At 33.5% G+C, this 127,955-nt stretch overlaps 2 protein-coding genes across 3 annotated transcripts; one reads left to right on the top strand and one right to left on the bottom strand.

The window, feature by feature from the left end:
- Positions 1 to 6,769: 6,769 nt before the first annotated feature.
- LOC100373450 (cathepsin L-like peptidase) lies at positions 6,770 to 24,168 on the bottom strand. The gene is made up of 10 exons (XM_085492817.1): positions 24,092 to 24,168; positions 18,117 to 18,263; positions 16,303 to 16,475; positions 15,951 to 16,179; positions 15,546 to 15,744; positions 13,122 to 13,315; positions 9,896 to 9,987; positions 8,214 to 8,375; positions 7,629 to 7,818; positions 6,770 to 7,268 (listed from the first exon to the last, which is right to left on the bottom strand). Exons 1-10 carry the CDS (start codon positions 24,132 to 24,134, stop codon positions 7,084 to 7,086), a joined length of 1,614 nt encoding a protein of 537 aa, XP_085348943.1. The 5' UTR covers positions 24,135 to 24,168; the 3' UTR covers positions 6,770 to 7,083.
- Positions 24,169 to 41,462: 17,294 nt separating this feature from the next.
- On the top strand, positions 41,463 to 80,264 carry LOC100373296 (coiled-coil and C2 domain-containing protein 2A-like). Of its 2 annotated transcripts, XM_085493326.1 has the most exons (38): positions 41,463 to 41,586; positions 41,678 to 41,770; positions 42,503 to 42,623; positions 43,683 to 43,751; positions 44,353 to 44,427; positions 44,754 to 44,943; positions 45,434 to 45,546; positions 45,918 to 46,046; positions 46,494 to 46,574; positions 47,534 to 47,695; positions 47,786 to 47,966; positions 49,949 to 50,088; positions 50,545 to 50,673; positions 51,469 to 51,678; positions 55,724 to 55,848; positions 59,509 to 59,649; positions 60,431 to 60,587; positions 61,104 to 61,296; positions 62,253 to 62,412; positions 62,940 to 63,024; positions 63,662 to 63,815; positions 66,480 to 66,630; positions 67,671 to 67,809; positions 68,342 to 68,560; positions 68,692 to 68,784; positions 69,269 to 69,360; positions 69,563 to 69,752; positions 70,321 to 70,338; positions 71,196 to 71,305; positions 71,402 to 71,597; positions 72,242 to 72,436; positions 72,997 to 73,197; positions 73,959 to 74,048; positions 75,941 to 76,192; positions 76,565 to 76,687; positions 77,131 to 77,189; positions 77,842 to 78,019; positions 78,917 to 80,264. In XM_085493326.1, the coding sequence occupies exons 2-38, from the start codon at positions 41,757 to 41,759 to the stop codon at positions 79,103 to 79,105; spliced, it is 5,124 nt and encodes a 1,707-aa protein (XP_085349452.1). In that variant the 5' UTR covers positions 41,463 to 41,586; positions 41,678 to 41,756; the 3' UTR covers positions 79,106 to 80,264. The 2 variants fall into 2 exon arrangements, with proteins under 2 accessions (XP_085349452.1, XP_085349453.1); XM_085493327.1 differs by lacking the exon at positions 70,321 to 70,338.
- Positions 80,265 to 127,955: the final 47,691 nt, after the last annotated feature.

Raw genomic sequence — 127,955 nt, 5'->3', positions numbered from 1 at the left:
AATGTGTACAGCACATTATTAAGCATGGAAATATTCCCCAAAATACTTTCGCGTTTGTCGAATCCCACGCAATGTTCGTCGCCACTACGACGCTATAACCTTTGTTTGTCCTGTTTTTACGTTCGCTTACATGCATAACGCAGGATCTCGCAGTGAACGGAAAATGCTCTATTACCGCCGATGACTCCGTCGACACATTCTAATCACCTAAAAATATCTAATTAAAGCTTAGTAACGTCACAGTTTGTACTCGTTGATCTGAGCAACAGTCAAAGTCGCCATCTTTGTTTATATGAGTCCCATATATCTCGCGCATGCGTGGCGCGACGACTGCTGCCCTTTAAGATTGACCCTATAGTGTGGTTAACAAGCTGACATCTGTGGTTGACATCTGATCAATGAATCATGGACACATACTGCGGCCATGTGCGCCTATTCTCATGCTGAGACTTCGATAAATAATAGGTAATTACCGGGGAGAAGATATTATAATCAAATTTGGAAGTGCGCCCTCTAACATCAACAAACTATTTATGTTGTCTGCGACTTTGATCATTATTGCGCAAATCTTGTGCGAGATGTAGAGGGCGTACTACTCGATAGTTATACGATTCACGCATTTCAATGAAATGTGAATGAAATAATAATTACTGACATTTACATACTAACTATCTTCGTAGAAGAAATCAAGCTTCCTGATAATAATACGGCGTGGAAAGCATTAATACTAGCCCGATCGCCATACAAATCAAACTAAACACCATCAAATATCAAGCACGTTTATTTTATGTTCTAGAAGTGAGGCGATGTACTTAATTTCGGAATAAAATGTTTGTGTATTAAACTTACCTCCTGCTCTCCACCGTTAGAAATTCCATGTTTTTATCCGAGAATTCAAACGATTGTACAAATCCAGCCAGCTATAATTTAATGTATAATGAACGCAGTTCAACAATATGGCGATATTCCCAGAGTACACCTCGCTAATTAAAAGTCATTTTTATTGTGCGAAAAATAAAACATTGCTGCATTGTAGTATGTACAGGTTTTATTGGTTTTTGAAATGATGGTTAACATTTTCGGCTTTCCAGCTAATTTCTCCTACATTGCAACTCAATTTTCGTCTTTTCACACAACTTTATTTTATTTTCCATATTACTTCCGCAACATATTTTTTGGCTTCCATCCAACATTTGTGACTTTCCAGCGAACGCATGCCATTTTGCACTTTGTTTTACTTTTCAAACAACTCTAAAGCTGACTACTGCAACTATTTTGGACTTTTCATGTACGTTTCAAAACATTCAAATTAAAGGTTCAATAAAAACACTAAAACGTCTAAATGTACTTTTAAATAAACATTTCTTCTTCTAAGATCCTAAACTACACGAAAGGTGATATAGAGAAACGTACTTAACAGACCTCTGGCTGACCTGTATCATTCCACAATAAATGTTCATCCAAATTTAAAAATACTTTTCATTTACAAAATAATTTGGTTATCGTTTCATTACATTCAAATCAGTTTGATATGATATCCTACAGTTTACAATTTGGAAGTCGCATCAACACATTCCAACATCATAGTTTTCGTATTTCTTTCAAAAAAGTTTACTGTTATATAGTGACACAGCTGCCTGCTCGTCATTGAAAACATTGCAAACAGGTATCATTATTCTTTTACACAAGCACACAAGTTAGCCTGGGCGTATGTTTTGCACAGTAGGTACGCAGATTAGTTTTACTTGGTGTATCTCCGACTCAGTTTGGACAGAGGTTGGTACGCAAGTTACTTGTAGACGGCGTATCAGACACACATGCGGACTGATATATTAAATAGATTGCAGACAGACAGACACCGGAGCTTAACATGCGTAGAAAAATAAGTATTTGTATTATCTAACTTCCCAGTCTTGTTCGCATTTTGGGATTTTTTTCTTCAAGAACACTTTAACTATTTCTTTTTTTCAAATTTGCCATAATAACGCCAGGAACCCAAATATGTACTTATTTTTGTCAGAAGCATAGGAACCAATAGCCTGACACGTAAGCCTGCGTAGACCCTCGCCGACCGAGCGGCATCAGACCTCACTGTGTTGGGTTTGAAGCACCGCGGAGGGCGCAACTCACACGACTCGTCAGGCTAAGGAACCAAGTGTGAGGTAGTATTGACACTGGCTTATGTAAGTGATTTTAGTGATAACAGATTTTAGTGATAAAATACTGCATATACTGCGAGTACAATCCTAAAAGCGGCCCCTGCGACTCCACCATCATTGAATGACTACTGTGTAAGATAAGATAAGATACAAATATAAATTATAATTATAAATATCTGTGTATCTGAACAGAGAACGCATAAGATACCCATTTGTGTTTTGCATAGTTGCCAGCACAGGTGCTCTAATTCTTTGCAACGTCTCTACACAAGTCGCATTTACGAAAGCAACCCCCTATCTCAGTTACTCCAAGGCTAATTAATTCACTGTCATACACAGCACAGTGTGGGCCTCAACTTTGTCGCAGACAAACCGTTGGAACAAAACTGTTAAGTCAAGGCATTCAAGAACTGTTAAATGATTGTGTACCACGTAAACATTGCATGCAGTGAATCTACTGACAGAGTTTCTGCATGATATAATAGTGTTCGATAACAATAATAATAATAGTGTACATTTTATAATAAAATATAATAATGTTAAATTACAATGACGTAAGAAATATACAGATTATAATGATATTTAAGTCTTACATAATGAATATTTGTGATGTTTGATAATAATAACACCGATGATGTACACAATATGATAGTGTTTTATCATATTAAAATTGTGCATATACATTATATAATGGTGTTTAATCGTAATAACAGACCGAATGTGAATAGTATAAAGCGCATAATGTAATAATGTTTGAACATAAAACAATAATGCATCTGCTACATAGTATATTCAATTCACGAATCTAGTTTGTAAAGAACTTCGCGTGTTGTTAAAGCATTGTACACGATCACACGTGGGGTTGTAGTAAATCTGCTCTGTCATGTATGCTGCGTGTGTCACGATTTACGAAATACCTACAACTCTGGGAAAAGATTAAATTTGTTCATTAGGAAAATAACACGTTGCGTATAATTATATTCGTATATTTGATATTGTGAACATTACTTTAAGATAAACTGATTGCATCGGAACCAGGGCCGGTCTTGCCGTAAACTCCGAAATCAATCGGCGTATTTACAATGACAACTCAAGGAGGAAAGGAAAGATTTATTTGTGCAGTAGACTGAAGTATATACTGCCGATCGGACGCAATTTAATAAGGCGTGGACATGAAAATCATTTTTTTGGTGTGGCATTTTTTGTTGTTGCGCTGAGACCGGTAATCATCTACAGCTATCGTCATTGCTATCACTGTTTGAGTCACTGTTTCTATGTGAATGCTGGAACTGCTCATCAATTCGTCAAATTAAGTCCGTTTTGTTGAACCCTTAGGTTTTCTCATCCACTCTTTGAAGAACTGGAAACAAATTACTGTTGACATAGTTGAAATACATTTGCTATGTCTATGCTTTTTGGCAGTCATCACCAACATGACCCTGACGCATGTAAATTACTGCAAATCAGATGTATATGCAAATTAACATTTAGAATTTTCGGAACCAAAAAAAAATGAAAAAAAAGAAGACATAAAATAAATTTCGTTCTGATTTTCACTAATTCATATTCAAATTGGTAGTAATCGTTTATAATGTTACAAATTGCTTGATATATCGATATGAAAAATATACCGGTATGTCCAATTAAATTTTTTGACACTACTTGACCCTGTGATGGGGCGGAAATTGTGCCGAAATATGTGCACAGGTCACAGAGCATGTTAACCCCCTGAACTCAGTGGAATAAGTATGGTGAATAACGGTTTATCTGGCCTCTGGTTCTTAGTGTTGAACTCATTGCACCTGCTGTCTGATACCAATGCTACTAGAAACAGCGTAAGAAACAGACACCCATGACAATAACAAAGACCAAAACACTGGGGTAGAAAAATGAAGTTGCATTTGCAACTGATGCTCGGTGGTTGTGACAAAGACTGATAAGGTGACAAAGATGGCAGATCAACAATGATGAGTTCACCTGGGGCTTTCTACCGAGGTGATGATGCCTGGGAACCAACTCTCATAAATTCTTTCAACAAGCCCAACAACAACAACTGGCTGAATCAGAGGCGTTCCAATCAGATGCAAACAAACTTGTGAGATACAGACTTCAGGTGACTGATTGTAGCACGAAAATCCCCTATAATATTTAGTGTTACAGGTTCCACTTCGAGCAAGACCATGTTTGGACTAATTTTACAGACCCAAGGTAGCTCTGTGGCAGTGTTAATTGTCAATTCTCAGAATCTCAATCAATTCAAGCAACACAACATGAAATACAGACAGATCCCCAAGTACAGGTGACAATAAGATTTATGCACTGGTGTATAATCTTTTAAGTACCTTGGCTCCAGAATCAGGGGAGACTGCTTTGATTTGTTGATACTGTAAAATACTTAATTTTCACTTGGATTATATTTACGTTGAAAGGCTGAATTAGTGAAAATAAAATCCAGTGAATACACCTTTTTTTCCTATATTTTAATTAGTGAAAATTTTGTGTAAATAAGTTTCATACAAAACACCCAAAAAGCCTTTTCGGCGAAAATTAATTTCAGCTAAAATAAAGTATTTTACAGTACTTTCTTCAAAGACAAAAAACCTGAACAGACACGAGAACCACTCAGCTTATCTAATGCACTATTGAATGTGTGTGATAGAAGACTAGAAATGTACACAGCTCCCGTTTCGGCTCTACTCAGAGAACTGTATACATTATAAAGGTGATCAAGGGCTGTGTCATTAACAATCTTCAGTGACAGCAAGAATCGTGATTAAATCCATGTTTAATGGTGATATCTAATTTTGTTATATACCTGTCACTGTAACGCCATAAGTTACAGCGTGCCGTAATTTTGTGCGTTTTTTTGGGATATTTTCATTCTAGGAAATGCGAATTCCAAATATGGAATAATTACGTGCATAAGCATTCTCTAATACTGTAAAAGGACTAATTATTAACTGGATTTTTAATTTTGCTTATTTCGCTGTCTGGAAAATGCGCTAAATTAAAATCCAGTGAATATGTGAAATTGAGCATAGAACACATTATCTAAATGATAAAACCGTGAATTTAAAACCCACTGAATATGCCTGAAATGCCAAATCAGTTAAAATTTCAACCCAGTGAAAATTAGTCATTTTACAGTAAAAAAACAAACATGGCTGCCAACCAGAATGTGACCGGACTCCACACAAAGATGTTCATCCCCATGGTGTAAAATAATAAAGTTATTGCGAGGACACCTCAAAGTATACACTCAGACAGTACGTCGCACATTGACCCCCGCTGCGCATCGGTCGATACTATAACTGTACTGTCTTCGTGCATACTTTGAGGTATCCTCGTAATAACCTCATAATATCCAAATAGTGGTAGTAGTTGGCTAAAAACAGCAGCACTTTATAAAGTAGTGATAACGCAGACTGTGAATCCCTTTAAAGCATTTATTTAGAAATAAATTTAATTGACATAAGTTCATACCTTAACTAAAAATAAAATCTGTTTTCACAGTGATGATAAACAAATCAAGGACATACCGGTACATGCTGATACTACACTGTATGTAAAGTTATTTAGAATATAAAGATATAACTCGTCAAAATTCAGCCATATGTGTCAAAAATAATGTAAACTTTCTAACAGACTGTTACGTTATTGCTTTTAACACTCCCAAGTAAGAAGGGATACTGCAGACCCTAACAGATAATTTGAATCCTACAGCAAAAAAAAAATGTGAAGAAGAAACTGCAACTACATTGAGCTGATATAATGAATAAAGTTAAGGGCAGAAAGCTGTGGTTGTTAAAAACGATTTTAATGGATGTTAATGGATGTTAGAATTGAAATAATTGAGTTTTCAGGCGTGGTCCATGGTTGTTATTTATTGAACACTGGCCACAGAAAGGGGGAAGGTGTTGATTTTACAACCGGTCATATGGGAGTCTGTTTGCATCAGTTATTTGTAAGTGTAATATATACGATTGAACATTTTCACAGAGGTAAGCACAGATACCATAGGAATATTTTGTCCATATTCATTTTGAGTATATGAACGTAAAATGGCCTTTTTAAGCAAACTTGTCTGAAATTTGACAACCCACTGAAAAAATTGGCCAACAGACATGATTATGCGTAATAGTACATCTTTTTTGATGGAATTAAAATTGATTAGCATTGTCATTGATTTCCATAACACATTTTCAATGATGAAACAGAAATGATTACAACAAATATCCTGGTTCTTTGATCTGATAGGTCAAATCTTATTAATCAATCAGAATGCAGTGTTGTACTGATGCTTTTTTTCCAGGAATTCCTAAAATCAATATTGTAACGCAATGTGGAAGTGAAATTTAAATGCAGAAGTATGATCTGTTAGAATTGATTTCAGCAAAAAAATGGCAAGTTCTTTTTTTTAAATATCAATGGTAATTATCAGTAGCAATTTTCGAAAGCTATTTACTGTCTTTCATGTTTGTTGACAGGTTATTGTCGAAGCATAGTTTATGCACAGTCTACAAATTCACTTGATATTTACGGTGGTCGATATCAACACTGTATTATATAAATTTGATTACCAGTATTGTACTTGAAAAAATCAAACAATGTTCAGTTACCAGGTTTTATGACAAGGTAGTCAAATTTAGAGCATTTTGAAAAGGATTGTTGCATAGCCGAACGTGAACCCAGAAATAGTAATGCCCCAAAAGTGGGGAGCAATTAGTCAAGCATGGGCGCTGAGTCAGACAAGCATGGTGAAATTGTAGTAATTAATCCCTGTATCTTAATAGCCTGATCTAGCCTTCAATTTTGTATTAATTACACTCATATCATCTCTGATGGACGGTGTTTACAATTTTTTTTATAAATACATTTATAAACAAAACCTCAGCTTTGTGCCCTTCACTGTATGAAATAAAGTTTAGATTGTAACAAGGGTAGCATCCGTAGCTACACCACAGTTGTTGTCTTTCTGGGACATCAACACAAATCCATTCATTCCCCAGTAGGTGGACCAGGAATTCTTCACCAACCAGTAGCTTTGGTTAGCCATGGTACCGTATCCAACGGCCAGGACAGCATGGTCCAAATTTTCAGGTTTATTTCCTACAATAGAATAATATACATAGTGATATTTTATTTTATCCCAGTGTGCTGGGTTATTATGTAGCATTTCATAATTTTAGTAATTTGATCTGTTTTAAATCTAAGGTACATCAGTTCATTCTTGAAAGTTAAATTCCGATATTTTATATGTGTATGTATTTTATCGTATATTTGTGTATGTTATTTATTGTATTTTGATGTATGTGTGAGTGAGGAGCCTATAAATGGGACTTGTGCCCGTAGGTCTTTTCAAATAAATAAATAAATATGGAATTTTTATTGTCATGTCATATGTATTTTTAGAATAACCTGTCATTTGTTTAATTATAAAGTTGTTAAATTTAGTACCAAGTGACCTACCACATTCTTCTTCATAGTAGACACCATTAGAATAGAATGATAATGACCTGTGGGAGGCATCAATGCTGACAGACACAGGGCCATAGTTGGCTATGGTTTTCTTCAAAGAGTCAATATCACCACTTGGTACTTGAGTATAGTTGGATATCTTAGTAGCTACCATAGACTTGTTGAAATGACACAAACCATTCTGAAAAAAGAAAATATCAATATATTATATCACTTACATTGTAGTTGTATTGTCTGTAAGACTTAGTTGAAGTCCTGGGCATAGGCAATAACTTGAGCCATTAACCAGAATCAGTTATTGTGTTCACGAGTTATGTATGTTAAAAACTGCTTTTCTTCTGTTATTTATTTGCCATGGTAATGGTTGACATGTTTGACAAATTTTGTGTGTGAAAGGAAGTTCATAACCTTTTTATCAGGATTTTAGACGACAGGTTAACAGGTTGACTAGAATAACGAGTTTTTACAAGGATAGTCTAACTTCAGCCATATTTATCACTGTGAAATATAAGTAGATAATATCATGTATATATGCCAGTATTGATTTACCTTCCAATGTTAGATTAGTAGACTAACCTGTCCTAAGTATGGTCCATACTGTTCTTCACTAGCAATACCACCATTGTCCATTACCCATTGATATGATCTAAACTGCTCTCCACCAAAACAACCATTGTTACCGTAACCCCAAGAACAATCTACCAAATTCTGCTGTGATAACCTCACCAGTTTGTTAGACTGCAACAAAATTGTTATACATGATATATATGCAGATATTTTATCTGATAATCTGTTAGAAATATAGTGATAGGGAATGAGGAAACATTTTGCATAACTTAATTTTTCTGTAAGTAATGCAAATAATTTTGCCTGATGATATTCAAAACATGATGGACTGATGCCAACCAATTATAACATTTTCAAAAACACAGCACCTAAAATAAATTGCACAAAATGAGAGAAGTGAGAATATACTAGCATTGAATCCAACTGATTTATCTGATTAGAATACAATGAAATAATGATACAGAACAGATAAATTCATGTGTCAGAAAATGAATCAGTAGTCGGACACACTTGAAAGCCCATACCGATAACACCAGCTCTAGCAGCCACATTACCGCCCTTCGAAATAACTACTTTCATAAATGGGGCAACCCTAGTGGACATTATTAGCACCTAACCTACTAACTTATCCTTCATAAATTAGGCACCTTCAATAGCCCATATAGCACAAACCCTAGCAACCACTGTACCACCCACTCAACCTACCTTCATAAATAGAGCACCTTCAATAGCCCCTTATATCACAAACCCTAGCAACCACTGTACCACCCACTCAACCTACCTTCATAAATAGAGCACCTTCAATAGCCCCTTATAGCACAAACCCTAGCAACCACTGTACCACCCACTCAACCTACCTTCATAAATAGAGCACCTTCAATAGCCCCTTATAGCACAAACCCCAGCAACCACTGTACCACCCACTCAACCTACCTTCATAAATATAGCACCTGCAATAGCCCCTTATAGCACAAACCCTAGCAACCACTGTACCACCCACTCAACCTACCTTCATAAATAGAGCAGCTTCAATAGCCCCTATACCACAAACCCTAGCAACCACTGTACCACCCACTCAACCTACCTTCATAAATAGAGCACCTTCAATAGCCCCTTATAGCACAAACCCTAACCCCAGCAACCACTGTACCACCCACTCAACCTACCTTCATGAATAGAGCACCTTCAATAGCCCCTATAGCACAAACCCTAGCAACCACTGTACCACCAACTCAACCTACCTTCATAAATAGAGCACCTTCAAAAGCCCCTATAGCACAAACCCTAGCAACCACTGTACCACCCACTCAACCTACCTTCATGAATAGAGCACCTTCAATACCATTTATAGCACAAACCGTAGCAACCACTGTACCACCCACTCAACCTACCTTCATGAATAGAGCACCTTCAATAGCCCCTATAGCACAAACCGTAACAATCACTGTACCACCAACTCAACCTACCTTCATGAATAGAGCACCTTCAAAAGCTCCTATAGCACAAACCGTAGCAACCACTGTACCACCCACTCAACCTACCTTCATGAATAGAGCACCTTCAATACCATTTATAGCACAAACCGTAGCAACCACTGTACCACCCACTCAACCTACCTTCATGAATAGAGCACCTTCAATAGCCCCTATAGCACAAACCGTAGCAACCACTGTACCACCCACTCAACCTACCTTCATAAATAGAGCACCTTCAATAGCCCCTATAGCACCAAAACTCCAACATGATCCACAGACAGCTTGATCTTTTACTTGAGTCACAGCACCTATGATAATAAATGATCAGGTCATTGGATGAAATTGTTCAATGCTGTAAAATGTTGATCAGGTCATTGGATGATATTGTTCAATGCTGTAAAATGTTGATCAGGTCATTGGATGATATTGTTCAATTCAGTAAAATGTTGATCAGGTCATTGGATGGTATTGTTCAATTCTGTAAAATGTTGCTCAGATCATTGGATGACATTGTTCATCGCTGTAAAATGTTGCTCAGATCATTGGATGACATTGTTCAAAGCAATATAATGTTGCTCAGAACATTGGATGACATTGTTCAAAGCTATAGAATGTTGATCAGGTCATTGGATGACATTGTTCAAAGCTATAGAATGTTTGTCAGATCATTGGATGACATTGCTCATCGCTGTAGAATGTTGCTCAGATCATTGGATGATATTGCTAAAAGCTATATAATGTTGCTCAGATCATTGAATGACATTGTTCAAAACTATAGAATGTTTGTCAGATCATTGGATGACATTGTTCATCGCTGTAGAATGTTGCTCAGATCATTGGATGACATTGTTCAAAGCTATAGAATGTTGATAGGTCATTGAATGATATTGTTCAAAGCTATAGAATGTTTGTCGGGTCATTGGATGACATTGTTCATCACTGTAGAATGTTACTCAGATCATTGGATGACACTGTTCAAAGCTATAGAATGTTGATCAGGTCATTGGGTGATATTGTTCAAAGCTATATAATGTTTGTCGGGTCATTGGATGACATTGTTCATCGCTGTATAATGTTGCTCAAATCATTGGATGACATTGTTCAAAGCTATAGAATGTTGCTCAGATCATTGGATGACATTGTTCAAAGCCATAGAATGTTTGTTGGGTCATTGAATGACATTGTTCATCGCTGTAGAATGTTTACCAGGTCATTGGATGACATTGTTCATCGCTGTAGAATGTTTACCAGGTCATTGGATGATATTGTTCAATGCTGTAAAATGTTGATCAGGTCATTGGATGATATTGTTCAATTCAGTAAAATGTTGATCAGGTCATTGGATGGTATTGTTCAATTCTGTAAAATGTTGCTCAGATCATTGGATGACATTGTTCATCGCTGTAAAATGTTGCTCAGATCATTGGATGACATTGTTCAAAGCAATATAATGTTGCTCAGATCATTGGATGACATTGTTCAAAGCTATAGAATGTTGATCAGGTCATTGGATGACATTGTTCAAAGCTATAGAATGTTTGTCAGATCATTGGATGACATTGCTCATCGCTGTAGAATGTTGCTCAGATCATTGGATGACATTGCTAAAAGCTATATAATGTTGCTCAGATCATTGAATGACATTGTTCAAAACTATAGAATGTTTGTCAGATCATTGGATGACATTGTTCATCGCTGTAGAATGTTGCTCAGATCATTGGATGACATTGTTCAAAGCTATAGAATGTTGATAGGTCATTGAATGATATTGTTCAAAGCTATAGAATGTTTGTCGGGTCATTGGATGACATTGTTCATCACTGTAGAATGTTACTCAGATCATTGGATGACACTGTTCAAAGCTATAGAATGTTGATCAGGTCATTGGGTGATATTGTTCAAAGCTATAGAATGTTTGTCGGGTCATTGGATGACATTGTTCATCGCTGTATAATGTTGCTCAAATCATTGGATGACATTGTTCAAAGCTATAGAATGTTGCTCAGATCATTGGATGACATTGTTCAAAGCCATAGAATGTTTGTTGGGTCATTGAATGACATTGTTCATCGCTGTAGAATGTTTACCAGGTCATTGGATGACATTGTTCATCGCTGTAGAATGTTTACCAGGTCATTGGATGACATTGTCCATTGCTGTAGAATGTTGATCAGGTCATTGGGTTATATTGTTCAAAGCTATAGAATGTTTATCGGGTCATTGGATGACATTGTTCATTGCTGTAGAATGTTGATCAGGTCTTTGGATGATATTGTTCAAAGCTATAGAATGTTGATCAGGTCATTGGGTGACATTGTTCAAAGCTATAGAATGTTGATCAGGTCATTGGGTGACATTGTTCAAAGCTATAGAATGTTGATCAGGTCATTGGATGACATTGTTCAAAGCTATAGAATGTTGATCAGGTCATTGGATGACATTGTTCAAAGCTTTAGAATGTTTGTCGGATCATTGGATGACATTGTTCAAAGCTATAGAATGGTTGTCGGGTCATTGGATGACATTGTTCATCGTTGTAGAGTGTTGATCAGGTCATTGGGTGACATTGTTCAATGCAATAGAATGTTGATCAGGTCTTTGGATGATATTGTTCAAAGCTATAGAATGTTGATCAGGTCTTTGGATGACATTGTTCAAAGCTTTAGAATGTTGATCAGGTCATTGGATGACATTGTTCAAAGCTTTAGAATGTTTGTCGGATCATTGGATGACATTGTTCAAAGCTTTAGAATGTTTGTCGGATCATTGGATGACATTGTTCAAAGCTTTAGAATGTTTGTCGGATCATTGGATGACATTGTTCAAAGCTTTAGAATGTTTGTCGGGTCATTGGATGACATTGTTCATCGTTGTAGAGTGTTGATCAGGTCTTTGGGTGATATTGTTCAAAGCTGTAGAATGTTGCCGAGATCACTGGATGACATTGTCCAATGCTATAGAATGTTTGTCAGGTCCTCCAAACCCAAAACACGTCTAACAGAATGATGTAGTTTTTCACTTTCCCTGACGATTTTTTGTCGGTACCTGTCAGATAGTGACAGCCATTATGTTTGTGGACATAATGTGTGATAAGGTGCTGGCAAAATTCTGCCCGATGTTTATCATCCTGTTGAAAACAGTCTGTGATTTTGCTGACAATGCAAACATGGCTTTGAATGATGGTGTTACCATGACCACCAAAATGAATATTCAGTGAAACTCATTGCAAGAAGGGGTGAACTTTTCAAATTCACAGTATTGATCTTGTCGACGAGACATACACTATTCTGTCAGGTGTTAGTAGGGTCTGATGCTGTTCAGTTGGCGAGCACGCCACTCACGCCTACATGTCAGGTAAAGCTGTAAAGTGTTGACATTGGATGAAGTTCAATTCATGTGGGCATGGCACCCAAATCCCAAGTAGGAATATAAATTCACTTACCCTTGATATTCCAATCAATGGCATCAGGAATATCCGTTAATGGCATATCAAGTTTATGGAATGGATATCCTTCATGGGGCACACCACTGTAACGATATCCATTCATTGTCTTCAGTTCATTCTGGCTTCTATCAGCAAGGTGATTAACTGCCAGCTTGTATGTCAGTCCTGCACGGTTCTTGGAGTGTATGTATCTACCAGACACAAAGATTTTAATTATTTCATATCAATCAATATCCTGGGATTATATATTTATTACATGCATATTTCCACAGTATGACATAGTGAAACAACAGAGTGTTGAAACTATTGCTGAAATAATACAGAATACAAAAATATCATTGCATACATCATGTACGCTAATTTTCTTATCACCATGGTGTTCTATTTCACACCTTGCAAACACTGTATGGTAATTCTGCTTATTGCCGCCAAATTGCTGAGATTAGTTAAAATTTCAACTGATTTTGTCAAATTGCAAAATGAACCATTGTTATCACATTCTGTAGTTATTGGATTGTATATAACCCCGAAAGCTACTGACAACATTCAGGCAATGCATACTATGAAACAATTTCGACAGTTCATGATGTAACACTTTCTGATACACAAGTTATGCATTTCATGAACTTAATATATCACTTCATTAATAGTGTATGTTACTGAATGAAGTCACAGTCAAAATAAATATGTTGCTTCTAGAGTTAGGCCACAGCCACCACCTGAAAGTTCTATTTTTAGTTGACATATGGCCACTGACACAACCTGACAGTCCCATTATCAGCTGAGAGATGGCCACTGACACAACCTGACAGTCCCATTATCAGCTGAGAGATGGCCACAACCACCACCTGACAGTCCCCATTATCAGCTGAGAGATGGCCACAACCACCACCTGACAGTCCCATTATCAGCTGAGAGATGGCCACAACCATCACCTGACAGTCCCATTATCAGCTGAGAGATGGCCACTGACACAACCTGACAGTCCCATTATCAGCTGAGAGATGGCCACTACCACCACCTGACAGTCCCCATTATCAGCTGAGAGATGGCCACAACCACCACCTGACAGTCCCATTATCAGCTGAGAGATGGCCACAACCATCACCTGACAGTCCCATTATCAGCTGAGAGATGGCCACTGACACAACCTGACAGTCCCATTATCAGCTGAGAGATGGCCACAACCATCACCTGACAGTTCCATTATCAGCTGAGAGATGGCCACAACCACCACCTGACAGTCCCATTATCAGCTGAGAGATGGCCACTGACACAACCTGACAGTCCCATTATCAGCTGAGAGATGGCCACAACCACCACCTGACAGTCCCCATTATCAGCTGAGAGATGGCCACTGACACAACCTGACAGTCCCATTATCAGCTGAGAGATGGCCACTGACACAACCTGACAGTCCCATTATCAGCTGAGAGATGGCCACAACCACCACCTGACAGTCCCATTATCAGCTGAGAGATGGCCACAACCACCACCTGACAGTCCCCATTATCAGCTGAGAGATGGCCACTGACACAACCTGACAGTCCCATTATCAGCTGAGAGATGGCCACTGACACAACCTGACAGTCCCCATTATCAGCTGAGAGATGGCCACAACCACCACCTGACAGTCCCATTATCAGCTGAGAGATGGCCACAACCACCACCTGACAGTCCCCATTATCAGCTGAGAGATGGCCACAACCACCACCTGACAGTCCCATTATCAGCTGAGAGATGGCCACAACCATCACCTGACAGTCCCATTATCAGCTGAGAGATGGCCACAACCACCACCTGACAGTCCCATTATCAGCTGAGAGATGGCCACAACCACCACCTGACAGTCCCATTATCAGCTGAGAGATGGCCACAACCACCACCTGACAGTCCCATTATCAGCTGCGAGATGGCCACAACCATCACCTGACAATACGATTATCAGCTGAGAGATGGCCACAACCATCACCTGACAATACGATTATCAGCTGAGAGATGGCCACAACCACCACCTGACAGTCTAATTATCAGCTGAGAGATGGCCACAACCACTACCTGACAGTCCCATTATCAGCTGAGAGATGGCCACAACCACCACCTGACAGTCCATTATCAGCTGAGAGATGGCCACAACCATAACATGACAGTCCCATTATCAGTTGAGAGATGGCCACAACCACCACCTGACAGTCCCATTATCAGCTGAGAGATGGCCACAACCACCACTTGACAGTCCCATTATCAGCTGAGAGATGGCCACAACCACCACATGACAGTCCCATTATCAGCTGAGAGATGGCCACAACACCACGTAACAGTCCCATTACTATCAGCCAAAATGGCCACAACCACCATCTGACAGTACCTCATATCAGTCCACTTACATGAATTCAGTGATTATTTCAAAACTTGCATTACCTTACATTATTAGTGAAATGCATTTTGCGCATTTCATGTTCATCATCACCGTGGTATTGCTTATCATGTTTGTTTTTGAACTCATCAAATAACTTGTGTATGCTGTTTTCTTTGTCTGGATTAACAAGTTCCTGCAGAGGATTTGATGCTAAGTGATGTTCAATACCAGGTCCTGGAAAACTTCCACACTTTGATTCATCTACAGGCATAATAAAACATATAATGTGCCTCAGTATTTATTAGAATGATGTATTTGTGTGGTGCCAATTCACGGAAGGTATATTTGTGGGGTGCCAATTCACAAAAGAATGTATTTGATTAAATGGTTGTTCTCTGTGTAATTATAGTGATTAGCAAAATATTCTTGCACAGTCTTAGAGGAAAGAGACATAGCTAGTACTGTACCTTGTATTACAAATATCTTGGGATCAATAGGCAGGGTGTCATAATGCATATAATCCACAATGTATTTATCATAATGTGATCCGAGTAATGAATCATAACCCATCATTTCATATTGTACTGGCTTATTATCAAGCACTGCCATTGTGTAAGTGTTCTTCTTGTTGCCATTGGTTACAACTAATTGCCATCCATCTGTGATAATACCACGTACAATAATCTTCCCAATACTCTGCAGAATTAAAAACATTTTTATTATTAGAGTGGACGAGGATTTTGTTAGAGATGCATTTCAGTATGCACCAGTAATAACATGGCAGGTATGTATAAATAATAATAAATTGTCAAACCTTACTTTGAATTGAGATACATCAGGTAATATACTTTGGATTGCAATAGGACCATCTTTCGTTCCATTCACCAGAAAGCATTCAGCTGCACTCGTACCAGACTTGTCAGTCATTGGAGAAATGATAAAGGATGTACCATATGTTCCCTTTGTCGCCAGCAGATATGTCTTATCCATACCTAGAAAACATTAGGTATCATGTACCATATGTATTTATATAGTAAATTGAATGAATGTTGTGAAAAAATATTTTTGTTACTGGTACTAGTTGGTTGTATTTGAAGGTGATCAAAAGGTGCCGGGTGTTGTAAATATGAATTGACATGTTTTTATTAAATAGGGACAGTACATAAGTGGGTATTTGAACTTAATACGCATGAATGCAATGTTACATCTTTTTTTTTAGTAGACTCCAATTAATTGTATATCATTTCTCTCCACAGTATTATCATTATTATCAACCTTTTCACCACCAGACTTTCTTAAGACTTTCTTATATCCTTCAATATTTCTGGAAATGAACCCTAATGACAAAATGTAAGTCAATTTTCATTTTTTAGTCAAAAAATTTAACTATTTTTGTCCCAATCTTCTGCAGGAAAGTGCAGGACTACCGTTATTTTGTGAATTTGTCATGAAAAGAGGGTAGTTGTGGTGAAAAGGTTAAAGCGAGAGAGTATCTGACCATAGTATGTCATTGTTTACAAACAAGCATCTACCCACAAGTTTTTGTGATTTTAGCGTGCGTTGTTATCATCAATTAGGACTCAATTCTCAGACATGCGCAGGTGACACTCCCTTGCTTTAAAAAAAATCATTTATGTACATATTAAGTAAATTACTCCTTATAGGTATCCATAAAATTGTATGCAATTGTGGTAATGTGTGATGAAAATCTATTTATTGTACACAAGACACATTTTAGAATTAACAAGTCATTGTTAACACAGTCCCCATTCAAAATTTTGTGATCTGACATATCAATTTGATGCTGATGAAGTCATTGAGATTAGATTGAATCCATTAATAGGAGATGGATTTGTGAAAAATTAGGATTTTGCACTTTTACATGAAAATTGGGCATTGGCCGGCCATATTGAATCGAATCACAAAAATAATGTTGGTGCGCATGTATCCCTTGGTATACTATCTTTGTACAAAATTTAAAGAGAAACGTTCATTGCATTCAAGAGAAAGTAGCATGGGTACCATGAAAAACAAAATGGCCGCCAGTTGGCCATATTTGTTAGAATCACGAAAAAAAATGAGGTGCACCTACAATCCAATATGTATGATCATCATACCAACTTTAATCCAAATCAGCCCAGTCATCTCCAAGAAACTGCTGCGATTCAGGTATCAGTAATAGCAAATTTTACATCCAAAATGGTCGCCAGTCGGCCATTTTTACTCCCATCATAAAGTAACTGGACGCGCATATAAGATATTATGTATTGTCTTCAAGTAAAGTTTGAATGAAATCCGTCAATGGATGTCCAAGATATAGCTCCAGACGTACGTACAGACGAAACAAACCCAAATTAATAGTCCCTGTTTTCGGACTTCCTCCGAACGGGGACTAATAATACTGATAGAACACTCGTCTCATGGTAAAGACATTTTTCACATCTTTATAAATTTTATTGAAATCCTAAAATAACTTTCATGAGTGCCATTTTAAACAATCATTCTATGCTTAACAATGGTAAACCCAGGTCAAAATAGTCAATACATGCTTAACTTAACCACAAAATATCCTAAATGTGCCTATTCCTCAGCCTTATATTACAAGTTTGCATGGAATCCTCGCATACACTTACCACCATAGAAGTCCATTCGGCTTGCAGCGGCTGATTTGTTGTAGAACACCTCAAACGGTTCATTGAGTTCGGCATACGGTAATCTTAATATTCCACTTGTATGATACACATCACTGAAGGTGGGCACTCCTTCAACCACAAATATGGCTGTAGATAATAAAAAAAATATTATACTGGTATATTATTTCCAGGGATTTTTTTAAACAAGGGAACAGGGGAGCAGCCCCCTCATGCCATGGCCATGCACCCTGGGGAGCAGATCCTCTGGCAACCATAAAATTCTGAATGACCAGGGATCACATGTGGCCACAGTCTTCAACCAAGGAAGCCATAGAATGCTCCATTTTAACTTATAATTATCAAAAACTCCACACCCTGGTAGGGAGAACCCTTCAATTTAGGTAATAATCTTCTTTGAACTGAGTACAGTGATCCCATATTGTTATTTCACTTTCTTCGTCCTTGTAATATATACGATGTTATAAATAGAATAACACAAAGTATTCATTAAGGTAGAAGCCTACTCATCATTTTTGGGAAAGTTAGTCATAAATCGCATAACAATGTTCATTGGTTTATTATGTAAAATCATGAAGCTATTTTCCCATAATAATACATGTATTAATAATAATAATAGACTTTATTTAAAGACGATAAGCCATAGGCTTATCTCACACATGGTCCTCAAAAATTTGTACAAAATACAGAAATTAATAATACATTTATAAATAAAGTACAGAAATATAACATAACAACTCAATTTTTGACATGGACCATTTAAAATAGATATATTTAAAAGCTCCAATTGAGTCACTATCACGAATTGATAGAGGTATTTTATTCCAAAATTAAGCAGCCGAGAATTGGAAGCTATCTGAATATACTTTAATAATTTTACCAGGAGCCAAGTATAACTTGGATCTGTCTGAATTCCTGGTAGTCCTAGTGCTGACTTCTCTGGTCAATTTAAACATTTGTCTCATATAAGTTGGAGCAAGATTATTTAATGATTTATAGATCATAACAGAGTGCCGGTAATCAACCCTATCCATTACGGTCATCCATCTCAATTTTTTAAATAGAGGTTTAGTAGGAGTTCGCGGAGAGAGATCAAAAATCATCCTGGCCAATCTATTTAACTGGGCTGAACCCCAGACTGTACTACAGTAATCCAAATGGGGAATGATAAAAGCATAACAAAATTTGATACGAATAGCTGTGGGAAGATACGGTGTTATACCCCTGAATCGGGCTAGAAGCATACTCACTACTCTTTATTAATAGACACCATAGCACCATGAAATAGCATTCTTTTGTGCTACAGTGATATATTTTAAGAAACTTGTCTTATAATTTTCCAAAAATCGCCATTCCTAGAAAAATTCTATAGAGCACAATGTTAAAGAAAAATGTCATTTTTTGGCACTTTTAAAACCCAGATTTTTGAAATAATTGTGGTCAACAAAAAATACTCCATCATATATATATAATTTTTCAGCCTATGTCACCAGGCTACAATTTGAGATATGGCATAATATCTCTGCCATAGGAATCTATGGTAAAAGCACTATAATAATAATGCCAAAATGGCCGCTATTCACTAAAATAGAACCATGATTTTTTCGAAAATTAAGCTGGTGACCCCTACCTTTTTTAAACTCAGAAGTACAATTTATTGAAAAACTACCTTAAGGTAGTACAATGGTTGTATCAACCATCATGTAGCAGAGTCTGACCCAACCCCCGTACTGCCAGATTGTATATTTTGCGGTATTCTTGTGATAAACTTATTGTTTTTTAAATTAGTGTTATATTATAATGCGTTTGTTCGGTAACACTGCTAGATTTTAAAAATTATTTTTGACCTGTCATATTTATGTTTATACTGATTTTTGATCCCACTCAAGTTCGTGACAAGCCTTGTGACCGGTGCATGACAAATTCTAAATAGACAATATCTCCAACTGTGTTAGTGAAACTCTACACGTTGCTCAGAACTCGTAAATAAGTTTTCTTGATTTATTGTACTAATACAAGCCGATTTCCTGTGGTTGTAGTGGGCAATAACTATGAGCTAGTAGGGAGCCTTGTATGCAGAATTATTAATTTAGAGTGAAAATGCCAAGAATTATTATATATCATTCTACCATATTAGGACATGCGAATTCTAAATATGGAATGATTACACACATAAGCGTTCTTTAATAATAAAAACAAACATGGCTGCCACCAGGATTTGACACAGGATCCACACAAAGAAGTTCACTGATTCTGTTCTAAACTTTTGGGGATTTCGGCATTCCAATGATGTATCCTTGAAAAGCAAAACCTCTGGTGTACTGTCTTCATGCATACTTTTCGATATCCTCATAATAACCTCATTTTACTACTAGTACATGGATACGTGTCTAATTTGCATAATTATTTCATGGCTCTCCTTGTTTGTGCAGGAAGATAACTTTGGAGGTCGTAATATTTAAATTACACAATCATAAAAACTCAAAATATATCTAGTTCAAGATATGCACCAAATGCAAAGAAAACTTTAGAAAGGACTATTTTATCTCATTTGCATATCAGTGGTAAACAATATATCTGTTTACAGGTTTTCATTGGGTACCTCACACCCCAGGATGTGGTGTCAATGACCGTTCACATGGCTGTGATAGGGGTGCCTTCAAGACTCAACGTAATTACCACTCATAGAACCGCACGGGCGCTTGCAACAGGATTTATGGTTAAGAGAGATAGGCTTGGGTAGGGTTACCGGTATATACTAGTATAGAAATAAAGACAGGGTATGAAACGTCCGCACTTGGAATCGCTGTACACCAAACAAATATGGCTGGTTTGTGAATAAACTTGCACACTACACTCACTAAAAAAGCAATCCACTCTTATTTATCCAATTTTGTCATACGTTTGTAATAATTTGCCTGTAAATTCGCAAAAAATGATAATTTCTGGCGCTATCGAGCGACGCGACGTGAAAAACACAACTACTCCCTGACAAGCTTCGCCCATCGAACGCTCATTGGTGGAAAGGGCTTGGGTCAAAGGCTCACACTGATTTCAAATACAATTTATTTTTCACCATACGTATACATCAATCTACACAGTATATATACAGTACACTGCAAGTTAGTTCGTCTTCTTTTTAAATTCTGTTTTTACATGTACATGTACATGTATATACAGGATTTTGACAAACTTGAGAAGTGCAAATGAGAGTGATGGTATTGTGTGTGGGTCAGTTTACAAAGCGTATTCTACGTCATTTGCGACCACCACTTGAGAGCGACAAGATTAATCAAAGAAAGCTTAAAAAGAACTCCCGTATGCTGAGAGTATTGAAGACACATTAAAAATTAATTCAAAATTACTTGTACATGAGATATTGATGGAAAAGCTGAAAACTAATTATGTAAATCAGGTAACTAATATGAACAGAACAGAACAAAAAAATTATGAATTAATATGCTAATTAGAGAATTAATATGAACAAATTTTAACCCAAAATGAATCAGGCCTGTCTATTGTTCTAGAGCATTTATGTACCAAATTTTATTCAAATGTGATGATCAGTAATTGAGATATCAGTGTTAATTAATTATGTTAATTAGGAGATTAATAAGCATAAATATTTACCAAAAACTAATTGGGTTTCTGCATAGTTCTCTTTAAAAGTTTCATTAAAATCCAATTTGTGGTTCTTTATATATCAGTGGAACATTATGCAAATTAGATAATTAATATCCAATTAAAACTAATCAGGTCTCTGCATAATCCTAGAAGATCTATGTAGCAAGTCTCATTGAAATATGATGATTACTACTTAAAATATCAAAAGCTGAAAATTAATTAATTATGCTAATTAGGTAATTAATATATACTGATATTACCCTAAAAACTATCAGGTCTGTGCAGTGTCCTATGACATCTATGTACGAAGTGTCATTGAAATGTGATGATTACTACTTGAAATATCAAAAGCTGAAAATTAATTAATTATGCAAATTAGCTAATTAATATATACTGATATTACCTGAAAAACTATCAGGTCTGTGCAGTGTTTTATTACATCTATGTACCAAATTTCATTGAAATGTGATGATTACTACTTGAAATATCAAAAGCTGAAAATTAATTAATTATGCTAATTAGGTAATTAATATATACTGATATTACCCTAAAAACTATCAGGTCTGTGCAGTGTCCTATGACATCTATGTACGAAGTGTCATTGAAATGTGATGATTACTACTTGAAATATCAAAAGCTGAAAATTAATTAATTATGCAAATTAGGTAATTAATATGTACAGGATAAAACTATGCACTGGTGTAACCAAACCATGTAATATTATTGCCACACACAACCTATTAATTGAATCAAATCCAGTAAATAGTAAAACTGTTCAAAGTGTTGTTGCATATTATCATAGGCAAAGTTCTACTATCAGAAGAGCTACCGGCCAAAAACGAAAGACAACTTTAGATGAGCCTAGCCCTGAAAGAAAAAAAATGTGTCGTTTCGGAAATGAATGTAAGGGGTGTGTTAAACATAATAGCACCGAACGGTGATTCAAACATGCGTTCGTTATTGACTTCAATAATCAATAATAGTATAAAGTGCAACCCAAAGAACGTAGTGAGACAGGGCAAGAATCCAGTTTGCAATTCAACTTTGGTGCAGGGGTCCACAAGGTTACCAGGATACCATTGACAACAAATACTTGATTCTGCTGTCCACGAGGTTGTTAATGATGTATAAAAATGTCATAAATCAAAGGCCTGGATTCAACCCATATGTGTTTAGGTGGACAACGACGTGTACTGGAATGTGGATTAACTGGTGGCATAATAATGGATTAAATGAGCATACAAGAAGATTTGCAGCTTGACAATAAGGGCGGCAAAAATCAATATGTCGGTGAAATTAATTAATTAATTATTAAGCATCAACGGCGAGATGCCAGACTTGCGACAAAGCAGAGAGAGCACCAACCACTGTCAACGAAACAAGTCACCTTTTGATTATATATAGGGTGATATACCTCGGTGAGGTGAGCGAGAGTGTGACCCTTTGACCTGAGTTCTTTCCACCAATGAGCGTTCGATGGGCGGAGCTTGTCAGGGAGTAGTTGTGTTTTTCATGTCTCGACGCTCGACAGCGCCAGAAATTATCATTTTTTGTGAATTTACAGGCAAACTATTACAAACGTATGACAAAATTGGATAAATAAGAGTCTGATAGTCAAGTAGATTGCTTTTTTGGTGAGTGTAGTGTGCGAGTTTATTCACGAACCAGCCATATTTGTTTGGTGTACAGTGATTCCAAGTGCGGATGTTTCATACCCTGTCTTTATTTCTATACTAGTATATAACCCTACCCAATCCTATCTCCCTTAACCATAAATCCTGTTGCAAGCGCCCCTGTAGAACCGCCAGCAGAATAGAATAGAATAGAATAGAACAGAACAGAACAGAACAGAACAGAACAGAACAGAACAGAACAGAACAGAACAGAATAGAATAGAATAGAATAGAATAGAATTTCTTATTTGGATCGTACCAAAGAAAATGGTCAATAACAACAAAAATATTTAGAACTTAAACATCAAGAATATAAAAAATAAATTTTGCAAGAATGAAAGAATCATTGCTTAAAACAAATATTAAGAAATAATTCATTCATGATAAAAGCCTATTTGAAGCATAAACGACACCAATACTATTCCACAGCAAATTACATTGTAATCAGAGTTAATATTTAATACAGTGTTATTATTATTTTTAACACTTCAGTGCTTCATGACGCCTGGAACAACCCCGAGTGTAACAGACGGACCATGTGCCGATTGTTTTGTTCAAGACACATTCATGCCAAAATCACGTGAAAACAAATGATCTAGTAATCCGACGGGTAACTAAATGAGATGGCAATTAAACGTAAAAAAACATTAAATACTTTACCACATAGCAGTGCTAGCACCTGGATGCACAACATTTTAACCATGTTTTGCTAATCACGTGTTTAATACGCAATCACGTGAACACGAGATCCGGGTTCAAAGGTTAATTCACAGTCCCTCTATCCATGGAGGTAAAAAGAGATGTTTTTACCTCCATGTTTGGAAATTGGAAGAAATAGTTCTATGATTATTACAATATGTTGTACAGTAACATATTTGAAATTCACTTTCTCTAATAAAAGTATAATATTCCAGGTACATATTTGACACTACTGAATGTTTATAAAGATTTAGAAACATTTATTTTAATCAGTGATTGTTTTGTTCATATTTGATGAGTTGAGATTCACTGTCATAATTCTCGTTGTTGTAAACGAATGTGAGGCTATGATGTATGCAAATGTATGTGTGTTGTGAGGGGGTGGGGGCAAACTGCATTTATTGAAATGAAATTTTTATGGTATGAAATTTATTGAAATGACGTTTCCGCTATTTAGTATTCTTCTGATTTTAGATGTAATTTTACCAATCACAAATCGATAGTTTTTCAAGGGTGATTGTGACATTAACAACAATATAAATGCCTGTATTTATATTCCAGCAAAGCATATACAAGATGTAGCAAAGATGCATGACTGGATTACACGTCTGGTCTGCGTCCCATTAAATTATATTTCCAATTTGTTTGTTTTGAAAAATAAATATAAAGAAAGGCTTGACAGATAAAACAGGTTTGCATGATTGACTTTCACATGTCGAACATAAATTAACCCGTGCAGTTATTAGTGGTTACCTAATTTTAAAGTGACAAACACTGTGACAAACAACAAATGTAAATTTCTTTGCCTATGCTAGAACATTTTAAAAATAACTGACGAGCTCTCCGAATATATATATATATATATATATATATATATATATATATATATATATCAGTTCTTTTTATTTAGATCATGGCAATTTTTTGGTCAGAGCGCCCTCTAGTTTTGTGGAGAATCATGTTCATTTGGAATGCTCTGATTGGATGGAAGTTCAAGCCTAGCAAGGTGTGATAGAATTGGCCTGTTATGTTCAGATTCAAATAAGCATGAACCACTAATTTGACAGGGAAGTGATACTTATAATGCAGCAAGCTGTTCTAATTGCTGTTGTGGTAGAGTTTTTCTATTTTCCTGTCAAATGCATTTATTGGTCCACTGAAAAATGAAAATAATGTTCCCTGTAACTTAGACTCTTATTGATCAAGGCATTTTAAAAATCATGGGTGTTAACTCCCCTCAAGTTATGACCCGTTGTCCCCTACAGAATAATGGTTGCATCTAATATTAAAATAAAGATGGCGGAGTATAGCGTTGATTCATCTCGTTCTACTCTGGATTACTTGGAGTCAATAAAGATCCTAGAAAGTTAGTATTTATATGCCTGTGTGTTTTTTGTTTGTTTGTTTTTTCACTGTCTTTGACTTTCCCAGTATGTTTGTTGCTGTTGACAACAATTCAGTCCTCTGCCAGGCTTCAGTCAATGTTTTTCTTCACTACCTACCCAACTCCTCGTCGGGCACTATGTAGCTGGTGTGGTATATTTATCACAGACAGTAGGGCAATTGTCACATTTAGTGCTCCAAGAAAATATTCTCTGTCCATGTGTATTTATATAAATAGATGCAGTTTCTTTGGCTTGAATAACGATCACTGGCTTCGTACATACAGGTATACTGGTTTACCTGTTTCTAGTTGAAATATAGCCAATCTTATTAACCAAGACAGTTGGACATTTGCCACATGTCACAACACTCATTTCCAAGTGCCATAGCTTGAAACAAGTAGTCAAATCTGATATTGGCTGGAGCTTTAGTTTATATGGACATGGTAAATGGCAAACTAGATGGTCAGAAAGTAATAAAAATAATCACAGCTTTACTCCACCCACCCCAATATGAAGTAAAAGGCTGTTTATAAGGCCATGTATGATGGTTTCATTTTTCTTATGGAAAACAATTTTAATTAAAAACTTCTATGCTCCTGTACCCAACCGTGGGGGTTCATCACACTAAACAACAGGTGTCACTATTACTAAGATAAATGTACTTTTTTTTCATTAAAATTACTGATATATATATATATATATATATATATATATATATATATATATATATATGTATCATATTTTGTGACCAGCCACACTTTAATTTGTAAAAATGCTCAGGCATACGTAAATGCTATCAATATAATGATTGTAACCGTGTAAACTACCCCCATATTAGTATTGTAAATGGTTCACTGATCTCACATTCCTGTCAGAAAAAGTATATTCGTTTTTGAGACTAAAAGTAATATTTATCTCTAAATTCGACATGCGTCATCTTGAGAAGGACAAAATAATTTCGTACGTCCCCACATCGCAAACAAATAACAGCGAGTTGGGTAGTCTGGTTCCCTGCCCAAGTTTTCACCGCTGAGGGCTCAAAGAAAATTTCTAAAACCGCCCTCAGCGTTGAAATGGGGCAGGGAACCCAATTGATGTATGCGCACGCTATATACCTCACGAATAGAACCTCACAGATACGACCTCACGAATAGGACTCAGGAAGTGACGTATTGATTGTTCAATGGCGTTGTGGCACATTATAATTTAACGTTGCCGGGCCCATTAGTATCAATATATTTGGTATTTCGTAAATAGAAACTGAGCTCGCGACGTGGACTCGGGTCGCACACAGTCGGACAGAGCAAGGGAGTGTTTGGTTATTGAATGACCCTTGGTTTGCGGTGCTACTATTCGATGACTCGCGATGTAACGGTCGGTACTGTGACTGATTCAAACGCCGTGTGCCGTTATATTCCTGGGCACAGAATGTGTTTTGAGGCCTTCGAGTTCCAGTTCATAATCTTCAACTTACCGGTAGTGATGTTTTCAACAATTAGATTTTTCGGTACTTTGTAGAAGTTGGTCATGGAGAGCGACACGTTTACTATAGAGTCCTGTAGGTCCTAGCGAAGTACTCTGATGACAACAAACAATGATGCTCGCAAGATAATTCTAAAATAAAACAGCGTTTGCTTATAATTATAAATGTGTGGGTTGAATAGAACTGCGGTGCTATCTAAATTTAGCTTTGAAAAACAGATTTCCAAATAATCTGGGTGACAGGAAACTCTCAATCTATTACATAAAATATACATGATTCGTCTTCATAGACTAAAAAAATATTTGACCCATTATTTGAATTGACCATCAGCACTAAGTTTCATGTTTTAATGCTGTAATGGAATTATTTACGTTCAACAAACTTATATAGAACTCACGGTTTCACGTTTTGTCACAGTCCGTGCTATTACAGAGAATGGCATTTTCCAGTACACTAATAACGCTTTATAAATTCTCTCAGAGTGCAAATTTTATTTCAAATGACAGCAGTGTGATGATACCATTCAAGGGAATGTTTTATTTGCAAACTCAATGTCGAAATATGTAAGATGGTATGTTTTAATAGGTGTTCTAAACTCCACTTCTTATTTATATTAGAAAAGGTCTTAAAACTCAGGCTCCATTTTGGGTAAATTGTACTAAAATGGATATTCAAATTTCGACATTTTGATGAAGATGTGTTGTCATAATAAGACATAGTTCTACATTACACTGAAAAGAGTTTGAAATGAGAACTCCGTAGCGCAGAATGTACCTATACCTCTCCAACACAAGGAGCTTCAACTTGGCAGTGAACCCCTTCCATTCACGGTGAATCGTCATTTAAGGATGTAACCCTGCATATTGTCTGTCTTTCTGTTGTCTAATAAGTATATTAAATGAGATTGGGTAATGGCAAAGAAATATTATTTTCTATTGCTATTTTGACAAATTATTATACTCAGTTTAGGTGATGAATTCCACGTCTTTGTTTCACTCATTTAATGAAATATACATTGCACTTACTACTAAATCAGAAAATACAACAACAGCTACATACAAATTAAAACAATATAGAGTACTGAGGCCTTTCATAGAAATGTAGATGTTTTAAGAATTATCATATTTCTACCGTTAAATGCGATTTCAACTTGTTCATTAGTACGGCTGCCAGTGAATGCAATTCATATTCACATAACTGACTTGCAGTTGATTGCCGAATGCTCTGTGAATCAAAACACATTTAAAAGATGCGTAAACTAACCACTGAGCTTAATGTTTCATTTCGCCACGGTTTTGAGAATATGGGCTACTGGCAATAAGCCCCTGCAAAATTCGCCGATTGGCTTTAATACTAACCTCGGAGTATGCAATGTTATTTTTCTTTTAAGGGGCAGTTACACGTGATTCTTTGTGAACCCTGTGACAGACTCATCAAGGCGTAAAAGACAAAATATCCGACATGTACATATAATACACATATCCATGTGATACTAGTATATGACCCAACCATCCGACTACACTATACATATCCATGTGATACTAGTATATGACCCAACCATCCGACTAAAACTACACATATCCATGTGATACTAGTATATAACCTCAACCATCTGACTACAACTACACATATCCATGTGATACTAGTATATCACCTCAACCATCCGACTACAACTACACATATCCACGTGATACTAGTATTTCACCTCAACCATCCGACTACAACTACACATATTCATGTGATACCAGTATATCACCTCAACCATCCGACTACAACTACACATATCCACGTGATACTAGTATATCACCTCAACCATTCGACTACAACTACACATATCCACGTGATACTAGTATTTCACCTCAACCATCCGACTACAACTACACATATCCACGTGATACTAGTATTTCACCTCAACCATCCGACTACAACTACACATATTCATGTGATACCAGTATATCACCTCAACCATCCGACTACAACTACACATATCCACGTGATACTAGTATATCACCTCAACCATTCGACTACAACTACACATATTCATGTGATACCAGTATATCACCCAACCATCCAACTACAACTACACATATACATGTGATACTAGTATATGATCTCAACCATCTGACTACACTACACATATCCATGTGATACTAGTATATGATCTCAACCATCCGACTATTTTATAAAATTTATTCTTTACTCTGGGTTTTAAGTGCTCAGTCAAGAGAGCAAGTAAACATTATTCCTTGCAAAATCCGCTATTTTTATGATGATGCACAGTCCCTCTGATGATACAAGGGTTCTTCAGCTTTTTAAATAAATTTCAAATACGTACACAATTTTTTAAAAACAACAACAACAACAACAACAACATTCAATTAACAAAAACATCAAAAGCATACCCTATTGGCGTAATTTCAACACATCAATAAAAACGATTGCCCTGTTAGCATTTTGCCCATCTTTATTCTAAACACCGAATATACATGTTCCTGAATGAGGTTTGCACATTCAACATTAGCCGGCCAAAAAATGAAAATATACTTCTATGAAATCCAGAAATATCATTTTGAAAAAAAATATAATTCATCATACCACCATCATGATATAATTCAGTGTTTGGCTGAACTATTCATTACAAATTATCTCACATCAAAATGTATCATACGCCTTAACGATTAGATCAACTAAGTTCTGTATTCAGGAAGGAAATTATACATATTTATGCAGTTAACACGCCAGTCTGTTCTTCGCGATTATTCAGGGGCGGGGGAATTCTGAACGTCACGTACTACTAAGTATACCTTACCGGAGATTCGCTGGTAGGTTCGCCGGAGAGATTCACAGAAGAAATTACAAAAATGTAAAACTTGAAGATTGATTAGTAACCTCTTTTCCGTTTATCTTATATGTCGGAAAAAATATACCCGTATTTTGTTTTCTCGATTTTAATAACCCTACCTACGTGTAGACATTACTTTCTATTGCATAACCACATTCACGGGCATGCACGCGGGGGGGGGGGCAGTTGATACATATAGCTGGGTAGGGAAGTGCTCAAAAGTGTGGCCAATTTTATAACTGGATAGTGGCAAAATCTATACCCATGTTTATACCAAAGTACCATTTCTGTCCTCACTGTTTATTTCGAATAAAACAGTTACCTAGGGATATGAGGCCGGAATCTGAGGTGGAGATATTCGCTCATATACGGAACCATAAATACACCAAATTGGGAAAATACTACCGATATTCATACCTATCTTGATCAGAAATAAGACCGATACTTATTTCTAATATTCTAAAAACGAGAACCACTTCAGGGGCACGTAAAATATGCCGCCACTCGAAAATCAAGCTGAAACCTTTTGTGTCAGCACAATTTGCCCCTCAAAATGAAGGAAATAGCTTAGGTTGTAGAGGGTCTAGATTTCAAAATTCAAGGAAGAGTATGCCCCTGGGTCCTCCTAGTAAGCGAGGGGTGATGAGCAGATCTCGCCCCTCCATGGGGTATTTCGTTCCACCGCCTCTGTAAATCATAATAGCGACTGATTTGAATATCTCGGCAAAATGTATCCTTGTTTATATTACTGTGACCCCCCCCCCCAATACGAGACCACAAAATCTTTGTGCGCGTGTGTTCTCTAGAAAAGTTTGTTCTAGATGATTGGATATAAATTGTATTATCTGATGAAATGTTGAAACCTGTCTACACAACGGAGCAAATGTAACTTCCAGCCATATGTGCTAATTGTTGTAATCTTTCATTTTCCTTCGCAGTGCTGCAAAACAGCACGAACAAGTAATATTAAAATTTACTGTTTTGTCTATTATGTTTCTTTAAGGTTTATGCACACTACGAATTGTTTCCATAAAATGTTAAGAAAATATTGTCGTAACTAATAAGTTTTTGTTGTGTGATAAGTAACTGCCATTTTCGACGGATCAACATGAAACCTCAGCCGCAGCCTTTCAAATAGAGTCTGCGATGAACCTCAGACCAATGGTCTGACATTTACAGATAAATATCACAACTAGGACGAAACGAAACGTTGGCATGGCGACATCGATACACATACTGTAAAATGACTAATTTTCACTTGGTTTAAATTTCGCTGATTTACCATTTCAGGTATATTAAGTGGGTTTTAAATTCACGGTTTTGTCATTTAGATAATGTATTCTATGCTAAATTTTACATATTCACTGGGTTTTAATTTAGCGCATTTTTCATTCAGCGAAATAAGCCAAATTAAAACCCGGTGAACAATTGATCCTTTTACAGTATATGGCGCATTACGTGTGAAATGCGAGAAAGTTGTAAATATGCACAATGCTTTCAAAACCTTATGCTTTCACAAAGCTTAGAAGACAGGATGCCCATGCACGATTATTTGTTCAAATACAAATCTGCAATATATGACCCTGATTTAGAGCTTGTGCTGCTGGGTGTAATCAGACCAGACGTCACAAACATGATTTATTGGTTGTCATCGTGGGTGGGAAAGTCCAATAACGTGTCGGCAGATGAACATTTGTAGACGGAGTTCAGTTCATATAGCTGACGGCCGTACGTGGCTACATGGGGGTCGAAAGTTTTTTTGATAGTGGTTTGTCATCAGCTAGGTCAGTTTACCAGCTACCCAAGTTACAGTTGGTTTTCCAGTTCTCATCATGAATAGCGGCTACTTTTGTTTGAAGTAGATATAAGACGCATAATAATAATAACTGTATTTAAATCTACAAATACAACACTATCAGATATTGACAATAATGAGCTAAAATCGTCACAAATGTCACGGATATACGATAAAATAAAAAATGTATTTATAAAGCATTGGATTAACTCAATTAATGATGATAACAGACAAAACACTAATACAAAAAACAAACTGAGGACTTACAAAAAATTTAAAACAAACTTCATTTTGGAAAACTACTTAATTAAGCTAAAAAATAAAGAACTGAAAAGTACCCTAACTAAATTCAGACTGAGCAATCACAGTTTAGAAATTGAAAAAGAAAGACAAAACAGAATCAAAAGTAGCGACAGAATCTGCAAATTGTGTAATAAAAATGATATTGAAGACGAACATCACTTCCTCATAATATGCCCAGTATATAGTAAAGAGAGGGTCGTTTTATACAATGAAGCTGAAAAGATTATTCCTGACTTTACTAATCTCACACCTGAAAATAAATTCATAAAAATAATGTCAAATAATAACTTAGCAATTCCTCTGGCACAATATCTGAAATACAGCTTTGCTATTAGACAGCAGCACCTACCCCTGGTACTTAGTCATTGACTTTTTCTTTTATTTTTTTTTTACACCTATTCATTGGGTTTTTGTTTTTATATTCAGTTTATAGTTTTTTTTTGGTGTTTTATTTTACTTTATTATATATTTCCGTTACTAACTTTTATTCTGTTTTTAGTCTGTTTTTGGTTGTCTTTAAACTATTAGCCATTGTAATTTGATTAATTTTTTTTCTGTAATTTTTGTTGTTGTTGTAACCTTTAACCTCCTTCAGTAGGTTGTTATGAGTTAATAAATTGTACTGTATTGCATCTTTAGAAATACGCAATTTTCTATCAGTACCGGTATATAGCAATAACTCCAAATGTATTAGAACAGTGTACAGAACAGTGTTGGGTGCTTCCGCAGTAAGCTATTTTTGGGGGTTATGTATTGCATGGAGCTTCATGTGTAGCCAGCTGACAATGAATGTTTGTTAGTTCATGGTATTATCAGCACTTTTAATATGAAAAACATTTAAATATCATCTGAAACAATTTCTTTTCATTGTAATGTTTCAGTGTCACTTTATTTAACCCATCGAGGAAAGGGAATTATTTCCTGGACTCGAGACTCAAGTTAACAAATGAAAATAGCTTATAAGATGATTATCAAAAAAATATTTTCATTATAAACTGAAATAATCTGGCAAAATGTCTGTCCTGACGTTGCACCCACATCTATACAATGTTGATAATTCCAGGTTAGCCAGCATTAATTTATATTATATCCAGTATACAGTGCAGTAATGTTGGTTTCCATACAGCTTGTTCTAAAGAATATAAAGGAAAAAATATGGCATTCTTTATCAGCATCCTCAGTTATATTATATAGGTTCTCTAATAAAACACATTTTGTTTTATAATAATTGTAAATGGTTGCAGTGTTATTCCATACTAAATAAACTTGGTTCTGAATGTCCATATGATTTGTGTGACATTTTAGGCGCAAAACTGACAATTGAGATTTGTGTCCACAAAATATAAATAACTGTACATCCACAATTATGAGCAACTAATTTAAAGGGCCAGTGAAAATTTGCACCACAAATTTCATCAAGTATCTTAAGTAGGTAAAGATAATTTTCCAAAAAAATTGAAAACTGTAAATGTGCTGCCTTCTAGATGACTAATATGGCAAGTGTCAGTTCTGCAGTAGCAATAATTAGCTATTTAAATTTGAACTGACATCAATGAAAATCAGTTGTCACTAATACCCTCATAATTGTATTAAAGTTGCCTACAGTGCATGTAAGTAATATACTGGAATGTGGTGGATACTTATGTCATCGTCATCTCAACATTTTATTACAAACTATGGAATTATAAACTTGTTAAATAGGTTAATCAGGTCTAGTGTGCAATGTCTTCATTATAACACTGTGTGACTATCTCTATATGCACTAGTGCTCCTGACAGGACTCTGTACGAACCTGTGAAAATAGGGCATCAAGGGACACCAAATACTTTCTGCATTTTCCTATACTAATGTAACATACAAACTAGAAAAGCATGTACTCAGAATGTCAAACACACATGATATATACAAGGATGATTTATCTGTGGTTCCACAGAATTTCTGTTTTCTTAGCCATGTTTTTTAAGATTTATATATAGTTTAAGCTCAACAAAACAAAATAATGTTTCAGATCACCATGCACATCATTCAAAGATTACATGTCAAATGTTTTTTTTTGTAGTTGGCCATGGTAGTAAAGAAATGCATCAATTTTGAAAAAATAATTTGGCCAGAAACATTGTTTTTGGGCAAAGAGTGTACAATGTCACCTTTGACTTATTGTGGTACAATTAAACTGCTATAAATAGATAAAACCCAAGTTTTACTGTATTGCCTTCCCAAAAATACTATTAACAAGTTATACAGTCCTCATTGGTTATGAAGTTTAAGTCATTGCATAAAAAACAAAATCCATCCAAGATGGGGCCTTCTGCAGTCATCTTAATAATATTTATTAGATGCATAAAATCCTCAGGGAAGAATAAAAAGGTCTTACAAAAAGAAATTTAAAAACTATAATTTAAAAAAAAAACAAAAAAGAAAACACACTATTCTAAAAATAAAAAAACAAATAAAAAACAAATATGAATAAAAAATATGCATCCCGAGTTGTGTGCATGTTTAAAGTTTCAGGTTAACTATCCAAGTACTTTCAAGATATGGAACCAGAATTATATTTGTTAAATCAAAAGGAAAGGACGCGCATCAAGATTCAATATTAGTTCAGAAAGGCCAATTTAAATAAGTTTAATGCATTTTTAGTACTAAATCTTGAATCAAGTAGTAGCACATGTTGTATGGTGTTTGTATAAAGTTTGAACTTGACCATTCCAGTGTTTCCAATATAGAGACCTGGAACTGTATTTGGTAAAACAAAATGGCCACCAGTAAGCCATTTTTAATTATATCTGCATGTCTCGTGCATCAAGGTCCCATTCGTTTTCATTGTACCAAGTTTGAATGTAATCAGTCTATGCATTACCAAGATCTGTTTCTGAAATGGCCAAAACAGGGAATTTTGATGTATTTTTAGCACTAAAATTGCCACTGTTTGTCCATGTTAAATAAGTCTGTATCACAAATGGATGTTCATATGCAAGTCATATGTACAAGCCTATATAACAATTTTGTAAAAGTCTGGAAAACAACCAAATTTGAGGTGAAATCAGTGAATAAATTCATTTGCACAGAAATTAAGGGTGACCAATACATTTTCAAGACTGTATTCAGAAATGGCTAAATAAAATGTTTCATTACTATACACCTTTTTTCAGTTTACATGGTGGTCTATGGGGAAAACTGCAAACATTTAATGTGATGGTCAATTTTGTAAAAAAAAAAATACCAGTTTTCTTTATACTCCAAAAAAATTAGAGAAAAGAAATAGAGAACAACAATTTTAATGCACCAATAGAGAAAAACTGTATTGATTGTATATTTTAATATCAGTAACATTTTCCATCAACTGTAAATTCTGCAGTACTGGTAGTAGCATTGGAAATGATGGGAAATGTTCTTAAGAAATATGTTGCTAACATAAACACTGTATTTGCTGTTTAATCTGTTTATGAAAATGATTGGTCAAACTACTACTTGTCCTAATCAATATGGAACTCATGACATACACAATACGTGTAAAATACACATTTGTTTACAGGGAATGCGCAGCAACGCTTTAATGACCATGAATACATTAAATACAATTATTTAATTGTAAATATGGCACTGCCAAACTGTGGTTATATTTATTCCCACTTTTAAGAAACTTTGTGCATGCAAATTTATGGGATCTTCGTTGATTTTATTATCAGGAACAACATAATATAATTATTAAGATCAAAAGGTAAAATAATAAAGAAACATAATTCAACGAGCATGCAACACAAGCTATTATATAGTATTCCCTATTTTGAGTGACGTATCACTAGGAGTCCACAAACTTCAGATCTTCTGTGCAAATCAAAGACTCAGATTCCTATATTTCACATGGATGTTACCCTAATATTCAGAACTTGTAATGGTTGTCGTTTATAGATTGCATATGTGATTTGATAGCATAACATGTACACAGTGATGATTTGTGCTGTGAAATAAATCATTAATCTACTGAAAACCAAGCGACCTGACGGTCGAAATAGGTCCGCTGTCTTCATTATCATGGAACAAGAATCAGTGAAGTGGCATTGTGGTTGTAATATTCATAGTCAGTCATTTAGAAAACATTGCAGTTGCAGTTTCTTGCAGTTGCAATTATGAACTTTTATAGTGTTCATAAGGATAGTGCATTTCATTGGACAAACATCATTGAGGCTAAACTTAAGAAATCATGGATGTGCAAAAACCTGAGAAATGGTCGAGAAAAAATAAATATGTTTTTGTTTGAAAATTGTGGTCATGTTTTTGAAATGTTATCTTTCCTGATACGTTGTACATATATGTAATTGTTTTGTTACACCCAAGAACAAATGTTCAATAAATCTGTGCAGTAATAATCTTATGATCAGGTATAAAAGAGTCAATTACAAATGTACTCCAGTTTTACATAAGACATTGCTGAATGCAAGATCAATTGTTGTGCCATATATGTGGTGGCTTCTGAAATAAGCTGAGAAGATCTAAAAGTTGTTTCTAATGACTGTATCAATGTTCTATTTATAATGACCGTCCAAATTATTATGTGTGCAATTTAAGGGACCTGATATAAGCAGAATAATCATCGCATTTTTCATCAAAAATACCAGTTACTTAACTCACTTGTGCTATTACATATTCAAAGTATACTTTAAAGCTGTATTATGTTTTATATTTAGTTGAAAGCTCTCTGTAAATAGGGCTTACGGTTTCGAACCAGTTGTCAAAAATAACATTTTTTACCAAAAATGAGAAAAATGTTCACTAAAAATCCAAATTTGCTTATTTTGACACCAGTTTAACAAATCTGACCATCCAACGTATCATTGCTGGAAATATGAAAGCATTTGGACTTATGGTTTCGAACTAGTTGTCGAAAATAACCCTTTTTTACCAAAAATGACAAAAATATTCACTTAAAATCTAAATTTCCATATTTTTACACAAATTTAACAAATCTGACAGATATATATATATAACAATTTTTTTTTAGATGGTGCCGAGCATTTTTTAGTGGAACTCTGTTAAATCCAATAGCAATGTAAATCAGCATATATTTTTACTTAACTATAAAATATACAAATTAGCAATTGTCTCTTATAAACTTTACGCTTTGACCTTTTGTTTTGAAATTTTCACAAATGATTGACAATGTGTTTATCTTCAAAACGCCGTAGGGGCATTGTTTTTGGTTGAACAGTGTTACAACAATCGTACAGACAACTAGCCTGGGTGTTAATTTATGCATAAACTTGAATTAGTGAAATTTGAGCTGCTGCCCAGGTAGACAGTTTTCAAGACGAAACTTTCTTCATAGTAAACAGATGTACCCGTAAACCAATTTTGACAGGAAACAGAGACATGGTTTAGAAGCGAATTTGTTTTAAATCACTTTTGACCAAAAAAAAAACATTTTTGTGCATATTTCAAACTACAATGTCCATAAAAAAAAATACTTACAAAATTTTAAAATTCATACAATAAGCTTTCTAAAAATATATAGTTATGTGGACAAGGGAGGTCATCTTGGTTGCCTAATTAACTAATTAAAATACCTGTCAGGTAAACTGCATCTCTACCTTAAATATCAATTGGCCCAAACCCAATAATCCCCTTATATAGCTACAATGGTATGTTAATGATTTGTAAACACAATCACTTTTCTATTTCAAAACAATATTCTTTCCATGAGAAATCTCAACCCAGGCATTTGGGATGTGGGATTCAATTAGTCTCAAAAATTGAATAATGCTGCCTAGCACAAAGAGATGGCTGGACAAATGTGAACAATAAGATACAGTATTGTATTTATATATGCAATATTATGCAATATTCAAATGCTGCACCTTTCACAATATGAATGATTAAAATATTAAATAAATGAATTTTCAGGACAGCTCATTCCAAAACTATGGTGCACACAATATATTAAGGCATGCCTGAAAAATGATATTCTTCACTTCATGATTTTAAATGGTAGAATTTGAACAAGGTGGAACTACATTTACAATTATCAGACATTAATCTTTCTTGAACTTCTATAAAACTAACAATTGCTATGCAATCTTCAATTTCAATTACCGGGGGTAGTTCACATTATTTTGTATCTTTCTCCAAGCAACCCATAGAGGGCACTGTGTATTTAAAAAACATTCACTGGTTTGAATTCCAGTGGATACTAAATAGAAATATTCATTAGATTAAAAATTCACTTGTTTGAGAAAGGAAACTATACATTCTACTGTTAAATCATGGACCATTTTATTAGGTTCATACTGTCTATCGGCCATCCAAATCAGCTACTGGTAATAATTTAATCTGATTTATGTACATGCAGCGGTAAATTTGATAAAAATCATTAGCCACATTTTATTTATTATAAGTAATAGAGATGACATCTATTAGTAAAATAATTTGATTTTCAATAAACACAAATTAGAAACATACATTGATCATTATTGAGAAAAAAATTGTAGCACCTGATGGTTACCAAAAGAAAGTTGTTGTAAAATACATTGCAGTAATTAGCCTGTAGTAAGCACACCAATCAGGAACTATTCAACATCATGAAAGATGTTTATTCCAATTACAGTTTTGAAATATAGGTTCTGTCTTGTGTATAGGAATGGGATTGAATGTTTTGATCACTGAAGCAATATAAGACCAAACATGCTAAAACAGAAACATGTTATGTTCTAAGATATCAAATTTATACTGCTCCTTATACCGGGGTATAAACCACTACTATACCAAGATAATAATGTTTAAAAATTACAAAGGTATGAAGTATTGTTTTAACGACAACAATAATACACAGTCACCTGAGTTAGCCAGTGAAATTTGTTTACGTCTAATGTGGAAAGAATATTACCCAGTTCTTTAATGCTGTGTTCCCCAATCTTAGAAAAAAAATTTACCCAAAAACACTCAGGTCTAGAACAAGTAATATCAGGATAACCTTACATTTATTGAAACATGTCAAATTCCTGGAGAGGAATTAAACTGGTTTTATACAATTGTACCAGTTAAATGCTGCAAGCTAACATACTAGATGTTAAATAGTACATTGGAACAGTACATGCTTCAATGCTCCCAGACATCACTACCTCAAACAAGGATTAGCTGAATTAAAAAATAAATTAATTTGTCAAATAATTTATTTATTCAACACTAAAACGAACTACAGTGAGTTGTTCTATGGTCATATAACAATAAAAATAGATAAGATAAAATAAAATAAACTACACTAAGATACAGTAATGTTAATCAACTACACAGAATGCTAAATAAAGCTAAATAATATTACAAACATGCAAAAGATCATAATAAACTTATACGGTACAATACAATACACTAGCTAATATTATTAAGAGGTAACAAAATCACATTAAAATCACATTAGAGTCATAATTATGGTGGAAAGAATATTTTTAATTTTGGTGGAGCTGCTCACATCTCATTTGCATACATTTTTGTATGTATTGTGCAGTTCTTATTCCTGAACAATATTTCATGATTGCATTGAATTTTTCCAGTTCATTTAACTTCCTAAAATTTTGTATAATTTCCTCACAGTACTTGAATAATTCAATTCTGTGTGTATTGTACAGACTGCAGTCCATAAGGAAATGTATCTCATCTTCAATCTGCTTTTTAGCACAGTGTTTACAGACCCTTTCATTCCTTGGAGTTCTGCAATGCCTGCCAGTTTCAATATGAAGTTTGTGATCAGAGATTCTGAACTGGCATAGGGAGTGTCTCAGTTTAATATTACTCATTGTTATTAAACATTTTTCCATTTTAAACTGTGTTTTGAATGTTCTATAATTTTCCAATTTGTTTGTTCCACCATTTGCTCTGTTGTCATCAAATAGAGCTTCTTTCCATTTTATTTTATAATTTTCTTTCAGTAAAGCAGAGATAGTCTTGGTTTGGTGTGGTTTCTTTTTTTTTATTTGTTGTTTTATTGCCTTATCAAGATTGTTGTCACTGATTATTTTGTCGACATTTCTTGTCCACCTAGTTTTTACTGTATTGACCTCATCAAAGGTGCTTTTTATTAACTTGGGCGTCTATGGAAGTTTTGATCTGAGCCAGAATTTAATTATTTGTGTGATAATTTTTATGGCAAGAGGGTATCTTCCCAATTCCCCTAAGATTGCAAGCTTAGTAGCATTCTTTTTAACCCTCAGGAGTAATCAGAAGAAAGAATAGTTAACAGTTTCAATAATATCGCTATTTTTAGTGACTTCCTCTCCCCATACTTCACACCCATAGCTAATGATGGGTGCTATCAATTTATCAAATAGGTTTAGAGCTATGCTTATTTTGAGGTTTGAGACAGAATTGAGTGTTTGTTTTAGTACGAACTTGTACTAGTGTACGTTTGTTTCAGTAATAAGCCTTCTTCCCTATACCCCCTCTAGATAACTATAGGCGTCCTTAGAAGGGACATACGCAATTAAATTGGGCTAGGAGTGGTATGGGGTGATGGTTTTGGTAAAAGGAGCCCCCCCCCCGTGTTGGAGCACAGGAACTATGATCAAATTTGAAATTTTAAACAGCAACCAATATTCTTCAAGCTGGTATTTTTTTTTAGATTTTATTTTTTCATTCCGTTTGACTGTTTTTTCGAGTTTAAAAAATATGAGCTGGCTGGAGCCTTCATCCCTTATTTCTTAAACTAGATACCAGCCGATAACCCCCCCCCCCCGCTCATAGGGATTGCGTACAGTTGATCAAAGTTCCTGGGCTCCGACTGGTTGGAGGGTCACAAGTGTTCATAGCAAAAATGTCTGGAGAGCATTTATAAAATAAAAACGATTAAATAATGTTGGGCTTAAGTTACAGCTCTGTTTTACTCCTGAAGAGTATGGAAATCTATTTGTTATTCTTCCGTTTAACAAGCTGTCGAAGATTCGGGTCAACGCAACGAGTCCGATGCCAATAAATATTCCAATAAATGTCAATAAATCCTACGTTCATAAACATGAATAAACATGCAAACTGAATCGCTATCTCGCGAGGCGATATTGGTTCAAATACTGCGTCAGGAAAACGTACGATTACTGGTAAACGCAAAACATCGAGTACACACTGCGAAGAAACCGAAAAAAACTAACAACTAACCTACCAGCCATTTTGTATAATGCAATATGGGTAATATGTAAAGTAGGTCGTATTCGTGAGGTCCTATTTGAGAGCTCCCAGATACGACCCAATGTGGCGTGCGCATAACCCTTCTCAGGGAACCAGACTACGAGTTGGGTCGTTTATTTTTGTGAATAGCGCCATCACAGATCACTATGCTCATTTCAAAATGGCTGCCTTTTCCGTACAACAAATATGGCAATGTTTTAATTTGATTATAGCAATCAAATCATCATCTCCAATTATATGCAAGCTTCCTATTATATATAAAAGTGTGTTAAATTTGGTTCACGTCAAGGTTGAATAAATACTAAAAACGAAACAAATTTGAGAACATTACAAATAAAATACACCAACTTAGGTAGCCTCAAGCTAAATTTTTGCCACGGAAATACCGACGAACAGGGTTTGTTGTCGTTCTGGTTGCTCGTAACATTTTGCCAGGATTATGACCTAAAATACAAATTTTGCAGACTGCAGATATTTTGGGTAAATATTCGCCGTGAGAGCTGTTTTGCAGATATCTGTACTTAATCAGGTGACTCTCATCGATCACAAAACACTGTGTTTACCTCGGTAGGTCCCGAGTGGTACATTGGTATGGATCGTTACTAACTGTCGTCAGATCCTGTGAGTTGTATGTTAAAAAATCTGTCGAAATGTCGAAAGAAGGGTAAGTACTACAGTTGATATTATTCGCTCGGAGAAATTATGAGGCAGTCGTGTAAGGCACAACTATTAAAACGTCGTGTGTCTGTGCGCGTGGGGGGGGGGGTTCCCTAACGACGTGATGTTTAAACCTCGGGTCAAGATCATTAATGGGTCTTAACTGTATACTGTATTGTACAATAGTACTACAATAGGGCTCAGACTACCACCATGCAACTATATAATAGATTACTTTGACGCCCACCTTCTTAGATGCAAGTATAACACACGGGTACTCAATATATTATAGAAATTATAGTATGGGTGTGCCCGGGGGGGGGGGGGTGCCTGCTGTTATCGAAACTCCATTTTGTAATTACACAAGGCAATTTTGTAATTACTGTTTGTCATAGTTTGGAGTAGGAAGGATGAAAAAACAAAAAAACATGGTCACTGTACTTAGTTCAGAGAAAATGTAATTTATAATATAAAAATCATGTTGTAAATATAGAAAAAAACGAACATATAAAACATTTAATACTCTTATCACTATTAAACAGTGGATTTTATAAAAAAAAGTGTACCATTACTGAAAATGAGAACCAATAATACTCTGTATGCATTTAATGAATAAAAAAGAAAAACAGTTAAATTTGCAGTAACTTATTGTCGCAGGATTGTGTTTTCTAAAATTGTTATACAGACATATCGTTTCCTATATTACGTTTTAGTGTACTAATTTTTGTATTGTTTTCAGCACACTGGTTTCCAAGATCCGTGAGAGACGTAAGAAATTAGGTGAATCAATGGCTGATACATCTAGAGCTAGTGAAACATCTGATATGGAGTTAACACCAAGGACAAACAGAGCCATGATGGTAAAATTATTTTATTCTTGTGATTCATGACTTTGGATGCAAAACAAACAAAAATTCTATGTTGCTCATAACTCAATGCATTTACAGCAGAAACTTGACAACCTTATAAATACTGCATATATTTTGTTTTAAAATCAAAATGCCTGCTTATTATTATTAAAGGTACATTACAAACAAATAGTATATAAATGCAGATATGGCTTAGAAGTAAAAGTTAATTTTATTAAATTACATGTGGTCAAGTCTACAACCAATTAATGTTTATAAGTTAGTTCAAAATCATGCAATCAAGAAATGGGTGGTCACATTTGCTACTTCACTAAGAAGCATGCACACTCTTTATGTGTGCAGACGGTTTTGAGCTTTAGAGCCAATCATTATTAAATATTTGAGTTTTAATAATAATTTGTTTAAACACATTTTTATAAATATGTTTATAAACCAAGGTACAACTTTCTGCCCTTCACAGAACACCATTGACAACTAATTTAATATATTTATTATAATAATAATACAAATTCCAACACAAGAACAATTTGCACATAGATGATCTGAATTTAATAAATTTATTAGATCAGTAGTAATATAATATTTCATTCCTACCATATGAATGTGAATCTACCATTCAATAAATGAATTTTGTACAATAATTATTATATTTATTTATTTATTTTCACCAAATAATATAAATGAGTACAAACAATTCAAATGACAATAAAGTAGTCAACAGAAAATGAAAAAGTAAAAGCGAGAACTCTTAAATTATAATTTGGTGAGGACCACAGTAGTCCTGTGGGACTAAGCAAGTCTGTGACCCTGTAATGAAAGTTTGCCTGACCTGCATAACAGCTTATAACATCTGTATTTCATAGTTTACACTTCATAACACATTACACTAACTAATGAGTAATCAACATGCAAAAGAAATAACATAAATGAATGAAATATTTCAAATTAAAAGTTAATTCATAAGAATATTACATTATGAAGCAAACTGTAAAATTGCATGTCTTTTACCATGATTTGTCAGTAAGACTCTAATGTTCTTCTTGTATACAGGATATCTTGTCTGAAGATGATGGTGTTCTTGGAGCAGATGATGATACGTATTTGTCTTCATCCAGAGAGGTTAGTTATCAACTTTAATTCAGGATTGAGTATGTCCTAATAAACTTGGGTCACTTGTGTTGTGTACACTCTTGACACTGTTTGATTGACATAAGTATCTATTGCATCTAAATATTGTTATGTCATATGTATGAAAACCAGTGATCATCAATATCTGTGTGTGACTTTTCAGTAGTGTACCAGTGGTATGATATGAGTTGCTATTAAACATTATTATGTAGCGTGGATGGGGTATTTAGTGGTTACCAGTGTTCAGCTGTACGGTTGTACTTTCGTCTGTCCAAAATCAGATCAGTACCACTATTGCAGATAGAGATCATTCACACAGTGTGTTATTGAGGACATTGCACAGTAGATCGGTCAACATATTTATTGACCATATATGGTCATAAATGCCATACAATTGCAGATATAAATATTCAACTAGTGATCTCTGATGGCTTTCTTGTTGTACATGTGAACAAAGTGTACATAGGCAACTACATTGTAGCATACAATTGGTTACTACACAGCCTAGAATTCATACTTGTTAAAACTATTATCTGCAATATTGGCATACAATGTCTTGCTACTTTTCTAATTAATGGTGTTATTTTTACAGGCCATTGATGACTTGCTTGATGCCAAAAAATTAGTTGATGATTTAACAGAACGAAGAGAGGAAACCCGGAAAGAGGTATGTGTATTTGTCATTCATTGTACAAAGTGGGACAACCCATCCTGATTTCCTTTCTACAGTTATTCACAACTAGTTGTTCTTTTTAAGAATGTTTTGTTCACAATTTCATTTCATTATTTTATAAGATCTGCTGCTGGTATGCTATATCTAAAATCTTGAGAAATGTATGTGAAAAATGATTGAATATATTTATAAATTAACGACCAAGGATGTTAAATTGTAGGGTTTTCATTGTTAAGTATGTACCTGTGACAATGTATTATAACCAATTTACTGTATATTATGTATTCTCATGTTATCAACTTTTATGTGATCTGGTTTAGTTGGAAAAAACTCTGAAAGAGGAAGATGAAAAGCCTACACCACCAAAAAGGACAAAAGCTAAAGCTGCTAAGCCAACAGAAGAAGATGGGACTGGTGATAAACCTAAAAAGAAAAAAAGGCTGAAGAAAGGCAAGAAGGAAGAAGCTGATACTCCACAGAAGACTGAAGGTGAAGTCAAAGAACAAAAAGGTTTGCTAATTTTCACTGCTTCTGCATTTACTAATCAAACACATTTTTTGATTCTCATATTGTACCATATTTGCTCTATTAGCGCTACTCAAATAGAAATACTTATAAATCAAGAGGTGAATGTAATGTACCCTGGTGCATTAAAATATGACTTATTTTGACCATAAACACACCTGTGTTTATGTGCAACTAATAGAGCAAATACAATTTGTTAGATCAAAGAGACAAGTGAGTTATTGGCTTAAACCTTGGAGTGTTTTCTGCCTAAATTTTTATGATTTCACCTATTTTTTTTGTAATTTTCGACCAAAGGGAAACTACTACTTTGTGATTGGTGACAACAGTTACTTTGGTGCTCAAGAGAATAAACACATGCCAATTAATAATACAAATCATCAAAATAAAGACTCTTTAAACAAATCTTGTATTGTGGTAATGCAAATTTTTGCCATGGTACAAATATAAGTATTGTCTTTATACTTTTTTTCAGATTTAATGTCAATGGAAGAAGCTGTAAAAGCTGCTAAGTCTGGAACTGGACCAGGTGTTAACTTAAATCAATCTATCAGAGATAGGCTCAAAAAGAAGATGTCACAAATGAAGGTATGCCATTATTTGGTCATTTTTGATTCATCCCACATTTCATCTTCCAATTTATTTATGAGTACCTCAAAAGCGTATCTGAGGGTGAGTTGTGCAGGCATACAGAAGCCACATAAGACAAGTATGTGTATACTACCAATTTTTTTGTTTTAATACAATACAATAAATAAAATCTATTAACCTAGCAGTACAGCTGGTTTTCAATGGGGAATGTATGAAGATGTTCATAGAAAGAACTTAAGCAAATAGCTAGGGCTATGTTCAAAGTTGTCTGGGCTGGTATATATATTACCCAACCTGGGATTGGGTCTATTGATTGCTAGACATTGATTTGATAACTAAATCAATATTCAACCCAAATACATTATTAGGAGCAAGCTGCAGAAGAAAGCAAAGAAGAAGAAAGTAGAGATGATTCTAAAGTTAGCGGTAAACCTCCTACAAGACGATTACGTGGTATGAGAGGAAAACAATTGGCTACAAGATTTGATGAACCCATGGTAAGTGTATATCACTTTTCTTTGTTTGTTTGGTATTACTAAAGTATATACAAATATCTGTCATAGTGAACATGAATAAACCTGGTTTCATTTGATTAGTGCATATTATTTTGCAAATAATACAGATACCATGACGTCATGTGAAACAAAATGTGTGGTCAAGTTGAATCACAGTAATCCTGTATTTACTAGTTTGCTAATTTGGACTTTCAGGGTATTGTCTACATGTATAAGCAGTCTGTAGGTTTTTCAGGTTATTAAGGTCATTGTGAAGTTTATTCATCAAACTATTTGGTATGTCCAATTTGTATCACAAAAACTTTGCTTTCAAGAGACTACTATGCACCTCTATTCTCCTTCCAACATTAACATAAGAACTACAACTTAATTTTATTCTGTTGAAACTGTTTCATTAAATGTGTTGCTGACATCTCTTTATTGTTACAGTCAGAGGATGAGAAGAAATTACATGAGACTATTGAAGCTAAGACACAGTGGCAGAAAGCATTGAAAGCTATGAAAGCCAAGGTATGTATATAGATATATTATACATGTTTTAGTATAACTAGCCTGGAGATATCCATGCATTGTTTCTAATGAAAAGCTACATGTAAACAGAATACACAACTAAAATGGATGTTGCACAGAAATATAAAATAAAATATACACTGTAAGATCATTGATGCTTGCTCAAATATTTGTTTTTGTGTATTATAATAGTGATAGTTAAAGGGCATTGGTTGTCATACTGCACATGTTCAACATTTGTGTTGATAAACATTGATTTTTCCACAATCCAATGTGCTTTTTTAATGAAATCATGAGTATAAGTTTTGCCCTGGGCACCACTTACACTAATTACCGCTGACGACTTCCTTGATATCTTCCAATCACCAACAAATTATCTAATTAAAAATTTGTAACCTCATTTGTCTGCGCAACAGTCAAATTTGCCAGGCAAAACTTGATCAATCAGGCAAAACTTGATCAATCAGGCAAAACTTGATCAATCAGGCAAAACTTCATCAATCATTTTTTGGGGGTATGGCGAAGGATGGATTGCTTATAACAAAAATGTGCTACTTAGCATTTCCTAGACACAATGCTTTATAAAAAAAATTCTAGAATGATATTACTACCAGGGATCGAAATACCCTGGTGCACACTGCACTATGCACATAGATTATTAGCACGTGCAAGTAAACTCAAAATATAGTGTGCACACTGTGCATGTAGAAACAACATTTTCTCATTATATTCACTCAGCCTAAATTAAGTTCAACCAACATTGTGAAACAACTAAAAAAAACAATTCTTTCGTGATCGCATCAATCGAGAACCCATAAATTTTATTTAAACTTTAAAAGTGGTGCATTTCATAACAAGTTAGTGCAGGGAAATTTCTAATTCAACATGCACACTATGCATGCAGGGAAAAAAATTCTATTTCAATCCCTGACTACAAATTGTTTTTATTATATATGTAGGAATCCCAAATGCCATCAGCTGAGGAGGCATTTGACTTTTTTACCAAAGAATTTGAACCTGAACCTGAAATAAAACCAATGGTTAAAGCTGGAACAAGTAAAGAAACAGATGAGGATGAAGAATCTCAAAAAGAAAAAAGGAGACAGGAAGAGGAAGAAAAGGTAATGTTATCATGAATAGTGAACCAATCAATTCAACCCTGTCACCCATGGTGTTTTCAATCTTCTTTCTTTCTTGGTTGTTGTTGATAGGAAATAGAAGAAAGAGCTGTTGAGGATACAACAGAGGATGAACCCTTATTAGGAGACTATTTTACTGACGCTGATGAGTGGAAATATAATCCATATGAATTAAAACCAGCACAATATACACCATATAAAGATGTAGTAAACAGAGAAATGAATGTTTATTTTAGACCATCTGTAGCTACAGGTAAGTGTCCCTGATGGCATGGCATCCTTTGAGATCACACTGTCTGTTGTACCACTCTATGTCATCATTGTCAGCTCAGTCTGCCTCTTGGTCATCTTTGAAAACAAATTTTCTCATTGTTTCTTCATTCTTTACCCTCCAACGAATAGTGGACTTACTGGCTTCTAGATCACGTGCAACCCTTGACTTGGTTTCATCTTTCTTGACACAATTGATCGCTGCTAGTTTTTTACATACATGCTGCTCAGTTGAGAACTAGAGATCAGAGTGATAGATTCAACTCATTGTAGTGAGTTTTATAGAGCTATATCAAAGGGGGGAGGGGGCTGCTGGGAAGTATGTAAAGTTGTGACTTGACACCCCTGTCTACACCTTGAGTCAGGCTACCGTCATCTTTTGTATCTCAGTAATTGATGAACAGTAGATATCTCTTCTAGCCTTTTAATGGTTGGTTAAATACACGAGGCATCAAAACATCAGTTCTTTTACTTCAAAACTGTTTGGCAGCCATCCAACTACCTGCGACTTAGCTAAAATCGTTACTTACTGAGGCATTGCTTAGCCAGGGGTTACTGTTCTACATGTACATGTGTTTAAATGATTCTTTTAGGTGACAAAGTTTAGTTGAAAGTCACTCACCAAAATATTTATGGACCTTATTCTCTAAATGTCACAATGTCGGGTACATTTATTCCAAGGTTACATTTGTTTGTTTTCCATATACAAATTTAACTTGAAAAATTACATTTCTGTAGTGTTCTGTTATTATTGGAGTCCATTTTTTAAATGTAGTATCAACCTGTCATTTAGTTTTGCGATAAAATTTTCAAAAATATATATTGACTTAATGAAAGAAAAGAATCCTCTAAATTGGGGCTTTCCTCCATGTCTCCCACTTTTAACATTTTCACTACCAGACTTTCCTCTAAATTGGGGCTTTCCTCCATGTCTCCCACTTTTAACATTTTCACTACCAGACTTTCCTCTAAATTGGGGCTTTCCTCCATGTCTCCCACTTTTAATATTTTCACTACCAGACTTTTCTATAAATTGGGGCTTTCCTCCATGTCTCCCACTTTTAATATTTTCACTACCAGACTTTCCTCTAAATTGGGGCTTTCCTCCATGTCTCCCACTTTTAACATTTTCACTACCAGACTTTCCTCTAAATTGGGGCTTTCCTCCATGTCTCCCACTTTTAACATTTTCACTACCAGACTTTCCTCTAAATTGGGGCTTTCCTCCATGTCTCCCACTTTTAATATTTTCACTACCAGACTTTTCTATAAATTGGGGCTTTCCTCCATGTCTCCCACTTTTAATATTTTCACTACCAGACTTTCCTCTAAATTGGGGCTTTCCTCCATGTCTCCCACTTTTAACATTTTCACTACCAGACTTTCCTCTAAATTGGGGCTTTCCTCCATGTCTCCCACTTTTAACATTTTCACTACCAGACTTTCCTCTAAATTGGGGCTTTCCTTCATGTCTCCCACTTTTAACATTTTCACTACCAGACTTTCCTCTAAATCGGGGCTTTCCTCCATGTCTCCCACTTTTAATATTTTCACTACCAGACTTTCCTCTAAATTGGGGCTTTCCTCCATGTCTCCCACTTTTAACATTTTCGCTACCAGACTTTCTCACCAAAATTTGTCTGCACTTTATTTTTTATATTCTTCAATGTTTCTTAAAATTAACTCTAAGAAAGTGCATACTATAAAAGGAACTATTCTGCGAATTTGTGATGAAAAGAGGGAACTGGCTGTGAAAAGGTTTAGCATCATATAAAATTGAAGTTGATCATAAAAGACACAGTACCTACCGTATATAGGGTCAATTTAAACATTGGTATACGCAGTTATTCATTGGTATACGCAGTTATTGACACAGGGTATACAATGTATATTCAACATACTTGGACTGGTACAGTGTATGATAACTCTTAATATTATGTAAACATGTGTTTTCTGTGTAATTAGTGCCAGCAAATCAGAAAGTTAGAGAGAATCAAGAGCCAAGGTACCTAGAAGATGAAGGCTTTTATGTTGGAATAAGACCTCCAGTTGAAAAACGTAATGTGAATATTGAAGAGCAAAGACTTATTATGAGACCAGATAAAGTAAGTATAACAAATCTTGAATTACTTATATCCGTAGTTATAAATTTCTAAATTTATCAGGTATCAAAAAAAATTGAGGTTTTAGGAAGCTGTCAAATTGTGGAGGATGTGATTGACAAAATATTATTGTACATGAAAACAAAAGAAAGCACTGGAAAATGTGGTCTACTTATAAGATTGTATGTAAAGGTTACCAGCATACTCGAAATGTCAACAATATTGTAGAAGAATAATAATGTAAACAATTCAATTTTGTGATGATCACAGATCGGTAAAAACAATTAGAGTATTTATATCAATGAATCTTTCACTGTGGTCCTAAAGACATAGAGTCAAAATGACAATTGCAAAATGTTGTCATCAAACACTATTAATTCTTGTAAATTGTTAGTAACGGTTTACAGTATCCAGCTTGTAATGAAATAGACATTGTTAAACCACTTGTTTCTTTAACAGGGTTCTAAATGGTTTGGTGATGATGGTAGAATTAAAGCATTACCTGATCCATTAAAAAGCCAGCCAACAAGACCTCCTGTTATAGAACCAGAAGATATTGATCCTTATATTCAGACTGACTACACCAAGGTATTGTATTTTTTTATTTCTAAAAAGGGTTTTTCGACTAAAATAACTCAAGGTGTAAACTAAATAATGAGTGGATTATGAGTGATATGTATATGTGTAATATGTAATGTTGACTTTATGTATGTGTAAATTTTGCTGCATTTGCGTAAATCAAGAGTGTTATATTCTGGTGTGCATAGTGTCAAAAACATAAAATGAACAACAAATCTATGTCACTTTTGTAGACTACAATTGCTGCCTTTATGTTCTCTCTGTACACATTGCATATCAATGAAAAGAACACCCTCATTTATACATAGAAAGTGATTATTATGCATTATTAATTGCGCTTCACTGATCTTGCATAAATGTTATTTAGCTACAATTGGAAATCCATTCAAATCCATATTTTCAGCATTCCTGAAAGAAGTAAATAAATCAACTTCATATGTCATTATTGACTAGACCTTAGGCCTAAATAGCCACTGAGATATCACTGGGAATACTTCAGATATCAAGATTAGTAGAACTATGGATGTAATGACTGGAAAGATTTGAACGCCATTGAAGGAAGAACACTATTTGCATAGTTCTCTCATTGAGATCGTAACCATATGAATTCAAGGTCACAATGGGAAATAGCTCACTAGAAACGATGTGTGATTTGAACTGGTGACAATTGCATCAATTTGCCTAGCTGTATGTTTCACTCATCACTTCATGCATTTATTAGTAGAGAGAGAATTGCTGATAATAGACTCTTTAATATTTTCCTACTGAATGTACCATATTTCAAATTCCATTTTTCTGTTACAGGCTTACTTTGTTGACTTTGACAGTCGTTTTATTGATGGTTTTGGTGAATCCTACGGTAAATTTCAGCTGGATGTAGATGTCAATGCTATTACTTTCACTCATCATTCATTATTCAGTAAAGAACACGTATTGGCATCCAGATTACAGCAATTATGGACACAATATCTGCTGAGGAACCAGAAAAACATGACAGACTTTCTGACGGACAAGGTAAGTTATATTTCACCTGTAAATGCAGGTTCTAAACCCCACATTTAAATCATGTGATAATCATGATGGGACCTTTATTTAACATGTTGTATTGTTTATAGTGCAACTTTTAATTCATTTAGTCAAAAATCATGAAAATGGTGGTTCAGATATTTAATATGCACTTTTTTTATTGGTTTCTAGCATTACTGATTTATGTACAAATACTGTTTTCAGTAATGTATGTTAACTCTAGACTTGCAGGACCTGTGACGACTGTAACAATTTAAACTAGCTGGTTCAAACTGGTGTAATTTTGGATATGAATTGTTTTGTCATAAGTTATGTACAGGAGGCTGTATGGAGACATTTATCATGTACAATGTTACATGTGTACCAGTTAGCAGGCCTTATTAGCCTCCAATTTTTTGACTCCCATGTGCGAAGCACAAAATGGGAGTCTTTGCAGTTAGTGTGTCTGTATGTGTGTATGTGTGTATGTGTGTGTGTATGTGTGTATGTGTGTCCGACTGTTCCACTGCTATCTCAAGAACCATACATCGGTTTTTGATGAAACTTGGTGCATAGATGCTCTGGGCCAATGCGCAGATTTGATTAGGTTTTGGTAAAAATCCATGCTCGTTAATTACCTAATTTGCATGATAATTAGCTAATTTTTAGCTGTTCTATGACTGTTCCACTGATATCTAAAGAACCACTCATTGGATTTTGATGAAACTTGGTACATAGATGCTCTGAACATATGCGCAGATTTGATTAATTTTTGGTAAAAATCCGTGCATATTAATTACCTAATTTGCATGATAATTAGCTATTTTTTAGTGGTTCCATGACTGTTCCACTGATATCTAAACAACCACTCATTGGATTTTGATGAAACTTGGTACATAGATGCTCTGAACTAATGCTAGGTTTTGATTAGTTTTTGGTAATAATCCGTGGATACTAATTACCTAATTTGCATAATGATTAGTCAATTTTCGGTTTTTCCACTGATATCTCAAGTACTAATCATCACATTTCAATGAAACTTGGTACATAGATGTCATACGACACTGCACAGACCTGATAGTTTTTATGGTAATATCAGTACATATTAATTACCTAATTTGCATAATTAATTAATTTTCAGCATTTGATATAAGTAGTTAGCATTACATTTCAATGAAACTTGGTACTTACATACTCAAGGACTATGCAGAGATTGATTGTTTTCGATAAATATTTGTGCATATTAATCACCTAATTTGCATAATTAGTTAATTTTCAGCTTTTCCATGGGTATCTCAAGTACTAATCATCGCATTTCAATGAAACTTGGTACATAGATCCTTTAGGACTATGCAGAGACCTGATTAGTTTTAGGGTAAATAATTGTGCATATTAATTACCTAATTTGCATAATTAATTTTCAGCTTTTCTACTGATATCTAAAGTACTAATCATCACATTTCAATGAATCTAGAATTATGCAGACCCAATTAGTTTCCGGTAAATATTTGTGCATATTAATCACCTAATTTGCATAATTAACCAACTTTCACACTGATATCTCAGGTACTACATGTGTATACATCACATATCAATGAATGTACATGGATGCTGTAGGACAATAGACAGACTTGAATAATTGTGGGTTAAAATCTGTACATATTAATTACCTAATTTGCATAATTAACCAATTTTAAGCTTTCACACTGATATCTAAAGTACCGTAAAAACTCCAAAATTTCGGCCGGTTTTAAATAATTGGTGTTAGAAATGTGACGTGTTTTTAGAGTCAAAATTAAGGTGCATTTTCGGACGGTCGAATTTTTCAGAATAGAAATCAGCAAATGAAAAAATGGGGATGATAGACAGTGTGCTTCATTAGTTTTTAAAAAATGCAATGTCCGTCAATTGACGTAAACTTCCTCATGTTTCACGGTAAAAGCAAAGGTCGTGGCCGAGTTGTAACTCAAAATCTAAACAAAGTCATCAATCAGTGAGTATTATGACAAGCAAAACAAAACATCAAGACGCGGAGAAGAGGTCAGCACAAAACTAATAGGTCAAAAGACAAAGCTGTCTCGCACTACCTAGGAAAACTTGCGAATGTTCGAAGTACAGGTACCCATTGGACAAAAGATACATGGAAGTTTAGCAAACTATCTCCCCGACCCAGTGCAATGTATCCGGTTAGAATCAAAGCTCACGTGTCCCTTATTTGAGGGACCAAATTCTGCCGTAAATTCGCCCTTGGATTAAAAAATAAAATGGGATTTAAGAAAATAAAATGGGACTTTTAAGGTGTATTTTGGCGTCATTTTTCGGACATTTCAATCAATCCTGCCGGCTAAAATAGAGTAAGTTTTACCGTAGTCATTGACGTCTGTCTATTCAAGAGTACACGTGTATGATTTTTATCGTGACTAGCGTGAGCGGGTAAGCTTCCTTTCGAGAATAAGCTGTTATCACTGTGAACAATGTTAAATTATTCTTCAGATGACCAGTTTATTTTTTAAAAACAACTAATTTTTTTATTTAAAAAAAATCATGCCGTTTTCGCATCAAAATCCATGCCAAAATATCGTACTACAACATCAATCTCTTCCGCATTGCGTTCAATAACATTAACATATTTAAATAAGCTATGGTAATTTTAACACGTTGGCATCATCCAGCTTTTTGATTGGTTAATTAGCGATTTGACCTATTTGACCTAAGAGAACATGGCGGATATCCTACAGCATCAAACGTTTATACGAGACCGGAATCATTCGCTTACGATGAAACTAAGTTGACTTTTATTTGTATTTCATAACCATTCAACAAATTTATTTTGTGTACATTATTATAATCACTACTGAGTACAGTAATAATCAACAATTCAGAAACGCAGCATGCCGAGATTTTTGTGTTCGTTTTTATTTGAAACTTCGTTTATTTAGAATATATTTTCGTTACCAATAAAATAAAAATCTCTCAGTCAATCAGAAACCCGGATTCATGCCTTCGAGGAAGGTCCCGTTTGAACGCTCACATCGGGGTTTTTTTCGTTTGGGGGAAAACTAAAACTGGTCGCAATTTTCGAATAAAAATGAGTCGGCAATTTTTAGTGGAGTCGAAAATTTTGAGGTAAATAAAACACCGAAACCCGGCAAATAAATAGGCGAGCAAATTTTTAGAGGGGTCGAAATTTTGGAGTTTTCACGGTACTAATTATTCCATTTCAATGAAACTTAGTACAAAGATGCTCTAGGACAATGTACAAACCTAATTAGTTTGGGGTAAAAATCTGTTCATATTAATTCCCTAATAAGCATAATAATTCATAATTTTTTGGTTCTAATCACATTTCAATTAAACTTGGAGACATAGATTTTCTGTTACATTGCGCAGACCTCATTAGTTTTACACTCAAATCTGGTCATATTAATTTTCTGATTTGCATAATTAGTTTTCAGCTAAGTAATTTCGAATTATATTTAATGTGTTTCCAATACTCTCAGCACATGGGAGTTCTTTCTAAGCTTTCTTTGATTTAGATATTCATGAACTGAATTTCTTGCATAACTAATACATGATGGTACACATATGTCCCAGATTTAAATGTGTTTTACAAAATGGCATGATTTATGCATTATATTGCATCTGTTGATTCTTCACACTTTCTCAGATGTTCATGGACTGAATTTTCTTCTTTGTGCCAAAGTGATACATGATGGTGTCTGTACCTCCAGATTACATTATTTTTTTTTATTAGTTTCTAAAAAGTGACTGGATGATATATTTGACCCAACTTGCGCAGACTGATTCTGTTCAAATATTAGTAACACCAGTTGATTTACTGACGCTCATCTATTATTTTAAAAGATTTGTTACTGTAACATTTCTTTTATTGGGTACCAACACTCACTATGAACATGAACACATGCCTCAAATAACAGGGCTGTGTCTATACCTATAATAAATTATCAATGCTCTTGCATAACGTAAAACTGCACTTCTTATAGAGATGTGATTCAAATAAAGTAAATACAGTATTGTGTTATTTTCTGTGCAGTTACAAGCTTTGAAGGAGGCTGTTGTTCATCTCAAGAAACAAATACACAATCTTATAAAGAATGCTGATGTTAGTTTTGTGGAAGAACATCAAACAAGATTACAAGATTATAAGTATGAAATAAGGTAAATCACAAATATTGATATCTGACTACATTGTTTCTGAATAACAAAATGAGGAGAGAAATATGTAAATGAGATGCGTAATACATCAAACACAGAAAAAATTGGAATTTCTCATTCTGTATCAGCACTTGTTTGAATGTTCAAATTCCCCCTTATATGAGGTAAACTCAGTCATCAACTTTGTCAAATTCAAGGGTATTGACGTAACATTCAAACCCTTTTTTTTAGCTCCGCTGTCGACTCTGTCGAGTGGAGCTTATCATATGAGTGATTGTCCGGTGTCGTCCGTCGTCCGGCGTCCGTGTCAATGTTTTACTTTTTCGACTTCTTCTTGAAAACTACAAGCCTGAATGCTTTGATACTTAGTGTATATGTACCTTGGGTAGACCTCTCTCAGATTTGTTCATTCCATAATCATATCTTCAATTCTCTAATTTTGGTGAATATTTTTGTCATTTTTGGTGAAAGGTGATATTTTCGACTTCTTGTTAAAAACCGCAAGTCCAATTGCTTTGATATTACATATATAGGTACTACATGTGGACCTCTCTCAGATTTGTTCATTTCATGATCATACATGTATCTTCAATTCTCTAATTTTGGTGAATAATTTTGTCATTTTTGGTAAAAAGTGATATCTTCGACTTCTTGTTAAAAAACGCAAGTCCAATTGCTTTGATATTACATATGTAGGTACTACATGTGGACCTCTCTCAGATTTGTTCATTTTGTAATGATATCTTTAATTCTCTAATTTTGGTGAATGTTTTTGTCATTTTTGGTAAAAGGTGATATTTTCAACTTCTTGTTAAAAGCCGCAAGTCCAATTGCTTTGATATTACATATATAGGTACTACATGTGGACCTCTCTCAGATTTGTTCATTTTGTAATGATATCTTCAATTCTCTAATTTGGGTGAATATTTTTGTAATTTTTGGTAAAAAAGTGATATTTTCAACTTTTTGTTAAAAACCGCATGTCCAATTGCTTTGATTTTATATATATTGGTACTACATGTTGACCTCTTTCAGATTTGTTCATTTTGTAATGATATTTTTAATTCTCTAATTTTGGTGAATATTTTTGTCATTTTTGGTAAAAAGTGATATTTTCAACTTTTTGTTAAAAACCGCATGTCCAATTGCTTTGATATTATATATATAGGTACTACATGTGGACCTCTCTCAGATTTGTTCATTTTGTAATGATATTTTTAATTCTCTAATTTGGGTGAATATTTTTGTAATTTTTGGTAAAAAGTGATATTTTCAACTTTTTGTTAAAAACCGCATGTCCAATTGCTTTGATATTATATATATACATGTAGGTACTACATGTGGACCTCTCTCAGATTTGTTCATTTTGTAATGATATTTTTAATTCTCTAATTTTGGTGAATATTTTTGTCATTTTTGGTAAAAAGTGATATTTTCGACTTGTTGAAAACCATAAGTCCAATTTCTTTGATATTACATATATAGGTACTACATGTGGACCACTCTCAAATTTGTTCATTTTGTAATGATATCGTCAACTCTCTAATTTTGGTGAATATTTTTGTCATTTTTGGTCAAAAGTGATATTTTTAGCTCCGCTGTCGACTTTGTCGAGCGGAGCTTATCATATGAGTGATTGTCCGTCGTCCGTGTCAATGTTTTACATTTTCGACTTCTTCTTGAAAACTACAAGACTGAATGCTTTGATACTTGGTGTATATGTACCTTGGGTAGACCTCTCTCAGATTTGTTCATTTCATGATCATATCTTCAATTCTCTAATGTTGGTGAATATTTTTGTCATTTTGGGTAAAAAGTGATATTTTTGACTTCTTGTTAAAAACCGCAAGTCCAATTGCTTTGATAATACATATATAGGTACTACATGTGGATCTCTCTCAGATTTGTTCATTTTGTAATGATATCTTCAATTCTCTAATTTTGGTGAATATTTTTGTCATTTTTGGTAAAAAGTGATATTTTCAACTTCTTGTTAAAAACTGCAAGTCCAATTGCTTTGATATTACATATATAGGTACTACATGTGGACCTCTCTCAGATTGTCCATTTTGTAATGATATCTTTAATTCTCTAAATTTGGTGAATATTTTTGTCATTTTTGGTAAAAAGTGATACTTTTCGACTTCTTGTTAAAAACCACAAGTCCAATTGCTTTGATATTACATTTATAGCTACTACATGTGGACCACTCTCAAATTTGTTCATTTCATAATGATATCTTTAATTTTCTAATTTTGGTGAATATTTTTGTCATTTTTGGTAAAAAGTGATATTTTCGACTTTTTGTTAAAAACGACAAATCCAATTGCTTTGATATTACATATATAGGTACTACATGCGGACCACTCTCAAATTTGTTCATTTCATAATGATATCTTTAATTTTCTAATTTTGGTGAATATTTTTGGTAAAAAGTGATATTTTCGACTTCTTGTTAAAAACGACAAATCCGATTGCTTTTATATTACATATATAGGTACTACATGTGGACCACTCTCAAATTTGTTCATTTCATAATGATACCTTTAATTTTCTAATTTTGGTGAATATTTTTGTCATTTTTGGTAAAAAGTGATATTTTCAACTTCTTGTTAGAAACCACAATCATTTATGGTCAAAAATTATATTTTTGAATTCTTGTTGAAAACAGCAAGTCCCATTGCATTGATACTATGCATATTGTTCTTTTTCTAATGATATGATCTGTTCTTTAATCGAAATGTGCATTGCTAACAGCGGAGCTATCTCAGCCGAGAGGCTGCTTGTTGACTTCTTGTTAAAAACCGCAAGTCCAATTGCTTTGATATTACATATATAGGTACTACATGTGGACCTCTCTCAGATTTGTTCATTTTGTAATGATATCTTTAATTCTCTAATTTTGGTGAATATTTTTGTCATTTTTGGTAAAAAGTGATATTTTCTTCTTGCTAAAAACCACAATCATTTATGGTGAAAAATGATATTTTTGAATTCTTGTTGAAAACAGCAAGTTCCGTTGCATTGATACTATGCATATTGTTCATTTTCTAATGATGTCTTCTGTTCTTTAATTGAAATGTGCATCGCTAATAGCGAAGCTATCTCAGCCGAGAGGCTGCTTGTTTTTACATTGGACAAAAAAAGCATAGAATCCTGTCACTTTGTGTGTTTTTAATTACCTTTTTTGGGCTATTCTCCGAGGCGGACATCTGAGCAACCATCACGGTGAAAACAAAAGCCGTAAACTCTCAGAAAAACTGTACTTTGGGATAGTACTTGAGACTTCCCTGAACAGTGCAACAAGATTACCCCCCCCCCCCCCCCCCCCTACATGTGAAACATATATAAATTTGGTTGCTCAGGAATATTCAAAGTTGAGTTTGGTCTGTTTCCTCAACTTTAGTAGCTGTTTTCATCAGCTCTTACATTAGTGTTCCACAGCAGTTCATGCAGAGCCCATAGAAATAAATAGAACATTCGGTGACGTAGTTCTGCCCCAAAGAAAATTCATTATTATAATAATTATTACAACAAAAAGATGAAAGATGAAAAGATATGTATAGTAATAGTATTGCTGTACTTCTTTCTCACATACTTTGCGGTATTCTTGTGATATATTATATTCTCATACTCTTACTGATGTATCAATATTGATTGCAGACAAATCAGGAAGTTGAGAGACAGTGAATTGCAGAATGACAGACAACTTCTTAAAAACATATTGAAAACATGGAAGGAAATGAAAGCATTACGAGAATCACAAGGATGTGTCAACACACCATGTAAATTAACTGTCAGAAAGTAAGTCAGAGCCAAACCATCATCATAGTGCAGTTCTTAATAGGTTTGGATTGAAACTAAAAATGTTTGATGACAATCTATAAGTGTTAATGTTTTATTTATTAGAAATTTGAAATGCTTTAAAATGTTATCTAATTGCAAGCAAATTTTAAAGTAGATGTGGTTGTGAAAGAGGTTATTGAGGGCAGTGTGATTCTGCATGTTATTTACAAACTCTGCTTTACTATGAATGAAAGACTACATGTATATCGTAGTACTTAAAATAGAAGCCTACTCATGAATTGTTGTCCTGCATTACCGGTATTTCAAAAATCTGGGTTTTAAAAAGTCAAAAAATACAAATTTTCATTTGTATTCTATGGAATTGTTCTAAAAATAACAATTTAAAAAAAATTTAGGTTTAAGTTTCTCAAAATACTGTAACACACAAAAGCATGCTACATGTATTTTATGGTGCCATGGGACAATAGCTCAAGTCCATGATTATACATAATAAACCAATGAACATTGTCATGCGACTTATGACTTTCTCAAAAATTATCGTCTATCTTAACTCATTTTATTTACATAATGATGGTGACAACATGAATTGGAATTCAGGAAATACATTGTGTTAACATCTTTTTATATTACCCCTGTATTTGTTTTTTTAAGGATTGATTGTAGGGACTTCTTGTAAAAGGCTATACTTCAGACAATGATTTTATCTCCTTGCAAATATAAAAAAAATGCAATGATTATTATTGATTATTTTCTTGAATTATATTATTTATATTTTTAGGGAGGATTCCATTAAAGATGATGATATAGCTGAACGGAATAAAGAGATAGAAGATGAATTAGATGAATTGAGAGTAGAATATGAACAGGAATACAACCATCAAATGAAGCAGTATAAACTAGCCAAGGATGAGTATGATAGACATATAAAAATGAAGGTACGCATTATGCATACAAATTAACCATACTACAGTACAGTACAGTCTGAACTTGTTTTCAAAACTGCTATATATCTAGATTGAATGAAGTAATCTGACTAAATGTCTCATTGTTGACATGGGCGAATATCACAAAGAACAGGTTGAAATTATTGAAAACAATAATACTCCCTGTATTCAACCTGTTCTTTGTGATATTAAAAATTTGTTAAAAATTATTAGTTTTGATGAAAAGGCAAATACAGCTTGGAAGTTACCGGTACACCCAAAACTGTGCCTTAAGTTATTGCTTCACTACTGCTGTCATTGTATATGTGTGGTCTTGACATGTATTCTGGTATTGATTTATTCTAAGCATACATGTATGTGTATACCGGTACTATGTAAACCAACATTTTCACTACTACAAAGTTTAGTGTTTTTCACTGACTTGAGAAACTTACGAAAGTTTGTCTCCAGGCAAAAATGAATTCAGTTTAAAGTATGTGCTGATGACATTCTTCCTTTTTATGACAGGACGCAATAAGAAAGCGAAAACGAAGAAGAAAGAAGCATGGATCACAAGAGAACTTGGCGGATAGTGATGCTGGTGAATCTCAAGCAGAGGATGAAACATTAGCAGAACCACAACCACCACCATATGAGTTCAATGAGAAAGAGATTAAAATGAAAATATTTGCTAAATATAATGAAATAAGAAGGAAGCCTGGTAAGCATCTCAATGTGACTGTGTAATTCTTTAATAAATCATACAGAATTATGTTACTACATGTATGTATCTTTTTAAATTATTAGTTGATAAAATGCACTTCTGTTATATCTTGGATTAATGTTAACTCGTTGACATCTGTAGCTGGTAAACTCTGGTTATATCTAGGATTCATGTTAACTAGTTGACATTTGTAGCTAGTAAACTCTGATTATATAACTAGGATTCATGTTAACTAGTTGACATCTGTAGCTGGTAAACTCTGATTATATCTAGGATTCATGTTAACTAGTTGACATTTGTAGCTGGTAAACTCTGATTATATATTAACTAGGATTCATGTTAACTAGTTGACATCTGTAGCTGGTAAACTCTGATTATATCTAGGATTTATGTTAACTAGTTGACATCTGTAGCTGGTAAACTCTGGTTATATCTAGGATTCATGTTAACTAGTTGACATTTGTAGCTGGTAAACTCTGATTATATAACTAGGATTCATGTTAACTAGTTGACATCTGTAGCTGGTAAACTCTGATTATATCTAGGATTCATGTTAACTAGTTGACATCTGTAGCTGGTAAACTCTGGTTATATCTAGGATTCATGTTAACTAGTTGACATTTGTAGCTAGTAAACTCTGATTATATCTAAGACTCATGTTATCTAGTTGACATTTGTAGCTGGTGAACTCTGGTTATATCTAGGATTCATGTTAACTAGTTGACATTTGTAGCTGGTAAACTCTGATTATATAACTAGGATTCATGTTAACTAGTTGACATCTGTAGCTGGTAAACTCTGATTATATCTAGGATTCATGTTAACTAGTTGACATCTGTAGCTGGTAAACTCTGGTTATATCTAAGACTCATGTTATCTAGTTGACATTTGTAGCTGGTGAACTCTGGTTATATCTAGGATTCATGTTAACTAATTAATGTTCATATCTATAGGTGAACCTCGGTTATACCCTGAGTTAAGTAACTCAGCTGTGATTACACCAACTCATAATTGTCCGAAAGCAGAACAAGCAAGACGAAGAGATTTACAGAGATGTCAGTGTTTTGTCCGAGTATTATTCAATGACAAAGAAGTCTCTCGTACAACCTCAAAGTAAGTACTTAATTTTGGATGTTACTTGTAGCTGACATTATAGTATTTATAATGTCTTCACTTCAGTGAAACTATCACATTTATTGATTCAATGTAGTCTTGTAACAACAAATTTGGTAAACCTTGCATACCTTATAACACAAACTGACCCACAAATTGGGTAAGCCTTGCATACCATAGAACCCAAACTGATCCCACAAATTGGGTAAACCTTGCATACTTTATACCCAAACTGATCCCACAAATTGGGTAAACCTTGCATACCTTAGAACCCAGACTGATCCCACAAATTGGGTAAACCTTGCATACCTTATAACCCAAACTGATCCCACAAATTGGGTAAGCCCTGCATACCTTAGAACCCAAACTGATCCCACAAATTGGGTAAACCTTGCATACCTTAGAACCCAAACTGATCCCACAAATTGGGTAAACCTTGCATACCTTAGAACCCAAACTGATCCCACATATTCGGTCTGTGCATTCCATTGCATCTTCATGTAACCTGTGTATAATTTTTTTTACAGATCATTAACATCAGATTTTACAGTTCACTTTGGTGATATTTTTAATATACAAATAGTACAGTGGCCAGAAAACATCAGATTAGAAGTGAGTATCGCATGTATTGGTTGGTTAACCTGTATACATTGATATTGTACAAATTATTTCTATCCATATTAGATTGTGTAATCAGCAACTATTTGTGATGTTTACACACTATATAAAGTTGTGTTAACAAATATATTTAGTTTGTATTCTTTGACGTATGACATTGTATGTTCCATATACCCAATGAAACAATAACAGTATTCACAAGATGGGTGACCATGCCAAGCATTTCTGTAGATTGAGCTATGATTAAGTATTCAGCATCTTAAAATATCTATCAGGTCCATTGTGAAGCATTCCTTGTAGGATTCATTTGTGATTAACTGCTGTCTTTTATGTGTTCCTGTGCCATTAGATTCCTTTCTTTTTAACCATTTCACCATAAGTTCCCTCTTTTCATCACAAATTAATTCACAATATAGTCTATTTTATAGTCTGCACTTTTCTTTAGAGGAATTGGCACAAAATAAGACAATTTTTTGAGTAAAAACTTATAGATTAATTTTGTCTGTTGGTTCCAAAATTAGGGTTCATTCCCAGAAATATTAAACTGACACACAGGCTGGCCTAAAACAAATTATTTATTTTTATTTCAATTTTATTGTAACCATGATTATCACTTAACAATGCATTATAGGTGGTGGAAAGCAGTGGATTTTCAAGTACAGTTTTAGCTCAAGTATTTATAGCTATTCCTGATGCACAAGTGACCTCAAAAAATGTACAAATTGAAGAATTAGAGTTCAGTAGTGATCAGAAAGTTGCATTCAATCATCAAGGTGTTGGTAGTGGTATGTATTTATTTATTAGTTCTTAATATTTATTGTGTCTGTGTGTCCATATATGTAAACAATAACTGTATAGTACTGCCATATTTAGTATGAAAGTTTTACTAATGTAGAAGCCTACTAATGAATCCAAATACTCCAATAAATTGTCCTTCCTGGCAATGTAAGGACTTGATAAAAGTTGGGGGCTCACCAGTGACCACCCTAACTGGTATTTTAGTGTATATTGGCCATTTTGTCAGTATTATAATGTTTTTACCATAGGTTTCTATGGAAGAGAAGTTATGGTGACAATAAAAATTATATATTGTGAATGATGGGGTACTTGTTGTTGCCTTCAATTATTTCAAAAATCTGGGTATAGCTCCAGCATTTTCACTTTGGTATTAATTACCTAATTTGCATAATTAATTAATTTTCAGCATTTGATAAGTAGTGAGCATTACATTTCAATGAAACTTGGTACTTACATACTCAAGGACTATGCAGAGATTGATTGTTTCCGATAAATATTTGTGCATATTAATCACCTAATTTGGATAATTAGTTAATTTTCAGCTTTTCCACGGTACTCGTAGATTACATAGATTTTCTCAAGTACTAATCATCACATTTCAATGAAACTTGGTACATAGATCCTTTAGGACTATGCTGAGACCTGATTAGTTTTAGGGTAAATAATTGTGCTTATTAATTACCTAATTTGCATAATTAATTTTCAGCTTTTCTACTGATATCTAAAGTACTAATCATCACATTTCAATGAATCTAGAATTATGCAGAGACCAAATTAGTTTTTGGTAAATATTTTTGCATATTAATCACCTAATTTGCATAATTAACCAATTTCCAACTTTCACACTGATATCTCAGGTACTAAACATTACATATCAATGAATGTTTGTACATGGATGCTGTAGGACAATACACAGACCTGGATAATTGTGTGTTAAAATCTGTACATATTGATTACCTAATTTGCATAATTAACCAATTTTAAGCTTTCACACTGATATCTAAAGTACTAATTATTCCATTTCAATGAAACTTAGTACAAAGATGCTCTAGGACAATGTACAAACCTAATTAGTTTGGGGTAAAAATCTGTTCATATTAATTCCCAAATAAGCATAATAATTCATAATTTTTTGGTTCTAATCACATTTCAATTAAACTTGGAAACATAGATTTTCTGTTACATTGCACAGACCTCATTAGTTTTACAATCAAATCTGTTCATATTAATTTTCTGATTTGCATAATTAGTTTTCAGCTAAGTAATTTCGAATTATATTTAATGTGTCTCCAATACTCTCAGCACATGGGAGTTCTTTCTAAGCTTTCTTTGATTTTTTTAGCTCCGCTGTCGACTTTGTCGAGCGGAGCTTATCATATGAGTGATTGTCCGTCGTCGTCGTCGTCCGTGTCAATGTTTTACTTTTTCGACTTCTTCTTGAAAACTACAAGCCTAAATGCTTTGATACTTGGTGTATATGTACCTTGGGTAGACCTCTCTTAGGTTTGTTCATTTCATGTTGATATCTTTAATTCTCTAATTTTGGTGAATATTTTTGTCATTTTTGGTAAAAACTGATATTTTCGACTTCTTGTTAAAAACCGCAAGTGCAATTGCTTTGATATTACATCTATAGGTACTACATGTGGACCTCTCTCAGATTTGTTAATTTTGTAATGATATCTTTAATTCTTTAATGTTGGTGAATATTCTTGTCATTTTTGGTAAAAACTGATATTTTCGACTTCTTGTTAAAAACCGCAAGTCCAATTGCTTTGATACTACATATATAGGTACTACATGTGGACCTCTCTCAGATTTGTTCATTTCGTGATGATATCTTCAATTCTCTAATTTTGGTGAATATTGTTGTAATTTTTGGTAAAAAGTGATATTTTCGACTTCTTGTTGAAAACTGTAAGTCCGATTGCTTTGATATTACATATATAGGTACTACATGTGGACCTCTCTCAGATTTGTTCATTTTGTGATGATATCTTCAATTCTCTAATTTTGGTGAATATTTTTGTAATTTTTGGTAAAAAGTGATATTTTCGACTTCTTGTTGAAAACTGTAAGTCCGATTGCTTTGATATTACATATATTGGTACTACATGTGGACCTCTCTCAGATTTGTTCATTTTGTGATGATATCTTCAATTCTCTAATTTTGGTGAATATTTTTGTAATTTTTGGTAAAAAGTGATATTTTCGACTTCTTGTTAAAAACTGTAAGTCCGATTGCTTTGATACTATTCATATTGTTCATTTTCTAATGATGTCTTCAGTTCTTTAATTGAAATGTGCATTGCTAACAGCGGAGCTATCTCAGCCGATAGGCTGCTTGTTTAAAATTGTGAGTAGGCATGTACCTTAAATTAAAGATTATATAAATGTATGAAGAAAATTACTGAGAATTTATCTTTTTTGTATTTATTTATTCATTCGACGTGCATCATGATGAGAAACAAAACTTTTTTTTACACACATCCTTTTACTTGACATTTACTTGTCTCTGACTCTATTGATGATTTCAGTGTATCCTGAGATTTACGGATTACATTTCAGCTCTAGAATTTACATTTTTATTTATTAATCATTGACCTTGCTTTACATGTTGTAATATTTATGATATATTACTTTAATTACAGGACATGCATTTAAAATTGGTGATGAGAACAATGCACAGGAATATACCTTGTTAACATCTGGTAGTTTAATGTCTAGTGTATCATGGGGAGTAGGAGATGATGGTAGTCCACTCATACCACCTATATCACAGACTACAGCCTATTCTATGGGGTATGTAAATATCAACTACTCTACTATTAGTACTATATGTGCTTTGATATGAACATTACAGGTGTGGAAAATAAGTTGTATTTTAAATAATTCAGTATACACATGCAATTATTTTTTTAGATGAGGATGTGCTTCTTATAAACCAAATACAGTATTCATTATACTGTTAGTACCAGTGAAAGGTTCTGATGTGATTAAATTGTTTTTTATTGAGTTCCAAGCAACTATTTGCTGAAAAAAATAATCCAAGGAATGAAACAGGCTATTCCTAGACTTATATTCATATAACAACTCTTTGAAAAAAAGTATGCAGTCCTTGTGATTTCTATCTTTCTGTAATTTGAAGACATGGTTGAATCACTATTTTGCAATGTCCTTCAATCTGAATTATATATGTGAGCCTGCTTTGTTCTGGCCTTGTATAATACAGTCTTCAGTACCAAATTTCATTATGTACAAAGCTTGCCTATAACATGGAATATACTGAAGTCAAAAATTAAGTAAATATGCTTGTCTCTAATGATATTATGAGATTTTCATGAGAATACTGCAAAGTATGTACAAAAGCAGGCGGTGATTTTATACATCTTGTACTGCCTACTACATCAGATATGTTTGAAAATAAAATTCCTAGTGAGAATGTACAATTACTATTCACCATAACAATGTTATTCTGATCACACCTTAAAGTTTGACAGTGCAGTTTGGTTATCAACCAACATAGAAGATTATGACCATGTACTGCTTAAGTGAATGCTCTGTGGTATTCTTGCAATAACCTCATATTTGTGCGGATTTGCCCTGCAAAATACCCATATTTCTTTGTAAATAGAACAGCTGACTGAAGCAATGCTATCCACAAAAAGGTCTATTGGTTACTGTGAGTCTATGATTCTCATAGTTTGCTGAACCTGAGGCTTTGAAAAAATAATTAAAATGAGTTGAGCACACCGCTGTTAGTAGGAAAACACTGATATATGTCAGTAATGAACAGATGGAATACTTTTTGTGAGATTATCAAGTTTTTTCTTCATCTACAGTGCAGTCAAACAGTATGACGCATTAGCTGCTATTGGTGCTACTGGTATGGTAGATATGGAAAAATTATCACAATGGATTACCGAGTCAAAACTGGATCCAAATGATCCAGCTAATGCTGCATTACTGCATATGATTAAGGTAATTATCTCAAAGGATTACTGAATCAAAACTGGATCCAAATAACTCGTTATTTATATGGGAAATTACACATAAAATCGTCATTGAGATGACAACCATTTGACAATTCACCCAGGGACCCAGTAATTGGGATGTTTGCTTGACTGGATTTCAATAGATGAGCTGAGCATAACCCAACTGCCATAATTGTTGTCTATCAACATCGATGACAGAGCGGAGCTGTTTATATACATGTAGGTGATTGTCTGTAGTACATCTGTCCGTCAAAAAAGCAACAGAGCTATTTCAACCATTTTATCACTTGTTCACTTGCAGTATCTAGCATATGTACTATGCTTTCAGTGTCTATATTTTGATGATGGCCATTATAAATTGGCAATAAAAGCAACGTAAATGTTTTATTAAATCACAATTCAGAGGAAAAAAAAGATTGATAGTCACAGCTAATGCCACTTGAAGGTAATTACCACAATGAGATTAACTTGAATCCAAATTGCTCATCTAATTTTTCTGTCATTGTTGTTTTTTGCAGTCTGTTAGTGGTACTGATGCATATGGTAAATCCGTGAAGTTACCATCTTATTTCCGACTGGAACAGCTGCAACAGGAATTTAATTTTGCCACCGATGATGAAATAGCCGAGTCTAAAAGGTTCAAATTAATTGAGTTGCGACAGAAAGAAGTCGCTGAATTTCGGAATTACACTCAAATACCAATAAAGGAGAAAGAAATACCAGCTGATGTATTTTTGGTAAGTATGGTCTGGTGTATGTGCTACATGGCCATAATGTTTTTTATTGGTTCATGTTGTCTTTCAATTTCAATGTAGCATATGATATTCATACACTACATATTTGCTTAAGTTGTCTCATTCTTTTGTAGGAGTATGAAAAAAAGAAAAAAGCTGAAGAGGAATTGGCAGTTGGTGATGACAAGGATCCACATAGGGCTGCTGTTGCAAGGTTCCTTGGAAAGGTAATCACAATCAAATTGAATCATGCCTTACTCTGTGGCAATGTATATAGGCATATCATGCTTGAAGCTTGAAGCGACACAGTCATTGTACAATGCATGTTCATATGCAATGTAAACAATAAATTTCTATGTGTTGTATACATTGCATGGGACCCATATTGTATATGATGCATCACAACGAATTAAGTTGAGCATGTTAATAACAAAATGATTGAATATCTTTCATATAAGGATTCAGAAGTAGATACTTGACACCAACTCTTTATTTAATCATGTGTCATATATAATAGGAGGACTACTTTAAACTATAATTCACTATAATTTAATGTGCTGTAAAATTGCACCACTGTGTATTACATCATAATTAGTGTGAAGTCAAATTGTTTGTACAGTGATCCCTCGCTAACTCACTGGTGTCAGGATCCAAGCAAAAAATTAAAAAAATTAATCCATTTATGGTGTGTAATTATTTAATTTGGTGTAGGTACGTGAACAAGTGATGGCTAGATTCCGTGCTGCACAGCACCAATACACATGGCTAGATGTAGTCGCAGAAGAACCAGTACCAAATATTACGTGAGTATACATTAATTGTAAAATATTATTAGAAATTAAACTTTCTCTGTTTCAACCCTTGTGTGGTCAAGACAATGTTTAAAGTACATTGGGCTTAGAGTTAATGTAAATGGGCAGGTAATATTGGCTAGAGCATTCCTTGGGCAAGATTGAGAATACCTGTATTACTTAATTTTTAATAGTTTTATGTGTAACTCTTCAGGTTGTTATCTGCTAACTTACTAAAATTAGCAGAACCAAGACGACCTCTAAAACCTACAAGAAAAGAACGGAAAGTAGTAACTGCTCAGAGCTTGGGTCAAGCTGATGTCAAAGTACTTGTTAATATAGAACGAGCATTTGACATTCCAGTCAGGAAGGAATCATTGACTTTGACTGAGTTAACAACTGCAGTAAGTAATTACCTTCCTTCTTGTGTCATGTGACTTGTGTCATACGAGTCTGTGATATGAATCTGTAAGAGATCATATTGACCATGTTTGTGGGTGCTTTAATACTGATATTGACAATAACTCAATAAGACAAACTGGTTCACATGTAAAACTTTAAATGATATTTCTGTAGTATTTGTATTGTAGTATATGTTTCAGTTCTGTTTATTAATGATTTCTTGTCTAATTCTCAGTAAAGCAGACCCCCACCCTCTCCAAAAAAAAAACTTGCTCTGCATTATTTTCAAGGCTAAATGTAAGAGTGATAGTAATATCCATGAAGTAACATGCATACTAAAATGCCATATAAATTCAGTTATTATATTTATGTATCTCACAACAGTGCCAGAATCATCAGATTTTAGCAGAATCTCACTGTGCCTCCTTCCCTCCTCAAAAACTTTACAGTTATCAAATCTGCAGAGCAAGTTATGTTTTGGGTTTGGTCTTAAGAATACCACACCTTTCCATACTGTGCACATATATTAAATATTTCTTGTTTTTCTCTTTTTCTTGTGCAATCTTGCAGCTGATTACACCAGGACAGGTAACTTTAATGCACTAATCATTAAAAAAATCAGATGATCCTGGGTTTCTACTAAGGATAAAATAGTTCTAGCCATATTTGCTAATACTGCATTGTTTTTTGCAGTCAATTTCAAACTTATTTAGCCACTTCATAGATTGGGAAAAATTAAAATCATGAATTTGTCAGATTTGTGTAGGATACTGGAAAATGCTGCTGTAACACACATTGAATTACATGTAGAAATATATTTTTTTACATTTACATTTCTGTGGTTATATGCTTTAAAATGATCACAATTTTTGCAGAATAATTCATGATTTGAAATTAGGCATTAGTGGCAAAAATGATACAAAATAAATGAAAAAAATCTAAATAAAATTTGCCAATAATGACTGGCTAAGTTTTAGTGGAAGCCCAGAACATCTGATTGATGCAAAATTTGCATCACAATTTTTGAGTTAAATCATTGATAATCATTGATTCTCATAAATTTGACAGAAAAAAATATTGCCATTTTTTAAGCGCTTTCAGTTCATTTTATTTCTCTTTATCTATCTTCCTGTTTAAAGTCCAATGATCTATTCAATGGCTGTTTTCCATATCTTTATAGCCATTCATCAGTACTTAGCAATTAGCATGTCACTTAGCATTGTGTGAAATTGCTTTATTTAATTATGCATGTTCAGGGCCAATGGTGGTTGATATAGTACTAATGAAAAATAATGGAGTGATGTCATCCAAAGCCAAATATAGCATTATACATGTTCAGGTCCAATGGCATGTGATATAGTACTAATCAAATGTAAAGCAGTGATGTCATCCAAAGCCAAATATTATATTATATTCTTTATTTATGTATTGTTTTTTTTTTAAAGATAACTGTGAGACCATTTGTGGAGTGTGTGTTTCAACGCAACACAAAACAAACCAGTGTTGGTGAAGGTCCTAACCCTAACTGGAGTGAAGAGCTCTGTATGTCTTTCAAGTAAGTGCTGTTGTTTTATATTTGCATACTGCTCACTTGAAATGAAAAAAAACATGTCATGAATATCAATGTGTCCAATATTTTTGTTATTCACAGAGCACCAAACAATGATTATTCTTCAACCTCTCTTCAGACATGTAAAGATTTACTGTATGTAAATTTATTTGATGAAGTAGTTGTTGATATGTTAGATGATGATAGACAAAGAGCTACTAATGTCCATCAGAGACTTGAAAGAAAATGGTTAGGATCACTGAAAATACCATTTTCTACAGTCTATTTCCAGGGACAGGTAAGTTATAAATCAGTCTAACATTTTTACATATTGTAGTGTTAGTGATGATTGTTCCTCATTGCATGTTACTGCATCATTCATATCTTGTTTATCTTGTTATAACTGTCAAATGACTGCCAATAACCCCAGAAACTACAAGGATGTGTGACCTTCAGGGGTCATGTAAATTACCAGGATGTGTGACCTTCAGGGGTCCTGTAAATTACCAGGATGTGTGACCTTCAGGGGTCATGTAAATTACCAGGATATGTGACCTTCAGGGGTCATGTAAATTACCAGGATGTGTGACCTTCAGGGGTCATGTAAATTACCAGGATGTGTGACCTTCAGGGGTCATGCAAATTACCAGGATGTGTGACCTTCAGGGGTCATGCAAATTACCAGGATGTGTGACCTTCAGGGGTAATCATTAACCATTTCAATACCAATTTTGCTGACATTAAAATTGGGGGTTGGGGTTCATTCATTATATCATTATTTAAAACAAAATAAGCACAATGTAATTCAAAAATAGTTAATTCTAAGTACAAAGATGGTACATCTGTTTATCGTTTTCAATTTATATTTTGGTTGAACTGTTTCTCTGGATATTATTTTCAGATTCTTTTTCTTCATTAATGCGTTTTATTATTTGGTTACAGATTGAAGGTAATTTCCGTCTGGAAGCCCCACCAATACTACTAGGCTATCAGAGAGCTGGTCCCCTGTCAGCAGCCACTACAGTGCCTTCACCTTATGGTGGTGCGCCATCTAAAGTTGAATCTGATAGTACATATTTACAGCTATTTATAACAATAGAACCAGCATTGTCAACACCAGATCCTGTCAAAGAGAAGGTCAGTTTAACCACGGTTATTTTTAGTAACTGTGGTTTAACATATTGTATAGGATTATGTCTGAAAACAAGGACTTATAATTTCACCCTTTGTCACACATATGCACATGAATATACATAATCAATTTTAAAATGGCCGAATGGTAGCCATTTACGTACTGAAAATGCATCAAAATCAACCATTTCTGTCATACTGGAACCAAATCTACATATCATGTTCAAGCTTTACATAGTTATCAGACATCATTTCACAAATATACATGTGCATTTGTTTCACAGTCCCATTTAAGGTGGTCAAATAGCAGCCAAAATATTGATACAAGAATGCTTAAGGAGCAAGACCTAGGCTAAATTGTTGAATTTTGTAATTTTTTTTTTATTATTAGATTTATTGTACATCAGACTCAAAATCCTAACAGGGAAATGAAGTCAATAAATTAATAATTATATAATAATATGTACATCCAAGCAATACATTGCTGTAGTAATTTAATACTACTACTATATGTTGTATTTTACAATGTATACATGTATCTAATATTTCTGTTTTTTTATTGTCAGTTTGACACCACAGAAGATGAGAAGTTACTGAACTTTGCTGATGTGTTTGCTGATGGAATTCAGAAAAAACATCCCAAGCGTGAAATAATTACAACAGTGATGGACATCAATGCAAAATCAGTGTTTGTCACAAGATATTTTAAACCACTCAAGCCACCAGATGAAGTTCTCAATATGGAGTCTAATCCTCTCAAACAAGCTGTAAGTGACTTTAGTTTGGCATGGAATGTATCAAGACTTCATATCACCAATTAATTTGCATTTCTAAAAATACATTTCCAATAGAAATGCATATAACCACCAAATCACATTTGTGGTATACTGAGTCATTAAAATATTACCTACTGTGACTGTAATTTACATATTAAGATCATTAGTAGTGTGGTACTGTTCTGAGGTGTGTCTACGACCAAATTGAGTAATATTTGAATGATCCAGTTTATAGTTAGTGCAATTGTTTATTTACATGCGCTTCTATTGGAGTTGCGCTGCTGATAAAAAAAATATAATACATCTCACCAAAGTCGGTGTGAGCATTGGCCCTCTGGGTCTACACATTTAGTGATCTCCAGTACAAATGCACATTGCTTTGCTGAAAAGGGTAACCATTACCGGTATATACACATGTATGCCAATCTTTGTGTTGTGTTTCAACAAAGGATATATTTCACTAATAGTTTTGTTGTCAAATTTATTGTAACACAAATTTCTTACATTCTTGCACTGTATTTTGAAGTATTTCTTTAAAAACTCTGAATTCAACATAACTTCATCCTACACCCCTCAAAATAACTAGTCCAGGAATTGAATCTTTCGGAAGTTGTATGCAACCTGTTGAGACTACAAGTAAATCTGTTAGGAATCCATAAAAATAGACAAAGCAGACAAAAACACATCTACCTATCAGTACTAGCCATCATAATATCATATTTATCAATAATTTGTATTACTTTTGCTTATAGGAAGCAATAGCTCGGTTTGTATCTTTGATACCATCTGTATCAGACAGTGTAGAATTCCCTGGTATGTGTGATATATGGAGTACTTGTGATGTAAGTATACATTTTAAACATCATTCATCATCATTGCTAATGTGAATAGAGATACTCTAATATGAATGGAGATACCCTAATATGAATGCAGATACCCTAATATGAATGCAGATACCCTAATATGAATGCAGATACCCTACTATGAATGCAGATCCCCTAATATGGAGGCAGATCCCCTAATATGGAGGCAGATACCCTAATATGGAGGCAGATACCCTAATATGAATGCAGATACCCTAATATGGATGCAGATACCCTAATATGGATGCAGATCCCCTAATATGCAGGCAGATCCCCTAATATGGAGGCAGATACCCTAATATGGATGCAGATACCCTAATATAAATACAGATACCCTAATGTGAATGCAGATACCCTAATATGAATGCAGATACCCTAATATGAATGCAGATACCCTAATATGGAGGCAGATACCCTATTGTGAATACAGATACCCTAATGTGAATGCAGATACCCTAATGTGAATGCAGATACCCTAATATGGAGGCAAATACCCTAATGTGAATGCAGATACCCTAATATGGAGGCAGATACCCTAATATGGATGCAGATATTCTAATATGGAGGCAGATACCCTAATATGGAGGCAGATACCCTAATGTGAATACAGATACCCTAATGTGAATACAGATACCCTAATGTGAATACAGATACCCTAATGTGAATGCAGATACCCTAATATGAATGCAGATACCCTAATATGGATGCAGATTCCCTAATATGGAGGCAGATACCCTAATATGGAGGCAGATACCCTAATGTGAATGCAGATACCCTAATATGGAGGCAGACACCCTAATATGGATGCAGATACCCTAATATAAATACAGATACCTTAATGTGAATGCAAATACCCTAATATAAATACAGATACCCTAATGTGAATACAGATACCCTAATATAAATACAGATACCCTAATGTGAATACAGATACCCTAATATAAATACAGATACCCTAATGTGAATACAGATTCCCTAATGTGAATGCAGATACCCTAATATGAATGCAGATACCCTAATATGGAGGCAGATACCCTAATGTGAATACAGATACCCTAATGTGAATGCAGATACCCTAATATGGAGGCAGATACCCTAATATGGAGGCAGATACCCTAATATGGATGCAGATACCCTAATATGGAGGCAGATCCCCTAATATGGAGGCAGATCCCCTAATATGGAGGCAGATACCCTAATATGGAGGCAGATACCCTAATATGGATGCAGATACCCTAATATGGATGCAGATACCCTAATATGGAGGCAGATACCCTAATATGGAGGCAGATCCCCTAATATGGAGGCAGATACCCTAATATGGAGGCAGATCCCCTAATATGGAGGCAGATACCCTGATATGGAGGCAGATACCCTGATATGGAGGCAAATACCCTAATGTGAATGCAGATACCCTAATATGGAGGCAGATACCCTAATATGGAGGCAGATACCCCAATATGGAGGCAAATACCCTAATGTGAATGCAGATACCCTAATATGGAGGCAGATACCCTAATATGGATGCAGATACCCTAATATGGAGGCAGATCCCCTAATATGGAGGCAGATCCCCTAATATGGAGGCAGATACCCTAATATGGAGGCAGATACCCTAATATGGATGCAGATCCCCTAATATGGATGCAGATCCCCTAATATGGATGCATATACCCTAATATGGAGGCAGATCCCCTAATGTGAATGCAGATACTCTAATATGGATGCAGATACCCTAATATGGAGGCAGATCCCCTAATATGGATGCAGATACTCTAATATAGATGCAGATACTTTGTGCAATACCGCAAAAAAAGTTATGGTGACAATTGTGTAACAATAAATATATATGTGATGTATTTTTTCAACAGCAATTTCTGCAGATGTTACAAGGTGATGAAGAAGAGCATGCTGTGTTGCTATGCAACTATTTCTTACATATTGGAAAGAAGACATGGTTATTAGTAGGGTCAGCTATACCTGAAGGAGCCACTACTTATGTATTAACTAAAGAAAATGATACTACATTCTTGATATGGAATGCATCTACTGGTGAACATTACCCACAATATGATAATTTCTGTCCTTTCAAAAGTGTTGGATGTCTTATCAATAAGGACAATGTAAGTAGGAAAATTATACATAGATTGTTTTGTTCTACATGCATTATACATGCATTACAAGCAGCAGGAATGAATATTATGCAAATATCTCAAACCAAATTATTAGTTTCTATGTGTGGCATATCTCATGTACTTGAGTTCACTGCAGCCAGGTTTTCGTACGTGCCATATTTATTCTATTAGAAGAAGTGCACAAAAATAGTATGCTGGATCATTAAAATATGACTTATATTAACTGTAGAAACAATTCTGTAATTTATGCAAGCATAATTATGTAATACGGTGTTACATGTAATATATAGTTTAAAAATTTATGGATTTCCAGTTATGTATCTATACTTCTGTGTAAGCTAGACTGTGTTTGTATTACAGATCTGGGCCAATATTCAGCCTAATGATGAACCATATAGAGTAGATTTTGATGTGTCTAAAAGTAGTATGTGGAGACCTTTGTTCAGTAAAGGTTATTCAAATCCTAACCTTACCAGTGTACAAGTAAGTATTTATATTCATATCAAATATTATCAATCATTCAACTTATTAAATGAGAAATACTCTCACTATTTTGCTTCAAAAGTAGTACTTAATTGTTAATATAGACTCAAATCAACTTTTATAAAATGGTTCATTTTGGAATTTTCATATTTAAAACAAAAATTCATAATTTCTGTATAATTCAAGACAATCATGAGTACCCATTATATGGTGATATGTTCGCCATATATGTACCCAAACAAAATCTTTTCATCATAGAAAGCAATCTTCATGGTAAAGTACTCCAAAAATCATGGTTTTTGACATATTTTTTGAGCAACAAACAATAAATATAGTCACAAATCTGGTGATCAGGTGCTTTCACTGGTAGCCAACTATGGGTATAATAATTTATCTGTGATTTGCCCACATTGTCATATCGATATACATTTTATAATCTGTAGGTAGATGAGTTAAGATACTACCCAACTGATAAAGGATATGTTGCAGAATTAACTGACAAGTAAGTCATCTATTGCTGATCTTTACATTACTACATTAGTAAATGTATACTGTATCGTAGCTCTAATCATAACATTGAATGAGTCAGGGAAACAATTTGTTATGTCAATAAATAAGTCAGTGAGACAACAAAGCAACTAGCGATGTCATTGAATGAGGCTACTTGTGATGTCATTGAAACATCTAAGGATGCTATTGAGTGAGTGAGTCATTGAGTGAGAAAACTTGTAATGTCATTGAGTGAGAAAAGTTGTGATGTCATTGAAACATCTAAGGATGCCATTGAGTGAGTGAGTCATTGAGTGAGAAAACTTGTAATGTCATTAAAACATCTAAGGATGTCATTGAGTGAGTCAGTCATTGAATGGGAAAATTGTGATGTCATTGATACATCTAAGGATGCCATTGATTGAGTGAGTCATTGAGTGAGAAAACTTGTGATGTCATTGAAACATTTGAGGATGCCATTGAGTGAGTGAGTCATTGAGTGAGAAAACTAGTGATGTCTTTGAGCAAAGCAACCAGTGTTGTCCTTGAGTTAAAAGTTGTAATAACAACATTTTCCTGTACCGGTAACCGATGTATAGAAACAAGTACATTGAGTTTATGTGCCATTATTTGCAGTGACATTCTTTTGTTTTCTTACCTTTTAGAATTGAGAAGAAATTACGTGAGAAATTAATGGAGTGGCGTCCAAGACACATCACACGATTCAATAGATACTGTACACAAATATTTCGAAATTTGTTACGAAAGTTAGAATTACAAAAAGGGAAAGTTACCATAGAAGAGCATAGAGCAGAGTTAGACCAAGTATTAGGTTCTTATACGGTAAGTAATTAAAATAACCATCAATATATGAATATTCAAGCTCATCATTGAGGTTATTATGAGTATACTACAGTGTATGCCTAAAGAAAATTGTGTGATTTTATTGAATTTCTCACTTTCTCAATGCTTACCCTAATCTATTACGATAGACCTTTTCCTGTTTGTAGTTCTTATTTAATAGTCTCTGTTTTGGATGAAGCACATCAATTTTCATTACCATTTGATAAAGTATGGCTGACTAGTGGCCATTTTGGTTCTCATTGCTAAATTCTGATATTTAAAGCTGTCAGGCCATTCCTTAAAGATGACCAATGAAATTTTATTTAAACTTTGTGTCATGATCATGCATATTTGGTTACAGGTTCATCATATTTTTTTTTTATATTTTCGAACAAAATGGTCAACTGGTGGCCATTTTGTTTTTTCAGTCATGTTCATGCTGGTTCATCACAAATATATTGCCTGATTCAGTTGAAAGTTTGCATAAGAGTAATATACTCTTGGGTAATATAGGTTGTGTTATTTTGTGATTCAATCAAATTTTTCCAATTGAGGGTCATTTTGTTTAAAAACATGAAATCACAGTTCTATTTCTCAGAAATGAACAGGGTGATTTCATTTAAACTTTGTATCATGAACATGCATATTGAGTTACAGTTGTATAACATATTTTTTCAAAATTCAAACAAAAGTGGCCAACTGGTGGCCATTTTGTGTTTTTCAGTGACATGTATTACCTTGGCAACAGAATGATTCATAATTTATACCACAATAACCACTATGCAGAGATTGATGTGATTCTATCCTCATCACATGCTACATTATACAATAATTTTCAGAGCAATATAATTTTTCTGTTCATGTGTAATGCAATTACTTTATTTTTCTTTTTTCTAGATGTGTGGCTTTCCCTTGAATTTGACGTATACTGAGATGTTGCCAATCATTGATACAGTATACAGTACAGGTGTTCATGTTAATGAATCACCAGACGTAGAGTTTGCATTAGCTGTACACATACATCCATATCCAAATAATATACTATCTGTATGGATATATATTGCAGGAGTTACAAGGAAAAGATAAATCTTGATGAATCATTTAGTCAGTGACACTCAACATTTATAAATTTACAAAAAAACAAGATCTATGGCAAGTGTTCATAGACCCAAGCTTGTATATATAATTAGAAGACAGGTTAGAGCATACAGGTTTGTATGAATCAGACGACAGACCTAGTCAGTGACAATGTACTCATTGACAGTTTTCTCACAAAATGCAAAATAATATTTATAGATAACATTTTGATAATTCATATTATTACTTGTACCAAGATATTGTGTTTTGATGAGTTGATCATACTTTCAGAATCACTATGAACAGTGCTCACAGCTGTGTGATCTTGGCACAGTTAGATAGATACTTGTATGATAGTTTATTCAGTTTTGGGGCAGGATCATATGCCTTCTCATGCCAGATATAAGACTTTGTTTCAGTCAATCAGTTCGCTAGATTCAAACTAACCATGTTATAATCTATATCTATATTACAGAATCAAATGTAAAATCACAAAATCAACCTTCCTTAGACTTTATTTCCATTTAAATGTGCTATTTTTAATATAATTCAGCTTGAGGCTGAATTTAACACTTCATATGTAGGTGTATTTTTAATTTATGCAAGTAAACATATTCACACATTCCATGAGATAAATACTGTTTTATTATTATTGAAAAAAACCCCATATCAGTATGTGTTTTTGGAGTACAAAAAATAATTTATACCAAAAACATATGGTAGTGGTTTTATTTGCGCTGAAATAGTGGTCACTATAATTGTACAAATTATAGATAGTTTGTAGATATGGTGAAATATTTGTTTTAATTGTAATAATTATGTTTTTCTTAACACTAGAATATGAATTACTGAAGTATGGTGTAAATATATAAGATTCAAACATATTATTCAGAGAGAAATATGATGTAGCTATACATGTATAAGAATGCCATTGATGTACACCTGTAAATACTGTAACTTATCACCATATGGTAATGGTAATATAATGTTATCATTCTTATTGTAGATATTGTATTGATAATTACATTTATAAAAGTAATTTGCTGATATTCAATAGTTGTATTTTGGATAATTTATTTTTAAACAAATTTTTAATAAACTTCAATGATTGATGTAGTCTTTTTCTACTCAGCAAATCATTTTTAAATAAAAAAATTACCGATTTCAATATGGTTTTCCAATTTCCAAGTTTGTCTACCCATTATACCCAGATCAGGTGATATATCCAGTAGAGTATTTAAGGCTGGATTGCTCATCATGTCACTGTCTTACCCGCTATAGTATCTCAGGTCAGGTGACCCATAATACCGCCTCTTTACCCAGTGAAGTATCCCAGATCAGGTGATCCATCTTAGTACATCTTTATTATCTGAGACTGGGTTGCCCATTATGTCTCTTTACCAAATGGAGTATCCCAGATTAGGTGACCCTCTTTATCCCAGATTAGGTAATAGCACATCTTTATCCAGTGGATTATTCAAGGCTGGGTTTTCCATCATGTCACTGCTACAGGGATAACATAAATACTTGACAAAGAAGGGACTGAACATCATTAATGCGACACTACATGACATAAAGATGGAACTACATAGCATAAATACGATTTTGCATAACATAAATATGGGACTGTATAACATAAATACGATTCTGCATGACATAAATACGGGACTGTATAACATAAATACGATTCTGCATAACATAAATACGGGACTGTATAACATAAATACGATTCTGAATGACATAAATACGGGACTGTATAACATAAATACGATTCTGCATAACATAAATAGGGGACTGTATAACATAAATACGATTCTGCATGACATAAATACGGAACTGTATAACATAAATACGATTCTGCATAACATAAATACGGGACTGTATAACATAAATACGATTCTGCATAACATAAATACGGGACTGTATAACATAAATACGATTCTGAATGACATAAATACGGGACTGTATAACATAAATACGATTCTGCATAACATAAATACGGGACTGTATAACATAAATACGATTCTGCATAACATCAATACGGGACTGTATAACATAAATACGATTCTGCATGACATAAATACGGGACTGTATAACATAAATACGGGACTGTATAACATAAATACGATTCTGCATGACATAAATACGGGACTGTATAACATAAATACGATTCTGCATAACATAAATACGGGACTGTATAACATAAATACGATTCTGCATAACATAAATACGGGACTGTATAACATAAATACGATTCTGCATGACATAAATAAGGGACTGTATAACATAAATACGGGACTGTATAACATAAATACGATTCTGCATGACATAAATACGGGACTGTATAACATAAATACGATTCTGCATAACATAAATACGGGACTGTATAACATAAATACGATTCTGCATAACATAAATACGGGACTGTATAACATAAATACGATTCTGCATGACATAAATACAGGACTGTATAACATAAATACGATTCTGCATGACATAAATACGGGACTGTATAACATAAATACGGGACTGTATAACATAAATACGATTCTGCATGACATAAATACGATTCTGCATGACATAAATACGGGACTGTATAACATAAATACGATTCTGTATGACATAAATACGATTCTGCATGACATAAATACGATTCTGCATAACATAAATACGATTCTGCATGACATAAATACGATTCTGCATAACATAAATACGGGACTGTATAACATAAATACGATTCTGCATGACATAAATACGATTCTGCATAACATAAATACGATTCTGCATGACATAAATACAGGACTGTATAACATAAATACGATTCAGCATAACATAAATACGGGACTGTATAACATAAATACGACTCTGCATGACATAAATACGGGACTGTATAACATAAATACGATTCTGCATGACATAAATACGGGACTGTATAACATAAATACGATTCTGCATAACATAAATACGGGACTGTATAACATAAATACGATTCTGCATGACATAAATACAGGACTGTATAACATAAATACGATTCTGCATAACATAAATACGATTCTGCATGACATAAATACGGGACTGTATAACATAAATACGATTCTGCATAACATAAATACGGGACTGTATAACATAAATACGATTCTGCAAGGACATAAATACAGGACTGTATAACATAAATACGATTCTGCATGACATAAATACGGGACTGTATAACATAAATACGATTCTGCATGACATAAATACAGGACTGTATAACATAAATACGATTCTGCATGACATAAATACAGGACTGTATAACATAAATACGATTCTGCATAACATAAATACGGGACTGTATAACATAAATACGATTCTGCATAACATAAATACGGGACTGTATAACATAAATACGATTCTGCATGACATAAATACGGGACTGTATAACATAAATACGGGACTGTATAACATAAATACGATTCTGCATGACATAAATACGGGACTGTATAACATAAATACGATTCTGCATAACATAAATACGGGACTGTATAACATAAATACGATTCTGCATAACATAAATACGGGACTGTATAACATAAATACGATTCTGCATGACATAAATACGGGACTGTATAACATAAATACGGGACTGTATAACATAAATACGATTCTGCATGACATAAATACGGGACTGTATAACATAAATACGATTCTGCATAACATAAATACGGGACTGTATAACATAAATACGATTCTGCATAACATAAATACGGGACTGTATAACATAAATACGATTCTGCATGACATAAATACAGGACTGTATAACATAAATACGATTCTGCATGACATAAATACGTGACTGTATAACATAAATACGGGACTGTATAACATAAATACGATTCTGCATGACATAAATACGATTCTGCATGACATAAATACGGGACTGTATAACATAAATACGATTCTGTATGACATAAATACGATTCTGCATGACATAAATACGATTCTGCATAACATAAATACGATTCTGCATGACATAAATACGATTCTGCATAACATAAATACGGGACTGTATAACATAAATACGATTCTGCATGACATAAATACGATTCTGCATAACATAAATACGATTCTGCATGACATAAATACAGGACTGTATAACATAAATACGATTCAGCATAACATAAATACGGGACTGTATAACATAAATACGACTCTGCATGACATAAATACGGGACTGTATAACATAAATACGATTCTGCATGACATAAATACGGGACTGTATAACATAAATACGATTCTGCATAACATAAATACGGGACTGTATAACATAAATACGATTCTGCATGACATAAATACAGGACTGTATAACATAAATACGATTCTGCATAACATAAATACGATTCTGCATGACATAAATACGGGACTGTATAACATAAATACGATTCTGCATAACATAAATACGGGACTGTATAACATAAATACGATTCTGCAAGGACATAAATACAGGACTGTATAACATAAATACGATTCTGCATGACATAAATACGGGACTGTATAACATAAATACGATTCTGCATGACATAAATACAGGACTGTATAACATAAATACGATTCTGCATGACATAAATACAGGACTGTATAACATAAATACGATTCTGCATGACATAAATACGGGACTGTATAACATAAATACGATTCTGCATAACATAAATACGGGACTGTATAACATAAACACGATTCTGCATGACATAAATACAGGACTGTATAACATAAATACGATTCTGCATAACATAAATACGATTCTGCATGACATAAATACGATTCTGCATGACATAAATACGATTCTGCATAACATAAATACGATTCTGCATAACATAAATACGGGACTGTATAACATAAATACGATTCTGCATGACATAAATACGATTCTGTATGACATAAATACGATTCTGCATGACATAAATACGATTCTGCATAACATAAATACGGGACTGTATAACATAAATACGATTCTGCATGACATAAATACAGGACTGTATAACATAAATACGGGACTGTATAACATAAATACGATTCTGCATGACATAAATACGATTCTGCATGACATAAATACAGGACTGTATAACATAAATACGGGACTGTATAACATAAATACGATTCTGTATGACATAAATACGATTCTGCATTACATAAATACGGGACTGTATAACATAAATACGATTCTGCATGACATAAATACGATTCTGCATGACATAAATACGGGACTGTATAACATAAATACGGGACTGTATAACATAAATACGATTCTGTATGACATAAATACGATTCTGCATGACATAAATACGATTCTGCATAACATAAATACGGGACTGTATAACATAAATACGGGACTGTATAACATAAATACGATTCTGTATGACATAAATACGATTCTGCATGACATAAATACGATTCTGCATGACATAAATACGGGACTGTATAACATAAATACGGGACTGTATAACATAAATACGATTCTGCATAACATAAATACAGGACTATATAACATAAATACGATTCTGCATGACATAAATACAGGACTGTATAACATAAATACGATTCTGCATGACATAAATACAGGACTGTATAACATAAATACGATTCTGCATAACATAAATACGATTCTGCATGACATAAATACGGGACTGTATAACATAAATACGATTCTGCATAACATAAATACGGGACTGTATAACATAAATACGATTCTGCATGACATAAATACAGGACTGTATAACATAAATACGATTCTGCATGACATAAATAGGGGACTGTATAACATAAATACGATTCTGCATGACATAAATACGGGACTGTATAACATAAATACGATTCTGTATGACATAAATACGGGACTGTATAACATAAATACGATTCTGTATGACATAAATACGATTCTGCATGACATAAATACGGGACTGTATAACATAAATACGATTCTGCATGACATAAATACAGGACTGTATAACATAAATACGATTCTGCATAACATAAATACGGGACTGTATAACATAAATACGATTCTGTATGACATAAATACGGGACTGTATAACATAAATACGATTCTGCATAACATAAATACGGGACTGTATAACATAAATACGATTCTGCATGACATAAATACAGGACTGTATAACATAAATACGATTCTGCATAACATAAATACGGGACTGTATAACATAAATACGATTCTGCATGACATAAATACAGGACTGTATAACATAAATACGATTCTGCATGACATAAATACAGGACTGTATAACATAAATACGATTCTGCATGACATAAATACGATTCTGCATGACATAAATACGGGACTGTATAACATAAATACGATTCTGCATGACATAAATACGGGACTGTATAACATAAATACGATTCTGCACAACATAAATACGGGACTGTATAACATAAATACGGGACTGTATAACATAAATACGATTCTGCATGACATAAATACGATTCTGCATGACATAAATACGGGACTGTATAACATAAATACGATTCAGCATGACATAAATACGGGACTGTATAACATAAATACGATTCTGCATGACATAAATACGATTCTGCATGACATAAATACGGGACTGTATAACATAAATACGGGACTGTATAACATAAATACGATTCTGCATGACATAAATACGATTCTGCATGACATAAATACGGGACTGTATAACATAAATACGGGACTGTATAACATAAATACGATTCTGTATGACATAAATACGATTCTGCATGACATAAATACGATTCTTGCGACGTCACGGCGTAAAATATCATTTTTACGCCGATGACACACAGATTTATTTATCGGTTTCTGAAGATGATCAAATTCGCGCCCGGGTGATACTTCAGACATGTATTCAAGACGTTAGCGATTGGATGTCTTGTAATTTCCTACTTTTGAATGTGTCGAAAACTGAATTTGTGTGCATGTCGTCTCGGAGATTCTCACAAGACTCGTGTCCTTTGTCTAGTATCGCAATTGGTGAAGAATTGGTTAGTGCTTCGTCAAGTGCTAGAAACTTAGGTGTCTTGTTTGATTCGCAGCTATCTATGGAAACACACATTTCTACTATTTGTAGATCTGGATATTCCCATCTAAGAAATATTAATCGTATTCGTAAATCATTATCCCAATCTGATACTGAAAAGTTGGTACATGCATTCATATCTTCTCGCTTAGACAGCTGTAATTCATTATTGTCTGGTCTCCCTGTAACTAAGATAAAACCTCTTATTCGTGTACAAAATGCAGCAGCCCGCCTTGTCACTCGTGCTCGAAAATATGACCACATTACAGACATTTTTATTAAACTTCATTGGTTACCAGTTGTACAAAGAATCAATTTCAAATTACTTTTACTAGTGTATAAATCTTTGTATGGTTTTGCCCCAAATTATCTATGTGAATTAATCGAATTTTATGTACCTAGTCGTAGTTTAAGATCTGAATCAAAGTTTCTTATTAAAACTCGTCAGGTGTGTAGTAAAAAGTCCAAGGTGTTATACAAAGACCGTGCTTTTGAAAATTTAGGTCCTAAACTTTTTAATGAATTACCTCTGTCTGTTCGTTCTAGTCCTTCAGTAGACATTTTTAAATCCAGACTGAAAACGCACTTATTTAAATGTGCTTTTAATATTTGACTGATTGTTTATTGTATCAGCGCCTTTGATCTTCATATGTTGGAATTGTTGCGCTTAATTAAATAAAGTTATTATTATTATTATTATTATTCTGCATAACATAAATACGGGACTGTATAACATAAATACGATTCTGCATGACATAAATACGATTCTGCATAACATAAATACGGGACTGTATAACATAAATACGATTCTGCATAACATAAATACGGGACTGTATAACATAAATACGATTCTGCATAACATAAATACGGGACTGTATAACATAAATACGATTCTGAATGACATAAATACGGGACTGTATAACATAAATACGATTCTGCATAACATAAATACGGGACTGTATAACATAAATACGATTCTGCATAACATAAATACGGGACTGTATAACATAAATACGATTCTGCATGACATAAATACAGGACTGTATAACATAAATACGATTCTGCATAACATAAATACGATTCTGCATGACATAAATACGATTCTGAATGACATAAATACGATTCTGCATAACATAAATACGATTCTGCATAACATAAATACGGGACTGTATAACATAAATACGATTCTGCATGACATAAATACGATTCTGAATGACATAAATACGATTCTGCATGACATAAATACGATTCTGCATAACATAAATACGGGACTGTATAACATAAATACGATTCTGCATGACATAAATACAGGACTGTATAACATAAATACGGGACTGTATAACATAAATACGATTCTGCATGACATAAATACGATTCTGCATGACATAAATACAGGACTGTATAACATAAATACGGGACTGTATAACATAAATACGATTCTGTATGACATAAATACGATTCTGCATGACATAAATACGGGACTGTATAACATAAATACGATTCTGCATGACATAAATACGATTCTGCATGACATAAATACGGGACTGTATAACATAAATACGATTCTGCATGACATAAATACGATTCTGCATGACATAAATACGGGACTGTATAACATAAATACGGGACTGTATAACATAAATACGATTCTGTATGACATAAATACGATTCTGCATGACATAAATACGATTCTGCATAACATAAATACGGGACTGTATAACATAAATACGGGACTGTATAACATAAATACGATTCTGTATGACATAAATACGATTCTGCATGACATAAATACGATTCTGCATGACATAAATACGGGACTGTATAACATAAATACGGGACTGTATAACATAAATACGATTCTGCATAACATAAATACAGGACTATATAACATAAATACGATTCTGCATAACATAAATACAGGACTGTATAACATAAATACGATTCTGCATGACATAAATACAGGACTGTATAACATAAATACGATTCTGCATAACATAAATATGATTCTGCATGACATAAATACGGGACTGTATAACATAAATACGATTCTGCATAACATAAATACGGGACTGTATAACATAAATACGATTCTGCATGACATAAATACAGGACTGTATAACATAAATACGATTCTGCATGACATAAATAGGGGACTGTATAACATAAATACGATTCTGCATGACATAAATACGGGACTGTATAACATAAATACGATTCTGTATGACATAAATACGGGAGTGTATAACATAAATACGATTCTGTATGACATAAATACGATTCTGCATGACATAAATACGGGACTGTATAACATAAATACGATTCTGCATGACATAAATACAGGACTGTATAACATAAATACGATTCTGCATAACATAAATACGGGACTGTATAACATAAATACGATTCTGTATGACATAAATACGGGACTGTATAACATAAATACGATTCTGCATGACATAAATACGATTCTGCATGACATAAATACGGGACTGTATAGCATAAATACGGGACTGTATAACATAAATACGATTCTGCATGACATAAATACAGGACTGTATAACATAAATACGATTCTGCATAACATAAATACGGGACTGTATAACATAAATACGATTCTGTATGACATAAATACGGGACTGTATAACATAAATACGATTCTGCATGACATAAATACGATTCTGCATGACATAAATACGGGACTGTATAACATAAATACGGGACTGTATAACATAAATACGATTCTGCATAACATAAATACGGGACTGTATAACATAAATACGATTCTGCATGACATAAATACGATTCTGCATGACATAAATACGGGACTGTATAACATAAATACGATTCTGCATGACATAAATACGGGACTGTATAACATAAATACGATTCTGCATAACATAAATACGGGACTGTATAACATAAATACGGGACTGTATAACATAAATACGATTCTGCATGACATAAATACGATTCTGCATGACATAAATACGGGACTGTATAACATAAATACGATTCAGCATGACATAAATACGGGACTGTATAACATAAATACGATTCTGCATGACATAAATACGATTCTGCATGACATAAATACGGGACTGTATAACATAAATACGGGACTGTATAACATAAATACGATTCTGCATGACATAAATACGATTCTGCATGACATAAATACGGGACTGTATAACATAAATACGGGACTGTATAACATAAATACGATTCTGTATGACATAAATACGATTCTGCATGACATAAATACGATTCTGCATAACATAAATACGGGACTGTATAACATAAATACGATTCTGCATAACATAAATACGATTCTGCATAACATAAATACGGGACTGTATAACATAAATACGATTTTGCATGACATAAATACGGGACTGTATAACATAAATACGATTCTGCATAACATAAATACGGGACTGTATAACATAAATACGATTCTGCATGACATAAATACGATTCTGCATAACATAAATACGGGACTGTATAACATAAATACGATTCTGCATAACATAAATACGGGACTGTATAACATAAATACGATTCTGCATAACATAAATACGGGACTGTATAACATAAATACGATTCTGAATGACATAAATACGGGACTGTATAACATAAATACGATTCTGCATAACATAAATACGGGACTGTATAACATAAATACGATTCTGCATAACATAAATACGATTCTGCATGACATAAATACGATTCTGCATGACATAAATACGATTCTGCATAACATAAATACGATTCTGCATAACATAAATACGGGACTGTATAACATAAATACGATTCTGCATGACATAAATACGATTCTGTATGACATAAATACGATTCTGCATGACATAAATACGATTCTGCATAACATAAATACGGGACTGTATAACATAAATACGATTCTGCATGACATAAATACAGGACTGTATAACATAAATACGGGACTGTATAACATAAATACGATTCTGCATGACATAAATACGATTCTGCATGACATAAATACAGGACTGTATAACATAAATACGGGACTGTATAACATAAATACGATTCTGTATGACATAAATACGATTCTGCATGACATAAATACGGGACTGTATAACATAAATACGATTCTGCATGACATAAATACGATTCTGCATGACATAAATACGGGACTGTATAACATAAATACGGGACTGTATAACATAAATACGATTCTGTATGACATAAATACGATTCTGCATGACATAAATACGATTCTGCATAACATAAATACGGGACTGTATAACATAAATACGGGACTGTATAACATAAATACGATTCTGTATGACATAAATACGATTCTGCATGACATAAATACGATTCTGCATGACATAAATACGGGACTGTATAACATAAATACGGGACTGTATAACATAAATACGATTCTGCATAACATAAATACAGGACTATATAACATAAATACGATTCTGCATGACATAAATACAGGACTGTATAACATAAATACGATTCTGCATGACATAAATACAGGACTGTATAACATAAATACGATTCTGCATAACATAAATACGATTCTGCATGACATAAATACGGGACTGTATAACATAAATACGATTCTGCATAACATAAATACGGGACTGTATAACATAAATACGATTCTGCATGACATAAATACAGGACTGTATAACATAAATACGATTCTGCATGACATAAATAGGGGACTGTATAACATAAATACGATTCTGCATGACATAAATACGGGACTGTATAACATAAATACGATTCTGTATGACATAAATACGGGACTGTATAACATAAATACGATTCTGTATGACATAAATACGATTCTGCATGACATAAATACGGGACTGTATAACATAAATACGATTCTGCATGACATAAATACAGGACTGTATAACATAAATACGATTCTGCATAACATAAATACGGGACTGTATAACATAAATACGATTCTGTATGACATAAATACGGGACTGTATAACATAAATACGATTCTGCATAACATAAATACGGGACTGTATAACATAAATACGATTCTGCATGACATAAATACAGGACTGTATAACATAAATACGATTCTGCATAACATAAATACGGGACTGTATAACATAAATACGATTCTGCATGACATAAATACGATTCTGCATGACATAAATACGGGACTGTATAACATAAATTCGGGACTGTATAACATAAATACGATTCTGCATGACATAAATACGATTCTGCATGACATAAATACGGGACTGTATAACATAAATACGATTCTGCATGACATAAATACGATTCTGCATGACATAAATACGGGACTGTATAACATAAATACGATTCTGCATAACATAAATACGATTCTGCATGACATAAATACGATTCTGCATGACATAAATACGATTCTGTATGACATAAATACGGGACTGTATAACATAAATACGATTCTGCATAACATAAATACGGGACTGTATAACATAAATACGATTCTGCATGACATAAATACAGGACTGTATAACATAAATACGATTCTGCATAACATAAATACGGGACTGTATAACATAAATACGATTCTGCATGACATAAATACAGGACTGTATAACATAAATACGATTCTGCATGACATAAATACAGGACTGTATAACATAAATACGATTCTACATGACATAAATACGATTCTGCATGACATAAATACGGGACTGTATAACATAAATACGATTCTGTATGACATAAATACGATTCTGCATGACATAAATACGGGACTGTATAACATAAATACGATTCTGCATGACATAAATACAGGACTGTATAACATAAATACGATTCTGCATAACATAAATACGGGACTGTATAACATAAATACGATTCTGTATGACATAAATACGGGACTGTATAACATAAATACGATTCTGCATAACATAAATACGGGACTGTATAACATAAATACGATTCTGCATGACATAAATACAGGACTGTATAACATAAATACGATTCTGCATAACATAAATACGGGACTGTATAACATAAATACGATTCTGCATGACATAAATACAGGACTGTATAACATAAATACGATTCTGCATGACATAAATACAGGACTGTATAACATAAATACGATTCTGCATGACATAAACACGATTCTGCATGACATAAATACGGGACTGTATAACATAAATACGATTCTGCATGACATAAATACGGGACTGTATAACATAAATACGATTCTGCATAACATAAATACGGGACTGTATAACATAAATACGGGACTGTATAACATAAATACGATTCTGCATGACATAAATACGATTCTGCATGACATAAATACGGGACTGTATAACATAAATACGATTCAGCATGACATAAATACGGGACTGTATAACATAAATACGATTCTGCATGACATAAATACGATTCTGCATGACATAAATACGGGACTGTATAACATAAATTCGGGACTGTATAACATAAATACGATTCTGCATGACATAAATACGATTCTGCATGACATAAATACGGGACTGTATAACATAAATACGATTCTGCATGACATAAATACGATTCTGCATGACATAAATACGGGACTGTATAACATAAATACGATTCTGCATAACATAAATACGATTCTGCATGACATAAATACGATTCTGCATGACATAAATACGATTCTGTATGACATAAATACGGGACTGTATAACATAAATACGATTCTGCATAACATAAATACGGGACTGTATAACATAAATACGATTCTGCATGACATAAATACAGGACTGTATAACATAAATACGATTCTGCATAACATAAATACGGGACTGTATAACATAAATACGATTCTGCATGACATAAATACAGGACTGTATAACATAAATACGATTCTGCATGACATAAATACAGGACTGTATAACATAAATACGATTCTACATGACATAAATACGATTCTGCATGACATAAATACGGGACTGTATAACATAAATACGATTCTGCATGACATAAATACGGGACTGTATAACATAAATACGATTCTGCATAACATAAATACGGGACTGTATAACATAAATACGGGACTGTATAACATAAATACGATTCTGCATGACATAAATACGATTCTGCATGACATAAATACGGGACTGTATAACATAAATACGATTCAGCATGACATAAATACGGGACTGTATAACATAAATACGATTCTGCATGACATAAATACGATTCTGCATGACATAAATACGGGACTGTATAACATAAATACGGGACTGTATAACATAAATACGATTCTGCATGACATAAATACGATTCTGCATGACATAAATACGGGACTGTATAACATAAATACGGGACTGTATAACATAAATACGATTCTGTATGACATAAATACGATTCTGCATGACATTAATACGATTCTGCATAACATAAATACGGGACTGTATAACATAAATACGATTCTGCATAACATAAATACAGGACTGTATAACATAAATACGGGACTGTATAACATAAATACGATTCTGCATGATATAAATACGATTCTGCATGACATAAATACAGGACTGTATAACATAAATACGGGACTGTATAACATAAATACGATTCTGTATGACATAAATACGATTCTGCATGACATAAATACGGGACTGTATAACATAAATACGATTCTGCATGACATAAATACGATTCTGCATGACATAAATACGGGACTGTATAACATAAATACGATTCTGCATGACATAAATACGATTCTGCATGACATAAATACGGGACTGTATAACATAAATACGGGACTGTATAACATAAATACGATTCTGTATGACATAAATACGATTCTGCATGACATAAATACGATTCTGCATAACATAAATACGGGACTGTATAACATAAATACGGGACTGTATAACATAAATACGATTCTGTATGACATAAATACGATTCTGCATGACATAAATACGATTCTGCATGACATAAATACGGGACTGTATAACATAAATACGGGACTGTATAACATAAATACGATTCTGCATAACATAAATACAGGACTATATAACAGAAATACGATTCTGCATAACATAAATACAGGACTGTATAACATAAATACGATTCTGCATGACATAAATACAGGACTGTATAACATAAATACGATTCTGCATAACATAAATATGATTCTGCATGACATAAATACGGGACTGTATAACATAAATACGATTCTGCATAACATAAATACGGGACTGTATAACATAAATACGATTCTGCATGACATAAATACGATTCTGCATGACATAAATACGGGACTGTATAACATAAATACGGGACTGTATAACATAAATACGATTCTGTATGACATAAATACGATTCTGCATGACATAAATACGATTCTGCATAACATAAATACGGGACTGTATAACATAAATACGGGACTGTATAACATAAATACGATTCTGTATGACATAAATACGATTCTGCATGACATAAATACGATTCTGCATGACATAAATACGGGACTGTATAACATAAATACGGGACTGTATAACATAAATACGATTCTGCATAACATAAATACAGGACTATATAACATAAATACGATTCTGCATAACATAAATACAGGACTGTATAACATAAATACGATTCTGCATGACATAAATACAGGACTGTATAACATAAATACGATTCTGCATAACATAAATATGATTCTGCATGACATAAATACGGGACTGTATAACATAAATACGGGACTGTATGACATAAATACGATTCTGCATGACATAAATACGATTCTGCATGACATAAATACGGGACTGTATAACATAAATACGATTCTGCATAACATAAATACGGGACTGTATAACATAAATACGATTCTGCATGACATAAATACAGGACTGTATAACATAAATACGATTCTGCATGACATAAATAGGGGACTGTATAACATAAATACGATTCTGCATGACATAAATACGGGACTGTATAACATAAATACGATTCTGTATGACATAAATACGGGACTGTATAACATAAATACGATTCTGTATGACATAAATACGATTCTGCATGACATAAATACGGGACTGTATAACATAAATACGATTCTGCATGACATAAATACAGGACTGTATAACATAAATACGATTCTGCATAACATAAATACGGGACTGTATAACATAAATACGATTCTGTATGACATAAATACGGGACTGTATAACATAAATACGATTCTGCATAACATAAATACGGGACTGTATAACATAAATACGATTCTGCATGACATAAATACAGGACTGTATAACATAAATACGATTCTGCATAGCATAAATACGGGAATGTATAACATAAATACGATTCTGCATGACATAAATACAGGACTGTATAACATAAATACGATTCTGCATGACATAAATACAGGACTGTATAACATAAATACGATTCTGCATGACATAAATACGATTCTGCATGACATAAATACGGGACTGTATAACATAAATACGATTCTGCATGACATAAATACGGGACTGTGTAACATAAATACGATTCTGCATAACATAAATACGGGACTGTATAACATAAATACGGGACTGTATAACATAAATACGATTCTGCATGACATAAATACGATTCTGCATGACACAAATACGGGACTGTATAACATAAATACGATTCAGCATGACATAAATACGGGACTGTATAACATAAATACGATTCTGCATAACATAAATACGATTCTGCATGACATAAATACGGGACTGTATAACATAAATACGGGACTGTATAACATAAATACGATTCTGCATGACATAAATACGATTCTGCATGACATTAATGCGGGACTGTATAACATAAATACGGGACTGTATAACATAAATACGATTCTGTATGACATAAATACGATTCTGCATGACATAAATACGATTCTGCATAACATAAATACGGGACTGTATAACATAAATACGATTCTGCATAACATAAATACGATTCTGCATAACATAAATACGGGACTGTATAACATAAATACGATTCTGCATGACATAAATACGGGACTGTATAACATAAATACGATTCTGCATAACATAAATACGGGACTGTATAACATAAATACGATTCTGCATGACATAAATACGATTCTGCATAACATAAATACGGGACTGTATAACATAAATACGATTCTGCATAACATAAATACGGGACTGTATAACATAAATACGATTCTGCATAACATAAATACGGGACTGTATAACATAAATACGATTCTGAATGACATAAATACGGGACTGTATAACATAAATACGATTCTGCATAACATAAATACGGGACTGTATAACATAAATACGATTCTGCATAACATAAATACGGGACTGTATAACATAAATACGATTCTGCATGACATAAATACAGGACTGTATAACATAAATACGATTCTGCATAACATAAATACGATTCTGCATGACATAAATACGATTCTGCATGACATAAATACGATTCTGCATAACATAAATACGATTCTGCATAACATAAATACGGGACTGTATAACATAAATACGATTCTGCATGACATAAATACGATTCTGTATGACATAAATACGATTCTGCATGACATAAATACGATTCTGCATAACATAAATACGGGACTGTATAACATAAATACGATTCTGCATGACATAAATACAGGACTGTATAACATAAATACGGGACTGTATAACATAAATACGATTCTGCATGACATAAATACGATTCTGCATGACATAAATACAGGACTGTATAACATAAATACGGGACTGTATAACATAAATACGATTCTGTATGACATAAATACGATTCTGCATGACATAAATACGGGACTGTATAACATAAATACGATTCTGCATGACATAAATACGATTCTGCATGACATAAATACGGGACTGTATAACATAAATACGATTCTGCATGACATAAATACGATTCTGCATGACATAAATACGGGACTGTATAACATAAACACGGGACTGTATAACATAAATACGATTCTGTATGACATAAATACGATTCTGCATGACATAAATACGATTCTGCATAACATAAATACGGGACTGTATAACATAAATACGGGACTGTATAACATAAATACGATTCTGTATGACATAAATACGATTCTTCATGACATAAATTCGATTCTGCATGACATAAATACGGGACTGTATAACATAAATACGGGACTGTATAACATAAATACGATTCTGCATAACATAAATACAGGACTATATAACATAAATACGATTCTGCATAACATAAATACAGGACTGTATAACATAAATACGATTCTGCATGACATAAATACAGGACTGTATAACATAAATACGATTCTGCATAACATAAATATGATTCTGCATGACATAAATACGGGACTGTATAACATAAATACGATTCTGCATAACATAAATACGGGACTGTATAACATAAATACGATTCTGCATGACATAAATACAGGACTGTATAACATAAATACGATTCTGCATGACATAAATAGGGGACTGTATAACATAAATACGATTCTGCATGACATAAATACGGGACTGTATAACATAAATACGATTCTGTATGACATAAATACGGGACTGTATAACATAAATACGATTCTGTATGACATGAATACGATTCTGCATGACATAAATACGGGACTGTATAACATAAATACGATTCTGCATGACATAAATACAGGACTGTATAACATAAATACGATTCTGCATAACATAAATACGGGACTGTATAACATAAATACGATTCTGTATGACATAAATACGGGACTGTATAACATAAATACGATTCTGCATAACATAAATACGGGACTGTATAACATAAATACGATTCTGCATGACATAAATACAAGACTGTATAACATAAATACGATTCTGCATAACATAAATACGGGACTGTATAACATAAATACGATTCTGCATGACATAAATACAGGACTGTATAACATAAATACGATTCTGCATGACATAAATACGATTCTGCATGACATAAATACGGGACTGTATAACATAAATACGATTCTGCATGACATAAATACGGGACTGTATAACATAAATACGATTCTGCATAACATAAATACGGGACTGTATAACATAAATACGGGACTGTATAACATAAATACGATTCTGCATGACATAAATACGATTCTGCATGACATAAATACGGGACTGTATAACATAAATACGATTCAGCATGACATAAATACGGGACTGTATAACATAACTACGATTCTGCATGACATAAATACGATTCTGCATGACATAAATACGGGACTGTATAACATAAATACGGGACTGTATAACATAAATACGATTCTGCATGACATAAATACGATTCTGCATGACATAAATACGGGACTGTATAACATAAATACGGGACTGTATAACATAAATACGATTCTGTGTGACATAAATACGATTCTGCATGACATAAATACGATTCTGCATAACATAAATACGGGACTGTATAACATAAATACGATTCTGCATAACATAAATACGATTCTGCATAACATAAATACGGGACTGTATAACATAAATACGATTCTGCATGACATAAATACGGGACTGTATAACATAAATACGATTCTGCATAACATAAATACGGGACTGTATAACATAAATACGATTCTGCATGACATAAATACGATTCTGCATAACATAAATACGGGACTGTATAACATAAATACGATTCTGCATAACATAAATACGGGACTGTATAACATAAATACGATTCTGCATAACATAAATACGGGACTGTATAACATAAATACGATTCTGAATGACATAAATACGGGACTGTATAACATAAATACGATTCTGCATAACATAAATACGGGACTGTATAACATAAATACGATTCTGCATAACATAAATACGGGACTGTATAACATAAATACGATTCTGCATGACATAAATACAGGACTGTATAACATAAATACGATTCTGCATAACATAAATACGATTCTGCATGACGTAAATACGATTCTGCATGACATAAATACGATTCTGCATAACATAAATACGATTCTGCATAACATAAATACGGGACTGTATAACATAAATACGATTCTGCATGACATAAATACGATTCTGTATGACATAAATACGATTCTGCATGACATAAATACGATTCTGCATAACATAAATACGGGACTGTATAACATAAATACGATTCTGCATGACATAAATACAGGACTGTATAACATAAATACGGGACTGTATAACATAAATACGATTCTGCATGACATAAATACGATTCTGCATGACATAAATACAGGACTGTATAACATAAATACGGGACTGTATAACATAAATACGATTCTGTATGACATAAATACGATTCTGCATGACATAAATACGGGACTGTATAACATAAATACGATTCTGCATGACATAAATACGATTCTGCATGACATAAATACGGGACTGTATAACATAAATACGGGACTGTATAACATAAATACGATTCTGTATGACATAAATACGATTCTGCATGACATAAATACGATTCTGCATAACATAAATACGGGACTGTATAACATAAATACGGGACTGTATAACATAAATACGATTCTGTATGACATAAATACGATTCTGCATGACATAAATACGATTCTGCATGACATAAATACGGGACTGTATAACATAAATACGGGACTGTATAACATAAATACGATTCTGCATAACATAAATACAGGACTATATAACATAAATACGATTCTGCATGACATAAATACAGGACTGTATAACATAAATACGATTCTGCATGACATAAATACGGGACTGTATAACATAAATACGATTCTGCATAACATAAATACGATTCTGCATGACATAAATACGGGACTGTATAACATAAATACGATTCTGCATAACATAAATACGGGACTGTATAACATAAATACGATTCTGCATGACATAAATACAGGACTGTATAACATAAATACGATTCTGCATGACATAAATAGGGGACTGTATAACATAAATACGATTCTGCATGACATAAATACGGGACTGTATAACATAATTACGATTCTGTATGACATAAATACGGGACTGTATAACATAAATACGATTCTGTATGACATAAATACGATTCTGCATGACATAAATACGGGACTGTATAACATAAATACGATTCTGCATGACATAAATACAGGACTGTATAACATAAATACGATTCTGCATAACATAAATACGGGACTGTATAACATAAATACGATTCTGTATGACATAAATACGGGACTGTATAACATAAATACGATTCTGCATAACATAAATACGGGACTGTATAACATAAATACGATTCTGCATGACATAAATACAGGACTGTATAACATAAATACGATTCTGCATAACATAAATACGGGACTGTATAACATAAATACGATTCTGCATGACATAAATACAGGACTGTATAACATAAATACGATTCTGCATGACATAAATACAGGACTGTATAACATAAATACGATTCTGCATGACATAAATACGATTCTGCATGACATAAATACGGGACTGTATAACATAAATACGATTCTGCATGACATAAATACGGGACTGTATAACATAAATACGATTCTGCATAACATAAATACGGGACTGTATAACATAAATACGGGACTGTATAACATAAATACGATTCTGCATGACATAAATACGATTCTGCATGACATAAATACGGGACTGTATAACATAAATACGATTCAGCATGACATAAATACGGGACTGTATAACATAAATACGATTCTGCATGACATAAATACGATTCTGCATGACATAAATACGGGACTGTATAACATAAATACGGGACTGTATAACATAAATACGATTCTGCATGACATAAATACGATTCTGCATGACATAAATACGGGACTGTATAACATAAATACGATTCTGCATGACATAAATACGATTCTGCATGACATAAATACGGGACTGTATAACATAAATACGATTCTGCATAACATAAATACGATTCTGCATGACATAAATACGATTCTGCATGACATAAATACGATTCTGTATGACATAAATACGGGACTGTATAACATAAATACGATTCTGCATGACATAAGTACGATTCTGCATAACATAAATACGGGACTGTATAACATAAATACGGGACTGTATAACATAAATACGATTCTGCATGACATAAATACGATTCTGCATGACATAAATACGGGACTGTATAACATAAATACGATTCTGCATAACATAAATACGGGACTGTATAACATAAATACGATTCTGCATGACATAAATACGGGACTGTATAACATAAATACGATTCTGCATGACATAAATACGATTCTGCATAACATAAATACGATTCTGCATGACATCAATACGATTCTGCATGACATAAATACGGGACTGTATAACATTAATACGGGACTGTATAACATAAATACGATTCTGCATGACATAAATACGGGACTGTATAACATAAATACGATTCTGCATGACATAAATACGGGACTGTATAACATAAATACGATTCTGCATAACATGAATACGGGACTGTATAACATAAATACGATTCTGCATAACATAAATACGGGACTGTATAACATAAATACAATTCTGCATGACATAAATACGATTCTGCATGACATAAATACGGGACTGTATAACATTAATACGGGACTGTATAACATAAATACGATTCTGCATGACATAAATACGATTCTGCATAACATAAATACGGGACTGTATAACATAAATACGATTCTGCATAACATAAATACGGGACTGTATAACATAAATACGATTCTGCATGACATAAATACGATTCTGCATGACATAAATACGGGACTGTATAACATAAATACGATTCTGCATAACATAAATACGATTCTGCATGACATAAATACGATTCTGCATGACATAAATACGGGACTGTATAACATAAATACGATTCTGCATAACATAAATACGATTCTGCATGACATAAATACGATTCTGCATGACAAAAATACGGGACTGTATAACATAAATACGATTCTGCATAACATAAATACGATTCTGCATGACATAAATACGATTCTGCATGACATAAATACGGGACTGTATAACATTAATACGGGACTGTATAACATAAATACGATTCTGCATAACATAAATACGATTCTGCATGACATAAATACGATTCTGCATGACATAAATACGGGACTGTATAACATAAATACGATTCAGCATAACATAAATACGATTCTGCATGACATAAATACGATTCTGCATGACATAAATACGATTCTGCATGACATAAATACGATTCTGCATGACATAAATACGGGACTGTATAACATAAATACGATTCTGCATAACATAAATACGATTCTGCATGACATAAATACGATTCTGCATGACATAAATACGGGACTGTATAACATTAATACGGGACTGTATAACATAAATACGGGACTGTATAACATAAATACGATTCTGCATGACATAAATACGGGACTGTATAACATAAATACGATTCTGCATGACATAAATACGATTCTGTATAACATAAATACGATTCTGCATGACATCAATACGATTCTGCATGACATAAATACGGGACTGTATAACAATAATACGGGACTGTATAACATAAATACGATTCTGCATGACATAAATACGGGACTGTATAACATAAATACGATTCTGCATGACATAAATACGGGACTGTATAACATAAATACGATTCTGCATAACATGAATACGGGACTGTATAACATAAATACGATTCTGCATAACATAAATACGGGACTGTATAACATAAATACAATTCTGCATGACATAAATACGATTCTGCATGACATAAATACGGGACTGTATAACATTAATACGGGACTGTATAACATAAATACGATTCTGCATGACATAAATACGATTCTGCATAACATAAATACGGGACTGTATAACATAAATACGATTCTGCATAACATAAATACGGGACTGTATAACATAAATACGATTCTGCATGACATAAATACGATTCTGCATGACATAAATACGGGACTGTATAACATAAATACGATTCTGCATAACATAAATACGATTCTGCATGACATAAATACGATTCTGCATGACATAAATACGGGACTGTATAACATAAATACGATTCTGCATAACATAAATACGATTCTGCATGACATAAATACGATTCTGCATGACATAAATACGGGACTGTATAACATAAATACGATTCTGCATAACATAAATACGATTCTGCATGACATAAATACGATTCTGCATGACATAAATACGGGACTGTATAACATTAATACGGGACTGTATAACATAAATACGATTCTGCATAACATAAATACGATTCTGCATGACATAAATACGATTCTGCATGACATAAATACGGGACTGTATAACATAAATACGATTCTGCATAACATAAATACGATTCTGCATGACATAAATACGATTCTGCATGACATAAATACGATTCTGCATGACATAAATACGATTCTGCATGACATAAATACGGGACTGTATAACATAAATACGATTCTGCATAACATAAATACGATTCTGCATGACATAAATACGATTCTGCATGACATAAATACGGGACTGTATAACATTAATACGGGACTGTATAACATAAATACGATTCTGCATGACATAAATACGATTCTGCATAACATAAATACGGGACTGTATAACATAAATACGGGACTGTATAACATAAATACGGACTGTATAACATAAATACGATTCTGCATGACATAAATACGATTCTGCATAATATAAATACGGGACTGTATAACATAAATACGATTCTGCATGACACAAATACAGGACTGTATAACATAAATACGATTCTGCATGACATAAATACAGGACTGTATAACATAAATACGATTCTGCATGACATAAATACGATTCTGCATGACATAAATACGGGACTGTATAACATAAATACGATTCTGCATGACATAAATACGGGACTGTATAACATAAATACGATTCTGCATAACATAAATACGGGACTGTATAACATAAATACGGGACTGTATAACATAAATACGATTCTGCATGACATAAATACGATTCTGCATGACATAAATACGGGACTGTATAACATAAATACGATTCAGCATGACATAAATACAGGACTGTATAACATAAATACGATTCTGCATGACATAAATACGATTCTGCATCACATAAATACGGGACTGTATAACATAAATACGGGACTGTATAACATAAATGCGATTCTGCATGACATAAATACGATTCTGCATGACATAAATACGGGACTGTATAACATAAATACGGGACTGTATAACATAAATACGGGACTGTATAACATAAATACGATTCTGTATGACATAAATACGATTCTGCATGACATAAATACGATTCTGCATAACATAAATACGGGACTGTATAACATAAATACGATTCTGCATAACATAAATACGATTCTGCATAACATAAATACGGGACTGTATAACATAAATACGATTCTGCATGACATAAATACGGGACTGTATATCATAAATACGATTCTGCATAACATAAATACGGGACTGTATAACATAAATACGATTCTGCATGACATAAATACGATTCTGCATAACATAAATACGGGACTGTATAACATAAATACGATTCTGCATAACATAAATACGGGACTGTATAACATAAATACGATTCTGCATAACATAAATACGGGACTGTATAACATAAATACGATTCTGCATGACATAAATACGGGACTGTATAACATAAATACGATTCTGCATAACATAAATACGGGACTGTATAACATAAATACGATTCTGCATGACATAAATACGATTATGCATAACATAAATACGGGACTGTATAACATAAATACGATTCTGCATGACATAAATACGATTCTGCATGACATAAATACGATTCTGCATGACATAAATACGGGACTGTATAACATAAATACGATTCTGCATAACATAAATACGGGACTGTATAACATAAATACGATTCTGTATGACATAAATACGATTCTGCATGACATAAATACGATTCTGCATAACATAAATACGGGACTGTATAACATAAATACGATTCTGCATAACATAAATACGATTCTGCATAACATAAATACGGGACTGTATAACATAAATACGATTCTGCATGACATAAATACGGGACTGTATAACATAAATACGATTCTGCATGACATAAATACGATTCTGCATAACATAAATACGGGACTGTATAACATAAATACGATTCTGCATAACATAAATACGGGACTGTATAACATAAATACGATTCTGCATAACATAAATACGATTCTGCATGACATAAATACGATTCTGCATAACATAAATACGGGACTGTATAACATAAATACGATTCTGCATAACATAAATACCGGACTGTATAACATAAATACGATTCTGCATAACATAAATACGATTCTGCATGACATAAATACGATTCTGCATAACATAAATACGGGACTGTATAACATAAATACGATTCTGCATAACATAAATACGATTCTGCATAACATAAATACGATTCTGCATGACATAAATACGATTCTGCATGACATAAATACGGGACTGTATAACATAAATACGGGACTGTATAACATAAATACGATTCTGCATGACATAAATACGTTTCTGCATGACATAAATACGATTCTGCATAACATAAATACGGGACTGTATAACATAAATACGATTCTGCATAACATAAATACGGGACTGTATAACATAAATACGATTCTGCATGACATAAATACGGGACTGTATAACATAAATACGATTCTGCATGACATTAATACGATTCTGCATGACATAAATACGATTCTGCATGACATAAATACGGGACTGTATAACATAAATACGATTCTGCATAACATAAATACGGGACTGTATAACATAAATACGATTCTGCATGACATAAATACGATTCTGCATAACATAAATACGGGACTGTATAACATAAATACGGGACTGTATAACATAAATACGATTCTGCATGACATAAATACGATTCTGCATGACATAAATACGGGACTGTATAACATAAATACGATTCTGCATAACATAAATACGGGACTGTATAACATAAATACGATTCTGCATGACATAAATACGGGACTGTATAACATAAATACGATTCTGCATGACATAAATACGATTCTGCATAACATAAATACGATTCTGCATGACATCAATACGATTCTGCATGACATAAATACGGGACTGTATAACATTAATACGGGACTGTATAACATAAATACGATTCTGCATGACATAAATACGGGACTGTATAACATAAATACGATTCTGCATGACATAAATACGGGACTGTATAACATAAATACGATTCTGCATAACATGAATACGGGACTGTATAACATAAATACGATTCTGCATAACATAAATACGGGACTGTATAACATAAATACAATTCTGCATGACATAAATACGATTCTGCATGACATAAATACGGGACTGTATAACATTAATACGGGACTGTATAACATAAATACGATTCTGCATGACATAAATACGATTCTGCATAACATAAATACGGGACTGTATAACATAAATACGATTCTGCATAACATAAATACGGGACTGTATAACATAAATACGATTCTGCATGACATAAATACGATTCTGCATGACATAAATACGGGACTGTATAACATAAATACGATTCTGCATAACATAAATACGATTCTGCATGACATAAATACGATTCTGCATGACATAAATACGGGACTGTATAACATAAATACGATTCTGCATAACATAAATACGATTCTGCATGACATAAATACGATTCTGCATGACATAAATACGGGACTGTATAACATAAATACGATTCTGCATAACATAAATACGATTCTGCATGACATAAATACGATTCTGCATGACATAAATACGGGACTGTATAACATTAATACGGGACTGTATAACATAAATACGATTCTGCATAACATAAATACGATTCTGCATGACATAAATACGATTCTGCATGACATAAATACGGGACTGTATAACATAAATACGATTCTGCATAACATAAATACGATTCTGCATGACATAAATACGATTCTGCATGACATAAATACGATTCTGCATGACATAAATACGATTCTGCATGACATAAATACGGGACTGTATAACATAAATACGATTCTGCATAACATAAATACGATTCTGCATGACATAAATACGATTCTGCATGACATAAATACGGGACTGTATAACATTAATACGGGACTGTATAACATAAATACGATTCTGCATGACATAAATACGATTCTGCATAACATAAATACGGGACTGTATAACATAAATACGGGACTGTATAACATAAATACGGACTGTATAACATAAATACGATTCTGCATGACATAAATACGATTCTGCATAACATAAATACGGGACTGTATAACATAAATACGATTCTGCATGACATAAATACAGGACTGTATAACATAAATACGATTCTGCATAACATAAATACGGGACTGTATAACATAAATACGATTCTGCATGACATAAATACAGGACTGTATAACATAAATACGATTCTGCATGACATAAATACAGGACTGTATAACATAAATACGATTCTGCATGACATAAATACGATTCTGCATGACATAAATACGGGACTGTATAACATAAATACGATTCTGCATGACATAAATACGGGACTGTATAACATAAATACGATTCTGCATAACATAAATACGGGACTGTATAACATAAATACGGGACTGTATAACATAAATACGATTCTGCATAATATAAATACGGGACTGTATAACATAAATACGATTCTGCATGACATAAATACAGGACTGTATAACATAAATACGATTCTGCATGACATAAATAGGGGACTGTATAACATAAATACGATTCTGCATGACATAAATATGGGACTGTATAACATAAATACGATTCTGTATGACATAAATACGGGACTGTATAACATAAATACGATTCTGTATGACATAAATACGATTCTGCATGACATAAATACGGGACTGTATAACATAAATACGATTCTGCATGACATAAATACAGGACTGTATAACATAAATACGATTCTGCATAACATAAATACGGGACTGTATAACATAAATACGATTCTGTATGACATAAATACGGGACTGTATAACATAAATACGATTCTGCATAACATAAATACGGGACTGTATAACATAAATACGATTCTGCATGACATAAATACGGGACTGTATAACATAAATACGATTCTGTATGACATAAATACGGGACTGTATAACATAAATACGATTCTGCATAACATAAATACGGGACTGTATAACATAAATACGATTCTGCATGACATAAATACAGGACTGTATAACATAAATACGATTCTGCATGACATAAATACGATTCTGCATGACATAAATACGGGACTGTATAACATAAATACGATTCTGCATGACATATATACGGGACTGTATAACATAAATACGATTCTGCATAACATAAATACGGGACTGTATAACATAAATACGGGACTGTATAACATAAATACGATTCTTCATGACATAAATACGATTCTGCATGACATAAATACGGGACTGTATAACATAAATACGATTCTGCATGACATAGTACGATTCTGCATGACATAAATACGGGACTGTATAACATAAATACGGGACTGTATAACATAAATACGATTCTGCATGACATAAATACGGGACTGTATAACATAAATACGATTCAGCATGACATAAATACAGGACTGTATAACATAAATACGATTCTGCATGACATAAATACGATTCTGCATGACATAAATACGGGACTGTATAACATAAATACGGGACTGTATAACATAAATACGATTCTGCATGACATAAATACGATTCTGCATGACATAAATACGGGACTGTATAACATAAATACGGGACTGTATAACATAAATACGATTCTGTATGACATAAATACGATTCTGCATGACATAAATACGATTCTGCATAACATAAATACGGGACTGTATAACATAAATACGATTCTGCATAACATATATACGATTCTGCATAACATAAATACGGGACTGTATAACATAAATACGATTCTGCATGACATAAATACGGGACTGTATAACATAAATACGATTCTGCATAACATAAATACGGGACTGTATAACATAAATACGATTCTGCATGACATAAATACGATTCTGCATAACATAAATACGGGACTGTATAACATAAATACGATTCTGCATGACATAAATACGATTCTGCATGACATAAGTACGATTCTGCATGACATAAATACGGGACTGTATAACATAAATACGATACTGCATAACATAAATACGGGACTGTATAACATAAATACGATTCTGTATGACATAAATACGATTCTGCATGACATAAATACGATTCTGCATAACATAAATACGGGACTGTATAACATAAATACGATTCTGCATAACATAAATACGATTCTGCATAACATAAATACGGGACTGTATAACATAAATACGATTCTGCATGACATAAATACGGGACTGTATAACATAAATACGATTCTGCATGACATAAATACGATTCTGCATAACATAAATACGGGACTGTATAACATAAATACGATTCTGCATAACATAAATACGGGACTGTATAACATAAATACGATTCTGCATAACATAAATACGATTCTGCATGACATAAATTCGATTCTGCATAACATAAATACGGGACTGTATAACATAAATACGATTCTGCATAACATAAATACGGGACTGTATAACATAAATACGATTCTGCATAACATAAATACGATTCTGCATGACATAAATACGATTCTGCATAACATAAATACGGGACTGTATAACATAAATACGATTCTGCATAACATAAATACGATTCTGCATAACATAAATACGATTCTGCATGACATAAATACGATTCTGCATGACATAAATACGGGACTGTATAACATAAATACGGGACTGTATAACATAAATACGATTCTGCATGACATAAATACGTTTCTGCATGACATAAATACGATTCTGCATAACATAAATACGGGACTGTATAACATAAATACGATTCTGCATAACATAAATACGGGACTGTATAACATAAATACGATTCTGCATGACATAAATACGGGACTGTATAACATAAATACGATTCTGCATGACATTAATACGATTCTGCATCACATAAATACGATTCTGCATGACATAAATACGGGACTGTATAACATAAATACGATTCTGCATAACATAAATACGGGACTGTATAACATAAATACGAGTCTGCATGACATAAATACGATTCTGCATAACATAAATACGGGACTGTATAACATAAATACGGGACTGTATAACATAAATACGATTCTGCATGACATAAATACGATTCTGCATGACATAAATACGGGACTGTATAACATAAATACGATTCTGCATAACATAAATACGGGACTGTGTAACATAAATACGATTCTGCATGACATATACGGGACTGTATAACATAAATACGATTCTGCATGACATGAATACGATTCTGCATGACATAAATACGATTCTGCATGACATCAATACGATTCTGCATGACATAAATACGGGACTGTATAACATTAATACGGGACTGTATAACATAAATACGATTCTGCATGACATAAATACGGGACTGTATAACATAAATACGATTCTGCATGACATAAATACGGGACTGTATAACATAAATACGATTCTGCATAACATAAATACGGGACTGTATAACATAAATACGATTCTGCATAACATAAATACGGGACTGTATAACATAAATACAATTCTGCATGACATAAATACGATTCTGCATGACATAAATACGGGACTGTATAACATTATTACGGGACTGTATAACATAAATACGATTCTGCATGACATAAATACGATTCTGCATAACATAAATACGGGACTGTATAACATAAATACGATTCTGCATAACATAAATACGGGACTGTATAACATAAATACGATTCTGCATGACATAAATACGATTCTGCATGACATAAATACGGGACTGTATAACATAAATACGATTCTGCATAACATAAATACGATTCTGCATGACATAAATACGATTCTGCATGACCTAAATACGGGACTGTATAACATAAGTACGATTCTGCATAACATAAATACGATTCTGCATGACATAAATACGATTCTGCATGACATAAATATGGGACTGTATAACATAAATACGATTCTGCATAACATAAATACGATTCTGCATGACATAAATACGATTCTGCATGACATAAATACGGGACTGTATAACATTAATACGGGACTGTATAACATAAATACGATTCTGCATAACATAAATACGATTCTGCATGACATAAATACGATTCTGCATGACATAAATACGGGACTGTATAACATAAATACGATTCTGCATAACATAAATACGATTCTGCATGACATAAATACGATTCTGCATGACATAAATACGGGACTGTATAACATTAATACGGGACTGTATAACATAAATACGATTCTGCATGACATAAATACAGGACTGTATAACATAAATACGGGACTGTATAACATAAATATGGACTGTATAACATAAATACGATTCTGCATGACATAAATACGATTCTGCATAACATAAATACGGGACTGTATAACATAAATACGGGACTGTATAACATAAATACGATTCTGCATGACATAAATACGATTCTGCATGACATAAATACGGGACTGTATAACATAAATACGATTCTGCATGACATAAATACGGGACTGTATAACATAAATACGATTCTGCATAACATAAATACGATTCTCCATGACATAAATACGGGACTGTATAACATAAATACGATTCTGCATAACATAAATACGATTCTGCATGACATAAATACGATTCAGCATGACATAAATACAGGACTGTATAACATTAATACGGGACTGTATAACATAAATACGATTCTACATGACATAAATACGATTCTGCATAACATAAATACGGGACTGTATAACATAAATACGATTCTGCATAACATAAATACGGGACTGTATAACATAAATACGATTCTGCATGACATAAATACGATTCTGCATGACATAAATACGGGACTGTATAACATTAATACGGGACTGTATAACATAAATACGATTCTGCATGACATAAATACGGGACTGTATAACATTAATACGGGACTGTATAACATAAATACGATTCTGCATGACATAAATACGATTCTGCATAACATAAATACGGGACTGTATAACATAAATACGATTCTGCATGACATAAATACGATTCTGCATGACATAAATACGGGACTGTATAACATAAATACGGGACTGTATAACATAAATACGATTCTGCATGACATAAATACGATTCTGCGTGACATAAATACGGGACTGTATAACATAAATACGAGACTGTATAACATAAATACGATTCTGCATGACATAATTACGATTCTGCATGACATAAATACGATTATGCTTGGCATAAATACGGGACTGTATAACATAAATACGATTCTGCATAACATAAATACGGGACTGTATAACATAAATACGATTCTGCATGCCATAAATACGATTCTGCATGACATAAATACGATTCTGTATGACATAAATACGGGACTGTATAACATAAATACGATTCTGCATGACATAAATACGATTCTGCATGACATAAATACGATTCTGCATGACATAAATACGGGACTGTATAACATAAATACGATTCTGCATGACATAAATACGGGACTGTATAACATAAATACGATTCTGCATAACATAAATACGATTCTACATGACATAAATACGATTCTGCATGACATAAATACGATTCTGCATGACATAAATACGGGACTGTATAAGATAAATACGATTCTGCATAACATAAATACGGGACTGTATAACATAAATACGATTCTGCATGACATAAATACGATTCTGCATAACATAAATACGGGACTGTATAACATAAATACGGGACAGTATAACATAAATACGATTCTGCATGACATAAATACGATTCTGCATGACATAAATACGGGACTGTATAACATAAATACGATTCTGCATGACATAAATACGATTCTGCATGACATAAATACGGGACTGTATAACATAAATACGATTCTGCATAACATAAATACGATTCTGCATGACATAAATACGATGCTGCATGACATAAATACGGGACTGTATAACATTAATACGGGACTGTATAACATAAATAGGATTCTGCATGACATAAATACGATTCTGCATAACATAAATACGATTCTGCATAACATAAATACGGGACTGTATAACATAAATACGATTCTGCATAACATAAATACGGGACTGTATAACATAAATACGATTCTGCATGACATATATACGATTCTGCATGACATAAATACGGGACTGTATAACATTAATACGGGACTGTATAACATAAATACGATTCTGCATGACATAAATACGGGACTGTATAACATTAATACGGGACTGTATAACATAAATACGATTCTACATGACATAAATACGATTCTGCATAACATAAATACGGGACTGTATAACATAAATACGATTCTGCATAACATAAATACGGGACTGTATAACATAAATACGATTCTGCATGACATAAATACGATTCTGCATGACATAAATACGGGACTGTATAACATTAATACGGGACTGTATAACATAAATACGATTCTGCATGACATAAATACGGGACTGTATAACATTAGTGCGGGACTGTATAACATAAATACGATTCTGCATGACATAAATACGATTCTGCATAACATAAATACGGGACTGTATAACATAAATACGATTCTGCATGACATAAATACGATTCTGCATGACATAAATACGGGACTGTATAACATAAATACGGGACTGTATAACATAAATACGATTCTGCATGACATAAATACGATTCTGCGTGACATAAATACGGGACTGTATAACATAAATACGAGACTGTATAACATAAATACGATTCTGCATGACATAATTACGATTCTGCATGACATAAATACGATTATGCATGACATAAATACGGGACTGTATAACATAAATACGATTCTGCATAACATAAATACGGGACTGTATAACATAAATACGATTCTGCATGACATAAATACGATTCTGCATGACATAAATACGATTCTGTATGACATAAATACGGGACTGTATAACATAAATACGATTCTGCATGACATAAATACGATTCTGCATGACATAAATACGATTCTGCATGACATAAATACGGGACTGTATAACATAAATACGATTCTGCATAACATAAATACGATTCTGCATGACATAAATACGATTCTGCATGACATAAATACGGGACTGTATAACATAAATACGATTCTGCATGACATAAATACGGGACTGTATAACATAAATACGATTCTGCATAACATAAATACGATTCTCCATGACATAAATACGGGACTGTATAACATAAATACGATTCTGCATAACATAAATACGATTCTGCATGACATAAATACGATTCAGCATGACATAAATACAGGACTGTATAACATTAATACGGGACTGTATAACATAAATACGATTCTACATGACATAAATACGATTCTGCATAACATAAATACGGGACTGTATAACATAAATACGATTCTGCATAACATAAATACGGGACTGTATAACATAAATACGATTCTGCATGACATAAATACGATTCTGCATGACATAAATACGGGACTGTATAACATTAATACGGGACTGTATAACATAAATACGATTCTGCATGACATAAATACGGGACTGTATAACATTAATACGGGACTGTATAACATAAATACGATTCTGCATGACATAAATACGATTCTGCATAACATAAATACGGGACTGTATAACATAAATACGATTCTGCATGACATAAATACGATTCTGCATGACATAAATACGGGACTGTATAACATAAATACGGGACTGTATAACATAAATACGATTCTGCATGACATAAATACGATTCTGCGTGACATAAATACGGGACTGTATAACATAAATACGAGACTGTATAACATAAATACGATTCTGCATGACATAATTACGATTCTGCATGACATAAATACGATTATGCATGACATAAATACGGGACTGTATAACATAAATACGATTCTGCATAACATAAATACGGGACTGTATAACATAAATACGATTCTGCATGCCATAAATACGATTCTGCATGACATAAATACGATTCTGTATGACATAAATACGGGACTGTATAACATAAATACGATTCTGCATGACATAAATACGATTCTGCATGACATAAATACGATTCTGCATGACATAAATACGGGACTGTATAACATAAATACGATTCTGCATGACATAAATACGGGACTGTATAACATAAATACGATTCTGCATAACATAAATACGATTCTGCATGACATAAATACGATTCTGCATGACATAAATACGATTCTGCATGACATAAATACGGGACTGTATAAGATAAATACGATTCTGCATAACATAAATACGGGACTGTATAACATAAATACGATTCTGCATGACATAAATACGATTCTGCATAACATAAATACGGGACTGTATAACATAAATACGGGACTGTATAACATAAATACGATTCTGCATGACATAAATACGATTCTGCATGACATAAATACGGGACTGTATAACATAAATACGATTCTGCATGACATAAATACGATTCTGCATGACATAAATACGGGACTGTATAACATAAATACGATTCTGCATAACATAAATACGATTCTGCATGACATAAATACGATGCTGCATGACATAAATACGGGACTGTATAACATTAATACGGGACTGTATAACATAAATAGGATTCTGCATGACATAAATACGATTCTGCATAACATAAATACGATTCTGCATAACATAAATACGGGACTGTATAACATAAATACGATTCTGCATAACATAAATACGGGACTGTATAACATAAATACGATTCTGCATGACATATATACGATTCTGCATGACATAAATACGGGACTGTATAACATTAATACGGGACTGTATAACATAAATACGATTCTGCATGACATAAATACGGGACTGTATAACATTAATACGGGACTGTATAACATAAATACGATTCTACATGACATAAATACGATTCTGCATAACATAAATACGGGACTGTATAACATAAATACGATTCTGCATAACATAAATACGGGACTGTATAACATAAATACGATTCTGCATGACATAAATACGATTCTGCATGACATAAATACGGGACTGTATAACATTAATACGGGACTGTATAACATAAATACGATTCTGCATGACATAAATACGGGACTGTATAACATTAGTGCGGGACTGTATAACATAAATACGATTCTGCATGACATAAATACGATTCTGCATAACATAAATACGGGACTGTATAACATAAATACGATTCTGCATGACATAAATACGATTCTGCATGACATAAATACGGGACTGTATAACATAAATACGGGACTGTATAACATAAATACGATTCTGCATGACATAAATACGATTCTGCGTGACATAAATACGGGACTGTATAACATAAATACGAGACTGTATAACATAAATACGATTCTGCATGACATAATTACGATTCTGCATGACATAAATACGATTATGCATGACATAAATACGGGACTGTATAACATAAATACGATTCTGCATAACATAAATACGGGACTGTATAACATAAATACGATTCTGCATGACATAAATACGATTCTGCATGACATAAATACGATTCTGTATGACATAAATACGGGACTGTATAACATAAATACGATTCTGCATGACATAAATACGATTCTGCATGACATAAATACGATTCTGCATGACATAAATACGGGACTGTATAACATAAATACGATTCTGCATAACATAAATACGATTCTGCATGACATAAATACGATTCTGCATGACATAAATACGATTCTGCATGACATAAATACGGGACTGTATAAGATAAATACGATTCTGCATAACATAAATACGGGACTGTATAACATAAATACGATTCAGCATGACATAAATACGATTCTGCATAACATAAATACGGGACTTTATAACATAAATACGGGACTGTATAACATAAATACGATTCTGCATGACATAAATACGATTCTGCATGACATAAATACGGGACTGTATAACATAAATACGATTCTGCATGGCATAAATACGATTCTGCATGACATAAATACGGGACTCTATAACATAAATACGATTCTGCATAACATAAATACGATTCTGCATGACATAAATACGATGCTGCATGACATAAATAAGGGACTGTATAACATTAATACGGGACTGTATAACATAAATAGGATTCTGCATGACATAAATACGATTCTGCATAACATAAATACGGGACTGTATAACATAAATACGATTATGCATGACATAAATACGATTCTGCATAACATAAATACGGGACTGTATAACATAAATACGATTCTGCATGACATAAATACGATTCTGCATAACATAAATACGGGACTGTATAACATAAATACAATTCTGCATGACATAAAGACGATTCTGCATAACATAAATACGGGACTGTATAACATAAATACGATTCTGCATGACATAAATACGATTCTGCATAACATAAATACGGGACTGTATAACATAAATACGGGACTGTATAACATAAATACGATTCTGCATAACATAAATACGGGACTGTATAACATAAATACGATTCTGAATGACATAAATACGGGACTGTATAACATAAATACGATTCTGCATAACATAAATACGGGATTGTATAACATAAATACGATTCTGCATAACATAAATACGGGACTGTATAACATAAATACGATTCTGCATGACATAAATACGGGACTGTATAACATTAATACGATTCTGTATGACATAAATACGATTCTGCATGACATAAATACGGGACTGTATAACATAAATACGATTCTGCATGACATAAATACGATTCTGCGTGACATAAATACGGGACTGTATAACATAAATACGAGACTGTATAACATAAATACGATTCTGCATGACATAATTACGATTCTGCATGACATAAATACGATTATGCATGACATAAATACGGGACTGTATAACATAAATACGATTCTGCATAACATAAATACGGGACTGTATAACATAAATACGATTCTGCATGCCATAAATACGATTCTGCATGACATAAATACGATTCTGTATGACATAAATACGGGACTGTATAACATAAATACGATTCTGCATGACATAAATACGATTCTGCATGACATAAATACGATTCTGCATGACATAAATACGGGACTGTATAACATAAATACGATTCTGCATGACATAAATACGGGACTGTATAACATAAATACGATTCTGCATAACATAAATACGATTCTGCATGACATAAATACGATTCTGCATGACATAAATACGATTCTGCATGACATAAATACGGGACTGTATAAGATAAATACGATTCTGCATAACATAAATACGGGACTGTATAACATAAATACGATTCTGCATGACATAAATACGATTCTGCATAACATAAATACGGGACTGTATAACATAAATACGGGACTGTATAACATAAATACGATTCTGCATGACATAAATACGATTCTGCATGACATAAATACGGGACTGTATAACATAAATACGATTCTGCATGACATAAATACGATTCTGCATGACATAAATACGGGACTGTATAACATAAATACGATTCTGCATAACATAAATACGATTCTGCATGACATAAATACGATGCTGCATGACATAAATACGGGACTGTATAACATTAATACGGGACTGTATAACATAAATAGGATTCTGCATGACATAAATACGATTCTGCATAACATAAATACGATTCTGCATAACATAAATACGGGACTGTATAACATAAATACGATTCTGCATAACATAAATACGGGACTGTATAACATAAATACGATTCTGCATGACATATATACGATTCTGCATGACATAAATACGGGACTGTATAACATTAATACGGGACTGTATAACATAAATACGATTCTGCATGACATAAATACGGGACTGTATAACATTAATACGGGACTGTATAACATAAATACGATTCTACATGACATAAATACGATTCTGCATAACATAAATACGGGACTGTATAACATAAATACGATTCTGCATAACATAAATACGGGACTGTATAACATAAATACGATTCTGCATGACATAAATACGATTCTGCATGACATAAATACGGGACTGTATAACATTAATACGGGACTGTATAACATAAATACGATTCTGCATGACATAAATACGGGACTGTATAACATTAGTGCGGGACTGTATAACATAAATACGATTCTGCATGACATAAATACGATTCTGCATAACATAAATACGGGACTGTATAACATAAATACGATTCTGCATGACATAAATACGATTCTGCATGACATAAATACGGGACTGTATAACATAAATACGGGACTGTATAACATAAATACGATTCTGCATGACATAAATACGATTCTGCGTGACATAAATACGGGACTGTATAACATAAATACGAGACTGTATAACATAAATACGATTCTGCATGACATAATTACGATTCTGCATGACATAAATACGATTATGCATGACATAAATACGGGACTGTATAACATAAATACGATTCTGCATAACATAAATACGGGACTGTATAACATAAATACGATTCTGCATGACATAAATACGATTCTGCATGACATAAATACGATTCTGTATGACATAAATACGGGACTGTATAACATAAATACGATTCTGCATGACATAAATACGATTCTGCATGACATAAATACGATTCTGCATGACATAAATACGGGACTGTATAACATAAATACGATTCTGCATAACATAAATACGATTCTGCATGACATAAATACGATTCTGCATGACATAAATACGATTCTGCATGACATAAATACGGGACTGTATAAGATAAATACGATTCTGCATAACATAAATACGGGACTGTATAACATAAATACGATTCAGCATGACATAAATACGATTCTGCATAACATAAATACGGGACTTTATAACATAAATACGGGACTGTATAACATAAATACGATTCTGCATGACATAAATACGATTCTGCATGACATAAATACGGGACTGTATAACATAAATACGATTCTGCATGGCATAAATACGATTCTGCATGACATAAATACGGGACTCTATAACATAAATACGATTCTGCATAACATAAATACGATTCTGCATGACATAAATACGATGCTGCATGACATAAATAAGGGACTGTATAACATTAATACGGGACTGTATAACATAAATAGGATTCTGCATGACATAAATACGATTCTGCATTACATAAATACGGGACTGTATAACATAAATACGATTATGCATGACATAAATACGATTCTGCATAACATAAATACGGGACTGTATAACATAAATACGATTCTGCATGACATAAATACGATTCTGCATAACATAAATACGGGACTGTATAACATAAATACGATTCTGCATGACATAAAGACGATTCTGCATAACATAAATACGGGACTGTATAACATAAATACGATTCTGCATGACATAAATACGATTCTGCATAACATAAATACGGGACTGTATAACATAAATACGGGACTGTATAACATAAATACGATTCTGCATAACATAAATACGGGACTGTATAACATAAATACGATTCTGAATGACATAAATACGGGACTGTATAACATAAATACGATTCTGCATAACATAAATACGGGATTGTATAACATAAATACGATTCTGCATAACATAAATACGGGACTGTATAACATAAATACGATTCTGCATGACATAAATACGGGACTGTATAACATAAATACGGGACTGTATAACATAAATACGATTCTGCATAACATAAATACGGGACTGTATAACATAAATACGATTCTGCATGACATAAATACGATTCTGCATGACATAAATACGGGACTGTATAACATTAATACGGGACTGTATAACATAAATACGATTCTGTATGACATAAATACGGGACTGTATAACATAAATACGATTCTGCATGACATAAATACGATTCTGCATGACATAAATACGATTCTGCATGACATAAATACGGGACTGTATAACATAAATACGATTCTGCATGACATAAATACGGGACTGTTTAACATAAATACGATTCTGCATAACATAAATACGGGACTGTATAACATAAATACGATTCTGCATAACATAAATACGGGACTGTATAACATAAATACGATTCTGCATGACATAAATACAGGACTGTATAACATAAATACGATTCTGCATGACATAAATACGGGACTGTATAACATAAATACGGGACTGTATAACATAAATACGATTCTGCATGACATAAATACGATTCTGCATGACATAAATACGGGACTGTATAACATAAATACGATTCTGTATGACATAAATACGATTCTGCATGACATAAATACGATTCTGCATAACATAAATACGATTCTGCATGACATAAATACGATTCTGCATAACATAAATACGGGACTGTATAACATAAATACGATTCTGCATGACATAAATACGATTCTGCATAACATAAATACGATTCTGCATGACATAAATACAGGACTGTATAACATAAATACGATTCAGCATAACATAAATACGGGACTGTATAACATAAATACGACTCTGCATGACATAAATACGGGACTGTATAACATAAATACGATTCTGCATGACATAAATACGGGACTGTATAACATAAATACGATTCTGCATAACATAAATACGGGACTGTATAACATAAATACGATTCTGCATGACATAAATACAGGACTGTATAACATAAATACGATTCTGCATATCATAAATACGATTCTGCATGACATAAATACGGGACTGTATAACATAAATACGATTCTGCATAACATAAATACGGGACTGTATAACATAAATACGATTCTGCAAGGACATAAATACAGGACTGTATAACATAAATACGATTCTGCATGACATAAATACGGGACTGTATAACATAAATACGATTCTGCATGACATAAATACAGGACTGTATAACATAAATACGATTCTGCATGACATAAATACAGGACTGTATAACATAAATACGATTCTGCACGACATAAATAAGGGACTGTATAACATAAATACGATTCTGCATAACATAAATACGGGACTGTATAACATAAATACGATTCTGCATGACATAAATACAGGACTGTATAACATAAATACGATTCTGCATATCATAAATACGATTCTGCATGACATAAATACGATTCTGCATGACATAAATACGATTCTGCATAACATAAATACGATTCTGCATAACATAAATACGGGACTGTATAACATAAATACGATTCTGCATGACATAAATACGATTCTGTATGACATAAATACGATTCTGCATGACATAAATACGATTCTGCATAACATAAATACGGGACTGTATAACATAAATACGATTCTGCATGACATAAATACAGGACTGTATAACATAAATACGGGACTGTATAACATAAATACGATTCTGCATGACATAAATAGGATTCTGCATGACATAAATACAGGACTGTATAACATAAATACGGGACTGTATAACATAAATACGATTCTGTATGACATAAATACGATTCTGCATGACATAAATACGGGACTGTATAACATAAATACGATTCTGCATGAGATAAATACGATTCTGCATGACATAAATACGGGACTGTATAACATAAATACGGGACTGTATAACATAAATACGATTCTGTATGACATAAATACGATTCTGCATGACATAAATACGATTGTGCATAACATAAATACGGGACTGTATAACATAAATACGGGACTGTATAACATAAATACGATTCTGTATGACATAAATACGATTCTGCATGACATAAATACGATTCTGCATGACATAAATACGGGACTGTATAACATAAATACGGGACTGTATAACATAAATACGATTCTGCATAACATAAATACAGGACTATATAACATAAATACGATTCTGCATGACATAAATACAGGACTGTATAACATAAATACGATTCTGCATGACATAAATACAGGACTGTATAACATAAATACGATTCTGCATAACATAAATACGATTCTGCATGACATAAATACGGGACTGTATAACATAAATACGATTCTGCATAACATAAATACGGGACTGTATAACATAAATACGATTCTGCATGACATAAATACAGGACTGTATAACATAAATACGATTCTGCATGACATAAATAGGGGACTGTATAACATAAATACGATTCTGCATGACATAAATACGGGACTGTATAACATAAATACGATTCTGTATGACATAAATACGGGACTGTATAACATAAATACGATTCTGTATGACATAAATACGATTCTGCATGACATAAATACGGGACTGTATAACATAAATACGATTCTGCATGACATAAATACAGGACTGTATAACATAAATACGATTCTGCATAACATAAATACGGGACTGTATAACATAAATACGATTCTGTATGACATAAATACGGGACTGTATAACATAAATACGATTCTGCATAACATAAATACGGGACTGTATAACATAAATACGATTCTGCATGACATAAATACAGGACTGTATAACATAAATACGATTCTCCATAACATAAATACGGGACTGTATAACATAAATACGATTCTGCATGACATAAATACAGGACTGTATAACATTAATACGATTCTGCATGACATAAATACAGGACTGTATAACATAAATACGATTCTGCATGACATAAATACGATTCTGCATGACATAAATACGGGACTGTATAACATAAATACGATTCTGCATGACATAAATACGGGACTGTATAACATAAATACGATTCTGCATAACATAAATACGGGACTGTATAACATAAATACGGGACTGTATAACATAAATACGATTCTGCATGACATAAATACGATTCTGCATGACATAAATACGGGACTGTATAACATAAATACGATTCTGCATGACATAAATACGGGACTGTATAACATAAATACGATTCTGCATGACATAAATACGATTCTGCATGACATAAATACGGGACTGTATAACATAAATACGGGACTGTATAACATAAATACGATTCTGCATGACATAAATACGATTCTGCATGACATAAATACGGGACTGTATAACATAAATACGGGACTGTATAACATAAATACGATTCTGTATGACATAAATACGATTCTGCATGACATAAATACGATTCTGCATAACATAAATACGGGACTGTATAACATAAATACGATTCTGCATAACATAAATACGATTCTGCATAACATAAATACGGGACTGTATAACATAAATACGATTCTGCATGACATAAATACGGGACTGTATAACATAAATACGATTCTGCATAACATAAATACGGGACTGTATAACATAAATACGATTCTGCATGACATAAATACGATTCTGCATAACATAAATACGGGACTGTATAACATAAATACGATTCTGCATAACATAAATACGGGACTGTATAACATAAATACGATTCTGCATAACATAAATACGGGACTGTATAACATAAATACGATTCTGAATGACATAAATACGGGACTGTATAACATAAATACGATTCTGCACAACATAAATACGGGACTGTATAACATAAATACGATTCTGCATAACATAAATACGGGACTGTATAACATAAATACGATTCTGCATGACATAAATACAGGACTGTATAACATAAATACGATTCTGCATAACATAAATACGATTCTGCATGACATAAATACGATTCTGCATGACATAAATACGATTCTGCATAACATAAATACGATTCTGCATAACATAAATACGGGACTGTATAACATAAATACTATTCTGCATGACATAAATACGATTCTGTATGACATAAATACGATTCTGCATGACATAAATACGATTCTGCATAACATAAATACGGGACTGTATAACATAAATACGATTCTGCATGACATAAATACAGGACTGTATAACATAAATACGGGACTGTATAACATAAATACGATTCTGCATGACATAAATACGATTCTGCATGACATAAATACAGGACTGTATAACATAAATACGGGACTGTATAACATAAATACGATTCTGCATGACATAAATACGATTCTGCATGACATAAATACGGGACTGTATAACATAAATACGGGACTGTATAACATAAATACGATTCTGTATGACATGAATACGATTCTGCATGACATAAATACGATTCTGCATAACATAAATACGGGACTGTATAACATAAATACGGGACTGTATAACATAAATACGATTCTGCATAACATAAATACAGGACTATATAACATAAATACGATTCTGCATGACATAAATACGGGACTGTATAACATAAATACGGGACTGTATAACATAAATACGATTCTGCACGACATAAATACAGGACTGTATAACATAAATACGATTCTGCATAACATAAATACGATTCTGCATGACATAAATACGGGACTGTATAACATAAATACGATTCTGCATAACATAAATACGGGACTGTATAACATAAATACGATTCTGCATGACATAAATACAGGACTGTATAACATAAATACGATTCTGCATGACATAAATAGGGGACTGTATAACATAAATACGATTCTGTATGACATAAATACGGGACTGTATAACATAAATACGATTCTGTATGACATAAATACGATTCTGCATGACATAAATACGGGACTGTATAACATAAATACGATTCTGCATAACATAAATACGATTCTGCATAACATAAATACGGGACTGTATAACATAAATACGATTCTGCATGACATAAATACGGGACTGTATAACATAAATACGATTCTGCATAACATAAATACGGGACTGTATAACATAAATACGATTCTGCATGACATAAATACGATTCTGCATAACATAAATACGGGACTGTATAACATAAATACGATTCTGCATAACATAAATACGGGACTGTATAACATAAATACGATTCTGCATAACATAAATACGGGACTGTATAACATAAATACGATTCTGCATAACATAAATACGGGACTGTATAACATAAATACGATTCTGAATGACATAAATACGGGACTGTATAACATAAATACGATTCTGCATGACATAAATACAGGACTGTATAACATAAATACGATTCTGCATAACATAAATACGATTCTGCATGACATAAATACGATTCTGCATGACATAAATACGATTCTGCATAACATAAATACGATTCTGCATAACATAAATACGGGACTGTATAACATAAATACTATTCTGCATGACATAAATACGATTCTGTATGACATAAATACGATTCTGCATGACATAAATACGATTCTGCATGACATAAATACGGGACTGTATAACATAAATACGATTCTGCATAACATAAATACGGGACTGTATAACATAAATACGATTCTGCATGACATAAATACAGGACTGTATAACATAAATACGATTCTGCATGACATAAATAGGGGACTGTATAACATAAATACGATTCTGTATGACATAAATACGGGACTGTATAACATAAATACGATTCTGTATGACATAAATACGATTCTGCATGACATAAATACGGGACTGTATAACATAAATACGATTCTGCATAACATAAATACGATTCTGCATAACATAAATACGGGACTGTATAACATAAATACGATTCTGCATGACATAAATACGGGACTGTATAACATAAATACGATTCTGCATAACATAAATACGGGACTGTATAACATAAATACGATTCTGCATGACATAAATACGATTCTGCATAACATAAATACGGGACTGTATAACATAAATACGATTCTGCATAACATAAATACGGGACTGTATAACATAAATACGATTCTGCATAACATAAATACGGGACTGTATAACATAAATACGATTCTGAATGACATAAATACGGGACTGTATAACATAAATACGATTCTGCACAACATAAATACGGGACTGTATAACATAAATACGATTCTGCATAACATAAATACGGGACTGTATAACATAAATACGATTCTGCATGACATAAATACAGGACTGTATAACATAAATACGATTCTGCATAACATAAATACGATTCTGCATGACATAAATACGATTCTGCATGACATAAATACGATTCTGCATAACATAAATACGATTCTGCATAACATAAATACGGGACTGTATAACATAAATACGATTCTGCATGACATAAATACGATTCTGTATGACATAAATACGATTCTGCATGACATAAATACGATTCTGCATAACATAAATACGGGACTGTATAACATAAATACGATTCTGCATGACATAAATACAGGACTGTATAACATAAATACGGGACTGTATAACATAAATACGATTCTGCATGACATAAATACGATTCTGCATGACATAAATACAGGACTGTATAACATAAATACGGGACTGTATAACATAAATACGATTCTGCATGACATAAATACGATTCTGCATGACATAAATACGGGACTGTATAACATAAATACGGGACTGTATAACATAAATACGATTCTGTATGACATGAATACGATTCTGCATGACATAAATACGATTCTGCATAACATAAATACGGGACTGTATAACATAAATACGGGACTGTATAACATAAATACGATTCTGCATAACATAAATACAGGACTATATAA

Source organism: Saccoglossus kowalevskii, chromosome 18 (genome assembly GCF_978046115.1).
Source record: "Saccoglossus kowalevskii chromosome 18, keSacKowa6.1, whole genome shotgun sequence".
Classification (NCBI taxonomy): domain Eukaryota; kingdom Metazoa; phylum Hemichordata; class Enteropneusta; family Harrimaniidae; genus Saccoglossus; species Saccoglossus kowalevskii.
The sequence above is the reverse complement of the archived record's forward strand: the minus strand, read 5'-3'. Positions and strand labels throughout refer to the sequence as shown.

Excerpts from the sequence above, each read along its gene's own strand:
- LOC100373296 (XM_085493326.1), top strand. Across the intron at positions 71,598-72,241 it reads CAGTCTATTTCCAGGGACAG|ATTGAAGGTAATTTCCGTCT; the intron begins GTAAGTTATAAA and ends ATTTGGTTACAG. Across the intron at positions 77,190-77,841 it reads GTTGCAGAATTAACTGACAA|AATTGAGAAGAAATTACGTG; the intron begins GTAAGTCATCTA and ends CTTACCTTTTAG.
- LOC100373450 (XM_085492817.1), bottom strand. The coding sequence starts at position 24,134 with ATGGTTAAAATGTTGTGCATCCAGGTGCTAGCACTGCTATGTG. Across the intron at positions 8,376-9,895 it reads AAGGTGCTCTATTTATGAAG|TCTAACAAACTGGTGAGGTT; the intron begins GTAGGTTGAGTG and ends ATTTTGTTGCAG. Across the intron at positions 7,269-7,628 it reads CTACTATGAAGAAGAATGTG|GAAATAAACCTGAAAATTTG; the intron begins GTAGGTCACTTG and ends ATTCTATTGTAG.